Below are 141,019 nucleotides of genomic sequence, written 5' to 3'. Positions count from 1 at the left end.
AGAAAGTACTCAGTCCCCAAATGGTGAAGGGCAGCCTCGTGCTGGTGGGGGATGTATAAGAGCTAGACTTGGCGAGCTCGAGCTTCTGCTTTACATCTCTCCAAGGGCTCATCCCCATGCCCAACAGGAGAAGGCTTAGGGGGGCTCAGCCTGGCCCAGGGTACACTGTAGCCTGGGGCTCTGGACTCCCCAGTGAGGCCCCAACTCTCCTCTACATGCCCACTGCCTCAAAGAGTCTCTGGACAGCCAGGAGCAGGGGAAAAGGGCAGACCCTCTCCAGCAAGGTGAGCCAGGCAGTGGTTCTGCTTGTCTCGATGGCCAGCTGGCTGGGCTTCTGGGCTGCCAGGGCTTGAGGCAACCCTCATCCAGCTCAAGTGCCCAATTCTTCATAAAACTGTCATTGTTTTAACTTTTTAATCCTACTTTGTCACCTGTCACATGAGCTTACACTTAATGGCGCTGTAATGAAAGGCAGGAGTGCAGGGTGGAGAGGTCTGTACTGAATATGCCCAGTGTGGGCCCTGTCATTCATTCCAGAATTTGTTCCAGACCTCCCAGAATCCTCGGCCTACAGAGCTCTCAGAGGCCTGAGACTCTGTTACAAGAGAAGGAAGCCAGAGGACCTGTTTAGTTCCCATACAAAGTAAATGGCTTAGCCATTCAAACCAGGTGAACCCACAGTTATATTTTATCAGGATTAGTGTAGCCCACCTGGAGACTTCTTTTAAGAAAAGTCCTCTCCCTCCCTCCCTCCCTCTCTCTTTCTCTCTCTCTCCCCTCTATCTTTGATCCCAAAAGGTGTAATCAAAAGCATAACTCTCTTCTTCAGTATCATCTTCCAATGTGGATCCTGCAAAAAAGCCAATATCTACACAGGCAAGAAGCCTCTCCTGAGGAGGAAAAGGTAGATCCTGGTGGCCCAGTGCCCACCTGCTGAAGGCACAGATTTCCTGTCTCACTCACAGCATCCTCTCAAAAGAGGCAGGACAGGGAACAAGGCCATGGGCAGCCACCTGCCCAGAATGGAAAGAGAACCAGAAACTGCAATCAGGCCCGGAGGCACAGGACACAGGAAGAGGCAGCCCAGCTCTGCGCACAGGCCAGTAAGAGGAGGCGAGCGATCCAGGGCCTCCCGTGGCGCAGCTGCTGCCACAATGGAGGCATTGAAGCTCATGTGGGCAGAAGCCGGGAGGAAGAGCACAGAGGGAGGGGCTGCCAGGGGAGCCCACATGAGAAGGTCCAAGGTCCGAGCAGCTGTGAAGAAGCAGCTCCACTCTGGGGAAGGAGCCCCCTGACCTTTCAGTCTGCTCTCAGTGCCAGGAAGGGGGCAGGATGGGCTGCAAACAGCCCCCTGAGCTCATTCCTGCATCTCATTTTCCACCCTGCCCCCAGAGGCATCAAATGCCTCTTGTTCTCAGATTCTCTGCCCTGCTGCCTTTCAGTCCTTGGCTGAAGCATGTGTTAGGCACAGTGACAGTGGGAAAGGGCCTGAATGGAGAAGCCCCCATGCCTTGTCCCTTTTCTCTAATCTTTCTTACCTCCCCAGGTCTTCAGTGGCCCTGGAGGCTCTGGTCCTCTCCTCTGCTCTCCCTGGAGCAAGCCCTGTAACCCTCAGGTGGTGTGTGGTTCATAGACGGCTGGTGTTGTGAGGCCCCCATGTGGCTCCCATGAGTTTGCACCTGGCTCTGCATCTACTTTGCTGTGTGCTTCACGTAAGTGCCCTCGCCCTCGGACACACAGGTCGATGTCTTGTACACTGAGGAGGCTGGAATGGATGATCCCTGAACCGGCATTGACTTCTAGTTGATTATTAACAGTTGGTTACAAAGATCCTCTGGCAGAGGTGGGTTTGTGTTTTTAACCTAAACATCCCTCAAGTCTGTCCGCTCTTTCCATCTCCACCGTCATCACCTTAATTCCAGCTGCCAGCCTCCCTGCCTGGACCACTGAAATATTCTCCAGGCCTCCCTTGCCAGTCTCTTCCAATTCATTCACTTAAAAAAATGCAAACCTGATTGTACCATTCACCCCCTAAAATCCCTCCAAAAATGTCCCATTGCTTTTGACTTGAAGACCCAAATCCCTGCGCTGTGGCCCAGAGGCCTTGCATGCCGAGTAACACCTGTCAGCCTTCTACGGCCGTCTTCACTTCCTTATTGTCTGTCTCCCAGCAGAAAATAAAGTTCCCAAGGTCAGGGCCGTTTCTGGTTTTGCTCTTTATTTCCAGCTTGTGACTTCTTCCAGGGCTCAACCAATAGTAGTGAGTGAACAAATGCGTGAATGAATGAGTGCATGATTGCAGGAAGCAGTTGTGTCTCTGGGGGTAAGGGGGAGAGCTTCTCAAGCCCAAAACCCACCCATTAGTCTGATGCCTGAAGTTCCCTCTCGGGTCCCTTCCAACTCTCCAGAGTCTTTGTTTCAAGAGATCCAGTGCAGGTTTACAAGGCACATATGACCCACTTGTGCTGACACCACGGTACAGCTTCCTTTTATTGAGTAGCTGCAGGTGAAAAGCCCCTGGTGTTTGGGGCAGAGCTCCTGGATGAGTCCATGCTCCAGCTCAGACGTGTAGAATTAGGCATGCATTGCAATGACCTACACAGACCCAGAGGCCTGCTGAGAAACCTTGGAACTGCGTGTCCTTCTGCCCTGTGATAACTAAGTTACAAGGACACAGGTCCCCTTGGAAAGACAGGCAAGGAAATTGCTCAGGCCAAGGAGACCGCAGCAGCACAGATATCCTGGACAGGTTAGTGGTGCTCCTACATGCACATGGCTGGGGTCTGCAGGAGGCCCCTTGCTGAGCCCCCGCCAGCTGTAGGCATCGCCAGACAGCACAGATCTTTTGTGGCCCCACTGGACAGCAGCGCTGTGGCCAAAACTTCACGGTCTGTTGTCAGATTGCTCGAGGCTATGGGAGCAATGCCAGCACTAGCTCTGGGTTGAGGAGATGGGTCGACAATGAAGATTCAAGGTCAGAATCAGAGGAACAGAGCACGAGGGGAGAGGAGGGGCAGAGGGGAAACCACACCTTCCCTGAGGCGTCCCAAGTGGGGGGTGCGGGGCTGCATTCACAGGAGGGGCCCGACCCACCTTCGCCTCACCCACAGGAGGCCCAGAAGCCAAGCAGCGCTCATGTCTGCTGCTCACCCGGTCCTTGCTCAGTATTAAACCCGTGAGTGAGCAGATCCGGTCTCCTCCTGAGGCTGACGTGCGACCCTCTATGCCACCCACGCCCTCACCTGCAAAATGGGCAGCGCCCCTGCCCCAGGACTGTGCCCCATCACCGAGGAGGGCCCGTCCCCCCACCCCTCCCTTCCTGGGCACAGCTCTCCCATTTACAAACAGAGCTCGTCAGGCTGGGCTCCCTGCCCGGCTGCTTTGATCCTGATGTTTCCATGTCCTTAAGGAAGACCCCGGGTCTGGCCCGGCGGCCACAGGGCGGTGGACACAGAAGAGCCTTTATTGCGGCCACTCTGATCCCTGCCCCCGCCTGGGCCCGCTGGGGCGGCGGGGCCCCAAGAAAGGTCTGGAGGAATGCGGGAGAAGGGAGGCCGGCCTCCCTGAGTGCCTCTAGGCGGCCGCTGGAATGACTTTAAACCCTCCCATGAGCAGGAAGCAGAGGATGAGTCACGCTCTGCGCTCCCCGAGGGTTTCCTTGCCAAGCCGGACTGCAAATTGCTCAGCTAATTGGGCTGCATTCTGAACTCAGCGGTCCAGAGCCAGCCCCTGGCACAGGGCGCCCGGGACCACAGGCCCGGGATGCTCCCCTGTGGTCAGGAGAGTTAGCTGCGGGAAATCTTGAATAAAAAGGGCAAGTGGTCCAGCAGGGTTCAGTTTACAAAGGACTTTTGTCTACAGTGGTTGGATTCTGAAACAGCGCTGTGAACCCAGCAGGGTGAGACTGTGCTCTCGTTGCTTTGCGAAGACCCTTAGTCTCAAAGGGAGGGGATAGTTTGCCTGGCTGCAGAGTGGGTGTGGATCCCCACTTCCCCGCACTGCCTCCTGGGGACATTACTAACTCTGCAGCCGAGCTTACAGATAGATTGTGCGAATTCTTCATGAGATTCTTAAAAAGCTATCACTGGCCTAAGTTGGTTTATACAACATCCGTGGAAACAACGGGAACATTAGATGCGCCGGGCTGGCGGTCATTGCACTGGCACACTGTCCACAGCAGATGGCCCCAACCCCCTTCCACAAGGTGTGGCAGTCCAGCTAACAGATGCGCACCTTCGGTCTAAGAAGGAGAGTAAATGTAGAGAGAAATGGGATTTCTGTGTATTTATTTCCCACCGGTTTTTCCACCACCCTTCCCTCAGTCTTGCTGGAAGAGTCAGGAGCGACACAACTGGGAACACAAGAGAATAAAACATTCAGCAGTTTTCTGAACTTTCAAACTAGGTCTCAAAACTCTCATATTAGACAAGTGAGAAAAGCCAAAACTTCCTATTTGCACCAGCCAAGTTGTGGTGAAACAATTTGGGACTCTAAAAGGACCCCTCTTCCCAGGAAACAGGGATCGCTTTCTTCCCATAGCAGCATATTAGTGAGAGAAGATGTGAGCTTGGCCTGAGGGCAATGGGTGGGCGTCAGCACCTGGGCTGGGAGAAGTAAGGAGCATGGGGCCCGAGGACCACAAAGACAGAGGGGGTCAGCATCGAACGAAACTTCCAGCACCTGCAGCCACTGGCTGGCTGGTCATCTCTGAGTGGCCCATACATCACCTTTGATGAAAAGCCAAGCGAGCTTCTGTTTCCACTACTGTTGATGAGATCCATCCAGTCGCAGCTGTATGCATGCCACACACAGAAGTGCATGCCTCACAAGAAGTACACGCCTCACATAGAAGTGTACGCCTCACACAAAGGTGCATGCCTCACACAGAAATACATGCCTCACACAGAAATACATGCCTCACACAGAAGGGCATGCCTCACACAGAAGGGCATGCCTCACACAGAAGCACATACCACACAGAGAGGTGCATGCCTCACACAGAAGTGCATGGCTCACACAGAAGTTGGCACAAATGAGTTCTACCAACAGGCAGAGGCTCCACAGGTTCTCATCCAGACTTCTCCATCTACAGAGCACCTTTCCAACCTTCAGATGTCCCCTGGGACAGAGGCTGTCACCCCTGACACCCAGAGAGGCCGTGGGGTGCAATGGAAATACTCCAGCCCCTGAAACTGGTGGGACTGGACAGCAGCAATTGTCACCCTGTCACTTCACGATACCATTTTATCAACTGCACAGCAACGTGGAAGCCGCAATGGTTAGGTCCCAGTGTGCTCACCTGTAAAACAAAATTCAGCGATCAGACTATGTCATGTCCAGCTTGAGTTGTCCAGTCCCTGACAAATGGACAGTCCAAGGAGAACCGTTCAGTCCATCGACCTTGTAGGAGTCAGGAGCCTTGTTCATGTCCCAGAAACTCAAGACCCGGTGCGGGGTATTGACTGCTTCAGGCAACAGGAGGGGGTAGCGAAAGCCTGACTGGCCTGGCAATCTCTCTCTGAGCTGTTTCTCCCCATGGTTGGATGCAGAGGTGGTAATGGGCTGCCCTGTGTCCCTTTGTTCATCTTCTTAGACGCCCTTGGCAACATCCGGAATAAGGTTATTAATTCAGCCCAAATAGATCTCCCCTTGGAACAGGAGTCCTGCTGATAAAAGACAGCAGAAGGCATGAGCCACTCAATTATCAGGATGCCTGTACATACACTGCACTGGTTATCCTTGGAAAAGGAAAATTAAAAGGAATACTAGAATTCCTTTTCTGGAGAGCCCAGGGCAGGAGACATGGGGAGCAAAACGATGGCAAGCCCTCCCCCACCTCACCCTGGCAGCCCCTGCGTGATTGGGCAGGTTGGCCCAACCTGCTTTCTTCCCATCTGTGGGACCCCTGCAGGGTCAGGACACTGCAGCCAGGACTGGAGTCTGGGATGGAGACTAGAGACGAAAGGGAGCCAACGCTTCTCCTGCTGGCTCCCACCATCTCATTGCTGAGCAGGCAGGACCAGCTGGCACAGAGCTGGCAAGAGGGCCAGGTAAGGGGACGTTGGAAGAAACAGCCTGGGGGCCATGTGGAGTCCTTTTTCCAAATCCTTGGGGCGCCTGTCATCTCCATAAGAAGAACGATACCCTGCCTCTCCCGGGGTGTTCGCCCTCTATCAGCTGCATACACTGCCCTGGGAGAGTGACGGGGGCAGTGCTGGGCACTGGGAGGGAGACGCGAAGGGCGCAAAGCAGGCCGACACTTGTGGCCTGCCAAGGACATGCCAAGCCCCATTAATGTTCTCCAGGCTCCTTCAGTTAATAAGAACACCCCGAGAATAAGCAGGTCTTCAGAGGAAACAAAGCCTTGGAGCCAGGAGCCAGGAGCCAGGAGCCAGGCCAAACTCAGGGACAATTCAGGAAAACGCTCCTGAGCTCCTTAGGAGGAAAGCTCTTTCAGAGCCTTTGCAAGTGTGAAAATGTGATTCGAAACCTGTGAGAGAGAGAAAGTATGTGTACGTGTGTGTGTGTTTGTCTTGTGTCTGTGTCTGTGTGTCTATGTGTGTCTGCGTGTGTCTCTACATTTGTATGTCTGCGTGTGTGTCTGTGTGTCTTTGCCTGTGCCTCTGTGTGTCTGTGTTGTGTGCCTATGTGTGTTTGTGTGTCTGTGTGTGTGCCTGTGTGCCTGTCTGTCTGTGTGTCTGTGTCTGTGTATATGTCTTGTTGTATCTCTCTGTGGTGTGTGTGTGTGTCTGTGTGTGTCTGTGTGTGTGCCTGTGTGCCTGTCTGTCTGTGTGTCTGTGTCTGTGTATATGTCTTGTTGTATCTCTCTGTGGTGTGTGTGTGTCTGTGTGTGTGTCTGTGTGTATGTCTGTGTGTGCTTGTGTGTGTATCTGTGTGCCTGTGTCTGTGTGCCTGTGTGTGTGTGTCTTTGTCTGTGTGTGTGCCTGTGTGTCTGTGTGTCTGTGTATGCATCTCTTGTTGTGTCTGTGGTGTGTGTGTGTGTGTGTGTGTGTGTGTGTGTCTGAGGCTGTAGATGTAAACAGTAGTTCCTGGTTACTAAAATCAGAAAGCACAGAGGCTTTCTCTCTAAATGTATCCCCTCAGGCGACACTGCTGCATGAACATAATAAAGAACATGTGAATAAATAGAAAGAGCGCATTTTGTCAGAAGGTTCTTGGTGTGTTTCCATTTTAACTCCTTGCCTTTTCCTGCGCATGCACACACACATGCACACACACGCACGCACACACACAGCACTCAGGGTTCTTCTAGTCCTGTCTTAGCCGCATCCTTCCCTACAGAACATCTCCCCACTCCTGCAGGTGGAATATCTCATGGTTAATGGAGGGTTCGAAGGCCCACGGAGCCTGCAGACGGGCCTTTGAAGAGCGCTGAGCCTTCGGACACGCGGCTGGGAAAGGGCACAGATGCATCCGCGGAGGAGCGCGGACCGGACGCATGAGCCAGAGCCAGGCTGCCAGGGCCTCAGGCATCCAGCTCACCAGCTGCGTGACCTGAGGCAGGTACCGTTCCCTCTCTGAACCCCAGTTTCTTCATTTGTGCCCCAGATGATAATAATAATAGCACCTGCTTCCTCGAGTTGATGTGGGGACTAAACGGTTGTCACAGAACAGAGTTTAGAACAGCACCATTCACACAGTGACGAACCCACTCCAGACCTTCCTCCTGCAGGCCAGGCCCCCGGGACCTGGAAGCCCACCGGCTGCCACACTCAACTGAGTCTGAATCCTTTAGCTGTCTTGGCTTTTAGTTTCTGTGTAGTTGGGCCTCTGTGTGCTGATTTCTTCTTTCAGTTTTCTAAGTGAAAGTTCTCGGTTGGGCCTGTGAGCCTTGTCCTTGGACCTCTGCTGGTCTGTCGCAGCCCCAACTCCACAGACACCCTGCTCAGGGGTCTGTCTCCTTCTCACCCTTGCTCACGAGCTGTTTCCATGAGAAGATCCTCTCAGAGATGCATTGCTGCTACCCCCAGAGTAGGAGTGCAAATCCTCTTCAGAGGCTCCTGGGCCCCTGCCACCCTCAAAGAAAGAAGTAGGCCCAGTTCAGACACTGAGCAAACTATGCTATTAACTCCACAGAGTTTCAGTAACAGTGGCCCCTGGACAAAGGCAAATTCTCAGTGGGCCAAAAGGAGGGATACAGTCCCACCCAGCCCACACGCATTGAGTGCGTGGCCCAGGGGTGCTGAGAAACACAGCAACTTGACAAGCACATGGATTTGAATGGCCAGTAGGATGTGCTCTGAGCCCCGTCCTGCTGGTCCTGGCCTTAGAGCCACTTAGCTCTGTGCGGGGCCACCATTCCCGGGAGCACCCCAGAGCTACTACAGCTTTCTATAAAGATGAGCATGTTTCTGCTTTGTTTTGAAATTCCTTTAGTCCCTTTCAATATGTAATATCAAAAACCCCCTTAGCAATAACAATAAAACCGCAAATCATTGACCCCTGCATACTGAGAGTTTTAGTTGTGTTACCCTGTCTGCTGTTTTACGACACACATTAAGCAGAGGAGGAAGCTGAGGCCTGGAAATAGACACGCAGCCAGCAGTTGATACAGGCAGGACATGAACCAAGTTCCTTCTCCAAAATCGATTTTTCTGGATTGTCTGTGGTCATCAGCTTCTCCTTGTTCCTTCTACACTCCTCAGGAATGTCCCTGGAGCCACAGAGTCACTGTCCCACCTGGCCCAGGTTAGGCTCAGCGCATGAGCACTGCACAGGGAGCTGGGGCGTGGTAGAGGAGAGATCGCGTGCTTCCATGTCCTGCAGCTGCAGCCATTGGTGGTGCCCTCTCTGGCCTCCTGCTGCTTCTCCTAAGAATCACCCTCTGAATGTGCAAGCAGGTGACATCCGTGGAGCAGCCTCAGGTCTCCAGGGGCCCTGCTGAGAACACCTGCCTTGGTACTCTAGGCAGTGAAGTCACTGGTCATGACTTCCCTTTCACTTCCGTTCTGAAAGTCCAGAGGGAGCCTTCCTGACCTCCACTCCCCCATTCTCTCCCATGGTTGAAAGAGCCTCAGTTCCCGGTATTTGATTTCTCTCTACTTGAAATACCTAATGCAGTTTGCTTCCCTATGAAACCCCGAGCTAAGCCCCTCAGCTCCAGCTCACAGGGTCCTTGGCACCGCTAGCTCATGACGCTGTCCACTCTCCTCCCGCACACCCTCTGCAGAGGTCTGCTCCCACGAGGCTCCTCCCTGCTTCCCGACAGCGGCCCTTCCTTCCTCCTGCAGGGACCCAGCTAGGTCTTCTGGCTTCACGCCCCCTGCACACCGCATCGATCCTTCTTCTTGATGTCAAGCTCTACAGACACACTGATTATGTCTTGTTTTGAGCACCATTGTACCAGCAGAGGGTCTATAGATATATTTTACATTGTTGAATAAAAAATGAAAAATGTTGAAAAGCCTTTTAGATCATGAATATATGCAGCTCAAGTTCATTAAGTCTGATTTAAAATGTATATTGACACTGACTCTGAGCTGAGTGGGCTTCGTGGGATACAAGGGTGAGCCTGCCAGGAGCCCGGACCTAGGAGATGTGAACACGTTTGTATGGGAGCCTGGCAGTCTCCACGCAGCTGCATTCTGTTAATATTTCTAGTGACTTCACTTCCCCTTGTCCCGCTGGGGCCTGCATTTGTGCCTAGAGGAAGGAGTCTGCTCCAGGATGTCAGCGAGGGTGCTTCTGCACTCTGTGGATGGTTTATTTAGTTTCAGAATTTTCAACAAGAGTAACTAATCGATATCAGTTCCTTGAACAGCCTACTTAAAGAATGAGTTTATGGCATGTAGCTATTTTTATATATTTCATCAATGTCTAGGAAAGCAAACATTTTTTTAAATAAGCAGAGTAATTGTTCTATCTTGTCAGCACTGTGAGTGTGGGGTGCAGGGGCCGAGAAGCTCTAGGCCACCAAGCTCGGCTGAAGCTGTATCAGGTGTTAGTTTGTGAAAGTCTGCAAACATGTTTTTAAACCTTATACAACTGTGTGTAAGTTACACTGGAAAGAGAAGGGAAATCAGCTCTTCCACACTGTGTCATGTGCGGTCGGCCTGACGCAGCTGCCTCTCGGCTCCCCTTGCCCAGGCCTCTGTGATCCGCTGCCCTCGGGACAGTGTTTCTGGGCATTCGTTTCAGCCCACCATCCAAGAAGCAAAGCTGTGGGGCAACAAAACTTGGAGTGGACACAAAGGCTGTGGCAGGACAGGCGCCAAAAACAAGAACCAAGCGAAAGAAGCCACAGGGGGGGAAGCCACCAGGTTGATCCGAACAAACCGGACCTCTGCCGCCCTCTGGCGGACGCCGGCCACCCCACCTCCTCTGCTGTGGGAGCCCAGGAATGGGGACCACGCCCTGCGGCTGGGTCCCCGCAGACACTGCCACTTTCTAGTGGGTGACCTTGGGAAGCTCTTTGAGATAACCCTGCAGGAGTTTTCTTATTTGTAAAGTGGCCTAATAATAATCCTGACCTGTAAGAGTGTTAAGAGGTTTGAATGGCCAAGATGGAGTGACGGGGACCAGTCTTAGCCTCCCACCTGAAAGAACCAGGGAGAAGCTGGCAGGATATCTGAAATAACAGTTTTTCAAAACTCAAAAGACAGTGATCTCTGAGAGTCGGGAAACAGATGATCCCTATAATTTCCCCATCACCGCCCAGAGGGCTGCAGGCCGCAGCACAGAGTGGGCCCTGGCACAGCTCCCAGAATCCGGGAGTTCGGGAGACAGGGAAACTGAGGCAGGTGCAGGGCTCCTGAGGGAAGCTCCAGGAAGCCTGCGTGCAGCAGCGGCTGCCAGGCCCGGAGCGGGAGCTGCCCGAGCCCGGGGGGATGCCCGAGGATGCGAGGGCCCCGGGCACTGCCTCTTCCCGCGCCAGGCTGGACACCTAGCCAGGGCGGCCCTGCAGAGCCTCGCTTCTCAGCGGGGAGAGGCAGCTCCCGCTCCCCTAAGGAAGTTGAAAGGCGTGACCCGAAAGAATCAAACTGTCCCTAAGTAATCTAACTGTGTCCTAAACAAAGCTCAAGCATGCGTAGGGAAAGCGAAGCCGTCCAGCACAAACACGAACGCGGAACAACGCAGCCAGGCGATGAAGCCCACGCCCCCAGGGAGGAGGGGAGTGGCCGAGAGGCAGCCAGGCGCCAGCTGGCTGCCAGGACCCCACGGTCAGGGCCGGGACAGGGGGGTGCAGATGAAGCGACACCTGAGTGGGAACGTGTGACACTCAGCCAGGTTAGAGAGGAAGAAAAGGCTCGCTCTATGCGCTCAGCTTTCTCCCTAAACAAGCAAAATAAAACCAGGGTAAGCAGAAGAGAGGAAATAATAAAGACCAGGGCATAAGGCAATGAGTAGAAAACAGAAAAACAAGAAGAAAAATCAATAAAATTAAAAGCTAGGGGTATTTTTTTAGAAGATCAATAAAATTGATAAACCCCTGGTCAGATTGATCACACAAAAAAAGAAAAAAAGACTCAAATTACTAATATCAGGAATGGGAGTTACGCTATAATTACAGATTCTACAAATGTTAAAAATAAAATAAGAGAATATTGGAGAATCTTGAGGCAATATATTCAACTAGTTAGACAAAATGGGCAAATTCCTTGCAAGACATTATCAAGGCTCCCTCGAGAGTAAACAGATAATCTGAAAGAGCCTTGTGTCTATTTTTCAATTTAATTTTTACTTCAAAATCTTCCCCAAAAGAAAACACCGGGTCCAGATGGCTTGATTACTAACATTTAAGGAAAAACTAATACCGATTTTACATAAACTCTTCCAGAAAATTGTAAAGAAAGAAATACTTCTCAACTGGTTTTAGGAGGCCAGTATTACCCTGATACAAAAACCAGACAAAGATATTACAAGTAAAGAAAGCTACAGACAAAAATTTTCCTATGAACATGGATGAAAAAATAAAAGCCAAACAAAATTTCAGCAAATCAAATCCAACAATATAAAAAGACAATATATCATGGCCAAGTGAGGTATATACCAGGAATGCAGAGTTGGTTTATGATTTGAAAGTCATTCAATGTAATTCACCATATTTGTAAATTAAAAAACAAAAATCATATAGGCATCACAATAGACATAGTAAAAACACTTGCAAAAATCCAACATTTATTCCACATAAAAACTCTCAAAAAACTGGAAATAGAAAGAACATTCTCAACCTGATAAAGAACCTTTATGAAAAATCTACTATTTACATTAAAATTAATAGTGAAAAATTGAATGTTTCCCCCTAAGATCAAGATCGAAACGAGGATGTCCATTCTTACAATGTCTATCAACATTTTGCTGGAGGTTCTAGCAAAAACAAGGCAAAAGAAAGAAATAAAAGACATTGAGATTAGAAGGAAGAAGTAAAACTATATTTACAGATGACCGGCTAATCTATGTAAAAAAAATCCAGCACACCCTACAAAAATAAATAAATAATAAAAGCTAGAGCTAATAATGAAGTTTTGCAAGGTTTCCAGATTGAGAACAAATGTACAAAAATAGATTGTATCATATATTCTAGCAATTAACTATCAGAAATTTAAATACAATACCATCTACAATAGCATCAAAAATAGGAAATACTTAGGTATTCACCTGACAATATGTGTTCAAGACCTATATACAATAAAATCCATAAAATATTGCTGAGAAAAAATTTTTAAAGACCTCAAGAAAGAAAGAGACACATTGCATTCATGAATCAGAAGACATAATACCACTAAGATGTCAATTCTCTACAAATTCATCTATAGATTCAGTGTAATCTCACTCTCAGCATAAACCCCAAAAAGCAGGATTTTCTTTTTTGTCACTGCTTCTAAAATTCAGGCGTACCTGAATAAAAATTTGAAAAAGAAGAACAAGGTTAAAGAATTAACACTATGTGATTTCAAGAATTATTTTTAAATGACAGGAAATATAACGTGGTATTTGGGCAAAAAATATACAAATAGATGAATGGAAGGAATGAAGTGCTAAAACCAGACCTACACAGGAGAGCTGAGATTTGACAAAGACCCAAAGGCAAGTCGATGTCAGAAAAATAGTCTATTCATAGCTGATGCTGAAACAGGTTGATATTCATATGAATAAAAATAAATTCTAACTCATACTTTGCACCATATACCAAAATTAACTCAAAATAAAACTAAGACACTTCTAGAAGAAAACAGGAGAAACCATTTGCGACCTTTGGGTTAGGTAAAAATTTCTTAGGTATGACACCAAAAGCATGGTCCACCAAAAGAACAAAATGATAAATTAAACTTCATCAAAATTAAAACTTATAATGAGGATGAAAAGATAAGGCACAGGATGGGAGGAAATATTTTCAAATTGTCTATCTAATAAGGGCTTGTATCCAGAACCGACAAAGATCTTTCAAAACTCACTAATGGGAAAGCAAACAAACCAATTTTTTAAATGGGCAAAAAATTTGTGAGACACATCACCAAAGACAATATTCAGGTGATAAATAAGATGTTCGGCCCTGGCCAGTGTGGCTCGGCGGTTAGAGCGTCAGCCCAAGCATCGAGCGTGGAGGGTTCGATTCCCAGTCCAGGGCAGGTACCTGGGTTTCAGGTTCGCTCCAGGCGCTGGTCGGGGTGCCTGCGGGAGGCAACCGATCCTGTGTCTCTCTCACATCAATGTTTCTCTCTCCCTCCCTCTCCCTCCCTCCCTTCCACTCTCTGTAAAAATCAATGGAAAAAATATCCTTGGGTGGGGATTAAAAATAAATTAGTTAATTAATTAATTTAATTAAGATGTTCAACATCATTAGGCATTATGGAAATGCAAAGTAAAACCATAATGAGACAACACTGTGCACCCACTGGAATCACTAAAATAGAAAGGCCTAATCATTCTGAGTGTTGGAGGGGGAATGGAAGAACTGAAACTCTCATACACCAGAGGGAGTGTAAAGTGACACAATCACATTGGAAGCATTTTGACAGTTTCTTAAAAAGTTAAACATATGCTTATCATATGATCCTGCCATTCCATTTCTGGGTATTTTACTCAAGAGAAATGAAAATGAGTATCTATACAGAGACTTGTATGTAGATGCAGTAAATCAGGTACGCCTACAAAATTTTAAGCTCCTAGTTAATGAACTAAGTCCTGGATAGCTGTTAAGTTCCATGCCTGTATTAATTTCTGCCTAATGAAAGTAGCTGTCTTGTACTAAAACAGATTTTGAGGCTAAATTAGGGCTACTTAAGAAAGAGTACAGAGATTTAGATGGCAAAGCTGTTTTAGTTACAGTTGTCAGAGAAACAGAGCCAATAAGATGGGGAGAGAGAGACAGAGACAGAGAGAGAAAGGGAGAGAGATTTTAAGAAATTGGTTCCCATAATTGTGGAAGCTGGCAAGTCTGAACTGTGCAGGGCAGGCTGGCAGATGGGAACTTCCAGCAGGAGTTGACTTTTGGTCTTGAGTTCGAGGACAGTCTGGAGGCAGAATTTCTTTCTCCCCAGGGGAAATCAGTCTCTTCCCTTAGGCCCTTCAACTGATTAGATGAGGCCTATCCACATTATGAAGGGTAATTTGCTTTACCCAAAGTCTACTTATTCAAATCTAAAATACATTGCCTTCACACCAACACCTACACTGTTTGATGTCCTAACCAAGCAGACACACAAAAGTAACCATTACAGTCACAGGGACCAGGAAGACAATATTCTGTACAGCTGTAGGTCTCAAACTGAAGTGTGTGTGGGAACAGGGATACCCTGGAGGGCTTGGGAAAACGCAGGTTGCAGGGGCCCATCCCTGAGCTTCGGAATCAGTGGAGCAGGCTGCCTTTGTGACAGTTCCCAGTGATGCCAACGGTGCTGGTCCAGGGACCACAGCCAGAGATGCCCTGCTGTTTCCTGCAATGGCTATTTTGCTCTAAGTGACAACGTTGAGCCATCATGAACAATCATCACAGGAGTACGTTTCTGATCTGTAGTCTCTGTATAAAAATTTGAAACTTTTTCCAATATTTAAGTTTTTAATAAGGACTTTCTTTTAAAACCCTCAAAACATGTCCACCCAGACCTGAGCCCCCATAATATTACATTAAAAAGTTGTAATCATCATGCCCAGCCAGGCATGGCTCAGTGGTTGAGCATCAACCTAGGGTCCAGAAGATCGCGGTTCAAATCCCAGGCAGGGCACATGCCCGGGTTGCAGGTTCGATCCCCAGTCGAGCATGCAGGAGGCAGCCAATCAATGACTCTCTCATCACCGATCTATCTCTCTCTCTCCCTCTCCCTTCCTCTCTCTGAAATCAATAAAGATATTTTTTTTTAAAAAAAAGAAGTTGTAATCATGCCCCAGCTGGTGTGGCTCAGAGGTTGAGCATTGACCTATGATCCAGGAGATCGCAGCTTGATTCCCGGTCAGGGCACATGCCCGGGTTGGGGGCTTGATCCCCAGTAGGGAGTGTGCAGGAGGCAGCCGATCAATTACTCTCATCATTGATGTTTCTATCTCTCCCTCTCCCTTCCTCACTCTGAAATAAATTTTTTTAAATATTTTTTGAAAGTTGTAATCACATAGCTTTAATAAATTTATCAATTAATAATTTAATCAGTTTAAATTGGTTTAATTAATATTTCAAAGCAATAGAGGCATGTCAGTACAAGTCAGCCTGGACAGGGCTCAAGTGCAGTGGGAGGCCACTGGGAGTTGGGTCACCTAAGTTGAGCAAGGTCACAGATCCCACAGTTTGTAGAACTGATCAAAGCCAGAGCTCGGTTTTCATATCAATAAAATGAGAGAGCTGGCTCAAGTCCCCCCAGACCTAATAACTCTTTCACCAGGTGTTACGTGTCTTAATTCAGTTCAATACAGACATTCAGGTGGTGCTGCTGGAGGGCAACAGGCTGCTCAGTAAGGTAGGAAGTTCCCTGTGGGAAGGGGAGTCCAGGCTTGAGGACCCCTGGCAGAAGCTCATAGAGAGGATTCAGAGAACAGGTAAGACACTTGCAGTCCTCTCACAGTGCAGTTCTATGAATCCCTAAGTTCCAGCCCAGATTCCTGGGGTAAAGCTTAAAAGGAGAAACAAACCTTAAATATAAGAAGCCATTTTTATTATCATTATTATAGATATCCATTATAAAAATAAAACTAATCTTGTTCATTCATGTATGTTATGTGCAGAAATCCAAAACCACATCCTTAAAGCCACTTCAGGGCTTCAGAAAATGAGATAAATAAATAAACAACCGTCTCTATGCCTTCAGCAACACTGTTCCAACACGGATTAATCTGGAACTGAATGTCACATGTGATCCTGCCAAGGCCTGGCAGAGCCCCGGGAGGGAAATGGTTTGCATTCCATCAAGAAAAGCAGCTTTGGGGGCTGAGGAACCAGAAGCCTAAGTGGGGCCCCACCCGGGTGGCCAGACAGTGGTGTTCCTCTGGGTGGGCTCATGGAGCAAAAGTGGATGAGGGTCACCCAAAGGCAGCACCCCTACACACTCTCACCCCACCCTCATCACCCCACAGTCAGTGTTACTGCTAGAAACGCCACCAGCTTTTCTAACAGAACAAAACTCCATTTCTTCCCTGTGGAGCCATGACTCCCGCTGTCCCACACGCAGCCCAGAGGTCAGCTCTGAGACTCGGTCCCGCTCCCTGAGTCAGTGGGCCTAGTCTTCAGCCTGGGGCCAGCAGACCTGGGTTTAAGACCAAGCCCTTCGAGGGCTCTGTGATTTGGGCAAGTCCGATGGCCCCCTGAACCTTTGTTTCCTCATCAGTAAATGAGGCTGAACTTCTTCTTCCTGTGTATCCCACAGGGGACCCTTTCTGAGTGGTTATTAAGGTGCGGCTCCCACGCTGTTCAATACCAACAGACATGCAGTCAAGAGAGCTTCAGATCCATCTCGAGTGGTTTTCTAGTATATGTCACAAAGATAAAAATATGGCGTAAAGTATTCACAACCTGTCCCCTCCATCACCGTGGAAGCATGAGTGGAAACAGGATTCTGAATTACCTGTGGAGTACAGCCAGGGACCAAGGGGACAGCTGTAAGCGGCGGGAAGTGGTCCTGAAAGGGGCCTGGCCAGCGCTCTGGGGAAGGGATGTGGCCTGTTAAGGGGTGAGGGAGGGGCCACAAAGGCAGGACAGCAGTGACACAATCCTTCTGTGGTCGTTGCGTGTTGTGCTCCCCACCCGCTGGACCTCCGAAAGACCTAAAGTCGGTGCTAATCTGAACCGCTTTTGGAGTTGAAACTGCATTTCTGTTCATTCCTCACGGTGCTGAGACTTGACCTTGACGCCAAGGCAAGCACGCAACGTTGGGCTGTGCATCCTTAAATTAAGAATGAGTGTGTTTTAGGGTAAACGCTAGGGCTCCTGTATCATACATGCAGGCCCTCTATAACAATATGAACAGTTCCTGACATTTCTATAGACTGTGTCATTTCCAAAACATTCACCTCTTCAGTAGGCAAAGTGGGGACTGTGCCCCTCTCAGAGTTCAATCCTGAACAGAGAGGTCACTTTTCTAGGCAGAGTGACTATAAGTCCGGTTAGGGCAGGTACGGAGAGCTGGGTGGTTTCATCGGTGGGAAAACACTGGATTGTCCTGCCTGTGTAAGGTGAGGATGACTTGGATTCAGAGCAGGTACCATGGTCATGTTTGGGCAGTGACAGGCCCACACAGACATGAGTGTATGTTTATCCCACACACAGGCGTATGTACACACACATATATGTGTCAGTTAACCAGACACAGTCCTGTCCTGCTAGATAGCGTGGTTTGGCCTCAGGATCTCTTGCTCTCCCAGCACCCCAGCTGATCTGGAAATGTTGATTAATGAAGAGAATGGCACTTAGAAGAATGGTGGGCTTCTCCTGTGTTTCCAGGCTGTTGGGTAAAATCCAAAGCCATCCTCTGCTTAGCTACGTCTTCACGGCGAGGTGAATGAGTGGGGAGAGCAAGGGGACCAGCACTGTAGATAACCAGAGCTTTTAACCAGCCTTAAAGACAACTCCTGTTCCCGCCATAGCCCAGCAGTGTCTGAGCCTCTGAGACCAGGCTCTTGCCAGCATCTCCGTCCCCCTCTCCTGGGAATCAAGCTCATCTCATTACCTAAAGCCGCTATCCCCTTTCCACACACACGTACTCCGTACTTACGACACAGCTGACTCACTCTGGGCCTCACTCCATCCCCATCAGCCCAATTTGTCTGTGTGGCACTTTGGTTTCTCAATGTGCCCTGAGGGAGCACAGCAGCAGAGGCCAGTGTCTGTAAAGTGGAGGCGGCTCCCGTAGGGGGGACAGGGGAAGATCTGGGCACCAAAGGGGGTTGGAAACTGGAAACACTAGCTGCAGGCTGTGGGCCTTGGAGTGCAGAGGAACATACATCATGGTCCCTGCCGATGGGCCAGGGAGGGGCAGATGAAATCAGGGGGTGACAGGCCAGAGTCCTGGCGTGAGAATGAAACCTAAGGCCTCACCTATGTGAAAGGTGGCCTATCCTCTCAGCCAGGGTGATGCCTGAAAAACACCCATTGTTTGTGGCCCGTTCTTCTCACTCCCTTAAAGTAAGGGGATTGTGAAACAAGAAAGAGTCAACCGGGCAGAAATTACCCCACACGCTGGGTGCACCCAGGAACAAAACGTGGATGAGTGCAGAGTACGCAGGAGGCCCGCGCCCGCGGAGACACTGTGGCAGCCGGGCCAGTGGAGTAAGCAACCCCGCTGGGCCAGGGCAGCCGCAGCCCCGCCTGCGCCTGCGGAGGGTGCTCTTTCCTGCTGCTCCCCGCTGAGTCCCCCACCCCGCAGCGTGGCGCAGGGTCCGAGAGCTCAGTCACAGCTCTGCCCACTGCAGCTCACGGTTACCTTCCAAGTGGAAAGGCCTCTGCTCCAAGTTGTCCCCTTCCCTTCTTTGAATGTGTGACCATGAAGGTCACTGCTCCTCACTCTAGTCCCCAGAGCTACTGTACTCCTTCCTGCGCGGAGCAGAGACCACAGAGAGTGTCTTTTACCAGCGGTGGGAGTGGCAATGCTCTGTGCCACCACGTCCAGTATCATTTTCATATTCAAGGGCACATGGGAAGCTGGCATTTCCCAGACTCCTTCCAAAAGGAAGGAAAAGCTAGTGATTCTCTTATTAATCAGAGCAAATGGCAAATCTGAGACTTCAGCAAACCCACGGCAAAGCCTGAATTGTCACTTGTGAGAGGCTGGTACTCTATATGACCACAGCAAACAAACTGCACAATTTTCAGTGTTTATCTGTGGGGCTGGGCCAAGATCTAGAAAATATATAAATGAAAACTCAGAGCCATCTGAACTTGGCATTCGCAGTTGATCTAATGGTTCATTTGTATTCAGTCCACTAATTAGGAGACAACAAAGGATTCCAAGTAATAATGTCCTTTGTCTTTAAGAATGGTTATTGGGTTTCCAGGTGGTTTATTGAAAGGTATGAGGCAGGCCTGCAAACAAAATAAAACAAGGGGGGTTGAAGGCCCAAATTAGATGCTGTGTGGTAAGGTTGGGGTTAATAGCAGTGCTGGAAAACAAAATAGCCCCTTGTGACCAGGCTGGGTTGAGAAAACAGTCAGGTCACAGGACCTATTCCCAAAGGCCCTGGAGCAATCAGCAGCTGGGAGAGTACAGGAACCTGGGAGGGAGCGCCTGGTGACATTGAAAGGCCCATGTGGGGGAGGTGGGGCAGGCCCCTGTGCTAGCCACCCAGCTGAGTGATGAGATGTCCCAGGAGGGGTGGAGAAGTCGCCTTTAGGCAGCAGCACCTCTGCCTACCACAAATGTCCTCTTACCCAAGGAGCTCCGAGCTCTCAGCCTCTAGCCCAGCTCCCCAGTTTCAAATCTGGAATCTGTACTCAGCCTCTCCCCCAGCCCCCCAGTCTCAAATCTGGAATCCGTACTCAGAGAGTCCAGTGTGTAGCATGGAGAAAACACATGAGCTTTTTGTTCTGTTTTGTTTAAGGTTTTTTATTGATTTTTAGAGAGAGGAGAAAGGAGAGGGAGAGCAGAACATCAATTGCTTGCCTCCTGCAGGCCCCCTACCGGGGATCGAACCCACAACCTGGCACGTGCCCTGACCAGGAATCGAACCAGCAACCTTTCAGTACATGGTATGACACCCAACCAACTGAGTCACACTGGCCAGGATGAAACACTTGTGCTTTGGAAGCACACAGACCAGTGGTCAGATCCCAGTGGTGCCTCTTTCTAGCTGTGTCAGTTTCTACCTGTAATGTAGATAAAGCCTCTCAATCTCTTTGAGTCTGAATGTCCCCATCTGTGAGGGGCACAGTGACATCCACTTTGCAGAGGACCTGGAACAACCTAGCACCCAGCAGCCTTAGCTGTTTGCATCCTCTCCTGCCCCCGGTTACTCTCCAATTTCCTAGGCTGCCTCAGGGCCCCTGCCACCCCACCAACACTGAGGCCAGGCCTGCGGCTCATTGCTCTCCTTCTGCTCACAGTGGCTCTGGTGGGTGTTCATAGAGAATCACTTTCTGTTTGCACTTCCACATACAGCTCCAGAGGCCACTAGCACAGGAATTTCCCCAGGAGCCACCTCCCACCCTCTGCCTCAAACCTTCCGACTAACGCCTGTCTGGGTTTCCCGGGTTCTAGTCCCTGCCACTATCTCAGACCTCAAATCTCCTCTTTCCTCCCTCCCTTCATCCATCCTTCCTTCTTTCCTTCTTCTTGTATTTATTGTCCTTTCCTCTCCCCTCTCTCTCCTTGCCTATTTTTTCCTTTGATGACTGTTTGCATGGCCTTCCAACTTTGATTTCATTTTCCTCCCAGACACTGCCCATCACTTATTTCCCTTACTCCCAAATTCTTCACTCAGAGGCCTGGGAAGTCTTGCCCTCAACCCCACTCCCTTGCACTTAGACACTGTCACACAGATGGCAACTGTGATGGACACTTGATTTACAACAGTAAAGCGGGAGAGGTGAGTTTATTCTCCTAAGGAGACCCGAGGCATCTGCCTGCCCCGTCGTGGCTCGTCAGCCCTCCCTTCAGTCCCACGGGCCCACTCACATCCCTCCAATGCATCCCCTCCTGTGAGGTTTCCAGAATAGGCCCTTGGCTTCCAACCAAAGAGCTGCATGAGCTAAACAGGACAAGGTACCCGGGTAAACGGAGAGCAGGGGACACTGGCTACTGGGGATCCCTATCTAAGACCATGACAGTTGTCACAGTGAGAAACGATTAGTGCCTCAGCCAAGGCAGGAGCAGTGACTGTGCAGAGAAGGGATGGAGTAAAGAGCTAATGAGAAGGCAAAGCCATAGGATCGAATGTGGAAAGTGAGCTCACCACCAGGCTCCTGGTCGGGTGTTGGATGGAAGATGGGGCCCTAGCCAAGGGAGAGGGAGATGACGTGATCTGTTACAGACACAGAAGGACCGGCATGCCTGTGGAACACACGGGGAAGGACATCCAGGAGCCTGTGGGTTGAGTAGTTCTGGAAATCACCCCCAGAACAGATAACTCCCCAGGGATGGTCAGGAGACGTTCCTGCCTGGTCTTTTGGACAGCAGGTTCCTAGTGGAGCTTCGAGGCTGGGGCTGGAAGGGAAGTTGGGGTGAGATGGCCAAAGCCCTAGAGGAGAAGCCTGAAGGCCTGGCCGCAGTCAGGCTCCCCACCACCCCGTGTCCTCAGAGGCAAGCTGCTCACTGTTTCTAAGTGTCAGTCTGTCCATCTGTAGAGTGGGGAGAGAATGCCTTCCTCATATCTCCGTCAGCCCCCCAGGGGGGAATCGTGAGTGGGAGGGGGCTCAGTGGCCACTCCTGGGAACAGAGATTGATGCTGCAGGGAAGGAGGTCATGGGTGAGGACAGGCCACTTTAGATCAGGGCCAGGGCTACAGGGAAGAGAAGGAAGCCAAGGGCCCTGACACGGGCACTGCCATGCCGTTTCCCTGAGTGTGGCCGACCTTGAGCCCCCTGGCACGACTACTCTTTCTCTTCTTAACCAAATGTGAAAGCCTCACCAAATACTGGCTTTGCCTCCCACGCCCTTGTAAACCAACTGTTTTCCTCTCCAGATTTTTAGATTTAAATCCAAGCTGTTATAGGCAGGTTTGTGCTGGTCCCTGGGGACTGGGAACCGGAAGGGTTCAGAAGAGCAACAAGGGCTCATAGAGGGCCAGGGATGCTCTCCCGAGGCTGGCTGCCTCAGGCTGAGAGACTTCTCTGTATCTGGGGACTGTGCAGGGCCCAGGCCATGCATGGTGTGGGTGCTCTGTGGAAGCCACAGAACATGCAATAAAACAAACGGCACTTGTTCCTCCAGCTGCTGGAAAACAGAGCCATGGACCAAACCGAGGAAGAGCTGCAGACGCTCTAGGCGAATGGAAAGCATAACTGAATGCTGTCACACCCGGTAATGTTCATGTGCAGCGTCCTATTTTCAGAACTACAGGAAAGACCCAAGAAAATGGATACATGTAATTCAGGACCCAGCATGAGCATCCCCCACAAGGACAAGGAGGATATGGTCCTTGGGCGATCAGGGACCAGCTTAGGAACATTAACAGCCTCAGGGCTGCCAATGGTTCAGTAACAGCGAGGCTGGAAGGCCCCAAATCAAGACATCGTCCGGACAACAAGGAAAGTGGGACTATCTGAACCAGAGGGGGCAGCGTTTACTGCACTGGGCCGCTGTGCTCTCAGTGCCCAGTCCACAGGGCCAATGCCCACTGCAGGACCTTTCACTTTGGGAAACTGACTTTGGCTTTCTCGGGCTCAGTTTCATTTTGTCCTTAGGGCTGGGATGTGGGTGAAGCATTGAGAAAACACTGACATGTGGTAAATGCTCAATTAATTGTAGCTTTTCTTTCCTAAGGCATTATCCTCTCTTCCTTTCCTTTCTCTCTAGAGGTGAGGCTTTGCCCCACAACCTGCCTCCCACACAGCAGCAAAAGCCCAAATAGATGGAGCTCTCCCCCCACCGACCTGTGACCAGCAGGATGTACGGGAGCACTTTCCCTCTCCAGGGCTCAGCTTCTCATCTGCCAGCAAGCGGTGAAAACAGACAGTGTGGAGGCCGCTTCTTGCAAAAATCCACGATGCTCAGCACGTGCTCACATACCTGTGGAGTCTCAACGCACGAGGAATTGCCCCCGCTGCTTCTGTGGGCAGATCGCAGGAAGGGCCGCCTTAGCAGCCTGGTGTTATTACCTAGATATTCTCATGATAAAGTCAGCCTCAGAATCTAAACTGCAATAGGCTCCAGGCTCAGCAATTCAGTACGAGAAAGGAAAACATCATTTCCAAACATATTAATGAATATTTTATTATGTATAAATAATAATGAAGATAAATTTATGAATGCCCCTCCATTCCTGTTATTACTACTTTAAAATGCACAAAATAGAAAAAAGCTAATAAAATATTCCTAAGTATCACTTCATTGCCATTTAGTTTTGCTCATTGATGACATTCACATTTCCATTAAAGTCTTCTTGCAAGACTTCTCCACGTCATCTCCCTCAACTCACACTGACAATTTATGTTGTCTGCTTCCCCCGACTCTCTCCTCTCCGGGAATGTGACACATTCTAGAATTCAGTCTTTGTAAGAGTCTGTCTTGAGAAGCTCAATAAATAGTGTTTGGCAAATCCATGGAGACATACACTCACATCATGAGACTGAGGGGGGATGGGGGGTCTTTTGTTTCACTGTTTTTAAATTTTATTCTTCAATTACAGTTGACATACAATGCAATATTATATTAGTTCCAGGTGTACAACATATAGTGATTAGACACACAACTTACAAAGTGATCGCCCCAATAAGTCTAGTGCCTCTATGACATCATACATAGTTATTGCAATATTGCTGACTATCTGCCCTATGCTGTGCTTTGTGTCCCTGTGGTTATTTTTATAAATGTCTATTTGTACCTCTTCCTCCCTGAATCTTTTTCACCATGTCCGTACTACCCAAAACAATCTGCAGATTTAATGCAATTCCTATTAAAGTACTGTCAACAATAGAAAATAAAAAATAAATAAGCATATCCTCAGGTAAGGATTAAAAGAAAAGTTTTTAAAAGTGAAGCTTAGCAGTCATTTCTGCACAGGGAAAGGCCTGCACTGAGCCGCCTGCCCGCGCTGTTCCTGCCACCTAAGCAGCCCACACGGAGGGGCTTCTGGAACCCTGTTCCAACCAACAGGGCTGAGGCTTTCCCCGTCCAGCTGGAGCTGCACAGCTACGTTACTGGCGGGACAACGAGACCTCGGTTCTCGTCTTCTTGAAGGGAAGATTTCAGTCAAGAAACACAGTGCAGCAGAGCAAGCAAGAATTTATCGGCTGCAGCAAATGCACACTCAGGACAGTGAAACAAGGAAGGGCTTAGCACAGAGGAAGCAGCGGGGGAGCCCAGGCTGGGCTGCATTGGCTCACTGGGGAGACAGGGTCAGGGGGTGAGCCCAGGACTAGCCATTGCTGTCCATTGCTCCCCTGGTTGCAAATCTCGTGGGGTCCCTTAGAACTTAGGAGACACATGCCTGTGGGGGAAGGAGAGGGGGAAGGGAATGGCACAGGCATGCTCCCCAGCAAGAGAGTACAAGCTGGGTCCTTTGCTTTGAGGGTATTTATCTCTCTCTTGCAGGTGGGAATCTTAGGGGAGGTCTCAGGGGAAGGTCTCAATAGACTATTCAGCAGCTTTCCAGGTGTGTTTTTTCAGGGTTGTGGTCTCCACTGATTGGTTGGAGCCTGGGCAGGGGGTCATTAGTCAGTGTAGTTGGTTCTGAGGCAGTCATGGGGTCACTTGTCTGGTTTTGCTTTTTCTGGTCCTGGAGCTGAAACACAACTGAGGCTTAGATGTTATCTCTAGGGGGGAAAAGTCAGGGGGTCTAAACCACAGGCCCAGCTCTATGAAAGGTCAGGGATTCTAAACGCTAGGGGAGGAGAGGTCATCCTAGGGGTGAAGTTCCTGTTTTCCCAGTTTTGCCCCCTGCTAGGCACCTGGGGCTTTCCACCCTGGTGACCTTCTGCACCTGCCCACGGTCCTTGCTCTGCCCATGTCTGCCTAACTGCCTGTTATAGCTATATCCCCACCAGCTTCTTCACTGAGCAATCAGAGCAGCTTCCTTGTGACCAATCAGGACAGTGTCTTCTGGACCAATCAAACGACAAGGATTTGGAGTCCTCATTTGCAAGAGGATAAGCCAATCAGAGAGCAGGGGCCGCCTATATAAGTCAGCTCCCCCTGCCCCAGGGGTGGCTTTCCCTCTCCACTGAAGACTGCAGACTGCGTTTCGCTGGCTGAGGGCTGGAGCTGAAACACTAAAAACAGAGCAGAGCAGAGCTGTCTAGCTGGAGAGGGACCTGGCCAGGGCCTCCTGACAGCTGTGCTGTATCACAATTGAACTGTTTGCACTGAAAAAATTTCTTCCTCACCACACCCCAAATTGGGGATTCCTGTTGGTGCTGAATCGGCGCCTGTTACCATCAGTTGACATACTGATATAAAAACCCAAATGGATACATTTTAAAATCTTAGGAAGCCAGACACAAAATGGTACATAGTTTATGGTTTTATTTATATTAAATCTAGGATAGTCTAAACTAATCTAGAAAGACAGAAGTAAGAACACGGTTGTTAGGTGGTTAACAAGAGGGACATGAGCTTCTCTTAGAGACTGAAAATGATCGATACTTTGTTTTCAGTGGTGGTCACACAGTATATATAATCATCAAAAGTCTCCAAATTGAAAGCTTAGAATCTCTCATGTGACTGTATATTGTTATGCTTCAATTTAAACAATTTTTAAAAGCCCTCTTAGTAAGGATCATGGGCCTGAGAACTGCATGGAGGTCTCTGGATAGGAAGAGGGGCCCCTGGGCTGTAAAGCACAAATCCTGTCCGATCCTACAGGCCCAATCCTGGGTTCCTGAGTTGAATTAGTTGCTGGGAACTTGCTAAGGAATGATTTCGAAGTCTATGTGAACACAAGTCTAAACTTACCTCTCCCTGAATCCTACAGAGGATTCTATAAAAGGAACTCATTGAGCCACAGTCTTTGCCTCCCCCAGTTCTAAGGCCCCAAACCAGAAACTCCTGGGACACAACAAGGCGTGTCATTCATTTCTGCTCAGCCATGCCTAGCAGGGAAAGCAGACCATAGGTGCTCTATAATTGTAAATTGTACTAAGTTGATAAATACCAAGGTGAGCTATAGATGACTCAGAAACCTCAACCTCAGAGCCACAGTATCCAGTTTGTCAGCGTGCCCTGACCGTATTAACCATATAATTATACAGTTTCTACAACCCAGCAGTGGTAGGGGTGGGATGGTTTTCTTTATGTCACATGCCAAAGAGACAGCGAATGCAGACCACTCACGTAGAAGCCGTGTTCTAAGGGGAACTGAGAAATGGGACAACCTCCTCTGTCTCCCCCTCTCCCCCTCTCCCCCCTCCCTCCCCCCTCTCCCTCCCTCTCCCTCCCTCTGTTTATCTCTCTCTCCCTCTCCCTCTCTCCCTCTCTCCCTCTCCCTCTCTCCCTCCCTCTGTCTATCTCTCCCTCTCCCTCTCCCTCTCTCCCTCTCTCTCTCCTCCCCTGCCTCCTGCCCTCCCTCCATGCTGATGGGAACAATCATATATGTATTTTGTGAAGAGATCTACTGGGGGGAAAGCCACTTGAGTTCCTTCACTTCATCCACCCCACCCATTCCTGCTTTGCCCAACTTTCCTTTGCACTGAAGCACAGGGAGGCGAAAGAAGGGGGTGGGGGGATGTAACTCCTGCTAAAGACCCATTGGTCCCAAGATAGACACCCCCGGACACATCCCTGAGGTAGGTCAGACTGAATTACCTGCACCTGCCCAGCATCAGCATGGGAACAAATCCACCTCTGGGAAATAATGAAAATCTCTAGTGTAGAGTGAACTAGATTTTTGAAAAGTCAGAGTTACCTAGGGCTGGAAGAGGAGTGACAAAGGATTGATTCTAGTTAAGAAACAAGAGGCCACACCATCCACAAGGTTAGGAGGGTGCCTCGGAAGCAACTGCATATAAACCAGCATGGGAGCTTGAGCTCTGCACTTTGGAGTGCGTGTGAATGACACTCCGTGACGCCCACTTGCACCGTGTGCATACATTGCCTGTGCGTTATCCAAGTTGAACCCCTCAGCCACGGGGGGGACCTCTAGGAGGCTACAGAAACACCTGGCGAGGGGGCTACAGAAACCCCCGGCGAGGGGGCTACAGAAACCCCCGGCGAGGGGGCCTGCTTCGCAGCAGGAGCTGGGTCAGCGCGACTGCACCTCCCAAGAAATACTTCTGGTTCCAGCCACGGAGCCCTCCAGTCTCAGCCCAGGGGAGAGGAGAAGCTGGCAGAGCCTGTGGACCGAGTAAGTGCCCTCCAAACGCATTACACTTATCGTGGGAAGAGACTGAGAAGAGAGAAGGACCTTCTTGCAAAAGACAGATGACTAAAACCATTCATTAGATAGAAATGAGCTTGGTTTTTAAAGGGCATGGTTACAAACTGATGCTTACAACTTCTGACAAGTATTTATATGACGCCTACTATAAATACAGCATTGTGTTACTCGCTAGACCAAGGGGACTAAGGCCTATTAACCACAGTCCTTGCCTCCCAGAACCTTAGAGAGCAAGGCGTAGGGGGCACGGGACACACAACAGAACAGCTCTAACTGTTCAGCCGTGTTTAGCCCCCTGTAAGTATTGGGGAATAGTGCTAGCGATGACGATGATGGTGATGATGGTGATTCCAGTGAGGTAAGGGCAACCTTAGAGGTCTGAAGGAGGTTTTCTGGCAGCATAGAAAGTGAGTGATGAGTCTGTCTGGGGGTCAGGGAAGGGCCCCTGGGATGAAGGGGTGCTCAAGCTGGGAGGCCAAGGAAGAGACAAGACGCAGAGGGCCAGGAAAATGTCTGGGCTGGCCGCGGAGGGTTCATAAGGATGCCTGGGGTTCAGAGACACTTAGAGGACTGCGGGGATGGGCTGAGAACCCAGAATCTCAGCCCAGGGTCAGCCAGTTCACATTCGAGCTTGCACCGGTGTTACTGCTGTGAGCGGCCTTCAAGAAAAGCCAAGTTGTTTCCTTTCTGTTTTCCCTCCCAGGAAGGGGCTCCTTCCCATTTCAACCCCACATATTTGAAATGAATATCAGAAATAAAGGACAACTGATTGCAAAGAAGAAGAATTCTACAGCGATCTGAGCAATGCCAGCTATAAATCTTACCACCCCCGTGGACTTCTCGCAATGGAAAACCACAGAATGATTTCAAATGTCATCTCATCAGATTCCAGGGGCTTTCCAAAGCTATCTGCACTGTGTTTCCCATAAATGAAAGGGACTCATGGATCCAAGGTTGAATATTGAGTATTTCAATTGCATGGATAGCTTTTTCCGTCCTGACATTTCGGGGTGGACTCTCCTCTGGGTTCTCAGACTCTGGAATATGCCTCTAGCACCTACCTCCATCTGGATCTAACCCAGAGCAGCTTTCCCACACGTACACAGCTCCTTCTAGGGAGATAAGCGATTTCTATTTTTAGGATCTATCCCACCCAGCTCCTTAGGCGGGCATGAAGGTCTCTGGGGCCTGTTTTGACCCTATGAACAGCACAGCAATCCTCCAGGAGACGGACCTTATGAGAAGACGGGCTGGGAGAAGGAACAGGCCTCTCCCCCTCCCTACTTCTCCTTCTGCCCATTAATCTCCCGCCTCTTCCAACTCCCTGCACTCGTGAAACACAACACACCCTGATACATACGTCGCCGTGATGCACTCAGAACTTCTTGTTTGGTTGGGTTTTGTTTTTTAAAAAAACAAGCTTCTTATTTCTTTCTGGGAAGCCGTCAAGTGAAGTCAGATGATGTATGTGCTGTGCAGCAAGAGGGCTGTCGGACAAAGCTCGGGCCACAGGCTGCCCAAGCCACGGACACACAACAGAGCGCCTGCCTGCGTGCTCTGCAAGAATGAGGGTGCAAAGGACGTTGGTGGTCAGGCAACTGCAGCCCCCGCAGAGGGCATCCCTGGACCGCACGCCCCGCAGGGGCCAGCAGCAGGGGGCTGGCTCTGGCTGCTGCAGATACGTCACCACATGATTGGCAGGGTCCCTGGAGTTGGAAGGAACTAGACAACTGCAAGGAGGACCACCTTGGGGAGCTGAGACTCTGAGCAGGAACCTGAGTAGGACGAGACCTACCAGGCTGAACTTGCTCATCAGATACCAGGGGAAACCCACATGCAAGCTGAAGGGGTTCAGCAACCAAGCTAAGGGTCCTCTGTGACACCCTCGGGCACGGTGGAGACCAGCTGGGTCACAGCAGTTTTGTGCCGGGGTCAACTCATGTTTTCCTGCAAGAGCTGATTGTTAAATTTCAGGTATTTTAAGAACTGGTTGTTAAGCAAAGCCATCATTAAAAATTAAATTATATTCAAGTAAATAGAGTACATAGTAAAATGTAATAAATATTCAAAATGTATCATGCTCTCATTAACTTATTACATTTTACTCTTATCTCTGCTCTGAAGTCATTCGGCACCCATTGGCCCCGTGCAAAGGGAAGACCCCTAAGGGAGCGCTGCTGCGTGTCCCCCGAGCTCTGCACACGGTGACATCGTGGGGAAGCTTGAAATCAGCCACAGTGGGGGTGTTTACACCAAAAAATGACAAACTGTACAAATAGGGCTTTTTTCCTGGACAGTGACTGTTAAAGTGTTACCAGCCTGCACACTCCTGCCCCAGAGCCTGGCAAGGGTTGCATTCATCCCCTGCAGGTGCTGTTGACATTTGTGGGCAGTGACGTGGTTCACTGTGGGTTTCAGCAGCCCCTCTAGCTGTAGAGTGGCGTCTGGAATCGTGAGAGGAGGCGCAAAAGGCAAGGGGGTCAGCGAGCCGCCAACCACAGGTCGGAACATAAACAGGCAGGCCCTGGGGCGGCCTCAGCCATGGGGTGGAAGGAGGGAGGCAGAGGAGCGGGGGAAGGCCAGGGAAGCAGAACCAGCGCTTCTGCGGACCCCGAGGGGCTGAAAGGACACTAGAAGCAGAAGTCGGCTCTGAGATTTTAAGCTGAGTGATTGGCAGATGCCGATGTCCTCTGACAGGTTAGGAGCCTCGGAAGGAGGCCCAGCCTGACGACCAGGATTGAGAAAAGATGAGTCCCTTCGAGCTGCTTTAAAGGAGAAGTAGCTGGTGGTGCCCATGACCCTGAATACAGTGTTTTGGCTCAGTAGAGGCTAGAGGACAGAGGTCTGTGTCACTGGCGAGCAGATCATCCCCTTGCTCGGCAAGTGTTCACCTTGTTTTCTACTCTCAGGGTGTCAGAGCTGGGGGGATGTTTGGGACCCTCAGGCCCTCTCACCTCATCGTACAGATGCGATCCTCACGGCCGGGGCGCTATGGGAGGTGAGCAGACCCCGCACCTGTGCCTGTCCCATCTATATAATGGAACCGAATGGAACCGATGCCACCCCAGCTCTGCCCCAGCAGGACCACGGTGAACGCAGGCGCGACCTGCTGGAGCCCAGGCGGGGCGGGGTGAGTGGGCAGAATTCAGCCACAGGTGCTTCTGTTCCTTTTTAATTGTGGTAAAATATACATAAAATTTACCACTTTCACCATTTTTAAGTGGCATTCACAGTGTTGTGCAAACATCACCACTATCCCTCTCTGCAAGTTTCTCACCATCCCAAACAGAAACACTGTGCCCATTAAACAACTCCCCACCTCCCGCCCAGCCCTTTTGTCTCTGAATTTGCCTGTCTGGACACCTCACATAAATGGAATCACAGGGCCTGTCATCTTGCGTCTATTTCACTTAGCTCCACCTGAAAGTGAATTGCTGGATTATGCGGTAAATCTCTGTCTGCCTTCCTGAGAGCTGCCAAGCTGGCCGCCGAGGTGATCGCACCGTTTTCCATTCCCACCAGCAGCTGCACAAGGCTTCCAATTTCTCCACATCCTCACTGACACCGATTATTTTGCATTTTTCTAGTCAAAGCCATTGGAATAGGTGTGAATGGTCTTTTGCCCTCTTTTAGGTAATCACAATTAAATATTGTCAGTTTGCCTCCAGTGTATGTGTTCATTACATGCCTACACATCTCTATACACACAAGCCTATTACTCTATACCTCACGGAAAACTTAAGGCATTGTCAAAAGTAATCTCAACAAATTTATAACTGTCTTTATGTTTCTTTCCATCAAAATAGAGATGTCAGGGACTGGCAGCCCACCTAGAAAGCTTGGTAACATGTCACTCACAGGCCTAGGGCATCTAAGAGTCAGTCCCAGCATTTTCCTTCCCCCTTCCACCCGCCACTCCTTTGAATGTCACAAACCAGTGCTAGAGAAGACGGCAAGGGTGAGAGCAGCTTACCCAGGCTTTCCACTCATGTTTATGGGCCATTGCTCATTTTCAAAATGACTGGAACCAATGGGGGGTGAACCAAGAACAGGGAAAAATAATACAGGACATGTAAACTGTGCCTGGCCAGACTCATGCGGTCTTCCACATCTGACCCTCAGTGTATGTCAACCTCAAAACAGTAAAGAACACGTGTTCTAGAGCAGGACACACAGGCATAATTGTATCTCAACATCCAAGCAAGCACCAAACAGAAGCCAATGCTATACATATAAAACCTGTTCATTCACACACTGACACTCGGTGGTCTGAAAAACCAATGAGCAAGAAGGGGCTTTCCTGGCTTGGAGTTACATGTGGTCAGATTTTGAACTCTTACAGAGGAGCGCTTTTAGGGACTTTAGCCAAAGCTAAGTGGAGATTGGAACAAAAATGTCTGTGTCATTGGCTAGCAGATCACCCCTCTGCTCAGCGAGTTTTCACTTTGTTTTGTGATCTCAGGGTGTCAGAGCTGGGACATGTCTGTGACCCTCAGACTCCCCACCTCATCATGTAGATAAGCTCATCAAGGCCCCGGGGTTTATAGAGGTAAGCAGGCCCCCAGCCCATCACTCCTAGGCTGGCCCTGTGGCCCTGACACTCACATGAAGGTCTTTTAATAGCAATACCTGCTATTCTTCAAATAAGTGACTTCATTTTGAGATTGTCGACAAATCTGTTCAAAGCAGCAGCCATTTGAGTCCCGTCTGATTCATTTAACAAAAACTAAACTTTCACATGCCAGTGTGTGGGCTCAGCCATTAGTGGAAGTATGACATACAGCATTATGCATGGTGCTCCCAAAGGGGGGAAGCCAAATGTGTTGATCAAGAAGGGAAGTCAGGCAGGGCTAGAAACTGAACTTCCTGCAAGCACACGAAACCTCCTTGGGAGAAGGCCAACACAGCACCCCGAGCTCCTGGGACAACTCCACCAAGGGACCACTGCCCACCTGAGTGGTAGTGCCACCTCTGCTCTATACGTCCACCTTGTTTCTGTCACTTCAGGTCCCCCCAAGGCCCAGGGCATCAAAACCAAGGGGGGACCTGGGAGGCCTGTCACAGTACAGCTGCACCTCATGAGCAGAAAGGTCAGCAGGCCAGAAGCCACTCATCATCCTCGGATGTCCTATGGAACCAGGGGCTTGAGCCGGGACCACCAAGACCCACCCCCCACCCCCCGACTCTCCCTTTGACAAGCCAAGCAGGGGAGTTGCTGTACAAGGCACGGAATACATGATTTGAGCACAGATGCCAGCTGCCTAGGTGAGTGCAGGGAAATGGCAGCTGCCCAGCATCTGGAGAGTCTGGGCGCCTCCTGAAGGAGATGAGTTGGACACAGCCCCTTAAACTCGGAGAGAGCAGGAATCCCTGGCCCCAGCTCATTCGGTGCCTGTAAGAGACAACCTGCCTGCCTCTGCAGTTGCAGTATTGGGTAGAACCCCAGAGGGAGGCCAGAGCAGCCCCGATGTGGAAGGGGAGCTGTCCTGCTGGTGACACCGCTCCTCTCACCGTGTCACAGTAAGCGTGTGCCCAGCACTGTGATGAACCCCACACAGCTTTTCTTCCTCACTTACTAGGTCCTGGCAGGCACTGGTCCTGTCTCATCTGTGGAGATGGGTCTGTGTTTCCCTTGCTGTAGGGACAGAGAATAAAGGGATATGATGCCACCATCCTGAGAGGGTGTCCACTCTGTGCTCCATTATGACTCACATCCGTGTTCCAGTGACAACAGCCAACAGTGCGCAGTGCCCTGAGGAGAGATGTCACCCTCGCAGGCTTCCATTTGCTAAAGAGCCGAGGCCGAGAGGGACCTGGAGAACCTGGGGAGGAGTCAGCATGAGCCGGATTTCTTTGCACAGCAGCAGCTGTATCTCACTGTGCAGTCTGGAGAGGTGAAGGCCTTGGGTCCGCCTTGACTGACAAACACCCCACAACTAAGTGACTCAAAACACAGCCGCTGCTTACCCCACAAGTCTGCAGTGGGCTACATGGTTTCTCTTCCGTTGCTGGGCCCTGGTCAGGGGCGGCCTCCCCTGGGACAGCCCATGTTGATTCCGATCCTCGGGAAGACTGGCCTGGCCTTGCCCCAACGTTAGGCAGCCGGGTGAGTTCAGAGAAACGGAGACAGAGAGAAAGCACAAAGCATGTGAGGCTGTGAGGCTCAGAGCCGGCCCGCTCCACGTCCCTCGGGTGCGACTGGCCAAAGCAAGACGCAGGCCAGCCCGGGCTCCAGGGCAAGGAAAGGAGCTGAAGGGCAAGGGTGCAGGGGCGTGAGGACGGGCCATTCCTGCCCTCTGCCCCCGCCTCCATGACAGCACGCGGGTCACTCAGAACCCTGTGGATTAACAAAGAAGCATGCACTGAATCTATTCTGTTCATCAGTTTATTAAGTTCTTTAGATTCCACGTATAAGTGAGATCATGTGATACTTGTCTTTCGCTGCCTGGCTTATTTCACTCAGCATAATACTCTCCAGGTCCATTGGGGAGAAAAAGGGACATCTGTAATATTTTAAACAAAAATAAAATTTAAAATATATATATGTTAAAAAAAATTTAAAAAGAAGCATGCGGTGGCCACAATGCAGAATGAACGCGAGAGGGCCTCTTCCACATGTGTGGGCCATTAAACCCCGAGAACCTTGTTCAACCCCGCGGTTCAGAGGCCCTCCAACAGGACAGATGTGCTGTCCTCCAGCTCCCTCAGTGGACACTGGAGCGGATCATCTATTTTGGAGAAATGTGGCAATTCTTATACTTCAGTGTATGGACTAAAATCTGTACCCATAAAACCAGATGAGTGACCTATCAAGGATCAGAGAGCCTAAGTAATTTGCCTTGGTTCACACAGCTAGTGAGTAGCTGAGCCCTAAACAGCCTTCCAACCCTGCCTTTGTCAGCCACGCAGCATGACTGTCCAGACACCCGCAGCGGAAGGAAGTGTAGCCACGAAACGGAGCCCGCGGGCTGGCAGCTGCGGAGAGAATAGCTTGTAAGACGCCCAGCCATCCGCCAGGAAGCAGGAGCCCTGGGTGCCGGGCTCTGGGCCCTGCCGCTTCACCCTCCTTCCCCAGACAGGGACCTGGAAGGTACATGTGGTATTTATTGAAAAAATCCATGTACCCACGTGTAAGTGGACCTGTGCAGTCCAAACCATGTTGCTGGAGGGTCAGCTGCACACCTAGAAGGATGTGCTCTGATGTAGTTTCATCTGGAAAGGGTACTATCTTAATTTAACCCCCATTTTCTTTTTAAAGATACATTTTTATTTTTGTCAAAATAATACATGCACGGAACTTAAAAAGTCAAGAAGTAATAAAAGTCTTAAAGCAACAAATAAACAGAAACAACAAAAAGCTGTCCTGTTTCCCAAATCTCTGCCCCCGGCTCCACTCTTCAAGGACCAACATGGTCCACCCTTCTGGGCAATTCTCCTGACCTTCACTCTACCGTGCTAGAGTCGTTCGTTTTTCTTCATTCATCCATCTTCACCCAACTGCTAACCTCATATATTCAGGTTGCAATTTTTGATTGATCAGCTGTAGGCATTAACTTTTGACTTCCCATCACTACTTCCCTTCACATCTTTCTACAACATTGTCATTCTGGAAACTTGCTTTTTTCAGTTTTGGGAAATTTTCTTGTGTTACATCTTCAATACCTTTTCTCCGTGTCTGTCTTTCTCGAACTCTTACGGGGCAGTAGATGTGCCTTAGCCTTAGCCTCTCTATATTTCCCTCTCTTTGTCTTTTGTTCTACTTGATGTTAGATTCTAACTGTGCCATTGTCTTATTTTGTTTATTTTATTTTGGTTGGGTTTTGTTTCTTATTTCAAGATTCTTGTGTTCTTGTTATTTTTTATTCCATTATGTTTGTGTTTTATAGATCTAACTTCACTTCGTATATCTCTCAAGGTAGTTAATACCGTTTATCATTTTTAAGTTTCCTACGTGTCCTACATTGCCTGCACCTCCCCTATGGGTTCTCTTTTTCTCGGGCTCTCTCTGTCATCTTGGAGCCTTTTCTTTAATACCTGGTACCTCTGGGCTGTTCTTATCCCTAGAACAAGGTACAAAAAATGAATTGAGCCCAGCTGGTGTGGCTCAGTGGTTAAGTGTCGACCCATGAACCGAGAGGTAACTGGCGCCATTCCCAGTCAGGGCACATGCCTGGGTTGCCGGCTCGATCCCAGTAAGGAGCGTGCGGGAGGCAGCCAATTAATGTTTCTCTCTCATCAGTGTTTCTATCTCTCCATCCCTCTCTAAAGTCAATAATTTAAAAAAATTAATAAAAATTTAAAATAAAAACAAAACAATGGATCAGAAGTGTTACATGGAGATTTTGAGGACTTATGGGTCTCACCAGAGGGTCATCAGACTTTCTGATCCCCTACAAGTTTGCGCTCAGTCTTCTCTGGGCTTTTCACACTCCCGGGAAGAGGCTTCCAGCCGCCTGCCTGGGGATCCAGTGTGCCTGCTGCTGTTCTGGAGTCAGAGCAGGGAAAGGCTAAGGAGCGCACAGTGCAGTGGGAGCCTGACTTTAGTCCCTACCTTCTGTCCTCTGCTTTGCCTGGTCACCTGCAGCCTCACTTACTGCTGTTCAGTCCACCTGGAGAATAAACCTCTGGTCTCCACTGATGGGGAGCAGGAGAGGACAGGGCGGAGTGGAGAGACAGGAACCCACATGCATTGGGAGGGGGAAGCACCTGATGGTCCAGCTGCTCTACTTACAGATTTGAACTCTCCCCCCTCATTTTTATCCCCAACCTTGGCCCTTGCTCCTTGGTTGTTGGTGTTCCTGGGTGCTGAGCCCCTCAGAGGCTCACAGGATGAAGCATTCGTCACTCACAGGGAAAAGCCAAACCTTCCCAGGTCTGCAAAGTCGGTTACGCTCCTCCACCCACCTTCACTTGAATTTCCTTGTCTGCCCTTATTTCTGTCCTTCGAGTGAACACTTTTTAAATTCTTATACTCCATTTTGGTGGGAGGAGCCAAATGCTTACAGCTAAATAGACACATTAATCTGGAAGCCCCTTCGTTTTCTAAAATAAACCCTTTTTTCAGTTATAGCAGAAAACATTTTTCTTGGTGTGCAGATTAGCAATTGAGTGGAGGTGGGTGAGTCAACAGAACCAAATGAATAACCTGTGACGTTCGCACGTAGGGGAGTCACAGATGACTGATGACTTCGGAACAAAACTCACCAACAGGATTTGTATTTTCCTGAAAGAGCCTTAAACATCTTTTGAAAATTAATTTAAACCAAAGAATTAAAATGATCAGAGACTGTCATGAAAGTTCTGGCCCAGGGTGGGAAGTTGTAGCCTCCCCTCCAAATTTCCTCGCTGCTTAGATTCCAGAGCTAGCACGGCCAAGACCCCGGGAAGGAGCTGGTCACTCTCTGCTCTCCCCCACCCCCCGGGGGCTCTGATGGGTGAGGAAATCCCCCTCACAGCACGGCACTGGGGACCCTGTCCACGACAACTCAGCACCTTTCACTAGAATACTGCTCCCTCCACATGTTGAAGTCCTCTCTTGGAAGCACTGGGGACTTAATCTCCTAAATGTTACAAATCTGGACAGGTATTTAATCTTGTCGTTTCTCTTGGAAGGACTGATATCAGAAACCCATTATCAGAAATTTGTGGCCATGGAGAGGCCACACCCATGGAATGTCTAAAACCTCCCACGGCCACACACCACAAGTCTGTGTTTAACAGGTCATCTCAGGAGACCACGCTGCACCAGCAGGGCCGTCTGCTCAGCAAGGCAGGTGGTACCTGGGCCAGGCCCCCTCCAGGCATGGCAACCCCTTATCCCATCAGTCCTCTCTTTCAAGGTGGCGTCATTGAAATGGAGGTCAGGGCTATAAAGACCTCAGCCTCAGTGACCCAGAAGGATCTGAAGGGTCCAACTGACACATAAACACAGAAAAACCAATGCCCAAGAAGTATGGCCTGTTCAAGCTCACACTGAGCAAAAAGAGAAAGTTAGAATTTGCCCCAGGTAACCTGTCCTGAAGACCATTGTACCATTCCCTCTGCAGGAACCAGACTGGCGCAATGACAGATGCCAAAGTCCTCATCTGAGGTTTAGGGGGACAGATCCAGACAGTTTGATAGCCCCTCCTGCCCCATTCCAACCCAGACCAATGTCTTGATGGGCCGCTCTGCCTCCCTGTGAGCTAAAGACACAAAGGGAATTGTTAACACAAGCCAGTAAAATGACACATGCCCTGCACAAATTCTGGGTGCCCCCTGCACTGTGAGGGGGCAAATACGGATTACTCTGAACTAAGGAGAGAGAGGTCAGGGCAAAGATGAGTTTCCCTAAAAATGTACTCGCTGCACCCATTATTCTGTTGGGTACGTGGCTTTGCCTACCTCCTCTGCTTTGGCTAAATAGATCCCAAAGAGCTAAAATATAAATAAAGCATCTCCTTGGACCAGCCTCCTTCATTACTCAGGCTCCACCCTTCCTGAGTCCATGAGTCTTACCAGCTGCTGGGAAAGGCCAACACTAACTTATGGAATTAAGGTACATACAATGCGATGGGCACTGAGGGGTGAGAGGAGAGGTAATTAACTCGACCATAAGATCAAAAACAACTGGCAAAGGAGCTGCTACTCACTTGGACTTTGAATGATGTTTGTAATGAGGAGGAGGAGGGACTATCAGAGCAGAATTACAGAGAGAACAACATGAGGAAAGGCGCTGAGGCTGAGCCCAGACAGCCTGGCGGAGGGGAGGGACGAGACGGAGACTGGAGAGGGGGAGACAGAGCGCACGGCTCACAGAAGGCCTGGGATTCTGCACTACGGAATTCAGACTTTACTCTTTAGGCAATGGGAAATCTTTGAAAGCATTTAGCAGGATGTAGCTTTTAAAGATCTGTCATCTCCAGAAGCAACTCAGGCACAGTGTGGAGGGTTGATTGGAGAGGGGTGCAATTGGAGACTGGGAGGCCCAGCTGTGGGAGTGACCTGAGCAAGAAATAATGAGGGCTGAGTTTAGGAGGCTGGGAGCAGACGAAAGAAGGCGAATGGGAAGCAGTCATAACATGGAATTGGCAGAACTGGAGAAAGGGGAAGAGGGGATGGCAAAGCTGGTTTTGATGTTTCTAGCTTTGTTAACTAGGGTAATACTGAGGCTGGTAACCAAGATGTAAAACTCATTTAAAAAGGGAAACAATTGAGTGGAAAGATTTAGTTCAACTTGGAACATACAGAGTTTGACACAGAGGTGACCGATAGACGGGTGGGAATTTAGCTCTGTAGCTAAGGAAAGGGGGCTAGGCCAGGGGCCTTCATTGGGACTGAGCCTCATACTGGTAACACTCAAGCCAGGGAATTAGAGAGTCACCAGGAAGAGAGTAGATGAGTAAAAAGAGTGCCACAAGTGATAAATTAATCATTGTGAGTAACAGACTACTGAAAATTTAGCCACCTGAAACAAACGTAGCTGGGTGGATCTGGCTCAGGGTCTCCAGTAAGACTGTAGTGCAGCTCTCGGGCGGGGCTGCAGTCATCTGAAAGTTCAGCTGAGGCTGGGGGGATCCACTTTCAAGCTCACACGCATGGCTGCTGTTGGCCTCTCAGTAGGGTCTCCAAGACATGGCACCTGGCTTCCCATGAGAGAAAGTGACCAAGGCAGTGACTTTTATAACCTACCATAGGGATTGGCATTCCACCACTTCCTCCCTACGCAGTCACACAGACCAACCCTGTACAGCGTGGGAGGAAATCACACGAAGGTGTGAATGCCGGGAGGGGGCATCACTGGAACCATTTGCAGGCTGCCAACCACAGAGCATCGCTAGGGAAACAGCAAAGAAAGAGACTCAGTAAAGGACACATAGAAGAAGAGAGAACGCAAGCCCTGATGCATGGGGCATGAGGCTCAAAGGACAACGTGACAGGGAGGCTTTCAGAAGGAAGGAGCAGTTAACAGTTTCAAATGCTAAAAAGTCCCAGGGATGGAGCTGAGGTAGCTAAGTGAGCACAGAAATTAGGCCACCGGATCTGGTGCTCAGCTGCCAGGCCAGCATGATCACCGTGACGTGGAAGTAGGTACATTTTAGTAAATAGACAAGTGAACAGAAAATAAAGAAGTAATCGGAGGGAGGGGTAAATTTTGACCACTTTCAAAAGCGTAAGGTGGTGAAGGGAGGAGAGACCATGTGTGGTTTGCAGGAAAAAGCAGGGTCTTATAGGAAAGCTTTGCCCTTGGCTGCACATGAGCACAGGGAAGAGGTGGAGGGAAAAGCTGGAAGACATCAGTCCCAGGTCCCAGGGGACATACAAGGGAGCACAGTGTGAGGATCAACCCCCTGCTTCACCGGAAGGAAAGTTCAAATGAAGGAGAGGGTGCAGTTAAGAGGAACGCAAGGGGTTTAGATGGCAGGTCTGTGGGTCTCCATTTTATTCTGCAGACGCGGATGAGGGGTGAGCTGACGGGGAGCTGAAGAAGCCAAAGTCTCAGACCAGCTCCAGGGGTTTGTTTCCAGGGCCCAGCATTTGCTTTGAGTTATGCCCATGAGCTTCCTACTATTTGTACAAGTTTCCTCACCTCTAACAGATGAAGATTAGCCTGTACCCAGATTTCACCTTCTCCCGACTTCTCGGGGCCCCCACAGCCATCCTGGGCATCTGGAACTTTTGTGCTACTGCTGCTGGTGCACAGTTTATGGCCAGCCCTCCTGGCAGAGGGTATCTGTGAAGCATCCATTTACAGCTACACACAGGAGCTCTCGGCAAGGCCAGGGGACAGAGGTGGCCTTGCCCTGGGGCCAGCATTAAGGAGACAGTGGAGAGGTCCCCCAAGTCACCGCTGCCTCCTCGGACCTAGGAGCTGTGAGGAAACCAACGCCCAGTGTCTACCTGAAGCTCCCCCTAAGTGATATGTGCCAGGGCTACAGGGACTACAGGGACGGCCTCCTGTCACTGGCAGCTTTATGATGGGGACACCTGTAAAGCCAGAGGGCAGAGCAGAGGGGTGGAGCTGAGGCTGCCGGACCCCTCGTTCCCTCATTGCTGTTTTGTGTGAGTTTGAGCAAATGCACTGACCTGACGTGATGTGCTTCCTTCTCTGTAAATGTGACACTACGACAAGTGGGGTGTATGTATCGCACTATGCACGGCACCCGCAGTGCAGTTAATGTTGAGCAAACACTAGTTATTATAACTGTCACTGACATCATCACTAGTTTTCACAGCCCTGGAGACAGGATGTTTTATTACCAAGGGACTTGGATTACTGAGGGCTTATCAAGTCAACCTGCCTTCCTATGGCTCAGCACACAGAGACTCTGGTTGGTGAACTGTGAATTGACACAAAATAGAAAATAAAGCTCTGGGCGAGCCCCAGCATTCTCTTTGCTTGGTTCTCCATGGCCTTGCCTGGCACCCCCAATTCGGTGTGTTGCTGGCACAGTGGGTGGCATAGTGTGGCAACAAAACCTACCTAGGGTTGGCCACAGTGCAGTTCTCTTTGTTCACTTATAATATCAGCTCCCGTTTCCTGGCATCCGCTCTGGACAGGTGCTCCTGACACAGGGCTTCTGACCCAGTGAACACCCTGTGGACCCATTTTACAAAAGCAGAGACTCAGATGAGGGAGGCAAGGAGTGTCTCCGCCACACAGCTGCTGCCTGCAGGCTGAGCCTGCCTCTCCCTCACCTCCAGTGCCGCTTCTCCGCCCTGGCCCACATCTCGGCGTCCCAGGGCAGGGGCCGGAGGAGGAGCCAGGCTGGGCAGTGGTGTCCCTGGCCCTTCTCAGCGCACTGTCTGGATTATTTCAAGAATCACAACCATGTAGAATCCAGACTCCCAGGTCCAAACCATCCAGCCAGTGCTGGAGAACTGCCCACCCCCCATATTCATAGGGCTCCCTGGAGCTCACTACCTCCCACAACAGCCATCCCATCAATGAGGGAACCCTCCCCTGCTTTGAGCTAACAGCCCCTAGCATAACTCTACTCACTAGCACAGGTGTGGACTCCTTAGGACCAGGAGAAGTGGAAATTGCACTCGCTCTGTGTAGCACGCCCGTCACCGCCCTGCGCAGAGCTTCCTCTACGCTGTAATCGGGGGCGCCCTTTCGGTCCCTCCGAGTGTTTTGCCACTCTTTATGAAGGTGCCACACAGCCATCCACAATCCTCTGTCCTTCCCCTTCTCTCCTTTCACAAGCTCCCTGGGCGTCCGCTGACCGCTCCAGGGAACACTGGAGAATTCTCTCCCCCCCCCCCCCCCCCCCCCCCCCCCCCCCGCCAGGCCCACCGGCGCCTGCAGGGTCAGGCTCCCTACCTGGGAGCTTCGGCACCTTCTCAGTGAGCTACCGTTTCAGGGGTTCTGCCCTTGTCCCTGCGATCTTCCCCGGGATTCTGAGAGGTCTGAGCAAGTGTCTGCCCAGCCAGGTGTCTCCTTCGCCCACAGAGCTCCATAGGTGGCTGACCGGCGGTAAGAGGGGCACTGCCTCTCAGTCTGCAGTTTCTTCAAGACGACACTCTCTGGGATCCCCCACGTTTTGCTCTTGCAATAAGCCCTACCCTCCTTCTCCCACCAGCCCCACACCCCCTTCCTTCCACTTAGGGGGCAGCCCTAGCGAGGCGGGGCACCCTCGGGGACGGGCGAACACCCCTCACCCTCAGTTTCCTCCACCTGGGCCCAGAGCCCAGGGAAGAGCTTCGCAAGGACACGGCTGTGGAGAGAACTCAGCTCAGCACCACCCGCCATGTCAGGAGAGATGCTTCCAGCTGCAGCGAGACCTGAGGAGACCTGCCTAACACTGCGGAACAGGCAGCCAGCAGCTGCAAGACCGCACCCGGGGCCCCGCACCCGTCTCCCTGGGCAGGCTCCGGCTGCTCGTGCCCTTTGCCCCCAGCCCCTCACCCTCTCATCACGAGCTAGCTGCCCTCCCAACACAGGCGGACCCAAAGGGAGGAGCACACCCATCCTTGAGGCCCCTGTTAAAATTGAGGGCACTTCTCCAGGAGCGATCAGCACGTGCCCCTTCCCGACTATTTGACCAGAACTAGGGTCATACTCTCATTCCTAAGCCAAAGTCACTAGGAGGGTGAGGCTAGAACCGGTGAGCCCACATAGCCCACCGCCCAAAGCCCAGAGGGCTTCCTATCTGCAGAGTCGAAGGCATCAGGCACACGCACAATCAGCTTTGTTCGTGAGGACCGAGCAACGGATGCAGTGGGGTGGCACAGAGAACGTGTTCCTCCAGGACACGGAGCCACCACGGCTGCTGACATGAGCCCAGCAGCTCCGTCTGAGCGGCGCAGGTCATGCCACGGAGACCCAGGTAGCAATGTTTGGAGGAGGGGTTCAGGTGTCGAGATCTGCGGAAAATTGGGAAGTTTAGGTTGGATAAACACAGTCTGCTCTTAAACGTACTCAGCTAATCCAAGAAATAAATAGTTATGTCAAATCATACATTTTAAAATTTGGTCTTAAAGGTCACATGAACCCTGGCCCGTGTGGCTCAGTTGGCTGGTGCATCGTGCTATACACCAAGGGTGGCAGGTTCAATTCCCAGTTGCGGGCTCAATCCCCAGTCTGGGTGAGTGCAGGAGACAACCAATTGATATTTCTCTTTCTCTCTCTCCCCTTATTTCCTCTCCAAAAAAAATCAATACAAACAGAGGGGTAAAGATTTCAAAAAATGCCTGGGAGAAAAGCTAAAACTTGATATCATTCAATCTCTTACATAAAGTAGTAAAGTGAGAATTAGTGAAAGCCCACAGTTGCCAAATTTTAGAAGCTGGGCTTCTTGGCACAGCTCTCAGAACACACTTTTAAGAACCGCCGATCCAGCCAAACCTTCTCATTTATTCTCTGCAGTCACTGAGGCTCACAAATATCTTTGTGTTTCCCCAAGGTCACCAGTTAATTATTGTCATGGCAACTCCCCTCTCAAAGAATCATAGTGATTTCCCACATCACATGTCCAGAGACGTGTCAGGGATAAAGGAAGGTCCCATGTGACATGGGTCTGAGCTTAGTGTTCCTGGCCAGGATCCAAATCTGCCACACTCTTGAAAGCTTTCTAATCCACCTACATTCGGAAAAATAGAAGCTTAGAACTCATTTCAAAAGTTGTTTCTGCTGGTGATTGAAAGAGACATCCCTCGCTCCAACACATGCACAAATAGGGACTTACACGCACACCGTCACCCCCAGACACGGACTCTCTGGACGCCCCGGCCTGAGGCCCAGGTGTGACTGTCTCTGAGCTGCCCGGTAAGGAAGGGCCTAGACTGGCTCCTTGGCAGGCTCCCTCCTCCCAGCCAGAAACAGTTAACTGCCAGCTCCAGGCTGACTGCCTCCAGCCCAGCCCTAATCGGCCTGATCTCAGGCTGCCACCCAGGCCACGGCAGCTGCTAAAAGTAGTGGGGACATTTTTCCAAGGTAATGATTAAGCTGAGTGGCCGGCAAAGACACAGACAGCCAAGCCAGGACGGTGAGCTCTATTCACACCTCGGCCAGGCTGCAGTGGCTGGAACTGGTTTGTGAGGGCAGGGCCCTGGGGCACGAGGGCCCGAGCTGGCAGCCACAGCCTCAGCCGCACATAGGACTCCTGAGAGCATCTCAGGCCAGAGCCCTGCTGCCTGCCCTGTTGGGACGCTGCCCTCGCCCCCAGCACCATGAAGCTGCAGGGGTTCTGGACCGGGCTGGAATACACCTGCCGGCTCCTGGGCATCGCCACTGCTGCAGGTAGGACCCCACCTCCCTGCCCGGTCTCCTTCCCGCACGCTGGGCAGAGCAGACAGGGCTGCCCGAAAGGTGGAAGCCAGCTGGCCGGGGCTGGGCAGCACATCTCACCACATCTGCCCTTCACTTTCTTCCCCAAGACCCCAGAAACAGAGCTCTGCAGGGCAGCAGCCGGTGCAGTAAGCCGGGGGCTGGGAACCAAAGGGCCTTGGGAGCCCTCAGCGTCCTCATCTTCCAAAGGCGTGTGGGGACCTGCCCCACCCCCGGAGGGCTGTTGTGAGGTGGGGGTGGGGTGGGGGCCGAAGGTGAAGGTGTAAAAGGCTGGGTGCCTCACTGTAGAGTTATGAAAATGGTCAGCAGAGCACATCTGGCTTTATTCAAACCACAGCCTCCTGTGGTGGGGAGAGAATCCCCAGCGCTCCGCAGGCTGAGCTAGAGGGTGGTTATGGAGATCTCGGGCTTCCCTGAATGCCCTGGGGGGATGGCTCCCCGTGCTGGGCTCCTCTCCCTCACTTGCCTGAGCCCAGGGCTGCTCAACTTGGCGGGAGGAGAGAAGGAGCAGAACTGGTGCGACCACCACGCTGAGTGCTGCCTGCTCGCTTCCCCAGGCAAACCCTGAGCCTTAGCCCCATGCTCCCCACAGGGCCAGGGTCTGGGGGTTCGGGGGATGTGAGCAGCAGCATCCTGGGCTCTGAGTTCTGGGTCTCACTGTCCCTTGGGAGCAAGGAGGAGACACCCACTGCTCATCAAGTCTTTCTCCACCACTACACTAAGTCATATGCGTGGATCTGGGTGAATGGGAAGCGTCCCCCAGCTCAGACTCACACAGTGCTGGTTCCAGCCTCAGCCCTGTCGCTTGCCGATGTGTGACCTTGGGAGGACCACCTGGGCTCTGGGGCTGAGCTCTGGTCTGGCAGCAGAGATGACTGGGCCTGCTGGCCAGGTGTTTTGGAAGATCAAGGGTGCATGAACTGGCCAGGGCTAGGTGGACTGGGGTTAAACCTCTTGGGGAGAGCCTATGGGGACCCATGTCATTCCCTAGCGCCGGGCCAGGCTCGCTGGTAGACTGGCCAGTGGGCGCTGCAGCATGTAAGCCCTGCGTTCGCATGGAAAGGGCAGTTTGAGATGATCCGATCTCACCCATCCTGTTATAAGATGGAGCATCTGAGCTCAAATTGGGGCAATGACCTTACCCAAGGTCACACTGCAGGTCAAAGGAAGAGCCGGCCTGGAGCCCAGGTCCCTTGACTTTCCTCGAGGCCAGGACTCTAACCAAAGAGCTGCATGCTTCACTGGGTAGCAAGCCCTGCCCAGTAGTCACCACAAAGGGTCTGGAATTGCTCTCTGAGAGCCTGGTTAGATGAGCTAAGGACGGGCCTCAGCTCGGCTTTGATATGGGATACAGGCTAAAAGTGGGCCACGGTTGCTGTCTACCGGCCAGGCTTTTCAATATCTGCTGGGGCTTTCTACAGTGCTTGGAGCAGGTGGGAAACTAGGGAGAGGGGCTTTGTGCTCTGGGGCACATCTCAGGCTTTCTCCCAGTGTCGCTGAACCCCTGGCCTGCTTCCAGTGTATAAGATTTTCAGCTTCTTTATTCCTTTAATCCTCTATTTTGTGAAGTTTCTGTTGAGAAGTCCAGGCCTCATTTACCTGGGCATCACGGCTAGAGAGGAAATAAGTCTTGAGATAGAGGCTGTCAATTTGCAGAAACTCTGGGGGACCTACAGCAGCCCCTGGCCCCACTGTGGGGAGGAGTGTGGTTCCCCGGAGGCTAGGAAACCATGTGGCCCAAGGCCATCCAGAGAGTCACCTGCAGGGACCAGGCAGCACCTACCCACTGGCCTCGTCCCTGGGCTCCTTCCCCTCTGGCAGGCAGGATCTGTAACTGTCAGAGATCAAGTTCAAGGCCCCAGGGGACTCCAGCAGGACGTGGCCCCACAGTGTGTCCTGCATGGGTGCTGGCTGAGCTCCCCTCCCCCTTCTCCCAGGCCCCTGTGGGTGAGGCTTCGTTAGGAGGCCCAGTGGTCCCACAGGCCAAGCTGCCCACCCCCACACCCATGCCACAGACACAGTGGACAAAGGCAGAGCACTGCCACCACCAAACATGAGTAAACAGGCCACGGACAGACTGCGCCCAGCTGGAAGCGTTTCGAAAATGAGAAAATTCTCTTCTTTTGAATCATTCATAAGGTTTCCGGTCATCACAACCCCAGGCCTCCCCACTAGTCTCACACTTAGTTGGCTTCACTCATTTGCACGACCTCCCTGTCAGGGAAGACACTGTGTGTGTGTGTGTGTGTGTGTGTGTGTGTGTGTGTGTGTGTGTGTGTGTGTGTCCACGTGTGATCTCAAAGTGCCTGTTATGGAGATGGGGTCTCAGCAACCACCCAGAGAAGCAGGGCGCCCTGGGAACGGCGCACAGGTTGGGGGCACTGGCTGAGCAGATGCCGGGCAGCTGACTGCTCACCCCTCAGAGCCCATCACTGTGTCTGCCTGGGAGAAGGGCCCCAGGGCACTAACTGTCGGGAGGGGAACCCAGCAGATGGGCTGGAACTGAGATGGAGCGCAGTGGCCCAGGGTGTTCCACCCCCACAAAGTGAGACGAGAGCCTGTGCGTGGGGGGTTGGCCCGTTGCTGCTCCGGGAAGGCAGGATTGGCCTCCCCGTGGATTTCTGCAGTCCTCTTTACCCCCAGGGTGACTCTCTATGAATTTTCTCCCTGTGTTGGGGTAGATGTTTTCCCTTGAGGGTCCCAGACTCGGGTGGGGTGTGTTGGGAAGAGGAGAGACTAATTTTCCTAGGCCCTGACCACTAGAGGGAAAGCCCTGTCCTCGCAGCCACGTCCTTGCCCACAGATGGGCAGGAGTTTCCCCTGGAAAAGTGGTGCTGAGAAAAGGCCTCTGGGCCCTTCGGTGAGGCCGCCCGACTTTTCTCAGAGCAGAGGGGCTCAAGCCTGAGGCTCCTCGCTCTGACGCTAAGGGCACTGTTTCCAGCCTCTGCTCGGGTGTGGCAGCTGGCAGTGATCCTTACTATCTGAGTGTCTGCTGTGAGCCAAACTGCTGCCCGTTTGACATGCAGGATCCCATTCTGCCCTCCCCACTGCCCTTCGGAGCACCCCCACGCTCATGCTCATGTGCGGGGGAAACTGAGGCGGCAAAGCAATGTGCTCCGGCTCTCACAACCGGAAAGCAGGAGGCAAGATTTGAACTGACGGTGGTCCCCTCCTGAGACCCAGCTCCTAATCAGTGTGCCCTCCCCCTACATCAGGCTGGGGCCTGTCTCTCCACATCTCGGGATCCCAGGGGGCAGGATGCAAAGCACACAGAGGGTACCGATCAGTGCGCCCGAGTGCCCCCACCAGTCGCCCTGACAGGCAGTGGCCCTGGGAGGAGGGACAGTCCCAGTGTAGCGGAGCCAAGAGCAACTAGCGCTTCCTAACCCTAAAGACGCCGATGTTCGGCCCAGCTGCCCATCCTCTCCAGGACCACGTGCTTTGACGGGCACCACCGTGACCACTCTGCCAAACCCTCTCCCGGGCCTCCCAGAGACAAACCTGCACGTGTTTCCGGAGAGAACCGTCACAGCAGAACCTGCCATCGCGGGGTCCTGAGTTGCATGACGACAATTCGCTATAAAGTCATCACCCGTGAGGGCCAACCTGGGCCGCTTGGGGTGTGTTTGATTCGGGCTCTTGACCCATTAACCTCTCCTCCACACTAAGGACGCAGCCACATTTCCAGCAGCCCCGCTCCTGCCGCTCTCCATTTGAAGTGGTGGCTTATTGATGGAGGCTAGGACAAAAGGAGCATTTAAACCCAGATGTTCTTGTTATTTTTTAAAGCGCACAGAAATGCTTAGTTTGACCTTAGTCTTATCCAAAGCCTTCAGAAACCAACTAATGTTTCCGAGGCCACCATCCTGGGCTCTCCATGCTAATTTACACCCTTCTTAAATGTATCTCCTGTGACTGCCTCCTGCCACGTAAGGAAGCCTCGTGCTCTCCCACACGTCCACGGTGGGTTTACGCACCACCTCATTTTCACATCCTCCAAGTGGATGTTGACTGGGTTTTTTCCCAATCTGTTCATCTCAATAAGTATATGAAATTGCCCTACCTCTGTTCCATCCCTGAAAGATAATATGATATGGCTCAAGCATTCTTTCTTTGTTTCTTTGTGCTCGTGCCCTCCTTCTTAGATTTAGAACAAGAAACCTAGAGCCCCACTTGAGATTCATTTGTTCAGCAAATATTTGCAGAGTTCCCACTTTGTGCAATGTAAGCACTTATATTAGAATGGATGACCCCCGACGAGAGAAGCACATGGTGCCCAAGGAGACGAGCTAGAAAATGCACATCCTGACACTAAGCACCACAGCATAGTGTTTGGGAGGGTGAATTAAGTCCATCCACTTACTAGGTGTGTGACTTCAGGCATCTCACCTACCACTTTAAATGGTGATGGAAGGAGACTGACTTGAACACACAATACATATGCAGATGATGTATTATAGAATTGTATACCCAAAACCTATATAATTTTATTAACCAATATAATTTTATTAACCAATGTCACCCCAATAAATTCAACTAAAAAACATCAGTTTTCTCCTTTATGAAAGGAGGATAACAAATATATCTACCCTTTTGGGTTGTGAGCGTTCAATGAAACAATGACTAAACCAGGAAAATGCCTGGCACATAGATTCTCACTCCCTGCTGGTTGATTTTAGAGGAATTTGAGGAACACAGGGACTGTACAGCATGAGCGATGGATTCTCCTTGCAGTGTGGAAAATTAAGGAAATCAGAGGAAAACAACAAGGCGATATACAACCCTCAAAGCTGGAGAAGGAGAAAGGGGCCAGACTGTGAGAGGTCTTACACTGAGTAACATTTTCCCTCATGTTTCCTTTGGATATTAAAATCAACCAACAAGAACTTGGTTATTTTTTTTTTTAATATATATTTTTATTGATTTTTAGAGAGAGAGGAAGGGAGAGGGAGAGAGAGAAACATTGATGTGAAGATGCCACTCTGTGCTGGAGGCAAGACCCTCAATAGTATGAGCGAGTTCCGGGAGTCTGTAGAGTCCCTCCATGTAAATAATGTCATCACCAAAAAATGGTGTATCAGCCCAGGTGGCTTCAAAGGTGAATTCTACCGCATTCAAGGAAGAAATAATAACTATTCTACACAACCCTTCCAGAAATTTCAGAAGATAGGAATATGTTTCAACTCATTTTATAAAACTACCATTACTGCAGTCGCAAAACTAGACAAAGACATCACAAGAAAACTACGGACTGATATCCCCCATCAACGTAGATGTAAAAATTTTAAAACAAATTTTATCAAATCAAATAAAAATATGTAAAAATGAAAGTCAATTATAATCAAGTAGAATTTACCCCAGAAATGTAAGGTTGCTTTAATATTTGAAAATCAATTGATATAACTGACTATATTAACAAACTGAAAAAGAAAAGCCATATTACTATCTAAATAGATACAGAGAAATCATTTGACAAAACTCAACATTCTTTCATAATAAAAACTATCATCAAACTAGTAATAGAAAGAAATGTTATCAGCCTAAAAAGGGCATCTACAAAAAGCCTCCAACAACTTAAAAGTAAAACACTAAATGCTTTTCTCCTAAAACAGGTAACAAAACAAGAGTGTCCACATTGTGCTAGAGGTTGTAGCCAGTTCAATAAGGCAATGAAAAGAAATAAAATGCATACATATTGGCAAATACGAAGAAAAACTTATTATTCACAGACGACATCGTTGTCTGGAAAAGCTGATGGAATCTACCAGAAAAGCTACTAGAACTAATAAAATGTTGCAGAACACAAGATCACCATACAACAATAAATTGTATTTCTATATACTAGCAAGAAATAATTAGAATATATTTTTAGTATAATTCATAGTAGCATCAAAATATGAAATACTATGGGATAAATCTGACAGAAAAATTATACACTGGAAACTAAAAAATATTGCTGAGGGGTAGTAAAGAAGACCTGAGTGTATGGAGAGAGATTTTATTCATGGGTCAGAAGACTCTATCATTAAGATGTCAATTCTCCTTAAAATTGCTCTATAGTCTGAATGCAATCCCAGTCAAAATCCTAGCAAGTTTTTGGTTGTTTTTTGTTTTTGTTTTTGTTTTCTAAAAATTGACAGGCTGTTTCCAAAATTTACCTGGAAATGCAAAGGTCTTGATATAACCAAAGTTAGAAATTTAACACTACCTGATTTTAAGACTTATTATAAAGCTGCAAGACAGTGCAGTTTTGACACAAAGAAAGACAAATTGATTAATGGAACACTATAGCATTCAGAAATAGAACCAGACATATATGTACAACAGAATTTTGACTTAAGTACAAAGACAATTTAGTGTAGAAAGAATAACTTTTTCAATAAATGGGTCTGAACAATTGAATATCTGTTTACCAAAAAAAACCAAAATGTTATCTATACTTTGGACTGTATATCACAAAAAAAAAAAAAAAGATTCAAAATGTATCATAGACCTAAATGTAAAACCTAAAACTTTGAAACTCCTAGAAAATAGGATAAAACCTCAGTAACAGGTTAGGCAGAGATTTCTTAGCTACAATGCCAAATTTCAATCCATAGAAGAGCAAATTGATAAACTGCACACCATCAAAATTTAACACTTTACCCTTCAAAATATAATTTTAAGAGAATGGAAAAAACAAGTCAACAAAGAGATGCAATGCCAAAAAGCACATGGAAAAATGTTCCATATATCATTAGGGAAATGTCCATCAAAACTACAGTGAGATACCACCACATGCCTTCTGAATGGCTAAAAGTAAAAAGGCCACTATGCTGAGTGCTGAAGTGTTGGCAAAGATGCGGAGCTCTCAAACACCACTGATGGAGATGTAAAATGGTGCACTCACTTTGGAAATGGTTTGGCAGTTTCTTAAAAAATTAAACATAAACCTACCACATCCGCTCCTGGTATTTACCCAAGAGAAAAGGAAGCAAATGTTCATGCAAATATTGTACATGAGTGTTTATAGCATCTTTTTTTTATAATAGCCAAAACTAGAAACAGCCCAAGTTCCCATCAACAGATGGATTATGTCCATACTACTCGGCAATAGAAAAACACATTCTACAACATGGATGAATCTCAAAATAACCATCCTGAATGAAAGTAGACAGCCAAAAGAGAGTATACCCTGTATGGTACCATTTAAATAAATTTCTAGAAAGTGAAAACTAATCTCTAGTAACAGAACGTCCATTAGTGGTTGTCTAGGGGTGGATGGACTGGGAGGAGGGTAGGTTTACGTGGATACGAGGATAGATGTATTCATTTTCTTGATGGTAGTGATGGTTTCCTGGGTACATACATATGTCAATACTAACCAAATTGAACACTTTAAATAAGTACAGTTTGTTACATGCCAATTATAACTCAATAAATCTGTTTATTAAAGTGGATGTGTCAGGTATCTATTGCCAAAATAACACTGTGTAACATCTGCAAAACCTTAGTGGGATACAACAATAAGCTCTTATTATTCACACATCTGGGCAAGTAGGCTGGGCAGCTCTGCTAACGCTGGCTGGGTCCGCGTACCTCGGGGGGCCGTTGGCTTGTCTAGACCGGCCGTGGCCGGGGTGAAGTGGACCACTCTGCTCTCTGTCCCTGGCTCTGGCGTGCGCCATGGTCATGGCAGGGGCACGAGAGAACGTGCCAGTGCACGACCCCATTTCTCATCTGTGTCTGCGTGGCGCCCGCAGCAGGTCACATTGCTAAGCCCAGATTGCAGGGTGAAGAAACAGACTTCACTGCAAAGTCACAACAAAGTGTGCGAATGTTAAACGGGGCGAAGGTCCGGGGCGTCGCAGTGGCCTACCACAGGGCTCTGCAGGGCCAAACAAAACCAACCTCACGGCCGGTCAGCTTTAGTCTGTGGCTCGTGTTTCAAGAATCTAGTAGAGGATAAGTGGGCTCTCTTGCCTTCGGGGAATTCCACCTGCACAGGCTTGTGAGAGTCACCGGAATGTACTGAGTGTCGCTCTACACTCGCAAATCTCTTCTGAGTATTTGAAACTTTCTACTACAAAACCTTAGCCTTTACTGTCTGTTGATTTGTTGATGGAGCCATTCTGGCATGTGTGAGGTGTACCTCACTGTAGTTTTAATTTGCATCTCTCTAATGATGAGTGGTGAGCATTTTTTCATATGTCTCTTGGTTATCCGTATGTCCTATTTGGAGGAGTGCCTATCCAGGTCCTTTGCCCATTGTTTGATTGAATTGTGTCTTCCTGGTGTTGAGTTGTATGAGTTCTTTTTATATTTTGGAGATTAACCCCTTATCAGATGTATCATTGGCAAAAATGTTCTCCCTTACAGTGGGAGTTCAAATCAAAATTTCCTTTTCATTTTGATGCTGGTTTCTTTTGCTGTGCAGGAGCTTTTTAGTTTGATGTAGTCCCATTTGTTTATTTTTTTCCTTTATTTCTCTTGTCCTAGTAGATGTATCTGTGAAAATTCTGTTACTTGAGATGTCTGAGATTTTGCTGCCTGTTTTCTTCTAGAATTTTTATGGTTTCACAATGTACATTTAAGTCTTTTATCCATTTTGAGTTTATTCTTATGTATGGTGTAAATTGGTGGTCTAGTTTTTTGTTTTAGGGGTGTTTTCTTTTTGCATGTATCTGTCCAATTTTCCCAACATCATTTATTGAAGACACTGTCTTTACTCCATTGTATGCTCTTGCCTCCTTTGTCAAATATTAATTGACCATAATGGCATGGGTCAATTTCTGGCCTCTCTGTTCTGTTCCACTAATCGATATGTCTGTTCTTGTGCCAGTACCAGGCTGATTTGATTACAATGGCTTTGTAGTATAACTTGATATCTGGTATTGTGATCCCTCCAACTTTATTCTTCTTTCTCAAGATTGCTGCGGCTATTCGGGGTACTATTTGGTTCATTTAGCTCTGTGAAATATGCTGTTGGTATTTTAATAGGGATTGCGTTGAATCTATAGATTGTTTTGGGTAGTATGGACATTTTAATGATGTGAATTCTTCCAATCCATGAACACGGTATATGCTTCCACTTGTTTGTATCTTCCTCTTCAACAAGTACTGGCGAGGGTGTGGAGAAAGGGGAACACTAGTACACTGCTGGTGGGAATGCAGACTGGTGCAGCCACTGTGGGAAACAGTATGGAGGTTCCTCAAAAACTTAAAAATGGAGCTGCCATTTGACCCAGTGATCCCATTTCTAGGACTATATCCTAAGAAACCAAAAACACCAACCAGAAAGAATATAATGCACCCCTATGTTCATAGCAGCACTATTTACTATAGCTAAGATCTGGAAACAGCCCAAGTGCCCATCAGTAGGTGAGTGGATGAAAAACTGTGGGACGTTTATGCCATAGAATACTATGCAGCTATAAAGAAGAAGGATCTCATACCCTTTGGGACAGCATGGATGGACCTAGAGAGTATTATGCTAAGGGAAATAAGCCAGTCAGAGAAAGACAAGTATACATGATCTCACTGATATGTGGAATCTAAGGAACAAAATAGATTGACAAACAAAATAGATCCAGAGATATGGAAGCATGGATCAGACTGACAAATCTCAGAGGGAAGGGGCGGGGGAGAGATTAACCAAAGAACTTATATACATATATGCATATCCCATGGACACAGACAATAGTGTGGTGAAGACCTGGGGTGGGGTGGGAGCTGGGTGGATGGGGGCAATGAGGGAAAAAAGAGGGACATCTGTAGTACTCTCAACAACAAAGATAAATTTTTTTTAAAATCTTGGCCTTTAATCACAGTGTCTCTGAAACCTTGCTCACAGATGTCAGCTGAGCAGCTCTCAGTACACGGGCAAATGTCCTTGACATGCACAGAATCTACCAGAACTCCTTCTGAGTTAAGAAGCCTGCAGCTACTACCTTATGTTTCAGTAGATTCTTAGCAAGTGGTTCCAACACGTCCACGTTCTTAGCAATAGTGAAAACCTGGCTTTCCCCTCTGCAACCAGCTGTGCTTTCTTCCGAACCTAAACCAGTGCAGCCATCGTCATCAACCCAGCGCACCCCCACCTAAGATGTGCTTACAGACCTGGAGGCCAGCAGGAGACAGCCCATACCTGAGGATGCGGAGGAGGAATGAGGAAGATGTGGGAGCTGTGGGGCTGCCCTCAGCAACAGTGAACATGACCTTCTCCTCATGCTTCCCTGGCAGCCAAGGCCAAGATCACTGTCTGGGACGAAAAGCCAGTTAGTTAGTGTGGCCTCTAATGACAGCTGTGAAGTGTCCTGTGTTGCTACCAGGGCACTGAACTGAATGCAAGACAGGGGTCAGAACTCAACCCAGTAATGGGGTCAGAAGAGACAAGCACAGTCAACCGGGAGGTCCATCCCGAGGTCAAAGCAGCTCGAGGCCTGAAGCCAGGGACCCAGCCCCTCAGGGTCAGCACTGCACAGGCCCCACCCTCATACACACTGCCCGAGCCCTGAGGGCCCCTAGCAGGCCACACAGAGAGGCGTGGTGGATGGGGCTCTGGACCACTTCTGTCCTAACCGGGCCTGCAGAAGGAAGCTGAGGCCAGAAAAGCAACAAGCAACATCAGTGCACAGAGAGGAGCTCTCGGTCACAATCCAAGTGCGTATTGATGGAGGGAAGGGTGAAAAGAACCTCTTCTCCCCCTGAGAGCACTGGCGGGAACAGCCTACCTCTTCTAATAACACTTTCAGCCACTGTCCACATTTGCAGAACACTCTATAATTTACTAAGACTGATCTCAGAGCCAATTACGTATGTTTTACTCCCTGCATTTTCCAGAAGAGGAAGCAGATGAAAGAGCTATGGTTTGTTGGAGGAGCCAGGGCTCCGCCTTCCGGATGCAGCCTCCATCCTCTGCGGCAGCACAGCACCCTCCCACCTCTTGTCACCACACTTTGGGGCCAGAGCGCCAGGGTGCCCAGAAGATGCTCAGAAGGTGCCTGCAGGCCCAGGTCTGCACCACAGCCCCTTGGTCCAGGTATCTGACCACTGCTAAGCCTGAGCTAGAATAAGCAGCTCAGAGAGGTAACTCAGAAGAAAACCCTGGCCTCTGGGAGCAGGAAATTCTGTGCAGGGGGTGGACCTGGCCCAGGCACGAAGGACGGATACTAGGCCCGGCTGGGATGTGATGCCCGGGCTGGGATGCGGTGCCCAGGCTGGTCCACAAATGCTTGAGGAGGAAGCTGACTCGGGCTGGTGCTGGGCAAGAGGCCTAGCTGGGGACTGTGCAGGGAAGTAGGACAGACAGGGAAGTTGGTCCTGTTGAGCTGGGGTGAGGGATAATGCGATCCTGAGGGCAGATAACAGGAGGACAGGCCCCTGATGTAAAAGCAGTGCCACTCGGCCAGCACCCTGACCACCTGCAGCGGGCAGAACTCCCCGCGGCATCAAGGCAGTGCTGGGAGCAAATCTTTTCTGTAAGATGTGTTATAATGAAGTCCTGTGTCTGGGGTGTGCATGGCATCTGTCTCCTGTCTCCATGTCACCCTGTCAGCTCTTCTGACTCGTGCCAAACTCTGGACAGGGCCTAAGGGTCACTGGTTAGGGTGAACTGCTGACAAAAGTCACCCATTTCCTACTGAACTAGAGCCCTGTGAAGGTAGCATCTCAGAGATTCCAGCCAGGACCAGAGTGCAGGCCAATTCCATGAGTAGCCAGAAGCCACAGATCACGGCCGTGTGCATCGCTGGAGGCTGGGGCACAGCCCTGGGAGTGGATGCCCCCTTCAGTTTAGAGGGTGCACCTCTAAATTTGTGCTCAGGTGCCTAGCTTAGCTCACTGGTCCTGGCCCTGCTGGATGCCTCGCTTCTCTGGTTTACAGACAGCCCTGTCAGCCCATTGCCACAGAGCGAGGCCTGCGCAGTCCTCACTCATGTGGTGACAGGAGGCCTCTTAGAGGGCGGGTGGTCCCCTATGCAGTCTGGGCAGATGGACACTTAGGAGACAGGATGACCAATCTCTCACACCAATTCCGCTCTTCACCCCTAATTTAAGGCTACACTTTACATTCATCTTCTGGCTTCTAAAGTGTCTGGTTTTGAAGACTAGTCCCTGGAAAACAGGCAACTCCAGGCCCTCAGTCAGAACAGTTTTGGGTCCTATATCTGTGTTATGTGGAACCACGATGCCTCCCAGGGAAAGCCGGTCCCCAGCACAGGTGTACAAGCACACCCCCCAGAAAGAGGCGCCCAGCCAGTGCCCGGTGTCTGGGGGTGGTACTGGACAGAGTCACCGACTCTCCTGGAGCAGCAGACCTCACTTTTGCTTCCTCGTTTGCACAAGGACGCTGCAGAAGGGCCTGTTGTGGAAAGGGGTGGGCCTCACGGATCCTCTGGGAAACCCTAAGATATGAAACCACGTAGGATTCTATGGCCCGACAAGTCCCAGACACCACCCCGATTCCTAGGAGGCTGCATCTCTAAGGCTGCGCACACATTTGGGCTGGGGGCAGATTCCACAGGACCTAGGAGCCTAGGAGGTGACTTCCCGACAACCAAGTTGAAGGTCCGGTGAGAAAGGCCAGAGGCCAGGGGGCCATGGGAACGCTAGCTGCTGAAGGAGTCGGAACACAGACCAGGCCGGACACTGGAACTTCTCCAAAACTCTCAGGTGGTTAGAGGACAGGATGAGCTGCTTTTCCAGGTATCTGCCCTACACACTAAAGCTACTCAAAACTCGGTGGCTTAAGACTACAACTATTTTATTCTGCTCAAAATGTTGTGGCTCAGGAATTCAGGAGGGCACAGTGAGGACAGCTCATCTCTCTCCACTATGACTGGGGTCTCAGGTGGGGTGGCTGGATTGGCCATATGTCCTGACTGCTAGCTGGGTCAGCAGTTCTCCTCCATTGGGCGCCTTCTGGGGCTGGGATATCCCATGCCTGGCTAAGGGATCCTAAACCAGCTGGGTCTCCCTCTCCTCTCCTCCCCTCCCCTCCCCTCTTTCTCTCTCTCTCTCTCTCCATGGTAATCTTGGGATTTCTCATTCAGCGTGGCTCAGGAGCATCAGACTTCTTACATGGTGGGTAGCTTCTCCCAGAACAAGCATTTTAAGTCTCAGTAGAAGAAGCTCTTTGCGAATTAGCCGTGCAAGTACCCAAACTTTACTTCTGCATCGTTCTAGCAGACAAGAGACTCACTGGGCCAGGCTGCATTCAAGGGGGAGGGAAACCACACTACACCTTGCAGTGGGAAGACTTGCAAAGAATGTGTGCCTGGCTTCAACCTAACACATCTGCTGTAACAAAGAAGCCCCATATCACATTGTTATAATCAGAGGTATCACCTCACCTAGCAGTCTAGAGTTGGTGGGGGCACCTCTCATTTTCTGTCATAGAGCCAGTAATAATCTCACCAGGTCTCTGGGAGAATTCCTGCCGGGGGTCAGCAGGAATGTCCACAAGGAGAGTATTCTGGCTCACTTACCGTAGAGGTGGTAACTGGCACCGCCTTGAGAGGCCTGGGAGATCTTTGGGAGGTAAGTGTTAGGGACTAGAGTAAGTCCTTGCAGATGTGGTGGTCCCCAGGGTACTTGTCTGCACCCAGCCTGCCCATGGAGGGGTTTTCCCAGACCACAGAGCACAGCTTTCTCAGTGGGCTTGGCTCCCTTGGAGGTGGGAGGACTTGAGGGTGTGGGCCCAGGAAACCACACTATCACTGCCCCAGCGCCGCCCTGTGAGCTTGCTCAGCCCCGGGGGTCGCACAGAGAAGCGCCCAGAGACAAGGCCCCGCCCTGATCTGTGCATGGAGCCCGGGCAACACACTTCCAAACCCTCACCTCATGCTGCTCCATCCGCCTGGCATCACCTGCCTTTCTCCTCCGTGGAGATTTCCTCGGTTCCCAGGCGCATGGAGCTTGTGTTCCCTGTTCCTTGTGCCAAAGCTTGTTCCCACCTTCCACATCTCTGTTTCCTGGCCCTGGGGCTGTCTGCCCAGACTCTGAAGCTTATTTGCTTTGCTCCCCTGTCCTTTACCTGACCTGGCACAAAGGATGTGCTGTGAATAAGCGTGTGGGCTCACTGCTGGGGACTTTGGACCTTGACAGACCCTTGGGTGGCTGAGTGGAACTGCCCTGGTGGTGAGATTCAGGCTGCGACCACTTGTGACAGTCAGGAGAGCTCTGCCCAGGCTGAGGGCCCTTGACTACATGCCCAGGGTGAGGGGTGAGTGGGTGATCACCACCCTGACCCACAGCCTGGTCGCCAGGCAGTCATCGAGGCAGAGCAGGGGCAGGTTCTCGCCTCTTTCTGATGAAGACATTACAAAAATTTACTCACAGCCGGACTTGGGAGATGCAATGGTCCACTGCCCAGTGTGACACAGATCTATCCATCTGTCATCCCGCATGCTTGTGGAGGGCCCCAGGAAATATCTGCCCTGCCTGCACTGTTCTCTCCAGAGTCCTTCTCTGACTCTGCCAGCAGGGAGCTTGGAGCCACTGCACATTGGTACTGATCCTGTTGCCCTCTGCCCTTCACTGCCAGTGTGCCTGGGCCAAGGTGCTGGCTCCAGGGTGCTGGTTGGGGTTTTTCATAAATAACAGGGGGCTGACAATTCCCACCTTGAGGAATGTTGTACAGGGTAAACAGGATGTGTGTAGGGGCCTGCTGCAGTCTACAGCACGTGGTGGGCCCTCCCTGACATGCCCAGAGAGCTTCCAACCCAAAAGCCTGTCGTCACCTGTGACCACTCACACCTCTGCTTCCGCTACCCAGAAAAAGGCAAAAGACCATCATGAGACAGCAAGGCATGCCCTCTGCTCTGTGCCAGAAAATGTTCCTTTTCTGGGCCTCTAGAAAGAGCAGCGCTCCTTCTCTCGGGAGCCCTGCCCTGCAGACAGGTGAACAGAGTCACCTGGACACACCATTGGGAGCCCCAACCAGAGCTTTGCTCCAAGCCAGACCAACAGAGGAACCGGAGGCTGCCAGTGTGCTGGGGAGGGGAGGCCAGGAGCATCCTGAGCAATGTCCTGTACCTCGGCCACCACCTCACATCCACCAGGCAGTCTCAGCCAGATATCACCAAAGCCTCTTACCCCTTCTGCCTGAGGCCAGGGCGCTTTCTGAAATGCCAGTATGAACATGTCACTCAGCTGCTCCACAACACTCAAGCCCCCGTCACCCCCTGCCCAACTTGTGGAGCCTGGTATTTAAAGATCCACAGTCTGGTTCCGTCCATATGTACTGCCCATTGCCCCCTCCTGTGCCCCTGCCCCAGAAGAAATAACTTGCTGTTACCATTGCGAGGAGGGGTCTTCCTGCAGTGCCCCGCCCCTCTATGTGCACATGTCACATGTCCATCTCCCGCCCGCCTTCCCGTCCACCTTGGTTTAACGCCTTCAGGAGTGGCCCTTCTCTCTCCGGTGCTCAGAGCACGTAGGTGAGCCCGTCTTACTGCCTGAGTCTCGGTATTTTTCAGTTTGTACATTTCCCATCTCTCCTGCTGGACCAAGCATGAGCCAGAGAAGAGCCCGATGCTCACTCCAGCCCCCTGTTGGACTTGACCCCAAGTTACCCAACAGGAAACAGAGAAGACAAGATAGAAGCACAGTCTAGGAAGAGCTGCCAGGGGACACCGAGTGCAGCCAAGCAGCTCCAGGGCAGAAGCAGGGTCATGGGTCAAGGCTGCAGGCAGAAGACAGACGCGGGGGCAGAAGGAAGGACTGTACCCCGGCCAGTGCTGCCTCAGCCTTGCATGGTCTGCCTCTGAGGACGTGAACCCCAGAACTAGGAGGATCAAACAGAAAGCAGGTGACCCGCTGGCCCCAGTGTCAAAGGACCTTAGGGCTCCCATGAGAATCCCACTGCACCCCCTTAGGGGTCTCCCGGCCTTAGAACCCATACCTGACTCCATCACCCTGCCCCCCTCCTCCAGCCAAAGGGTCCCCCTCTGTCCCTGGACTTGCAGAATCCAGCATGGCTATAGTTGGGTGAGAGCTTTGGGGGGGCGGCCCCACTTCCTGCGGGGTACAGTGGGCTAGCTGGGGGCTGGGAAAGCCACCAAGGCCAGAGTTAGCAGAAGGAAGGAGCTCGTGTGCACTGGCCGCCTGTCGTCTACCAAGCACAGAGCCCTGCGTTTCAGGTTTGTCAGTTCCCTCCAACCTGAGCAACAGCTCGGGGTATAACTTATTCCCCCGACGCCACAGACGGGAGGCTCAGCTCAGAGGGGGTAGGTACTAACCCACTTCACCAAGTCACATCACGTAGAACTGGGATCCCAGCCCAGCTCTCTCACTTCTCTGTTGTTACTTTGAGTTTTTAAACTGCAAACCAGTTCTGCCTCTAGCGATTCTGGAATGCCCCTTTGACTATTGACCATTTGTTTGTCAATAGGTATTAAAATAGCTCTCCACCTGCCTAAGGGGTGCAAGTCAGAGAACCTGGCCCCTCCCAAGACCCTTTCCTGCCATCTGCTGGTCATCTGCCACAAGCCCATGTAAATCTAAAAGGACTAGGATGTGAATGAAGCCCCCGCCAAAAATCACCAAGCCATTTCATTGAGCAACTGTGACGCGCTGGCATCAGTTGGCTCACTGAAGCCTCACAGCCCAGAGATACTGAGGAAGCTGAGCTCAGGGAGATGAGTGACTCGGCTGTTAATCAGCAAGTGTGAGACTGAGATGCAGGATCCGACCTAGGCACGCTGGCTGGGTGGGTGATTTGCTTACACTCTGTGGCTCACTTTCCTCTTCTGTAAAATGAGGGTAAGTAGAACTTTCACATAGGAACACTGTGATCATTAAATAAGCTAAGAAATGCCGAGTGCTGAGAACAGGGCAGGATACACAGTAAAAATTAAATGAGCATGTGCCTGCAATACACACACACCACACATACACACACATCCCACACACAACACACACAACACAACACACACATACATACAACACACACATGCACGCACCTCACATACACTGGCAGACAGTGAAAACCAGAGCCCCCTCCCCAGCCAGAAGGCTCACGCCTGGCCTGTAGGCCCTTCACATTCTGGCCCGGGTGTGTCCTTGCGAGAACGACACTGAGCTTCATTTCCTCCCTGTGGAATGGGGAGTATGAAGTTCACTGTGCCGTGGGGCTGCTATGAGGAGCCAGGACGTGTGTGACCACTGTGCGTAAACCAAGTGCCCTGCAGGTGGTGCTGACACTGTGGAGGGGGGTGGCTGACCAGCATCCCCAGCTGCTCGCCTGGGCTGAGCCAGTGAGCAGCTGGCACCTGCGGGCGAGAGACACCTGCCCTCCGCGCTGCCAGCACGGCGCTCCATCACTAAGAGCGCCCCGTGCCTCCCCCCCAAACCCAAGCACTTGTCCCTTTTCCCTGCAGCGCTTCCACAGTCCCCCAGAAGCGAGGGTGGGGGTGCAGGTGGCCTACACGAAGGGCTCTGCACTGCATTTCGGGAGGCAGCACTTCTACCCGGGACTAAGGGCTGGGGCCACCCAGGGATGAAAGCATCTCTGCCAGGAAGAGGGGAGCTGTCGGACCCAGGGAAGCAGCAGAGACAAACGACCACTCACAGCCAATTTGACAACCCAACCCTCCACCTTTGAGTTTCAGGGCAGGGGGAAAATACCAGGGGAAAATGTCACTTGAGCCCAGAGAGAGAAATGTAAGTGCACGGAGTATGGTAGATTAGGTCCAGAATGAGGCCTGATTAGTGGGCCACCATGGTCCTGGAAGAAGGTCTGGGACATCTGAGTGCTGCCGGCGCACTGTTTTCATCGGTCAGTGGGTGGGGTCAGAGCCACGGCTGGTCGAGTAAAGCTGGTAGAGCAGGGAGTCCCCGAGAGGAGATGACAGAGAGCCAGCAAGTCTGCAAAGTGGGTCCAAGACAAAATCCACCTTGGAGAAATGGGAGGTTAAGTGTTTGAGCACCAACTGCCAAGAAAGGGCAGGAGGGAGAAGAAGCTGAACAGCATCCGGGTCAGAGCGAAACCCAGGCGTTTAGTCAGCCCTGGGTTGAAAGCAATGAGCCAGGAGTGTGAGAAGCAGCTGCCAAACCAGCAAGTGAAAACAAGGTCATGGGCCAGCACGAACAGGGCCCACCGTGGCCAAGCACTGGAGCCCAGACACAGCACCCGTGACACGCAGGACAGCGAGGGCCCTTGGAACCAGGACATGTGGAGGACAGCGACGGAGCAGGGCCTGTGGTGTCCTGTCATCATGGCTGTGTCTGGGGGCACCCAGGTCTGGGCATGACCAGTGCAGGCAGAGGCTGGGGTCTGCGCTCCGGGGAGACTGAGCTAAAGACTCCTCACTTCTGCCTGAAACCTCTCTGGCTTCCAGGGACCAAGTCAGAAGGATCCCTGCTCTGTTGTATCTTCCCAGCCACCAATCTCTGTGCCACATGAGAAGAGCCTCCCTGGCCCTCAGTGCCCAGGGAAAAGGCTCACTCCATGTCAGGGAGCACTCCCAGGGCAGTGCTGTGGCTGGAGCACCCGGGCCACTGTCTCTCTTCTCTCCCCCTCCTAGTGCTGATCGGCGTGGGCACTGAGACCTTCCTCCAGGGGCACTTCAAAAGCCTGGCTTTCTACCTGCTGTGAGTATGTGCACGCGCCCCTCCCGGCCTGCATCCTGCTCCAGCTCACCCTGAGTCTATCTTCTCCCACTACGCAGAGCAGACCTCTCCCATGCGAAGCCCATCCTATTCCACAGGTGGGAGGACTAGAGGGGGGCCTAGAGAATCTGCTGCTTTGGAAAGGGCTTTAGTCAAACCGTCCTATAAATCAACCAACTATACTTCCACCCACCCGCATGACCTCCCATGCACCCATCCATTCATCCACCCACCCACCCATCAGTCCACCCACCCCTCCTTCTATCCACCTACCCACCCATCTGTCCACCCATCCCTCCTTCTATCCACCCACCCACCAATCCACCCACCCATCCCTCCTTCCATCCACCCACCCACCAGTACACCCACCCACCCCTCCTTCCATCCACCCATCCACCTGTCCACCCGCCCATCCCTCCTTCTATCCACCCACCCACCTGTCCTACCACCCATCTCAACAACGTCTTAGCGAACATTAACTGAGCTCTTGCTTTAGGGAGAAAGGGCTCTGCAAGGACTATAACCTCGAGCCCATCTTCATGCCAAGCACAGTAAAATGTTTTCCTTGCATCGCCCTTCAACTCCGACAGCACGGTAGAAGTGAACAGTGTCCTGGTTTTGCAGATGAGAAGATTCAGTGGGAGTGAGCAGCTCAGCCCACATCACCAAGCTCATGAGCAGCAGGGCCCAGACTCATCGGGCCCCAGTCCCTTTCGTTCCCCAGCCCCTGTCCTTTCTTCTCTGCCAGCTGCCCCTAAAACACCCCTGGCAGGAAGGAGATCACTGTGCAGTGTTTCCCAGAGAGGGAGGGATGCCTGGGACCCCGCAGGCTCTGACCACCCAGCTTCTTGGCAGCCTGATCCTGAAGGACACGGGGAGCCCAGCATGCCTGTGGGGTCAGCAGGATGCATCCTCTGCTCCTCCACCCCCTCCAGGCCCACCCTCATCACGGTGGCTTCGTCCACACCCTCAGAAGCCACCTGCCTCAGGCAAGCTCTTCGGTGTGCTAGGTGGATCACACCCACCACCTCCCAACCATGCTCCAGCCTCCCTGGGCGTTTCCACATCAGCCCCCTGGACACGCAGGTCCCTGATGGCTTTCAGTGGCTGCCACAGCCTCAGACCATACTTCTTTGTCATCTTCTGACCTCCACCTTATTTCTTGTCACTCAGTTTACACCCCAGGAGGTTCTGACTCTCTCCCAAACTCACCCCATCGCCTCACCTCTGAGCCTTTGCTTGCCCTGTCAGGCACCCGGGGCGCCTTTTCATCCGCTTTACCATCTCCAAAGCCCGACACTCCTTCCCGGCACTCTGCCCTGGGACCCTGCCCACGCCTGCGACCCCGACTGGCCGGGAGTGACTGCTCGCCCTGAAGGTCCTCCATGTCTTATTGAGCCTGTCCCAGCCACTGGGCACTGTCTCCCTCGCTCCAGAAGCAGGCCCTGGGCTCCCTCCTCTCCGCATGGTTGCCTCGCTCACCCGCAGACACTGCTTTGGGTAAGAGCTGGGGGTATCATCTACTGTAACAGGCCTGGTCCGGGGCCAGCTCCTGCTGCCTGCTTTCTGCCCAGCCCCCTGCCCCTTCCTGGCTGCTCTGCCTGCCTCTCTTAAGGGGATGCTATGCCTATCTGGTCACTGTGCGGTCCAGGCCTCGAAGAGGCTCTTTCCAGCCTCAGGCCCGCCTCCCCTCACAGAGAACTGTTTATGTTCTCGGCGGTGCCCTGCTCGCCCCCTGGAGGGACTGGCACCCCAGCCCACCCTGCCAGCCCTTCCTGCACTCGCCCACTCATTCGCCAAGGCCATCCAAACGCCTGGTGCTACCTCCCTCTTTGGGGCCTCCCTCCTCCTGTCCCTCCCGCACACATACAGTCTCCCGCACGCAGATCCAGGGCTCCCGCCACTGTGGCCCTCACACTCAGAGCGCTGGAGTGTAGCACACACCCTTGTGAATGTCACTGCCTCCTCTGTGTCCCCGGACCAAGCAGGGCCGCAGTCAGAGCCGGCACCGCTAGGAACCCATCCGTCACTGGCTTTCCCCTTGCTCTCCCCTCCCCTCTCCATACTTGCTTCCTCTCCCGTCTTCCTCCTTCCCGTGAGGCCTCCCTCTGCCTTCCTCACACTCACCCTCCAACAGTGGCCGGGGTATTACCACGTAAAGCTAAGGGGTAAGAGTTAGGGAGACAGTGGAAGAAAGCAGAGGTTCAGTATTAAATGGTCACGGCGAGAGCGCAAGAGCATGATTGCAACTAATTATACAGGGTAGGCAGAGGTAGGTTTACAGTTGTGGGTACAAGGAACAGAGTTTACTCTTGTATTATTATTTATTAACTTGTATTTTTCCATATGAACAACTATAAACCTGCTTTTGCCCGCCCCGTATATAAGGAGCACTATGTGCCAAGCACATCTGAAGGGCTTTGCAAATATCAACTCCTTTAGTCCCTGCAACAATTTTATTGTTGAAGCACAATAATTACTTTTAATTACAGCTGGGGAAACTGAGGCACAAAGAAGTCAAACCCCTTGCCTATGGTCACACAGCTGATCAGGGGCCATGCCTGAGGAAACCTTGACCCCGAGCTCCCTTCCCCTGCATGGCGGCACCTCCCCTCACTCCAACACAAGTCCATGAAACACTTAACAATAAGCCTTTCCTAGAGTGGGCCTGGCTACATGGAAGAATTAGAGGCCACCAGGCAGACAAGGCGAGAAAGGTAGAGTCCTTCCAAGAGGGGCTCGGCTGTGCAAAGGCCCTGTGGCACGTGGCAGCTTCCTGTGCAGTCAAAGGAATATGAAAGGGCTTTAAAAGGCCAACTAAGGAATTTCAATTCTATAGGCCAGTGAGACTCTCCAACAGAAAATGTGAGTTCTGTTCCCAAAGACTGTGATACAGAAAGCCTGGGACTGGCCCGGGAACCTATGATTTAACGTATTTCCCAGGAGATTCTGATTGGAGGGTCTCTGGCCCACAGTTCGAGCTAAGGAGGCTTTAAAGAGTTCTCAACCGGGAAGAACATGACCAGATTCAGGTGTCAGAAGGAACCCTTGAGGCACCTGGTGGTGACAGAGAGGAGGAGCGGGGTGCAGGGGATGAGCCAGAGCGTCGGGGGGGGGCTAAAGAGGGAAGGCGGTGCCAGTGTCCAGGGGGTGAAGCCCAAACTCTGCTGCACAGGTGAGGCCAGAGGGAACGGGACTGGTTCTGAGATTTCTTAGGGAACACAATCAGCCTGTCCTGTGGCCTTGTGTCCGATGGGGAAAGAGGAAGGAGGAAGGAGTTCGGGAATGGATCCAGCTTTAAGACTCACAGTCAGGCCGTGGGAACCCGTCCTGGTGACAGTAGGAAGAAGGACTCCTGCCAGTGTCCCCACGGGGGTGCTGGGGTCAAGGTGGTCTCTCCTGTTGGCCTGCAGCTCCCTCCTCACCTCCCTCTGCACCCCCCGGCCAAACCCCTCCACCGCCACAGCCCAACCCAGCGCAGGCCCTGGCATCCAGACAGCTCCTGGTGGATGCTGGTCGGGTGACAGGATTAGGTCAAGAAACCCCCCTGGTCAGCTGGTGCTGTGAGAAGACTGCCCACAGGAAAGGGGAGGGAGAGTCAGGGTGCCCGGCCTCCCTCCCTGTCTCCGCCGTAGGTTTACAGGCGCCGCCGTCTCCGTGTGTGAAGGGGCCTACTTCGTGGCTCAGCTGCTGGCCTTCTGCTTCCAGTAAGTAGCCTCCACTGCCAAGGGATCCTTGCAGCTTCTGGGGGCAGGGGCGGGAGGAGCCCTAGGCTTAAAGGGCATTTTACCAGCTCTGGACTGCTCCACACCCCGCTAGGGTCTGGTCACAAAAGAATGGCCACCAGGGGGAACCAAAGAGCCGTGGCCATGGGTATGCAGGAGGTTCCGTGCTCTGGGCCAACACCCCACGCGCCAGCCCCCGTCCCTCCCCAAAGCTGGCCTGGGCAGGCTGGAGCTGTGCAGACCCCTGCTCCAGCCCAATTCAGAGGACCAAGGACATGGACCTAAAGCAAGTGCTCTCCTCCTTTGAAGCCTGGAGGCAGCAACCCTGAAGAAACCTGCTCAGTGTCAGGCCTCTGCCAGGCCCATGTATGGACTCTGCATGCCAGTTACGAAGCCCCTCTGGGCTGGTGTGATTTTATGTCCAAGCAAGACTCTGAGCAGGTTCAGCTGGACTCCACCATGCAGCCAGGTCCCTGTGCAGCGCCCAATCCGCACAACCCTGCCAACCAGGGGTCTCCTGTACTGCACACCGGCTCCACCTTACTGGGGCTTCCCAGTGGACCCCAGAGTCTCCTCCTCTCCTTGCTACTGCCTTGCAGTCCCTCTGGGGGAGTACAGGCAAGGCCCCTGACTGAGGACTCCCGCCCCGAGTGTTCAGCCAGGCTGCTGCCGGGACGGTGGCCACAGCAGAGCACTTCCGCAGCCTCGTGAGTTGCCGGGGTTCCCAGAGTTGCTTCCTGCCTCCTCCTAATCCTGGCCTCTTTCCTCCCAGGTGCCAGCCAGGGTCCCTGGCCTACAGGGCACGGGAGAAGGCCCGCTGGCTGGGCTGCTTCCAGAAGTTCCTGGCCTACATGCTGCTGTCCGTGGCCTGCTTCCTCCACCCTGTCCTGGTCTGGCATGTGACCATCCCAGGTAGGAGTTCCAGGAGGGAGGGAGCAGCAGCCCCCCCCAGGCAGACTCTGAGCAGGGAGGGTGGCGCCCTCACCCCAGCCTGCAGTGACGCTGGCTCCAGGGCCCCCGCTGGCCCCCCTGCCCGCTCTGGCTCAGGTCGTGGGGATGACGACCCTTCAGACCTCCTCCAGGCTGATTACATGGTAGGAATGTGCCGAGAGGTGCATCTTTCGTGTAGGTGTCCGGAGGCTGCACCCCCACGAGGAACCTGCCTTCTGTCATAGCCTGCGTATGGACTGAGCTTTCAGGGGGTGAGACGGACATTCCTCTACCCAAACCCACCGTGTCTCCCTAGTGCCTGCTGACTTAGGTCCACAGTCCTCGGCCTGGTCTGGAAAGCACACCCCAAAGACCCTCTCAGCTCAGCATCTCCCACTGCACTCACAGGCCTGCTGGTCAGCCGGTGCCTGACCACAAAAGCCGGACTCAGGCTTCCACCCCGGGGGTTTTGTTCAGGACCTTTTCTGCTAACACCCTCTCTGCCCCACTTCTAGCTGTGAAAGCTGTACCCCTTCTCGTGACCCACCTAAAATCCAGGAAGCAAACTGCCCAGGGAGACAAGATTGGAAGGCAGAGCCCCTCCTTCCTTCTTGCAGTTTCTCTGAACGCCCCTGCCATAGCCCCTCAGGGCCACTCCGCTCCATGGACTCCTGAGCAGGATGCAGCACTGCAGAGCTAGAGTCAGCCATGGCCCCCGCTCCTCGGAAGGCAAGAGAGGCCCACAGGGCTCTGACCCCAGCAGGCAGGACAGCCACCATCCCTGCTCCCTCTGCACAGCGAACCCAGAGCATTAGGTCTCAGCCAGGGACAGCAGGTCCTCTGGCCTGGAAGCTGCATGAGGGCCGGAAGGGGACCGATGTCTGTACTTTCCTTGTGTTTATTGGAGAGGCTACAGCGAAGGCAGTCTCCCACTCCTGGGACGGGAAGGACGTCCTGTCCAGCAGGTGGGGCCTGTCATCCAACATGGAATCCAGACCCCCTGAAGGGATCACAGGTCCAGCTCCAATAAGCTGCACTAAGAGGAAGCTGAGTGTGGTGATGGAGGCTGTTCAGGCAGCCCTAGGCTGGCTGTCAATAGGAAGGGAGCCTGAGGCACAGGGCCCGTCGTAAACCATCCGGGGGAGGGTCCTAGCGCGGCACTGGCCCTGCCGACATGCCTCAGCCAGGCATCAGGCCTGCCCGAGTCTGCTGTGGGCGTGTGAGGACAGGTAGGTGTGAGGGCTGGAGCACAGGCAGCCTGAGGGGGCCACACGGTGTGCGCCGTGGCCTTTTGGAACGGTGGGCTTTTCTCTGGGACACACCTAGCACTCTGACGGCCCAGATCTCTTCCAGGCTCCATGCTCATCCTCACTGGCCTGGCCTACTTCCTGCTGAGCAAGCGGAAGAAGAACAAGGCTGCCCCCGGGGTGCTGGGCCCCCAGGAGCAGTACACGGACCCCTCCAGCAGTGCCAGGAGCACCACCGGCTCCGGGGACACCGAGCAAACCTACACCTTCCACGGAGCCCTCAAGGAGGGGCCCGGCTCCCTCTTCACCCACATGAAGTGCATCCTGAAGGGGGCCAGGAGGCCCAGCACCCTCCAGCGCCCCGAGGCCCTGACACAGCTCACTCCGGAGCCAGCGGGCTCGCCGGCCAGGAAGAAGCAGGTGCACTTTGAAGATCGCGTGGTCAGGATCATCCCCGCCCTCGCCGAAGGCCTGGACCCCGAGGACAGCGAGCCCGAGGAGAGCAGCTCTGACACCACCCCCATCATCCCTCCCCCACAGGCCCCACTCTTCCTGTCTTCTCTCTCAGGCACCAGCCTCTTCTGAGCTGCTTGCTCCAGCCTGGGAGACACTGAGCAAGGCTCTGCCTAGAACAGCGGCCCGCTTGGAGTTCCCGGATATCCGTGGGCCCTCCAGGGAGCCCGGGGTCCTCCTAGGCCAGCTCTTCAAGGGGTGACCAGACCTCCTCCACCGGGCCTCCAGGACCATCAGCGGCATGATAGGTCCTAAAGTGGCCTTAAGGGAGACGCAATTGAAGCCCACGCTGCCTCGAGCCGGGTGGGTTCTTCCTCTTGGACACGGAGTGAGGACATCTTTGTGCTTTCCCCAGAGACCATCATTCCCACTTCACACAAGGCGGCCTCAGCCCAGGAGAAGCCGCCAGGCTCCTGCTGCTCCAGACACAGGGCCCAGCACTCAGCAAGGATCATGGCTCGTCCCATCTCCTAGGTGGCACGCAGCTCTGAAGGCACAGGACGTGCTGGCAGCTTACATATGTCCATAGGCAGGTGTTAAAGGTGGCCCCAGGCCCCAACCCCCACTGAGATTGCTCAGATGGGGAGGGGAGGCCAGGCTGCAGGCCCACAGGGCAAGCAAGCCGGGGAAGTGACAGTTAACTGGATTGAGCAGACGCTTGAATCAGATATTCCTTAGTTAAAGGATTTGTGAAGTAGCTTTCATTTCTGAAGTGTCCTTTGGTCCATGGGTTTGTTGCAAGGAAGAGCAAACACCCTTCTTCATAGACAAACGTAATTAACGAGCAATCGGAGAAACAGCCACAGGGCTTCTGTTGGTCTGTTGAGCAAATACCGAGGATCCGCAGGGCAGGCTCAGAGCTCGCTTTCCGGTGTAGGTGAGAAAAGTGTGTTCATTCCTGCAAATGTATGGAAATAGCCAACCAGAAGCTTGGATCAGTTTGGTGCCTAAACACAGCAAGCGCCCCAAATAAGCAGATCTCTTCCTGCAATAACTCAGTTCTTTTGTAAAACTAAGCGAAAAGAAGACAAACGCATTTCCATAGGCCCTCCAGGTGGAAGTGGTGGAGCTGTTTCTTTAACTGCCACAGGAGGGACTTCAGGATCTGAGAGTCACAGCCAGCGGAGGGTGAATACCGTGGAACGTGGCTATGGGTAGGTGGGAACTGCGCCCAATTCTTAATGGGGGGGTGGCCTGGACAGGCCGCCTGTGCACAGAAGGAACCCAAGTGAGGAGCCCAGGCTCTTGCCCCTGCCATGTGGAGAAGGGGCATGTGATGGGCACAGCACGGATGCAGCCAGCCTCTGCTACCCGGTGCTCCTGCTCCGTTCTCAGGAGCCCAGGCAGCCAAGCTGGACGGATGACCAGGTTACACCCAAGAAGCACACCCAGAAGTGTAATGTCGGAGCTGTTGGATCCCGTTTAATAAACATTTCTGTAGACCCCTGAGCATTGTTTTGTTGTGTCTTGGGGGGGGAGGGGGGGACACTGGGAGTTCCTGCTGGTAAGATGTGCCTGTGACTGAGACCTCTAGGCTTCCTGGTGCCTGTCAGTTAAGGGAGAGTCTGCTGCAGCAGTAAAGGCCAAACAATTATGATCTTACTGAGATTAACAAAGTAAAGTTTTCAAGCTCTCTTATTGCTAGAAAAGACAAACAGGTTGAGATGAGATCATTAAATAGACCAGAGCCCTCACCTCTGTCTGGACCAAGCAAGAAATTGGCACCTCTTCATGAGCAGATGGACACCATGTGTCTCCATCTGAGCCTCAGCCCAAGACAACCGCATCCCATCCCCTGCTATCCCTGCACAGATGCTGTGATGGCCCCCGTTCTTGCTGAGAGTGAACCAGAAGGGCTGACCTGAGCGTGGCCCAGCTCCCGTTCTCAGCAGAAGGCAGACCAGACATTGTGTAGATGTGAAACAGAGTAATTGGAAGTAGAGAGAACACTGGGCTTGGATTCATTAAATCTCCCACTAACATGCTGACTGAATTTGGCCAACCCCTTTCACTCCTCTGGCCTCAGTTTCCCCTGTTACGGGAAATAACACTTTCTCTCAGGATTGGTGCGATCACAACCAAGAAAGATGGGGAAAGTGCTCTTCAGATGACAAATCACCAGAGTCGGTATTGACCGCGCATCTCTGCTACCGTGGGGACCTCACAGTAAGAAAGCCCCAGAGTAAGGAAGCACTGAAGAAACACCACCAAGGGCAAGGCCAGTGCAGATCCAAAGCTTCTTTCTCAACTCCAGATCCCAGTGCTTGAGCCTGGAGAGGGTGCAGCACCACCTCCAGCTTAGAGAAGCGTAGTGGACCCCCAGTCAGGAGTCATGCCCTGGAGTCACCCAGTATAACGGCTCTCTCCCATCAGTCCTAGGGATTCTTTTTAGTTTTTAAAATATTTTTATTGAGACGTAATTTACATACCATAAAATTCACCATTTCAAATGGGTTTTGCACTATTCATTATCAAGTTGACCACAATCAGCTTAGATTAGTTCACAACATTTTCATCACCCCCAAAAAATCATTAACGGTCACTCTCCATCCCACCCCTTCCCAGCCATACTATAAGCGACCACTGATCTACTCCATTTTTAACTTCTTGAGGACCCTCCACACTGGTTTCCATGGTGGCTGCACCAGTCAGCAGTGTCCCAGGGCTCCCCTTTCTCCACACCCTCGCCAGCACGTGTCGTTTGTGGATTTGTCCATGGCAGCCGTTCTGACAGGTGTGGGGTGATACTTTAATCAATTACCATTGCCCACACACAGTATTATGTCATCTGCAAATAGAGATAGATTTACTTCTTTCTTTTCGATCTGAAAGGCTTTTATTTTATTTTCTTGCCTAATTTACCTGGGTAGACATTCTTGTCTCATTCCTGATCCTTGGGGGAAGCATTCAGTCTTTTACCATTGAGTCTGATGTTAGCTAGGTTTTTTGTAGATTCCGTTTATGGGATTGAGGAAGTTCCCTTTTATTTCGTGTTCATTGAATGTTTTCAACCATGAAACATTTTATTGGATTTGTCAAATGCTTTTTCTGCATCTTTGAAGATGATTTCTTTTTTCCTTTATGCTTTTGATATGGTCTATTACATTCATTGATTTTCAAATGTTTAAAAGTCAATATTGTATTCATGAAAGAATCCTACTTACTCATTGTACATAATGCTTTTTATATGTTGCTGGATTATGTTTTATAATTGCTGTATTTTGTTGAGGATTTTTGTGTCAGTATCCATAAGGGATATTGGTCAGTAGTTTTCTATTTTTGTGATGTCTTTGTCTTGTTTTGGTAAAGGAAGGATAATACCAAAATCATAGAACGAGTTAGAAAGTGTTCCCACTTCTTCTGTTTTCTGAATGAGGTTGTGAAGGACGGATACCAATGATTCTTTACATTTTGGTAGAATTCACCAGCGAAGCCATTTAGGCCTAGCCCTAATTCAAAGTCCTTACTTTCTAAATTTGTAGAAGCTTTCTTCTTGAATCAGTTTTGATAGTTTGTGTCTTTCTAGGAATTTGTCTATTTCATCCAAGGTATCTAATTTGCTGGCACACCGTTGTTCATATTATCTCACAGTCCCTTTGACTTCTGTAAAATCAGTAGTGACATGCCTTCTTTTTATTCCCTATTTTAGTAACTTGAGTCTTCTTTATGTGTTTTTTCTTGGTCAGTCTAGCTAAAGGACTTTTAATTTTGTTGATATTTTCAAAGAACCAACTTCTGGTTTCATTGACTTTTTTCCTATATTGTTTTAATATTCTTTATTTCACTTATTTCTGTTTTGATCTTTAACCTTTCCTTCCTTCTGCTTACTTTTTCTAGTTTCTTCAGGTGGAAGGTTAGGTTATTGATAGGAGATATTTCTTATTTTTTTAATATGTACATTTATACCTATAAATTTCTTTATGAGCACTGCTCTAGCTTCATCATATGTTTGTTATGTTTCATTTATCAGAAAAGTATTTTCTAGTTTCCTTTGTGATTCCTTTTTTGATCCATTGACCATTTAGGAGTGTGTTATTTTAATCACATATTCAAATTCAATTCCATTGTTGTTGGAAAATGTATTTTACATCTATTGAGCTTGTTCTATAGTCTATCTTCCATGGTCTACCATGGAGGATGTTCCACACGGTCTTAGGAAGGATGTATAATTCTCCTATTGTTGGATAGAGTGCTCTCTATGTAGGTCTGTTGTGTCTAAGTGGTTTGTAGTGTCGTTCATGTCCTTTAAATCCTGGTTAATCATCTGATATTTGTTCTATCCATTATTCAAAGTGTGATTTTGAAGGCTCTAACTATTATTGTTAACTTGCCTGTTTCTGTCTTCTTTTCTGTCAGTTTTTGTTTCATGTATTTGGGGCTCTGATGTTACATATATATGTATTTATAATTGTATATCTTCTTGATGCATTGACTATCATTATGAAATGTCCCTTTTTATCTTTAGTGACATTGTTTTGTTTTGAAATAGATTTGTCTGACATCACTGTATCCATTCCAGCTTTCTTATGATTATTTTCCTGTTATATATTTTACATCTTTTACTTTCAGCCTATTTGTATCTTTGAAATGGAAGTGTTTTTCTTGGAGACAACATATAGTTAAATCTTGTTTTGTTATCCAATCTGGTCACCTCTGTATTTTGTTTACGTTATTGAATTCATTTGCATTTAATGTTATTGATATGGTAAGACTTGTATCTCCCATGTTCCTTTAGTTTTTCATATGTTTCATGTATTGCCTTGTTTCTCTGCTTCTCCTGTACTACCTTCTTTTATATTAAGTACATATTTTCTAATGTAAAAATTTGATTAATTTAATAAGTTTTTAAATTACATTTTGAATGGTTTTCTTAGTGGTTGTCTTAGGGATTACAATTTGCACTTTAAAATATCAAAATTTAGTTTACATTTATACTAACTTAATTCCATTGAAACAGAGAAACTTTACTTCTACATAGCTCCATTCTGCCCCCCTTTTTTGTGGCATTATTGCTATAAATGCAACAAACCCAACAATATATTGCTGTAATTATTACTTTTACAATCTTAATGTCTTTTGAAGAAGCTGAGAGAAGAAAAGATATCAAGTTTGTATTTATCGTTTGTTATATTAACCTTCTTATCTGCCATTTCATTTTCTCCTTTAGGTTCAACTTACCATCTGGTGTCACTTCCTTACTGCAAAATAGCTTTATTTCTATTTGCCTCCTTTGTGCTATCATGGTCACTGCCCGAAGGACTTCCTTTAGTATTTCTTGTTAGGCAGATCTTCTGGTAACAAATTCTCTCACATTTTGTTCGTCTGGGAATATCTTTATTTCATTTAGTTTGGAAAGATAGTTTTGCTGGATATATTGTTCTTGGTTGACTGTTTATTTATTTATTTATTTGCATTTTGGGTCAACTTTCAGCATTTTAAATATGTCCTCACACTGCCCTTTGGCTTCCATTGTCTCTGATGGGAAGTAAGTTGTTACTCTCATTGAGCTTCTCTTGTACAGGATGAGCCCTTTTCTCTAATAGTTTTCAAGATTTTTCTTTTTGTTTTTGTCTTTCACCATTTTGACTACTATCTGCCCGAATGTAACTCTCTTTGAATTATTCTACTTGGAATCAATTGAGCTTCTTGGGTGTGTACGTTAATGCTTTTCATCAAACTTGTGAATTTTTTAGCTCTTACTTTTCAGAATACTTATTCTTCCTCCTGTTCTGTCTCCCCCCTCGATAGCCTCATTATGCATATGTTGGTGTGCATAATGGTGTCCCACACTAGTGTGAGATCCTGTTACTTTTTCTTCATTCCCTTTTCTTCTCTGTTCTTCAGATTGCGTAATCCGTATTAACATATTAATCTTCAACTTTGATTATTCTTTTCTCTTCTACGTTACATCTCCTGTTGAGTCTAGTTAATTTTTCATTTTTCTTTTTGCAGTTTTCAACTCTAGAATTTCCATTTCATTCTTTTTTATAATAGTTTATCTCTCTTTGTTTTATTTTTTTATATTTATTCTTACTCTCTATTTGGTAAAATATGATTATGTTTTCCTTTAATTCTTTAAACAGGGTTTCCTTTAGTTCAAAGAACTAGCTGCCTTGAAGTTTTTGTCAGCTAAGTCCCACTTCTGGGCCCCCTCAAACACTATGTCTACTGCCTGCTTATTTCCACTCTGTATCACAATGTTTGCTGGGGTTTTTTGTGTATCTCTAAACTGGACATTTTAGATGACATATGGTAGCTACTCTAGATACTGGTTCTGCCCTGCCTGGGTCTCTTGCTTGTTTACTGACTTGGCCAGACTGTCCCTAAAGTCAATCAAATTATCCTCAGTGTTCAGCCTCCAATATCCTTGCTCAGATTTTTAACTTGTGTTTAATATTTTAGCCTGGTTACCTCAGTTTTTTCCCCAGCATCAGCATAAGCCACTTATTTGTCAAAAGTAGGTGTCTACCCTTTGTTGATGAATCTGTGCATGGACTGGGATGTTTTCAGATCTGTCCCACGTCCTGCTGATTGCTCCTGAGTGAATGCAGCCCAGCACATGCACTCCCAGAGTTGACTGGGATCTCAAGAGGACTCTTCTTGGCTTTCACTTTACCCAGTTCTCTGGTAAATTTCTGGTTAGTCTGCCCTTTTGCTTGTTGTTACCAGTACCATGGAGTTATAAGCATCCTTTTACTTGCTCTCCACCAAGATTTCCATTGTTTTCAGCAACTCCCAGATGTACAGAATTCTCCACACTCTCTTCTAGATAAAATTAGTCCCCTCGGGCAGAACTGTGAGCTCTTTATCTTTACTGTCTGCCTTTTCCATAGGCAGAACCTTAGCAGCACCACACAGAAGCCAGAGGAGGGGACAGATATCTGCTTCCATGGAGTGACCTCTGCTCTACCAGTGGGATGTGGAGATAGCTTTTGGTATCCCAGCTTGTCCCTCCCAGCATGAAACCCCAGTGTTCTCAGCTTGCTGCATGGAGCAGAGCTTCTGCTCTATGAGTGAGGGCTCAGTGTAAGAAGGGGTTCTCAGTCATCTTGGCTATGTCCCCCTAGAATAGAATTTCTTCAACAAGGGGCCTTCAGAGCATCTTGCTCCTCTTGGAGCTGGAGGGAGAAGGAGCCCTTATGTTATTGGCCATACTTGCCCAGAGTAGAGTGCCTGGAGTAATTTCCAAGAGACAGAGCTGAGAAAGCATAAGAGAATGGATGATGGTTCATATGCCGTAAGTCCCCTGTTCTTACCAAGATATTGTAGATTTTCATAAATAAATGTTTCTCCATTTGCTATATGCTCTTAAGGCAATTGCCAGAGATTTTAAATAATTGGCATTTAAAATTTTTCTTAACTAGGTATTTTGTTGGAAACAGGGCCCCTGAGCTCTTTGGTCTGGAAGTCTTACTCCTAATTTTTTTTTTATTTTATTTTTTTGCCATGACCGTGAAGAAATGGAATGCACTTAGTGATGATTTTGACCATCAGGTGCACACATCTTGAGCTGCAGATCTGTTCACCAGCTGAGTGGCCAGAGTTCATGTAAGCCCCTGAGCCACCACTTTCCCATTTGTAGAGAAGGTATAATAATATTACCTACCTCCAAGAATTGACTGGTGGTTAAACATGATGACTGAAGTAAAGTACAGCACCTGGTAGCTGGCAGGGATGCAGTAAACATCAGCCCCCTGGTCTACCTGGTCCCTAAATGCTCCTTTCCTGGACATGGGTGCCTACAACCACTCTGGAATCTTTCGCTTTCTCCTTGTTAGTTCTGTTGGGATGCAGATCTCTCTGCAGGCTGCATATTTCTCTCGCCAAGTCCCACCTGCTCCTTTAGCTCAGCCTGGAGCCAATCCCTTGCCGACAGCATGTTTGTCTCAGGAACACACTTGAGCTTCTTTTCCTGGGGTTCTACCCATCCCACACCTCATTGCTCTCTCAAAGGAAACTACTATTTTGTGTGTCAAAATTGGAAAAGCTCTTGCCCCATCCCCTCCCTTTACAAAATTTCTAGCTTTCTTTGTAAATTAATCAGTCATCCAGCCTGCATTTTCCCCTGAAAGTCTTAGGCTCAACTGGAGTGGATAACTGCTGGCCAGCCAGTTGACAGCCAGCTGGTTGACAACCTGGAGGGGGAAGAAATGTCTTGGGAGACAAGGAGGGACTGTCCCCATTGACTGGATGTGGGCAGCTCCCGTGGAGTCTGCCTGGCTGGTTGTCTCATCACTGTCTTGAGAAGAAGGAAGAACTGATAAGTAAAGACCTTTGCACAGGGGAAATGTGGAATTCAGAGAGGCCAAGTTTCATTTATGTGTAACATTATATTATGACTCCCTTTCACATCATGACAAAGGTGAAAACAACTTCATAGAAAGAAGCTTCCAAGAGGCCAGCAATATGGTCTCACTGGCTCTGCTGAGATTTGAGGCCAGGATAATTCTCCATATGCAGCCTGAGGGAATGAGGTCACCTCTAAAGGACCTGACAGCTCTAAGCCTCAGGGAGAGACAACCAGCTGTGCACATTAACAGGGAGCATTTGCCCAGACTTTAGAGCAGGTCCAAGAAAAATCCAATACTGAGTCTGAAAATAAGCTGTGCAATTTTTTTATAGCATGAGATTCTGGGAAATTTGCATAGTCTCCTAGGACAGTGATCTGGGAAAGTGGGGAGCATTACAACTGGAGAAACATCTTGGGAATCTACTGGGGCAGGTGCAAAAGCCCATCCAATGGAGCATTCACCGCCTAATGTATATTAAAAGCCTCTGTGAGTCTCAAATCAAATTTCCCTTCAAAGAGAGGACAACAAGTAAAGTGAACGGGTGATGCCTGTGATGATTCATTTGTCCCCACATGGCTGCTTCTGTCTGAGGCGCTGTGTGGCCCAGAGTGGGTGAGGGTGCCCCAAGCTTCAGTTTTGCTTGTTTTCAGTTCCCAGGAAACTCAGTAAGATGTTTACAGGCCCCAAGCCTTGGGTTCCTCTTTCCTTTCTTTTAAACCAGAAGCACCAGTACAAACTTAGAGAATAGGTTGCCAGGAGCAAGAGTCAGTTTAACTCAATGAATATTCACTAAGCACCTGCTGGTGGGCCAGGAACCATGCAGGAGCTGGGCTGGAGGGGCGAACCTGGCATGCTGTCTCATCCCGTAGATGGACAGTTAAGCGTGGCCATCATGAGGCAGGAACTGGCATTACAGTAAAAGTGTAATGTGCCATGAGAGATAAATTCAGAGAGAAATCTAGGAAGGTGGATTTGTGTTGAGCTTCTGAAGTAGGACTAGCATATTGTCAGGTTTGTAACTGTCTATTCCCAGGACAAGGGAAGCACGGCCAAGTCCCTCAGGGTCAGAAGCCAGCAGATATATTCCCCATACATAACATAGGAGACTTTGTGCAGTAGAAAGAGCACAGGCAAAGAACCATATCGACAACTGACAGAACTGCGACCTGAGCGTGCCCCGCACCCAGTGCTGTGCCGGTTCCGTTGTTTCTAGTCTTCTAGCCTGAGTCAGGGTCTGTTATGACCACATTTATAGGTGAGAAGCCAGAGAATGGAGAAGTTAGTAACTTGAACACTGTCACACAGCTAAAGAGCAGTAGGGTCAGTATCCAACCCAGGCTCCTGGAATTCTTAATGCCAGCAGACTGAAGTCTGATACTGGTCACATACCTCACCAGCCCATGGCCTCGGCCAAATCTCTTCCTCGGGGCCTCTCTCTCCTCATCTTCTGAGTGAGAAGGGTGTTGGCCAGATGACCCTAAGGTCCCTTCCAACTAAGTCATCTGAGATTCTAATATTTCTCAGGAGTAAATGGAGAGGAAGACAGGGAGGGATAGAGAAAGTAAGAGAATGGGGAGAGCTAGCTGAGGTGGACAAGGCAGAAGACCAGCTCCCCACTTTGGTTGTGAATATGTTTGCCTCATTTTTCACTCTCCAGCTCAAATGCCTGGGAGCAGTTTCTATTCTGAGCACTAAGCACCCCTACCTACCCCACTACACACAGCCGTGTAGTGCCTGCCAGGCTCTCCTGCCCAGCTTGATCAGTGTGTCCTGCTCTTTGTTCATCCTGCCAGAGGCCTGGTGCCTTTTGGATTTCCCCTGGGTTGCTGATGGGCCCGAGCAGAGCTGGACCCAGCTTAGCCTGGGAATTGTGCCAAGACCTCTCACATGGCCAGCCTCTAAGCCCAGGACAAAAATCCCAGCCTCAGCAGGGCCTTCCCTGCCCCAGTGCAGGTAAGAAGTAGCTGAGGAAATGTCACTTTGACACTTATGAACCAGGGCTACCCCTCCAGTTTCATCCTCAGGCCTAGGCCTCCTGCTGCTCTGCTTGCTGTGCCCCAGTCTCTGGAGCTTATGAAGAAGGCCAGCAGAGAAAGACCAGCCAGAGCTCCACGGCTAGAGCCCTCACCCAGCAGCTGGGGGCGGGGGCCTTCTGGCCTCAGTCCCCCACAGCGGCTCTTCACTTCTCTGTGGGCATTTTCAGTTCCCATTTGCCTGGCATGGGTGCCGGGGTAGCTCTCCGTGCTCGCGCTCTCGCTACCCTTCTCTATCCAGGGTATTCTGCCAGTTTCCCAGAGCCTCACGCATGGCACTCAACAGAGAAAACTGCTCTCCTGGACTTCTCTCCAGCCTGCTGCCATCCTCTCCCTTCAGACCCTGCTCACATGTCACAAGGCAGTGACCTTGCCCTCTCTGGAATGGGCCCGCCTCAGGCCCCACTGAGCCCCTGCTCGCTGGTACAGTCTGCATTTTCATGACCCACCATCTTCCCCTTGGCCAGCCAAACACTTCACCCAGCCAGTCACGGAGGGTCCATCCTCTGCAGCACCCACACCCTAGTTCTGGCCAATAAGAAGTGACGGGAGAGGGCCCAGTGCCTTCTGGAATGGGTTTTCTGGCTACCAAACGAGTCTCCTGGAGCATACTCTTCCTCTTCTCCTACTGAATGTGGTCATGTCTGCCACAAAGTATAGGAACTTGTTTCAAATACCTGGGTGAACTAAACCAACGTGCTGAAGGTGACAGAGGACAGAGATGGAAAGAGCCAGGGTCCTTGAAGATCTTTGAGATACTGACTTATCCAACTCTGGAAGTACCTAATTCCAGGCTTTTTACTGTGTGAGATAACAAAGCTCCCTTTGCTTGGGCTTTTTATCCCTCATAGATGAAAGTACTCCAACCCACAGTACAGCTTATCCACCCCTTTTGCCAGGTTTGGCAGCGAGAAAAGATCTGATATCACCCCAGATTCTCCCTTGGACCAAATCAGGCCCTCTACCTATTTGCATAAATAAAGTTTTATTGGAACACAGTCATGCCATTCATTTACAGATTGCCTGTGGCTGCTTTTGCTTGAGTGGTTGCAAGAGAGATGAAAATATTTACTATCTGGCCAACCCTATTTTAGACCCAGTAGGCCAATAGAGAAGCAGAGTGCCTCAAAAATTGTCACAGATTTTATAGGTACATTCAAACATTAAATCTCTGAATGCCTAGTATCAGGCCCTACCCTGCCACGGAGTCTCTCCTGAAGCGGGCACAGGGGTACAAGCTGTTGGTTAAACTCACTGGTTGTGATGGTTCATTTTATGTGTCCACTTGGCTAAGCCATGGTGTCCAGTTGTTTGGTCAAATACCAGTCCAGAGGTTGCTGAGAGGGTATCTTTCAGATGTGGTTAGTCATTTAAATCAGTAGACTTTGAGTAAAGCAGGTTACCCTCCATAGTGTGGTGGGTGGGCATCACCCAATCAGTTGGAGGCCTTAAAAGAATTGAGATTTCCCAAACCAGAAGCAATTCAGCTTCAACATTCAGCAGACAACCCTGCCTGAGTTTCCAGCTAACTGGCTTGCAGATTTCAGACTCAAGACTGCAACATCAACTGCTATCTGAATCTTCAGACTGCTGCCCAGTCTGAAAGATTTTGGACCTGTCAGCCCACACAAGCACATGAGCCAGTTTCTTAATCTCTCCCTCCCTTCCCCCCCTCCTATCCATCCATCTATCTCAATAGGAGATAGCTTATTGGTTATTGGTTCTGTTTAACGGGAGGACCCTAATACACTGGTCATTCTAATTCTGTCCCAGCTTCACTTTAAAACTCTGATTCCCAAATGGACACAAAATTTAAGTTTAGCCATTATATGACACTATCCTTCCTTAAACACATACATCCTAGTTCACAGTCACACAGGTTAGAAGGAAACTTGGGGATGGCAGCCCCTGTGACACCAGGGGCTGAATAGAGGTGGCTTTGACGGCAGGTTCAGAGGTGAGGTCAACTCAGCTGAAACATCTCTTTAAACACAGGGTTAACAGGTCAAGTCTGGCCGGCTCACCCTTTCCCACTGGGCATGTCTTGCATTCCTTGGGAAGCTATGTGCATGGAAGAAGCAGAGGGGGCGACGCTCCCTCCAGGACACAGCCGCAGCCACATTCTCTAAGGCTGACCTGTTTTGAAATGAACAGCCCAGAAACCGGACAAATGGCCCTTGTTTGTGCAAATGCTCTGTGCACTCTCAAAGTTCCTTTATTTTCCATCTGGAAGGTTTCCACTCCCTTTGGCTGTTTGAACATCTGGCTTGAGGGAAGGTCCTAATCGCATGCTAGTTCTCAGCCTTGAATCTCCGCCTTGCTATTCATAGAAATCCTGGCTCCCAAGCAACGCCAGACACTGTGGAGACAAATCCCTACTTGACACTTTCTCCTTTGAGAAGCACCGCCCGTAAATCCTCCTGCCCTTGTGCTGCCTCACGCTTAGCTCCCTGTATCCAGCAGTCTTGCTATTTGTTCAATGAATCAAAATATTAAACAACATAATTTTATTGTATTAAAATTAGTTCCATTGAAAATGCAGCTTGTTCAGGAGTCTTTTATCACCATAACTATTTTCACAATATTTTTAAGCTGTTATCAGCTCGTGGACATTTCAGTGCCCATTCATCACAATCGGCTTTGTAGAGGCCCCAGGTGGTCAGCGTCCTCCGGCAGCCCCGCCAAGCGGAAGGTGGAGGGCGCATGAAGTGGGAAGGGAGGGAGACACAGGTCTGAGGAGGCCTGAGGGGGCAGGAAAAGCCCGAGGAAGTGGCGAGATCGCCTTCCCTCGTTTTTGATTTGTACTGTTGGAAGAAACCCCTCCAAAAGAATTATATCTGCCCAGTGTCAGAAAGGCAAGGAGGAGAGGGCGAGGAGGAAGACCTCTGAGTCGCCCACGAGCCAGGCCTGATTCTCCTGCGATGCTCACGTCACCCTTATCCTCGCTTGTGTTTTCGGAGCAGACCTCGGGACAGTCACACCCTTTTCTCTGTACAAAGTGGGGAATGGCCTTGAGCTAGTTATTTTTCCCCAAAAGGAAGTTTCAGCAGCGATTTTTAGCTATACCACTTTTTAAAGCAAGCTCTCTCCCTCCTAGGGAGCCCTGTGCCTAAGCACTTATTAGTTCTGCAGGGTGGGATCTGAACACTTTTCCAAAGCACAACCAAAAAAAATAATACATGAAGCAGGTGTGTGTGTGTGTGTGTAATAAAAAAGCACCTGTGTGGGTTACATCATTGACATTTATGTCCATTTGGAGATAGGTTCTTCTCTGGTATGTGTTAGAGTTCCACATATTAACAAGTTGTTATTTATATGCTAACAAATGGAGTTGATGAAAACCATCCACACAGGAACGAAGAATAGATGGTGTGCAGAGTACTTGAGAAAGCATCTGAAACTGATGGCAAATCCCTCTGTACATTATGACCACACAAGGGGATGACCTCACTACTCAACGATTCCACCAAAGCCAACGGTGCAAGAAGCATTCTGTAAGTGGCCTCTTCCTGCATCTTACAGATCTCAGTCACATTCAATCATGCAATTGTTTTCTAAAGAATTTCATTTGGAATCATGCAGACTTTTTTGAAAAAGTCATTTGTTCCGAATCTTATGTCAGAGACAGTGAAGGGGGGAAAAAATCATACAAAGCCATCCATTAAAGGCCTTAGTCAATTAACCAGTAATTTTAATTCAAACTCCCCTTTACTGTGTTAAGGAATGGCCTTGAAAATGATCCTCACAATTACTATTATTTACATTAAAATACATTCACATATTTTTGAAGACACAGGGAAATCTAAATTGCATCCTATACCCAGGCATTTCCATGACTGCCTCTCTAAGCACAGGAGGAAGAAAATGACTTCTCAGGCTCCTGCAATCAGTGCCCTGGTGCCAGGAAGCCTCAGTGAAAGCGGATCAGCACACCTAGGCCCAGTGGCAGGCTGCCTACCTGACTCAAGATGTCACATCTCTTTTATGAACTATTAGGCTCCTTTAAGTTTCCCCACTTGTAAATCAAATATAAATTCACTCTTTGTGTTTTTTCTTGACTAAAAATGTTGAATCATAAGTATTTCCATTTGGCTTTTTATGGATCTTACAAGTCAGCCTGGCCTGTTCACAAAATAAAGACTTTTCTAAAGACTTTCTGCTGCGAGAAGGCTATAAACATGAGCCTGCCCTAGATGAACAGGGTAATGCCAGTTCCCCTAACGGACTCCCAGAGGCCTCCTTTACCAAGGTGATGCCCTAGGGTAAAGAGCACAGCATCTCTGTGGTTTCAGCTCCCCTAAGGCCTGATCTTCCAATGGAGGTAGATGTTCTACCCTCACTCCCTGGTGGCACAAACATGACCTCCCAGGGCCACCACGGTGCAAACCCAGATTCTACCACTTCATTTGCTTTGTCCCCTTGGATGGAGTAATGAGCCTCCCTGAGTCTGCTTTCTTGCCTGAATCTGGCAGGAAAGGAAAAAGTCAATTATATGCCAAATAGTGATTAAACACCATGACATCCCAGGCAGAGTCCGTATCCCATATCAAACAGGCACAGAAACGGACACAATTTCCCTCCCTCAAGAAGCTCATAATAAAGAAGTGAAATACACAGCATGTCACAAACTAGTACCTGTGGGCCAGGGAGGGGCATTTCAGTTAGGGAGCCAGGGAAGGCCTTGAAGAGAAGGTGATCTGTGCGTAAAGATATGAAGGGGGTGAAGGAACAAGTCCTGTGGACATTTTGGGGAAGAGCCTTCAGGCTGAGGGAACAGCAAGTGCAAAGGCCCTAAGGTGGGAATGGACCTGATGTGTGGGAAGACGAGTGTGACCAGAGCAGAGAGGACAGGAAGTAAGAAGAGAGGGGGTGAGAGAGGCAATAAAGGCAGCAAGATCATCCAAGGGAAGGGCTGGCAAACAGTCCATAGGTTGCATGTGGCTACCGCTTGCTTTGGGTTACATGCCACAGCCTTTGGGTTACATGCTGTCCACAGAGGCTTTCAAACCATACCAGCAGAGCCAAGAAGTCGCAACACAGGCCACTTAGCCCACAAAGCCTAAAATATGTATTATGTGGCCCTTTACAGAAAGACTTATCAACCTCTGGCTTAAACAAATAGGGGTGCTTTTTACCACGGCAAAAAGTCTAGGTACGCAGACATGGTGCAGCAGCCTGTGGTGTCAGTGAAGACCCAGACTCCTTTATCTTTATGCTTCCAGGCTTATCATGATCTCAAATGGCTGCCAGTGCCTCAGACATGACACATTATATCCACATTTGAGACACAAAGCAGGGGAAGGGGGAGACTGTTCCTTCTTCCAGGAAAGCAGAAGTTGTCTTCCCTCTGCCTCTAATCCCCTCTTCTCCCCACATTTTTTCCCTATTTCTTTGCCCAGCAGTGGGTCATATGGCCACTGCTGGCTTCAAAGGAAGCTAGGAAAGCCATGAAAAGAATAGTTATGATTAACTTAGTGGCCTTCAAACATTTTTGACTGTGGCCCGCAGTGAGAAACATGTCATATCACAGCCTAATACGCACAACTGAAACATAAATAATGCAAACAAGTTTCAGAAAACACAACATACATTTACTATTTGTGCTGTACACTGACATTTCCTCTCCAATTTTTAAAATACTAATCACATCATCTACTAACTTAATTTCATGACTCACTAATGGGTTATGAGTGTAGCACGAAAAATTCAAGTGATCATGATCTGTCGCTAGGGCCTGCACATTGCTGTCTGTCTGTTTCTCTCCTCTCTCCTTTCCTTCCCTATCTCTTCCTTTCTTATCCTTTGCTTTCCCTTCCTTCCTTCCTCTCTCCCTTTATTCCAAAGAAGGATGTAGATACTGGGTTTGCAACTAACAGTATCCACAACACCCACTATTAATGAGCCACATACAGTTCCAATGAATACTGAGGGAAAGGTGATCCTCTTTCTGAAGGAACTGAGGACCCTGGTGATGTGCACTTGTGTTCCACGTAACATTCGGGTAGGTATACCCACTCCTCAGGCCTGTCGAGATTACTTGGTGTTCCTGAAGTAAGGCACCTGGCACAGTGCTGATGTACCAGGCATGCAGGGCATATCAGGTCCCTTCCTCAAATCCAGTCCTCACTCCAGACTATGCCTGGCCCTGGGCATAGCATCAACTATATGAGAGATGGATTCACTTTCAAGAGCTGGAAAGTCCCCGGGAAACTGTATATTACCCTGGTGTTGTTTAATTACCCTACTGTGCATGAATAAATAAATGCTCACAGGTTGAGGGTTATGTTGCATTTTACCCACTGTTTTAAAAAACCTTTTAGAAGCACCCAATAATTGGTCTCAGCCTTGATGACCAGATCTTTGGACTGTGGGAGAGGAGGTCCCCAACCACAGGGACTCCCTGAGCTGGCAGAGGATGGGCCATGAATTCACACAAAGGTAGAGCTGAAGGACCCCTTCAGCCCCCTGGTCACCTTTAGCCCCCTCATTTTTGCAGGTGGGGAAACTGAAGCCCAGAAGGGTTACAACATGGCAAGATCACACAGAAAGTCCATCTCTTCACCCCAAATCCAGCAGTCCTAACGATGATTAGCACAGCCCCTCTAAAGTGGGGTCCAGGCCCAGAGACAACTGAGCTGATTTTTGCCTATGTGGGTGCCTGCATTTTTCTAGAAGGTCCATATCAGATTCTATATTGCCCATGTGACTCTAAAAAGATGAAGAACCACAGACTGAACGAAACTGAAATGATTTATGTTGGGGGGTAGGAAAGGGGTCCATCACGAGGTCAGCGCTGGGGATCAGGAGATAAACAGAAATTGCCAGTGTTTCGGTTACCCCCACCCCCCCGCCCGGCCACTCACACACCCACAAACACTGAACTGCCCCGAGCTCCCCAAAGGTGTGGTCCGCGTGCCCTCCGCCTCGCGCAGGGAATGAGCCCCGTGAGCAGGCCGTGGCCTGGGGAGCTTATCTCCTCTTTACCGTCGGACCCGATTTCCTAAACGCCGCGGAGCTCCGAGAGGCCTGGTCAAGCGAACCGCGACGGCGACGGCGCCCCTCGAGCGAAACGCAGCCGCGCTGGCGCCCCGCTGCGGACCCGACCTCCCCGCGAGGAGCGCGGCGCCCACGCGGCGGCCCCGCTGGAAACCCGAGGGTTCGGGTCACCCCAAGTTATTTGGATCCTGCCAGCCAATAACTCGCGGCGCTGCTTCCTCCGCGAGGCTCCGGGCGCCCTGGAGGTGCTTAGAGGACACCCCGCAGGCCGACGCCCCGAACCTGCCCCGCAGCACCTGGGGCACCGCCCAAAGCCCACCCTCCCCGTGCGCCCCGCACGCGGCAGGCGGGACGAGGTGGCGCCATTGGCCCGCGCAGGGCTAGAGGCGGGGCGGGGAGGGCCTGCGGGCCTCACCATTGGCCGGAGCTGCGAGAGGGCGGGGCTGTGAGGAAGGCGGGCGTCACCATTGGCCGGAGCTGAGAGGGGCGGGGCTGGGGGCCGGCGGGCCTCACCATTGGCCGGAGCGGCGGGAGGCGGGGAGAGGCGGGCCCGACGCGCGGAGCCCAGGGGGCCCTGGGCAGTAGGCGCCGGGACGCAGCGCGGGTACCGGCGAGGGCACAGCGCTGACAGCGGGCTCGGGTCTGCGCGATGAGAGGACGGTGAGTGATACGTGGGCAGGAGAGCTCGGGGGCGTCCAGGTAGCACTGACACCTCTGCCCCCGAGCGCGCCCCCAGCCAGGAGCCCTGGAGCCTGGGCACTGGTGCCCCTCGGCTGCCGCAAGCAGGGTCCCCTCCGGCTGCCAGCCTGGCTCATCCCGAGCCTCAGGCCCAATGCCGAATTGGGGGTGGGCATCGTGCCAGGCACCTCCTCCGAGGGGCGGCACTTTAGGGGCTAAAACCTGAGCAGGACAGGTGACGCAACCGCAGGCTACACCTTGCCCACGCGGGCTCTCATCCTAGCCAGTGTCCTGGAAGCATTGGCCTTAGAGTTGGGGGGAGAGGCTCTAAGCGCCCTGGTACGACTCTCAGGTTTCATACATTGAAAACCAACGCCAAGGTAATAGCAGAGGAGGGGCTTGCCTCCCAATCGATACTTGTAGAGGATTTGCCTTGTACCCCGCCTGTGCTAAGGGCTTTAGCACAGCATGCTCTCAGCTTCTCACAGCCCAATAGTTCCTTTATCCCCATTTTCAGACGAGAAAACTGATGCTCAAAGACTTGTGGAATTATCCAGTTTTACCCAGATGAGTCTGTGGTGGAGCAGGATTTGAACCCAGGGATTATTGTGCCAGGTCTCATTCACTTCACCCACTCACTTCAGAGCTCACCTGCTCTCCCCCTGCTCCCCACTCTCAGTCCTGCACTTTCGACCGCTCGATGCCTCAGTGTTTTCATTAACCCGCCAGCCCTGTTTGTGTATCCTGTTGGGCGTGAATACCAGGCCCTCGGCAGTGCTATCTCAAAACACTGTAAGGAGAGCTTTAGTAACCACACTTCACAGAGTTAAAGGAGGTCACAGCAGATAAAGGCTGGAACTCTGTCACTTGAACCCAAGCATGCACTTGCGCTTGCAGAAGAGACCCTCACTGGCTACTTTGTAGTTTAACCAAGATTTGCTGCCAGAAGCTGTGATTTAAAAAAAAAAAAAAAAAAAAAAAAAGGTCAATGAATTGGTAGAAGTAACAGGTACACGCAGATCTGCCTGCCTCCTACTCCCCTGTGTATTCCTGGGCTGCTGCTGCCACCAGGATGGAAGGTGCTAGGGAGAGGGAGGGGGGAAGGAGGGGTACAGGGAAGAGGAAGGGGAAGGAGAGAAGGGGAAGGAGAGAAGAGAAAATGGAACATGTTAAACTGAGGTCACAATATTGCTCACTAGAAGTAATAGTGGGCGTGTTTCAGTCACTTGTCAGTGTTTAAGTCTGTTTTCATTAGTTCTTGTAGTAATTCTCTCCCTGTGTAGTGCTGGTGGCTCAAGACTTGACAGTGAAAACGAGGTTGGGGCTTCAGATTCCAGTGTCAGTGTGGGTTGTGTTCCCATGGTGAGACTGCAGTGGGTAGCCTGGAGGTCAAGAACAGAGTGAAGGTCCAGGGTCCTCTGGGGTCAGGGGCAGCTAGACAGTGACTCATAACAAAGAACATGAACAGAATGGGACATGTCGCAGTTCAGATCCAGTAAATGCAGAGCCTCAAAGGGGAGACCCTGATTATCGGGTCGACCAGAACGCCCTCTGGACTGTACCTCTGGGAGCTTGGATCCACGCTTTGAGAGTAAACTCTCAAATATGTGCTTACTCACAGCCACTCCTCCTGGGAGGATTGTCGTCCTCTTTGAGTCCCGCATTCCCATCTCCAGAGCCTCGCCGTCTCTCTGGAGCCCCTGACTCCCATTATGACCTATACCTGGAGCTTCTGTTTATCACCTTAGTCCATGTGAGGCCTGTCTCTGACATCTCACTCACCTCCCCAGCCTCAGTAATTCAACTAATAATGATGGGCCTACAGTTGAGGGAGGGAAAGGGACTTGCTTGAGGCCACACAGCTAAGGAATCACAGAGCAGAGCTCTAAGCCCAGATCCTTGTGAAGGGTGGGTGGTTAGCCCATCAGAGTGCAGAAGAAAGTACTTTAAAACTGCTTTAAGGTAGCACTAGCCATATTTCTCAGTGGTTAGAGCATCAGCCCACAGACTGAAGGGTCTCAGGTTTGATTCTGGTCAAGGGCACATCCCTCGGTTGATCCGGAGGCAGCCAATCGATGTGTCTATCACGTCAATGTTTCTGTCTCTCTTTCTCTCCCTTCCACTCTGAAAAGCAATGGAAAAAATATCCACAGGTGAAGATTTAAAAAATAAATAAATAAATAAAATTGCTTTAAAGTAAATTAAAGTCAAATAGGAAGTGGCTGCACTTCCTGGAGCTTCTGCAGTGTTTCCACTCGTGTTAAAGGGAACTGCATTTGCTCAGTCTCCTCTCCTAGCTGTCTGACTCCTTCCCCAGGGTGTGCTGCTGAGGGAGAGATTGAGAGCCCCCTCCCTTTGCCCTGCTAACCTTGAGGGGTGGGGGCAGATGGGGGTGAGAGTGTCATAAACCCTGTAACCTCTGAAATGGAAAGAGCCCTCAAGACACTCCAGACCAGCTGCCAGTACAGCTCTGGCTAAACCCAGGCCCAAAAGATGGCACAACACTCTGAAGTCACACACTGAGTTGATACTCCAATAAAACCACATACAAACTTCTCTCCATGACACCCCTGGCTTCCTATCTTTTGCTGTGACACGTTTCAGCAGAAGCTCTTAACCAGAATCTGAGGATCCAGAGGCACATGAACAAGAGTTTCTCAATCCTCTGCAGTGGTGTGCAAATTCAGCGTGTGCATAGGTGCACACCACACACACGCACACACACATGCATTTTTCTGGGGATCATGTGTTAAACCTTCAAGACACCAAAGGGTTCCATGATCCAGAAGTTTCTAAGGCATGCCATGCCTCACAGGAAACCAGCCCCAGCAGCTGCAGGTGGCACGCAGGCCTGGCACAGTGGATGGCACAGGTGAAGGCAGCTGTGGAGAGCAGCCTGTGCAGCCTGGCACCAGTGGGCACCAAGCACTCAAAGAGGCTGCACCCCTGGCCCTGGCTCCAGGCCTCAGTGGTCATTCTGAGCATCTCTTTGGCCCAAAAGTGTAGCTGGGAGGATTCGTTTCCGTAGATCCCCTCTTCATAGGAGAGGGGAGCCTAGTTTTGGGGAGGGTCCCACTGGGCCAGAGAGTGTGCATATGAGGGAGAGCAGGGGATTGGAAGCAGCTTTGGGGCCCACCCTGCCATGCCCTGGAAGCAAGGGCAGAAACCAGAAATCCAGCTGCCCCTGGGTTGGGGTTGTCGGAAGCTGGGCAGAAGGCCAGTCTTCATGGGTGCAGAGGGCCCAGCTCTTCAGGGGAAGGGTAACCACGTCAAGGAGGCCTGGGTGCCAAAATGGGCTCAGGGAGACCTGTCAGTGGGAGCCCAGAACTGCATAAGTGGTGAGGATATAGTAAAGGCAAGCAGGAGCCTGTGGGGTTCACCCAGGGGAAGGTGGGGAGTGGAGGTAGCTGGTGGCTCTGCAGCCACCTCTTCTGCTGTGCATAGTGTCCTCCCAGGGCTTCCTAGCCATCAGTGCTGGGGCAGGGAGGTATGTGGCTGAGCCACAGGGGTTGGGTGGCATCCAGAGGAGGGGTGAGGACAGCAGTTTGGAAGGGGGTCAGATCTGCAGCTGCTGAGTGCTGCCTGCCATCCACATCACAACAGTTGGCTTTCTTGGCAAAAATGTGTCGCTGAGGAGCAGCCTGTGTCCAGCCAGGCCCCCTCTCGAGGCAGCTGATACCACACTGCAGCTTCTTTGCTGGCCAAGCTCCTGTCATGTGCTGGCTAACAGGTGCCAGGGATGCCCTCCACGCCTTCCCGCTCGCCCTGCCTGGCAGCTGAAAGCTGGAGCCTCAGGCTGTGGACCAGGAACCAGGCTGCCCAGCAGTGTCACTAGCACCTGTCGGCCCTGGGAACCGCCTTCCTCCCTCTAGTGAGAGCAGATGGGTCCCATGTGCTCTGTCCTTTCTGAAGCTTCCCATGTCACTTCTGTCACATGTATGATTTAATCAGGCCTAACTAAGAAAATAAGAATCATAATGTTTTAAAGTGTTAGAACAGAGGTTACCAAGCTCTCAGCTTTCCCAGACATTCTCAGAACATTTTACTTTGGATACTGACATTTTCCATTTTGCCAAGTAAGGAGAGCCATGACCAGCTTTTCTGCCATTATTTTAGAAGAGAGAGGGCATTGTAATACTAAAAAGCAGGCAGCTCGTAGCCTTGGAGTAAAAGGCTGTCAAATGCGTTCCATTTGGCTTTATGAAAACGCCACTTGCGGCCTTCTGTTTTTCCTTCTGCCATTGGCCAGGAGGAACTGGGCTGCAGTGGTGACCTGAGGCTCCACAGAGCTCCATGGCCCCAAAAGAGGAGAGATGGGCCAAGCCTAGCAATTCTAAAGGCGTCAGTGCCCTTTGTCCCCAATGAGAGGCTGGGGACAATAGCGCAGGGCCAGCTAGCTGAGCAGCCACTGAAGTGGAAGCTGAAACAATTCACTGCCTGTTCACTGGGACAGGTGACCAAGGCTGGCACCCTCCCCTGGGGCCCCTCCTCCTGGGGCAGGGAGTCCTGGCTGGAGTTGAGCCCTGGTGTTGGGGACAGAGCCGCCTCTAACTGGGAAGCAAGCCCAGAGGCCCGTGTGCCCTGGGGCCAGGGGGAGGGGAGCAGCCTGGGACAAAGAAGGCTGGACTCCCAGAGCTACTGGGCTTGGCCTTCCCAGCAGCATCTGTCACTCTTGGGTTTCCAGACTGCGCCTGAGTGGCAGGTCAGCCCCAGCCCATCCCCACCGGCTGCTCCTGCTTCAACCAGGGCACTTTAATCCATTTGTATGGTGGGCTTCTGCCTAGGGTTTTATTTAAAGACAAGGCTGTGCTTTTTTATAAAAGACTGAAAAACACTGGGTTAGAGAGTCTCTAAGGCCAGCCAAATGCACCAAGAGAGCAGGTGTTTAAGGGGCGGTTTCAGGACAGGCTCCACAGGGAGGAAAGTCTCCAGCTGCTTTCTCGCAGGGTGTGTGTGCTCACTCTCTCTCTCCCTGGAAGCTCTCATTCAGGTTTCTCCAGGTTACCCCTTAGGCATATGTGCTCAGTTTAGAACTCAATAAAACACTGGAATTATTAAAATGAATGAAAAGCCTCCCAACTTTCAGTCTAGTAAGAGACACAAGTGCACAGTGTGCTGATTTGAAGTGGGATTCCGTGAGTGACCCCAGAGCTCAGGACTGGAACCGAAGGAGAAGGAGACGTTGCCTACTTGGGGTGAAAGGTCCGGACAGGTGAGAACCAGAGGCACCACATGATTTGCTCAGAGCCACACAGCTGATTAGCACCAGAGGACACAGAAGTATGTTTCTCTCAAAGGAGAGGCTGTTTCCCTGCGGGGACAAGGTTCCCACCACATAAGGCTGGAGGCCCAGCCTGGCAAGTTGGAAGAGCCCCCCTTTGCTGAAGTTGGCCCTTCATTGCCTCCCCAGCCTTGCTCACCTCCCACCCTCACCTGAGGTATCACACCATGTCCTCTGACTCTCCAAGCTAAGCTGTTTACCCTCTGCCCAGCTTTGCCTTTTCCCTTCACTTTGTCTTCTGCAACCCAGGACCCTCCTCCTCTTTCCTTCAGATCCCCTCCTCTGTACAGCTCCCCCAGCTGGAGACACTCAGCACCTTAGTTACATCCTTTGAATTAGCAGTCTCAGGGGTGAAACACTCCTGAAGGCCAGTGTGGGATGATCTCACATGATGCTCAGCACAGTGCTTGGCAAACAGCATTATCCGGAGCCCTAGGCAGGCCCTGGGTGGGGGTCCCCGCCACCCATCTCTCTGTCCACAAATGCAGCCCCTTTCATCTGATTTCACATAAGTGTTCCATTTGAACAGAGTTCTACAGTTGAGAAATGTCTACCCCACCAAAGGTCAACATTTCCATTGCACAGATAGGAAAATGAAGGCTCAGAGAGGAAAAGACATGCAACTGAAGACACCTGGGTCTTTAGCAGCTCCCAGCCCAGAGCTCTGTAGGAAGCATCTTTTAATAACTAGTCACTGCTTAACTTAGAGAGAAACCCACCTCTAAGTGTTCCTACTGCATAGGGCAACATGGGCATATTCCCCACATGCTGTGGGGGGATGGAAGCGTTGTCAGCTGGGTCATGTCCTGAACCAGAAGTCACAGACTGAGCTCCACTCTGGGCAGCTGTGTTGCAAGTGTGTTTTGTCTGGCTATAGTTTACCTTTACCTAGATGTACATATATATCATTGGAATCACGTTCTGCCTCAGTCAGCCTAGTCCACACTACACTGCACTAACATCCTTGACATACCAGGGCTTTCACCACAGAGGTAGGTTTCTCTTTCCCAATCCAAGTCCACTGTGGCTGGCAGAGGACTCTGTCCACAGAGGCACTCACGGACCCAGGCTGATGTGGCTTTCAGGGTCACCATGGCAGGGACGGGAGAGCTGCAAGGTTGCAGTGGCTCACGTGAGCTAGCCTGGCGGAGACACACACACTTCTGTTTGCAGAGTTAGCCTCAGGCCCACAGCTGCAGGGGCTGAAAATGTAAGCCATCACATGGTCACAGGGCAGTCAGTGTCTACCCAGTCACCCAACTTCAAACAGAGAAATGTAGCCAATAAAAATCCAGATTTCTGCCCAGGCCAGGTGGCTCAGTTGGTTGGAGCATTGTCCTGTACACCAAAAGGTTGCAGGTTCAATTCCCAGTCATGGGTGTATAGCAGGCAACTGTTCAATGTTTCTCTCTCACATTGATTTGTCTCTCTCTTTCTCTCTACCTTTCTCTCTCCCTAAAATCAATAAAAATACATCATCCTCGGATGAGGATTTTTTTAAAAATTCAGATTCTGGCTTCTCATGAAACAGGGAAGAGCTGACCCTCTAGAGAAGGGACATGTCCCCAGCTCCCTGTGGACCTGCTGACCAGTGTCTCCGCTGAGCCACCTCCCTGGCCCCTGGAGACTTTTGTGTGTTTTATTCCAGCTGTACCTGCACGGCTCTGGGAAAGTTGACTTTTGGGTACCCATGCAGCTTCTTATAGTCATCTGATCATTTAACAGCCATTTATGAACCTCCTGCGAAGCTCCAGGCTTGTGTTCGTTGCCAGAAAGAAGTGGTGAGGCAGAAAAGCAGCAGCCCTGAGGTGGCACACTCCTCCTGGGGGAGTCAGAACAGGCCACAGAGCGGGGAGCTCTGGGTCCAGCAGAGGGGGGCGCCCGGAGCTGGAGCAGGGCTGAGGGGAGCTGCTCTGGCAGGCGACTCCTGAGGAGCATCAGGGTGTAGGACAGGGAGGCGGCTGTGTTCTGAGAAAACAGCCCCTAAAAGCCCGAATGGAGGAAAGGGCACAGCCTTTAGGGGAGCTGTGAGCAGCTCGGGAAGGCTGGAGCTGAGCAGGGCGTGGGGAAGAGTGGGAAAGAAGTGGGGTAAAGAGGAAGGCAAGGGAAAAACCACCCCGTTAGTTCTGGGTAAACGCAGCCCTGGGCTCCAGTAAGGCAGCTTCTGTGTGGGCAGTATTTGAGGAACTACCTTGGGGGTGAGCCTGGCAGTCACTTTTTCCACAGGACTCCTGAGGTGCTGAGGAACTGAAACCCTGTTTTGAAATGGGCTAGAAGAATGCAGCAGTTGGTCCCCTCACCAGGCCCAGTGGGGCCTCATCCTGTGCCTCATGGGGGAAGGCCTCCTGCTGGCTCTAGCTGGGGGCCTGCCCAGCCCCTGCCAGGGAGCCTGACCTCTCTCCAGGCTGAGATTTGCCTCCAGACAAAGGCAGAGGGAGGTATTTGTAGGATGATTCTGAGGTCACTGGGAAGCCCACCTCCCTCCCTCAAACAATTCCCCTTCCCCATACCTACCATTTCCCCTGCCTCCAGAACCAGGCATTCCTGCCAACACAGAGGCAGGCTGGTTTGTCTGTGAGTGGTGTCCAGCAGGCAGGGAGGGAGTGTGCTGACTGGTCAGTCAGTGCCCACGGGGACAGGGCACTCTGTGGTGACAGGCTCTGCTGAGGGAGCTGGGCCCTGGTGACATCTGCACACACAGGGCAGGAAGGTGTGACTGAGCCAAGTCTGTGTGAACAGCCACGGTGGTTTTGTGAAGGAGCCAACCTCGGTGGTGTGAAGGGCCTCGATAAGAGAGAGTCCTTGGCCAGAGTGGTGTGGAGAGAGTTAGACGTCGGCACCTGTGGAAAAGATGCCAACATGACAGAGAAAGCTCCTGTGGATTTGCCCCCCTCCCAGAACCCGGGAGTACGAGAAGCTCCACAGACCACTCCAGGCTGTGAGTGGGAAGAGACAGTTTCCTGTGTGAATCCACTGACAGTCCCATAGGGCAGATATTACCCCATTGCACAGATGAGAAAAGGGAGGCTCAGAGGTGTCAAACAAACTCACAAAGAGTCTGGAGGCTTTGCTAGAATAAAGGAATAAAGATTCATTCAAGGGCCTTGGGTTTTGCAAACTGTAAACCTAGAAGTGTTCCAGAGAAGAAAGGAAAAGGTTTTTAGAGCAAAAAGTGCATTCTTGAGAATTATCAGCCCTGCGTTCTTGTCCGGGGATTGCTGCAGGAGGGTCACCAGTCAGATGATGGGCAGCAGGGGGATGGAAGTCAGGTGACCTGGAACATGGGCGCAGGTCCCAGGGGCTGCGATAACAGATGTCAGCGGGACGCCGTCAGGGGTAATTAGAGGCTTACCTGGGGGCCCAGATGTATATCCAGGCATTGACGCAGGACTGGAAAGTTCAAAAAAGTTTCAGTTCCCAGGCTACTTAGAAAAAGAGTCTTTCCTCATACCTCGACTTTTGTAATGTTTGTAATCTTTGCAGCTTAGCTACAGTGACTCTATTTTATATATTCCCCATCTTCACTTCCCCCAGGGGTTCAAGCCACTGTCCAAGATCAACACAGGAAAGAACCTAAAGAACAGAATCTGGGCTCTGAGTGCCTGTGTTCACAGTGGCTTTGCCACTTACTTCGCTGGGGTCTTGGGCAAAGCTCTTAACTTCTGTCCGTTTTCTCATCTATAAAATGAGAACAGGGTGGTACTTACCTCGTAATGTTGTAAGGAGTAAATGAAATACAGGAAGCCCTCCCTTAACGTTGGCAGTAGGTTCTGTGCCTTCAAGTGAAATGACACCTAAAGAAAGCAATTTTATAATAGGCTGAGTGATATAAAGGGGGTTAAGCTCCTGCAGTATCTCATCGATGCTGTAGCAAAACAACATTGGAGGAAAGGACGTTATCCAAGGGCCTGCTGTGATCCCTGGGAAATGCTCAACACGGCCCCTGGCGAGTAGCGAGCGTGGTACCCGCTGACCCACCATCGCTGGGCAGCTGCCCCTGGGCGCCCACCTGGCCTCGGGGCCGATGGAGGAGACAGGCCCAGGCGCTGCGGGGGTTTGGAGGAGTCACCGAGACAGAAACCATTATTCCGGGTGTCCCCGCGGAGGGAAGAAAGCCCCTGATCTGAAACATGAGGCGATGAACCCTGACTCCCAGGGATGACGGAGAGGTTCCGGAGGGGACCGATCGGGCCGGCAAAGGCCGACTCGGCGGTTCTGACCGTGGCCACCAGGGGGCGCCTGGCCGGCACGTGGGGTGTGGACCCCAGTTTCGGCCTGGGCCGGGCGCTGCAGGCGGGAGGGGGGCTGGACCCGGGAGGTGGGCTCCGGGCGCGCCCGGCCTCCTCCGCTCACCGGTCGGGGCGCCCTCCCCGTCCTCTGGCAGGTCACCGGGTCTGCAGACGGAAGATGAAGGAAGAGTGCCCGCCCGGCTCCCACGTGCCCGTCAGCGACAGCAGGTCCATCCCCAAGTAAGCGCGGGCGGGCGGGGCGGGCCCGCGCCCCACCCCCTCCCTGGGCAGCCGGCGGGAGCGGGGTGCCCGGCACTTCCCGTGCACCTGAGGGTGCCTGCCCAGGGGGGTGGGGCGCCTTGTGCTCGGCGCGGGCGTCTTTGGAGCTAAGGATCTTCAGGGTGTGCACTTGACCTCTGCCCCTCCGGCTCACAAAAGCAGGATGGGCAGACAATGTGCCCTGAGACTCTGCGGACGGTATTTATTTATAAACTAGAGCAATACTGAAAAACAAGGAACAAAAATAACTAGAGCGATGCTGACACTCTCATTGTTGTGTTAAACAGTGAAAGAAAAAACCCGAAAAACTGGTTTTGAGTTTTTACTGAAAAAGTGTATTTTATTGACACAATGATTTTTAGCTTTGCTTGTCTTTATTTGGTTTACTCTCATCGTAAAAAATGTGTAGGATACTTTTGAAAATTTATTTCTGAACTAAAGTATAGTTGTCATTTTATGTTGCTTTTTGAGTTCTGAGTCTAAATATCTTCTACTCTTGGCAACTCCTATGAGCCGACCTGAAAACAAGCCAGCCTCTGATGCGGACTAGCTTTTACTGAAGACCTGCGCCTACGTCCTCTTATCAGAGGCCCTGAGAAAACAGACAGCATTTTATTGTATCATTTCACAATGCTTCCCATACCATCATCTTTCTTATTTAAATTTTATAATAAGAACAATATTAGATATCATTTTGGGGAAAGTCATAATCACCATAACATGTTAATTCTATGTATATATCTCCTAATAATTTTGTGTTCAGCGTTTACACACTTATAAGCACAGTGAACATACAACATTGGATCCTGCTTTGTTAATGCCATGAAGTTGTAAGTCACTTCCCCTGTCGGTTACCATCGTCCCCACATCACAGACTGGGTCTTGCCATCCGCTGTTTGGGGCTGTTGCAGTAAAGTTAAAGGTGCCCTCGGGCAGGGGAGCCACCACCTGAGTGTGGCTGCGGAGCATGTGACCTGTGGCTGGAGAGGTGCAGTTGATATAAAAGATGTTCCAGGTGGCAAACACTTCTTACAAAATAAAATAATGACCAAGATCTCATCAATATTTTTATATAGATTACATGCTGACATGACAATATGTTAGATATATTGGGTTCAATAAAATGGGTTATTAAAACCAATTTCACCTATTTCATTTTCCCTTGTATTGTGGCTACTAAAGGTTTAAAATTCCACCTGTGACTCCCATTTTATATCTATTGGATGGTGCTGCCCTGCAGAGCCCAGCCTGGGTACAGGCTGCTGCCAGCGTCTTCTCTCTGCCACACGCCAGCCAAGGCACAGTGGGTTTTTCCCTTTTATTCCGGGGAGGAACCGTGTGGGCAGAGTGGCCTCCCTAGGCCTTCAGGATCCTACTTACCGCTGTTACCTTCGTCCCTTGGTCATACCTCGGGAAGTCAGGATGAGAAAGGCAGGTTGCCCTCGTGGTGCCCCCATGGCAGCCATACCAGGCCCTTGTAGGAAGTAACATGGGGGGAAAGCAGGAGCCTTTAAAATGTCAATAATCCAAGCCCCAGAGATTTATTTGAGGGAATGGCCCAGAGCACAGGGAGCTGTCCGGAGCTTTCATCCACAATGGTGAGTATGCAGACACCCTAGGGCACAGTGATGTGGTCCATCTGCGAGTTTCATGTCCCTCTCAGTCCCACCCCTTCCGTGGGGCTGATATGTGAAATCCTCAAGAAGACTGAAGGGCATGTGCCCAATGGCAGTCTGGTCTCTTAACCGATTATGTGTGGCCAGCAAGACATGTGCTATTGTGCCCATTCTACAAATGAAGAAACTGAGGCCAATGAAGGCAAACACCTTGTCCAGGACCTGGCCGCGCTCAAAGAGTATGCATGTGTCTTTCCCTTCTCAGGTCAGAGCTCCTAAGCCTGCTGAAGACCTACAACTGCTACCATGAGGGCAGAAGCTTTCAGCTGAGACACCGAGAGGTGAGGCCTGTTTCTCTTCTTTATTCAGAGTCACCATTTATCCACCGTCTGCCGCAGACAGTCCCAGTTCATACCTGTTATTCCAGTGTAATTGTTAAGACCATCTCCTTCACTCAGAAGTGTCCCCATTTGGGTAGTGAATTATCAGGTCACCCATCCCCTGAGTTGGGGATCAGGTGACCAGTAGCCAGGCTCTCTGCTTGAGGCCCCCGCAAGGGGTGCAGAGGGTCAGAATACCCCTGTGAGAATTCAGAGCAGGTGGGAATCATCCTGTGGACCTCCTCCTTCCACCTAGCACTTTTGTATCGGTGAATTGTCAGGACATTGGGCTTTGAAATCTTTGAGATCACCAATCCCACAGCACAAATGAGGAGCTCAGCACAGGGCCCTGGCATACGCAGTTCACTGGGCAATCGCGGCATAAAAGGAGGGTCTTTGTGCTTGTCAGTCAGAATAAACATTAGGGGAAAGGCTTGACATGGAGGAGAGCTCCCCAAAAGGTTCTCTCAGTGCCCAGCAGGTCCAAATATGAGAGGCAGGACTGGCACAGGGAGTGGAAGACACGAGGGAGTAACCATGCCACCTGCAGGCCACTGCTGCCCATCAGATCAAACCCGGCAATGCTGCAGGAATGTGTACTGGTGCACTCAGAGCCTTTATGGCAATTCAAAAGAAGCTACATACCTGGAATTCCATGTGGAATTTCCCAAACCTTGAAACCCCATGTGGACTAAACAAAGCCTGACTGTAGGCCATACATATCCTGTGGCACCAGCTGGACTCTGGGCATGGCCAGCAGGGCCCAGGCTTGGGGGCCATTCACTGAGCAGATCAAGTAGAGGCCTAGCCTTGCTGCCATCTGGAACCCTCACATGGGAACCCAGGCTGGGGAATTACAAATAAACCCTCTAACTCAATTTATTTGTAAAGCCTACTGGGGAGTCTTACTATAGTAAGGTTCTATTTGGGGACTTTCCGAGGTTGAGACCAGGTGACTCCTGGACTTTCTCGGGCCTGTCAGTGTGTGATGAGAGCCACAGCCTCTGAGCCCCCTTTCTCATGTTGAACATGAGAATGGGCTCAAGCCCCCATCAACCCACAGACATCTCATCTAGGTGGAGGCCACTGCTCATTAATCTTCATTCCCTTTAGCAATTAAACAGCCATACCTCCTCCTGCAGTTCCCAGACCAGAGAGTGAGTCCAGGCAGCTGGGGGCAGCTGGGGGCCATCTCTCAGTGGCATAAGGGAGGGTCCACTGAAACCTACCTGCCAGACCGCATTGCTTGGCCACCTGAGATACCCAGTCAGGCAAGCCAAGCCATTGTGCCACATTCAGGAGCCTGGACAGGACAGAAGCTGCTGGCCCCTGGTCCAGGCGTGCTGGGCTGCCGGTGATGATCTGAATGGCACACACTTCACACTCCACCTCACCTCGACCTGCCCACCTACACGGGGCCAGGACCACCCCTGACACCTTGTTCCCCATCCTGTTCTGCCGAGCACTTCTTGCCTCATGCTCCTCCCTCTGCAGAGTGGCCTCTGGCATTTGTCCTCCCAGCCCCACCTTAACCAGCTCCTTACTGCACTGCAGGGCTCTGGTTCCACTGCTCTGTTATGTCTGGTTTCACTGTCTCTTTCCTTACTTTAGTGGAAGCTCCCAGAGCTGAGCCCGACTGCCTGCCTGGTTCTGCATCCCCTGGGCCAGGTAGTGTGGTCCTGAGCATAGGCGCTGGATGACCAGCCAGCAGGCGCAGGGTGAGCTGGGCTGAATCCTGAGCTCTAGTGTGCTGGGCAGTTTTGACCTGTGCTGCTAAGTGAGGAGCTGGGCCCACTTCTGTTCTTGTGCTGGCAGCATGGGGTGTGGTCTCTGGCTGGGCCCTGCTCCTCAGCTCTGGGCTATTCAGGGATTGATCCAAGATCATGGTGGCTCTTAACATGTGATTCCCACACCTGCAGCTTCAGCATCGCCTGGGAACTTGTTAGGACCGCAGTTCTTATCACCTTCCTTCCCCCAGGCCTGCCAAGCGAGGCTCTTCATCTGTCCTCTGAGGAGGACACTTTTGAGATCCGCTGGTCTGAGAGCTTGGTGTTGGCACTTGGGATTCCCTGCAACAAACCCCTCTGCAGCAACAGCTGTGTGGGGAGCAGGGCTGGAAGCCCGAACCTGTGCCCTGTGCTTGGGTGTGATGGGACAGTCCACGTGGAGACATGGGAGACCTCACGGTGGTGTCAGGCATTCCTGGCAGCCCCCAGTGGTAGGAAGCTAATATCCCACAGCAGGGATTTTCATGTTCCCAACCCTAAAACACGTGTGCGGGTCTGGCTTGATCTCCCTGAATCTGGAAAGTACCTTTCAGGAACCTTCCACAGCCTTAACAGCCTGAGAAATGTGCATCTTTCGGAGGAGACAGCCACCAAAAAGTTAGGCTGCAGGTGTGGGAGGCCTGGAGTTCTGACACTGGAATGCTCCTGGAACACCACGTCCCTCCACAACCCACCCACAAGCCAGCATCCAGGGCTCTGCAGTTTCTCAGAAGCAGACTGGGCCTCCTGGGCCTGGGGACTCATGGATCCAGGCAGTGCTGCAGGGCCCCCTCAGGCTGGCCTCGCCCTAGGCACTGCAGGCCCTGAGGGCAGGGCAGCCTGGCCTCAGGCTCTTTGCCTCTGTTTTATCTTTTGTAATACAAGAGCTTTGCAACATGGGAGCCACCATTTCCCAGACAAAGGGACTGAGGCTCTCAGGGTTTAAGCCTCTCAGTAAGGGAAAGGGCTGGCGTGGCATCGAGGCCTGAGCAGATGTTTGTAATATAGCAACACCATCGCCAGCATGGAGCAGGGACACCCAACCTAAGGTGCCCTCGGGCCGCCGAGGGGCCAGCACCAGGTGTGTCCTCTCACAGGGCCATGGGGGGGGTCTTAAACAGACCCCTCCCCTTTTGTCACCGGGCCTCCCCTGGAGCAACTTCACAGTCTTATCCGGGGTCCATAGAACTTGGAGAGATCAAGGTGTCTGTGTCAGGGGCCAGAGGCCATGACTGGGGCACATGTTCCCAAGAGCGAGGTGCGAGGGATTCCCGCTGAGGAAGCCAAGGCACTAGCTTCCTCTACTCTGAGCCTTGTCTTTGGGGTAATTTTGCTTGTATTACAGTGAAAAGCTGGGGCAACTGGGAGCAGTCTATCTTTTAAAAATAGCAGAGAGTTTTAACCTGGCTAGTCGGCATCTCAAGAGAAAAATGGACAACCTGTGGGTGAATTCATGACTAATTACTCATGTGAGCAAGAGGCAGTAGGGCCCTCATGTCCTGGTGAGTGCTTCTGGGGCCCCTCCTAGAACTGGCCTCCCACCCAGTCTGTGCTCAGCTCTCATGGGCTCGAAGCTCCCCCTGGTGGCCCTGACCAGGCACCACGCCTACTCCAACTGTGGGTGGGAGGAGTGAGCCGGCTCTATAGGCACCCCCCACGAGGACCTTCCCCAAGGCTTTCTGTCCCTCAGGAGCATGGGGCACTGCCATGCCAAGCCCCTTCCCCAGCCCTTCATTCTTTATTTGGGGGGGGAGTCACCTTTTGAAAGTGCCATTAATTTCTTTCACATTGAGAGATATTAGCAGAGGCAACCAGAACCCCCCAGGTCTCCTCTGACCCCAAATACAGTAGTGTGGTTCCTGAGCTTGTGGGGTATCAGTCAGGCCACCTAGTTTCCTCCCTCAAACCCACTTTGAAGGGGCTGAGTGAGGCTGAGCCCAGGGTGCCCGCCCACCCAGGCACCACGCAGGCACCCACTCAGCAGGCCAGCCCTCCCTCCACCTCCTAAGGACACTCTGGCGAAGTCTCTCCCACATGTTTTTGGCCAGAGAAGGTCAGGGACCCACAGTCTGAGCTGACTAGAGACACGCAGGTGTGACAGATGCAAACATTGTACGCAGTGCCTGTAACTCCATCTCCCAGTGCATTTGTCCAGTGTCCCCAACTCCTCTCCTACAAGGTGCGGAGGATAGGTACTGGTGTCCCAGTTGAAAAGGTGAGGAAACTTGCCTGAAACTTTTTCTTTTAAATGTGTGGCTTACATTCTGCCTCCCCACAAAACACATAAAAGACAGGTAACATTTTAAAAATCCAAAGCAATTTTAAAATAGCTTTAAAAAAAAGAATGAAAGAGGATTTTTGGTAGTCCACAGAGCAAGGAGGTGGAGGAAGTGCAGCGGGCGTGAGCGTGGCTGCAGCCCCAGTACCCCCTCCTCGCCTCTCTGTCCCCTTCACCCTGGCCAAGGTCAGCCAACTCTGACCCACCCCAGGGAGCAGGGTGACGGGTTCTCAGGCCTGACTCCTTTGAGTTTTCTGACGCTCACATGCCTCTCTGAGGAGGAAAACCCTCCTCTCCCCTAATCTTCACCCTCTCCTTGCTTGCCAAATGCCTCCAGGAAATGGGGGTTTGCAGGTCTCTGGGGGACCCAGGACTGGCCCAGGCTGACCTGGGCCTGAGGACATGTGGAGTGAGGCCTTGACCCCTGGACTTGTCTGCGAACAGGGTAGCTAGACAATACCCTGCTCTTCACCCCCCACAGTTGAGTTCCCCTGGGTGGAGGCAGATAGGGGTAGGGATGGGTGGGGACAGGGTCACCTGATGTGGTCACTTGGCACCCTGCAGGCTGAGCTGGTGCAGGTTCTGTCTTGGCCCTTAGCCTCAGGGAAACTCACCTGATAGTACAACAGGACTTGTAAGCTGGAGCCACTGAGGTACCCCCGATGCCACCGTGACATGTCCCCTGAAACAGTGGGGGCATTTGCCTTAGACTCCATTTTTCTCTTGGGCCTCACGGAATCTGGGCTCCAAAGGTGCCCAGGGCCTTGCTCTGAAACCACTGAGGGATGAGATCTCACTTCTCCTCCCCCCCAACCTCGTTTCCCACATAGGCAGCAGCTGCTTCGTGTCCAGGCTCGCAGCATGTGCCCCATGGCCTGTGTTTTAACCCACTTCCTCATCAGAGCAGCCTAGGGGGCAGGACCCACTAAATGTCCCCATCTTACCCATGAGGAAACCGAGAAACAGATATTAAATAATGTACCCAAGGTGATGAGCCAGTAAGGAGCAATGCAAATAGGACCAGCAGCACGACATCTTGTGGAATAGGCTGTCCTTACTGTTCAGAGCAGGCATCTCTCACTGCAAGCAGCCCCTGCAGAAACTCCGTCCCCACCCAGAGACCTGCCAGGGACAGCTCCTGCCTCAGGGGAGGGGGGTGAAGAGGTGACACAAACCAGCTCTCTCTGTACAAAAGTCTTTATTGGGAAGGGGTCAGAGTTCATTGATCACTGGGAGGTGTAAATAGAGAGTTCTGAAAACTCTGCTGGGGTGGGAGCTTGGCAGGGAGGTTGCAGCCAGGATGGGTTGCCGGGAAGCCCGGGAGCCCTGGTGCCAGGCCCTTAAGGGTCTCACTGGACAGTGCCCTGGTGCCTTAGCATCATAGAGCTTCCCTCTGGGGCCCCCTGGGGCCTCGCGGCTCTCCATCTGTCTGTGAGGACCCCAGGGATCAAAAGAGGGACCAGTCCTCCTAGGCAGGTCCCTGAATCTTGGCTGCTTTTCCTGGGACTGCCCAAAGAGCCAGTCCAGGGGGTCAGCAGTGCTGGCCCCAGGCAGCGGGGGCTGCTGGCCACTGAAGCAAGTGGTGATGTCCTGTAGGGACCCGGTGGGGCAGCTCTTCTCGCAGGCCCGGGCGTGCCAGTGGGGTTTGCTGGGCCGGGTCCTGGCTGCAGCCTCGTTCAGCACTGAGGTGGGCTGTGCCAGCTGATGAATGGACCTCCTATAGTCCTCCAGGCTGGGGGAAGCCGGGGATTCCTGCCTGGGCCCCCCAGGCAGCACCTCCTCCCAGCTCTCCCGGATCGTGGGCAGACGGGCCACAGAAAGCAGAAGCCGAGACCTCATGGCTGCCGACAACAGGAAGCAGGAGCCTGTTGGTTGACAGAGAACTAGGGGTGAGGGCCTGCCATGCCTCTCCTCCTGCCCCCCAGGCCCTCCCCACCCCCAGCCGAGGCTGCCTCTGTGAGTCATGTGCCTGAGAACAGCCTGAGGACTCCTCGCCCCTCCTTTCTGCCCACATTAAAAGCCCATGTACATAAGGCTCTATCGTTACTGTTGCTTAAGAGCCTGTGTGAACAGGAGAATCCAGCCTAACGGACTGGAGTCAGAGGAAACCTAGTTTAAGACCAGGCTGCCGCTTCCTGACGTGGGGACCTTTGGCAGTGCCATCTCTCCAAGCCTCGGCTTACTCATCCATAAAACGGGATTGTAAATGCCTGCTTCCGTGTGAGAAACACTGAAGACACCTCCTGTGAAACTCTTTATGACATGAAGCCCCCTGCAGCCACTGTCACTGCCATTGCCTGCTCCCCAGTCTCTGACCCGCGCTGAGGCTGCGCGTCCCAGACTGAGGACGGCCCTGGGAGAGACACGAGGCCATTCTGTTTTATCTCAAACCCGGGGCGGGGAGGCTCTCTTACCTGTAGCTGAGGGGACCCGGGATAGCAGGGATGCTGGATGAGCAAGGACAGTCTCGGGGAACTCCCAGGAAGCTTGGGCAGCGGACAGGGGCCCAGCAGATGGAGCCCCGTGCCCTGTGTCGGGTTGTCGGGAGGACCGTGTGCCACAGCCCAGAGCAGATCCTCCCTGAGCTGTCTGCAAGCCTTGGCCCCACAGCTGCTTTTATACCTCTCCTCCAGCCATCAGTCACTGTCACGAGGGCCCAGAATAGCAGCGCTCAGGAAGGCTCTCAGGAAAACAGCCTGGTGGGTGGGCCTGGCCCCGCGCCAGCCTGGAGCAAGTGTTTGCCTGTGGGAGGCACTGGAAATGTTTACTTTATAGGGCGGGGGAGGGGTGAGCACAACTGGTCACCTCAGGCCCTGGTGGCTGGGAGAGGCAGCCCTAGGGGCTGCTACCACCACCTAGAAGGTTCCCCACTATGTATTTCACCAGCACCCTGCAGCCCCGAGACACACCAGCCCGGAGCTGTCCCTGTGAGGAGGCCTTGCCAGACACCAAGGGAGGGCTCAGCCTGGAGGTGGCTGGGGCCCACGGCTAAGCCTGCTCCCAGGCGACACATGCTCACCCTGGTCAGGGACCAAGGGCGGTGCCAGGGTCCTGGTTTTGCTGCTTCCGAGATGCAATGCTTCCAAATGAGACCTTGTCCATTCCTTGTTCCCAGGTATCTAGTCTGTGCTCCTGTGCACCAGCAGCTGCTCTAGGCGCAGGGAGCACAGCAATGAACCAAGTAACTGCTTTCTAGAGCTTTCCTTCTGATGAGGGAGACAAGCAAGTGCTCAGTGATAGGGGCTGTCATTTCAGGTACCCATCACAGCTGCAAGGGAAAGCGCAGCCAGGAGGGTCTTCTCTCGGAGGGACATTGAGTGGGGATCTGAACAATCCCAGTGGATGGGACAGAATGTGCAAAGCTCCAGGGAAAGCAGTGTGCTGGGCATGCTCAGTGGACAGCGAAGGACCAGCATGACTGGTCCATGTGGGTGGCAGTTATTGGACCTTCTGTGGACATTGCTTTTCCCTTTGAGGGGGTGGAAGGACACCACAGGGTTGGAGCAAGGGTGCAGCAGTCTGGCTTCTGCTTGGAAGGATTGACTTCACCGCCCTGCATGGGCGCTGGTGCAGCTCACAGGGATGCTCTGAGTGGGCGTGCTGTGTGGGAGGGAGGCGGGCTGGCCATGTCTCGGGCAGTGAGAAGGGCAAGCCTGACCCTCAGAAAAGAAGCCAGCTTGGAAATCAACCCACTAATGGGAATAGTATGGGGAGAAAGGTGAGGCTGCAACCCAGCTCCAAGGAGCCACTACCTCTGCTCCAGAGGGCATGGAGTCCAGCACCCTTAGCATGTTCCCAGCAGGACCTGGTGACCGTGGGACCCCAACCCAGGCATGCTGTGGGTGGAAAGTTGCCCTGTACAGCACTGATCTTGGTGTGGCCATGCTCCCCTAGACCACATCTCCTCGCCACTATATGGACATGGCTGCAGGTAGCAGCTGGGTTCCCTTGGGACACCTCACTCAGCCACTCTGTCCCTGGCTTGCCCCTCACCAGGTGTGGGCGACACAGCGGGAGGACAGTCCTCGGACTTCACCCTGTTGGGCCTGTGGCCTTGCGCCTCAGAGCATGTAGAAGTTCGTGGGGTTTCCCCCAGGGGAGGACCCCAAAGAGGAGGGTGTACCTGTGGGGGCTTGAGTGTCCAGGGAGTCCCATGTCTGAAGGGCTGGGTCCTGAGGGGATTCAGGGAGGTGGGCAGTGATTCCTAAGGGCGCTGCTTTGGGGGAAGAGGCTGACCTGTATAGGTCCCCACAGGAAGAAGGGGCTCTGATCATCGAGGGGCTCCTCAACATTGCCTGGGGGCTGAGGCGGCCCATCCGGCTCCAGATACAGGATGACAGGGAGCCGACGCACCTCTCCTCGGCCACCTGGATGCCTGGACAGCCCAGCTGCCACCTGTGAGTGCTGGGCTGGGGGGTGGCCAGGTTGCCTCTGTGACACCTGTTCAACCTGAGCTTACTGTTTCGGGTGTTGGGTGGGGGTCCTCAGCCTCAGGGCAAAAGCCCTGCCCCTGTGTGGGGCACAGCATGGGAGCATAGCCCAATCTCACCTGTCACCTCATGACTGCCTCAGCCATGGCCTCACCTGCCCACGTGCAGCCTCACCTAGGTGGTCTTTCTAGATGACAGCCAGGTCACTTCCCTCCTGGAGAATGTTCTGGGTTCCTAGCACCTCCAGTGTGCTTCTCAAACATTCCCATAGACCACCCTGTCTGCAAGGAGAGGGCTGTAGGTGGGAGACCACTGGGAGACAAACATTTCCCAGCATCTCTTGTTCTATCTTAAAAATGCATACAGATTTAGCCCTCTACTGCTCTGCTTTTATTTTAATATCAGAATTTATTTTTATAAATTTATCAAAATTTAATATCATTTTTCCCCCTCAAATATTAAAGTCAAGTTGCTGCTGCAAGGACCCTTAGCATGTTAACAGCCCTGGCGCATCCTCAGGTATTCCTAAACACCTGTGGCGAGTCTTGAGCAACTCAGACTTAAAGCGTGAAGTTCATTCAGGTGGGCTGCTTAGAGAGGCAGCAGGTGTGGCCTATTTCCCACTCCTCAGGGTTGACTCTATCACATAGGCAGTCAGACAGCAGGAATTCGGGGCCTCTCAGCACGGATTCTGCTCCTCTGTCTGCCCCTCCCCGGCTCCTTCATGCTATGGGCTAGTTCCTTCTCCAGCCCTCAGGCCCAGGGGTTGGCCCCCTGCCTGGCCCTTGACTAAAGGATGCCAGAGCCCACTTGGCACACTGCAGCAGACCTCAGCCTGCCTCGGCCTGGTGCCCAGTTGCACACAAGCACTGCTGTGTCCCTGTGTCCATGCAGTATGGCAAAGCAGAGCCATGTAGGTCCTCGGAACAGACTCCTTTTTCCCCCAGCAGACACTGTGCCAATACTGTGCTTTTCTTTTAATATCTTACATTTGACTCTTGGTGTGAAATCCCAGCCTCAACTTCGCCTGTCCTGCGCCTCGCCTGTGTCCTGTCCCCAGAGGCAGGGAGCCTCTTCTCTTTGGCCTGGGCTACTTTCTCTGTAATTATGTCTTTTCAGAAAGGAACCACTTCTGCAGGATGGCACAGCCACTGCCCAGAAGCCAAGCATTCAGCCCACTGAGCACAGGCCTGAAAACTCCTGCAACAGCTCAGGTGAGCAGAGCCAGAGCTGCCTGGAGCCTGGTCTCCTCATCCTGGGCAGGAGAGGAGGGGCTTAGCCCACAGCCACCATCTCTGGGGAACAGCTTTTTGGCTTCATTTGTCCTTGGGAGCAATGCGAGGCATCCTCATTGACTCCTCACTAATGGAAAAGGGAGCAGGGGCTTGCGGAGGTGATGTTCCTTAGTGACCCAAAGTTCGCAGAGGGTGGGGAGCCCTCCTGTCAGCAAAGGCCCCTCGGGCCTCTTCCTCCCGCTCAGGGATTCGTAGTAACTGCTCGTCTGTCCTTTGTGCCCTCCCCTCGCTCCCAGTGAAGGACCTGTTCAGAGCACAGGGCTCAGCTGCCAAAGACCTGCCTGGGTGCCCAGAGACGGAGGCCCGCAGGCACATGGCAGTGTGACGTGGGAACGCAGGTTGTCCTCTCCGAGGGCCACCTTTCCAGTCCGCACACTGGACATCACCCAGGCTGGACCCAGCATCTGCCCAGGACTAGCGCTCACATCGCTGTCTGCGGCTGCGCGGGGCTACCACGGGGTCCAGGGAGCCTGGCCCCACATGGCGGGACCGCTGGAGCACAGCCTCCTCTGTCACTGTCGCTCTGCCTGAGCCTGACCGTTCATCCTTTCTCACTGCAGAGCCCCAGGAGGAAGACGAGGAGACCCCGCAGCTGCTGCGGACCAAGAGCGACGCTGCCTGTGTGATCCAGAGGAGGCCCAGGTGCCGCGCACCCGGTGAGACCCAGAGGATTCGGCGACACCGGTTCTCCATCAATGGGCACTTTTACAACCACAAGGTGATGTCCCAGCCCCGCCTCTGCCCTGGGCCCTGAAGGTGAGGCCACAGGGAGGCAGCCCCAAGCACGGGCAAAACCGCTGGGCCTCCCATAAGCCAGAGCGTACCCTCCCCAGCCCCCTGTGAGCAGGTGCGGTCGTGCCGTGTGGAGGAACAGGGCTCGGGAAGAAAGATCTTGCCCAAAGTCACATCCAAGTAATATTCCAACTCGTGGCCCGAAAGCCTGTATTATTTTTTACCACAGACTTGTTGTCAATCCATTCTCACAAGTTGCATGGATTTTTGGCAAGTCCGCCTTTGGTCCACGCCAGGTCTATCTTTAGTTAGACAATGTCCCATGCAGTTTCAGCTGGGCTCGGTTTCATGGGCATATCATGTACCTTGCCGGCACTTTGCTGGGTAGAGTAAGCCCAAGAGGCTGAGCTGCGCCCGGGCTCATGTTACTGTGTTCAGAGAACTCGCACGGCTCCCAGTTCCCAGCATTAGCCTTTTGTCCCACCATGTATTGTACTGAGCTCAGGAAAAGGTCTCCTTCCCTGGATGACATCATTCCATAAACAAACTAAACTGTAAGACAAGAAGTTGATTGTTACTACAAATGCACAAGTGGCAGTTTGGGTGAGGCCCTGGACGGAGTGTCCTGGAGCCCTGGGAAATGGAGCAGAGGCTTCCAGTCAACAGCAGCCCTCTCGACAGGCAGTAACCAGTGGGAGGGGGAGGGAGGCTCTGGGTCGGGCTGCAGAGCAGCAGCGCAGGCTGGGCCTGCCAGGAGCCATGCAGGCCACTCCTGGGGCCTGGGCTCCAGGCTGAGGACCTCAGTAAGGCAAGCTGAAGGACCCTGCCTTCTCATCAGGGCCTCCCAGCTCTCCCTGTAGGATCGCAGTGAGCATTGACAAGTGACAGCCGGTTATCATCCCTCAGTCCAGGAAAATCCAGGACTGTCTGAGGGTGGCGTTTCCTGACAGAGTGAAGGGGGAGCCAGGACTGAACTTAAGCAGAGGTTAAGAATGGTTTAGTTAGCGAAAGCGCTACATGTAGTAAATCCTTCTAAGAATTTGGATATCTTTTAAATCTTGTTCCAAGGGGGTTTAGTCTGTAAGTATTAAGTAAGCAACAATAACTAGTATTTGAATGCATAGTGATAAGCTATTTTAAGGAATTGTTTTGAAATTTAAAAAATTATTTGCATGGGTTCAGGCTCTTTCTGGTTCTACGTTCCTAAAAGAGTCCAGGTACCAAATTGTGGGGTTTATCTTTGGTACATTTACCAAATGTACCAAATTGTGGGGTTTATCTTTGGTACATATCTTTGGCCCTGATTATAAAGCAGGGTCCTAAGGGAGTCATTCATCTCTGAGAGGTGTGTCTAGCTCGTTAAACCTTATTTTAGCCATTGCAAATGTCACAGGGACGTGGAGATGTCTGAGCAAATGTCACAGGGACATAGAGATGTCTGAGCAAATGTCACAGGGACATGGAGATGTCTAAGCAACCTGCAGCCATTGAAATGAATATAAATGAGCAGCAAGGACTCTCATCAGCCACCCTGCCAAGAAGGGCGCTTCAGCCAGCCCAGCACCCGGCACACCAGCCTGAACCAATTGGGGCAGATTTCCCTCCTAGTAACAGGTTTAGCTGCAGGATGTGGATCCAGTCTTTTTGGCAAATTGACTACCTTCCAGGACATAAACTAGTATCTCAGGTATATTGGACGATTGGTCCACATCTCCTGGGTGAGAAAGGGAGCTCCCAAAGAGAAACACCTCCAAATCCCTCTTTCTCACCTTGCTCTACAGCCATTCAGAATCAGTGTTCTTAGAAATCAGGTGACAAAGTATTTGAGTCCATGACAACAGCTTTTTTTAATTCCTAGAATTGACTTCCTGGAGTTGTTATTCCAGGTTTTATTTCTTAGAGCTGTGCACTATTGCTTCACTTAATCATTTTCCAAAGCTGCTCTGGCTCACAGCAGTGTTGGCTTGATTTCCAGCCTGGGTAAAACATGGTACACCACACACACACACACACACACACACACACACACACACACACACCCACCCACCCACCCCACCCCTGCCTGCCCTGGCCTGTCAGGTTCAAGTGTGTCCAATCAGAGAGAGCGCACTGTGGTTGGAGAGGGAAGGCGGCCAGGACCTTTCTTCCCACCTGGAGCTGGTGGTGTCACCTTGAAAAGGGCTTTGGGAAGAAGCAGCACCTTGATAAGACCTTTCTTCCCTGGGACTGGCCTGGCCCCTCCACTTAGCCCACGTTTATTGGGGTGAAAGCCTAGCCTGGCTCTCTGTGTAAACCAGAGTCATTCTACATCTCACCTGTGGAGAAGGCAGGCCTAGGTTTGAGTCTGGCTCTGGCACTGGGGACCAGCTGGGGACACAGAGCAAGTCCCTCACATACCCTAAGTCCCATTACATCCGGAGGAAAGCTGAGTGAGTGCCAGACAGAAGGGTGTGTGAATTTGAATTTGGTTGTGGGGAGCGAGGAGGAGCTCGCCCACAGAAGAGCTGGACGCACAGGGAGGCCCTCATGCCACGGGGGTGATGCATGGGGCTTCCAGCAACTCTCTCCTTTCTAGATTGGTGACAACAAGCGACTTAACCTTTCCAAGCTTCTGTGTCCTCTCTTAGAAAAGGGGACAAGTGCAGGTACTTCCAAGAACTATCATGAGGATTAATTCGAAGATTATATGTAAAGCACTTAGTAGGTTTACTACCTGGCTTATTAAGCCTCAGGCGGGACCCTGGTTGCTTCATCCGCGGTGTCTCACAGACAAAGGTGATACCTGCGAGAAAATAAGGGGCCTGGGACTGCGGTGACGCCGTGTGGCTGGAGCACAGGTGCTTCGGAGGAACCATCGCATCGCGTAACGGCGAGAGGAGCTGCGGACGGCGCTGTGTAGGCCTCGGGAAGCCTTTGATACTTTTATCTAAACTGTTCTTCAAGACAGTGTTTTCCAAATCCTACTCTACACAAAGCATCGCCTGGTCTCCTCCTCCTTCAAACACACGCTCTGCTTCGGGGCCCAAGGCTGGACATTGACACAGCTGGTTCAGGACACCCTTTGAGCTGCAAGGTTTTCGAAAGGTTATTCCTTTGGGCAACAGCGTGGAGAACAGGTTGAAACTGCTGAGCCTGGAAGGGGGAGCTGGGAAACTGAGGCAGTGTGAACCGAGGGCCTCTCCTCAGGCGCACTGGGAGAATGGAGAGGAGTGGACAGGTCCGAGAACTTTCTGCCTTAGGATCAACAAACACTTGGTGAACCGATGGACAGAAAGTGAGGGAGAGATCGGCCCCCCCGCCCCTTGTGAGTTACCCCCACCCCACTGGCTCCTAGGATCAGACAACTGCCCTTGTAGCTTTGCAGGCGTCTGTCTCAGGAAGGCTTGAACTGCTACGGCTTCCCGGGTGTGCCCAGAGGCGGGCACGGCTTGTATGTGGATCTGTGTGCAAGAGCAGGCACCAGTGTTCCCAGGGCCCAGTTCCCCTGCCACTGCACTTTCCTCAGCCCCGGCTGGCTGACAGTGTGCCCAGACCCTGAGCCATGTCAGCCCTGTCCCCTAGGCCCTGCCTTAAACTTCCCCCTCCCTGTACAGACCTCCGTGTTTACTCCTGCGTATGGGTCCGTGACCAACGTGAGGGTCAACAGCACCATGACCACCCTGCAGGTGCTCACCCTGCTGCTGAACAAGTTCCGAGTGAGTCTGGCTGCAAGTGGCCTCGTCCCTGTGCTGGTGGTTTTCAGCTTTTTGTTGTTGTGTCGGGTTGGTGAAGGCTGGGGAAGCTGCCTGTGGCCCCTGGGTCTAGCAAGGTTTCCTCCGCTGAGCTGGACTCTCTGGGATTTGAAACAGAGAGGGGTGGGGGTATGTGGTCCTGGGGATTTATGGGTGTGGCACTGGGTGTGTGGTGACTGCCAGGGACGCCTCTCTGTCTCTCTTGTTGGAGAGCCATGGTCTCACCTCCTACCTCTGCTGTTGCAGGTGGAAAACGGCCCGAGTGAGTTTGCCCTGTACGTCGTTCATGAGTCTGGGGGTGAGTGTCGGCCTTGAGCCCAGATCAAACAAACAAGACTGTCTCACCGATCATGTTCCCTCTCTGAGGGCTGGGCTGGCTTGTGTGGCAGGCACAGGGCAACTTGCCTCCTGGCCTTGGCATCTGCTGCACTTCCACCACCAGTGCCTCTCCCCAGCCCAAACCAGGCACACTTGTCACCCCTTTCAGAACCCTCCACAACCGCATGGGAAGCTGCCATCCCCAGCCTCACCCAGTTGGGAGTGTTGGGGTGGGGCCTGCAAACTGGAGCTGAAGCACCTCACCCCCAAGCAGTGCTGTTTCAGAGCCTGCCGCCCCCTCCCAGCGCAGGATGGGAACTGCAGGCCCAGCCTCCCGTGTCTGCTCTTCTCTCCCCCACTGCCTCGGGGACTGTTCTGTCCTTGTGGGCCTTTATGAATGGCACGATCACACACCATTCAGGGCAATCTTCTCAGCCAGGCCTGGAGAGGGTTCCCTGGGGCCCCTGGACATCTGTTGTCTGTTACGCAACTGTCCAGAACAGAGACAGGCGATCCTGACGCCCCCATACACTTCATAAACCACCTTTCTTTTCAGAGCGGACAAAACTAAAAGACTGTGAGTACCCGCTGATTTCCAGAATCCTGCACGGACCCTGTGAGAAAATTGCCAGGATGTTCCTGATGGAAGCCGACCTGGGCGAGGAAGTTCCCCATGACGTGAGTGGGGGCCGAGGCTTGAGAGGCCTGCTCCTGAGGTGGGGGCTGGATGACAGCATGGGGACTCGAGGGCTCCAAGGGTGACCTTGGCCACAGCCCTCTGGGACGTTGTCTCCAGGGACCACATGGCTGTCCTGAAGGGCCCCAAGCAAGGGCAACGATGGCTCCAGCTCCCCTCTCCCCACCCCGTGCCAGCCACCACCAGCTCCACCAGCTGGCTCAGAGGAAGAAGAGGCTGGGTTCTGGGAAGCCACTGCCGGTGCTTTTCCCCTCTGTCAGGCGGAAACGTGTCCTTCACTGCAGTGTGTCCTGTCGTCATTACACTGAAGGCCCACACAAGGGTTTCTTGACTAGGGCCTGTGGATGGGCATCTAAGTCTGTCACAGCCTGAGTCCTATCAGGCAAGGGATGCATTTCCAAACTCGCCTGATGAGAAGGCCTACAGGGTTTGGACCACAAGGAGAAGGCCAGGTGGCGTTGTCCCACAGTCCAGTCAAGTTTCGTTCCACTGCTAGGAACAGAGGTGTCCCCACCACTCCCCGCCTGCACCCGGAGAGCACCCCTGATCACTGTTCAACGCTCTTTCTAATACTTAGCTTAATCTTCCCCCCAGGGATAGTGGCTGCCCTTGAGGAAAGAGTGGGCTCCGCTGTCCCCTCCTGGAGCACACAGAGCAGTGCTGGGGTGGGGCACTTCCATGGATGTAAGACGTTGCCGAACTGGCGACCATGGAAACCGTGAGGAAAAGAAGGCATGTTTCTGGCTTCTGACTTAAAGCACAATAAAATGTTCTTGGATTTTCTAGGTTGCCCAGTACATTAAGTTTGAAATGCCGGTGCTGGACAGTTTTATTGAAAAATTAAAAGAAGAGGAACAAAGAGAAATAATCAAACTGACCATGAAGTAAGCAGCACTTAAAGGGCCAGTCGTGGGTCCTGACAATCAGGGCAAGCCTGCAGGGCAGAGGCGCCAGGGCCAGGGCTTAAAGGTCCAGTCGTGGGTCCTGACCATCAGGGCAAGCCTGCAGGGCAGAGGCGCCAGGGCTTAAAGGGCCAGTCGTGGGTCCTGACCATCAGGGCAAGCCTGCAGGGCAGAGGTGCCAGGGCCAGGGCTGGGAGAGCTCTCTCCTCCAGACATGCCAGGCTCCCTCACATGGCTCAGGGAGGCCTGCCGACCCTGGCTTTCCAGCACCACCCGTCCAGCCTCAGTACCTCACCAGCATGGGAGAGCCACAGGCTGCTGAGCACTGGGCAGCTAGTCAGGCAGGAGCATGGGTGGCATTGGACCAGGGTTGAGAGTTCTGCTGGTGACCCAGCTCAGGAAGATCAGCGGAGAGAGGGCCTGCTCTGCCCATGGTTAGCCTGCTCCAGGCCTTTCGTGCTGGTGGGAATCTGAGCCTGCTGGAAAGGAGCAGTTGTTTCAACTCCCTGTATCAGTTGATGTTTTCAGGTGCAGGGGCCAGTTCAATGGAAAAGTGAACAGGTGTCACCTAGCAGCTCCTGGAGAAGCTATACCAGGGCCCAGTAGTGTAAGGTTAGCCAGGTTACATGTCCCAGTGATTGTCTCTCCCTCTGCAGAGCGAAGCATGGAAAAGACACGTGTGAGGTCTCAGCCAGGGCTGGGGTCAGAGTTCCTCTCAGGAAGGGAAGGAGGGAGGCTGCTCATTGCTAAGGCCTGAAGTTGAGCCTGGTTTGGATTCTGGCTTCTGGCTGAATGATCCTTGGAAAGCCATGCCCCTTTCCCCATGCCCCCAGATTTCCATCTGTGCAGTTGGGCCCCACGCAAGCACTCAGCACAGACCCCATAGAGGAAACAGTCTCCATGCAGTCAGTAGGGTCACTCTAGGATTTTGGATCTGGAAAGGACCATCTATTCAGTGTACAGAGAGGAAACAGGCCCAAGGTGAGGAAGCTCACAGCACAGTTATTACAGGACCCAGGCTTGAACCCAAGGCTCCTGGTCCTGGCTCTGTGCCTGTCCACTCCAGCATGCTCCTGTCCATACTGGACAGTCTTTGGACTAGAAACAGCAGCATTCGGCTCTGGAGCTTGGCAGTGTGTGCAGCCCTGTTTGATTGCCTCTGGCAGCCAGTGGTCCCACAGAGTGTGGGCCTGGCTCTTCCCTCCTTGGGATAAGAAAGGTGGTAGCTCTGATCAGCCGGTCAGGAACCCTATGTCTCCGGGCCCAAGCGTCTGTGACTCCCTTGTTCTGCTCCCTTCCCCCACCCCCTTTCCCTGCAGTGTCAGTGAGTCCACTTGGCTGTGTCTCCCTCCAGGTTTCAAGCCCTGCGTCTGACGATGCTGCAGCGCCTGGAGCAGCTGGTGGAGGCCAAGTAGCCCACCAGTGCCTGCCTCTTCTGGAGCCATCAGCAGCCCTGCACACTGAGTGCCAGTGAGCGGGCCCTGACTGATGCCCCCTACCTGCGGAATCCAGCGCCCATTCTTCCACCTGTCCACCTGCCTAAGTACCACGAGTCCCATTCCTGGCTTTTATCTCCAAGGTGAGCGCTCACAGGACCCGACACAGGCCTGAGTAGCAGAAGCTTGCTCGGTGGAGTTTCCTGCTGGTTTGTGTGGGAGCTGAATAAGAGGCTGGTCTGGGCGGTGAACATCCCTGATGCTGGCACCTGCCACATATGTGGCTGGATGATGTGGCTAGTCCTGTTCAGGCCATACCTCTCCTGCTTAGGAGAGCAGTAGCTAACTGAGCCCCTGGAGCATGGGCTCTGTCCGCTTCTCCAGTGCCTGGCCCCGAGCTCCTGCAGGGCCACAGCCCCTCCTCGTTGTCCACATGAACCATGCAGCTCCTGTATGTCTTCACCTTGCACTGCCTCTCAGGAGCTCTGCTGGGGAAAACGGGCTCCCTGCAGGTTTGGACTGTGGCCTATTCCCAGCCATCACTTCACCATGGCATCCCTGGACCCTGGCCTCCAAACACCTGATGTCACTCCCTGAGCCTTACACAGCCCAGTGCCCCGAGGGAGAGGCCAGACCAGAAGTAAGACCACGAGCACCTCGTTTTCTCTCTGCTGCACTAACTCTAAATTTCCTCAGCAAGACCTGAAGAATTCTTATGAGGAACTCACTGCAAAATCACGCCAATTAGATCACGTGAAGGAGATGGCCCACATGGCACTGGAAGTACCACACCCCGTGTGGGCAAGAGTCCAGGGTCCAGGCTGCCGGCAGGGGCCGGAGAAGGCACTGCTCAGTCGGCCTCCACTGCCCACTCTGGGCTGCATCCCTCTGCTCTCAGTACTTCCCCTCGAGGAGCAAAAGGGCTCTGAATTCCCTGGGGCCAGATGCTGAGCAATTTGGGTTTGTCAACTGATGGAGAATTTCTGGAAAGAATAAGAAGTCCTTTGCAAAACTGTGCGACAGCTTACATCAGTCATGTGGTGCTTCTCAGGAAGCTAAGACCAAATTCTTTTCCCACCGAGGCCTGCGGGTGGCGACTAAGAGGGAAGAACCATCAGGGCTTCCAGGTGCCCTGGAGATCCCATCTCTGCCTCAAGGGGTGGCTCCTCAACAGCGCTGGGAAGAGCAGAGCTTGGAGCAGCCCTGCTGTGTGCGCCCACTGTTCAGGTGAACTTCCCACCTAGCTTCATTGTCGTGGAGGGACAATGGGTGGCCCGTTGCAGGTTCTGTTATCTGCCCCCCTTTGGCAGCACAGTTTCCTAGGTGCTCAATAAAGGTGCGCTCTACTGAACTGAAAGAGTCAGGACCAAGCTCTCTTTTTGTTTGCGTGTGTCCACCCTGACCCCCTGCTACAATTTCTGAGACTCTCACCCTACAGAGTGTATAGCTGAATTTGACAGATGAGCCAGAGCTGAGCCCCAGCGCCACTCTTGACACTGACGTAACTCCTTCATTTTCGTGCATATCCTGGGGATCCGTGTGGGGCCTGAGGACAGAGGTGGCCACAGGGCATGGAGGAGGAGGAGTCATTGTGGGGGGTCTGTGGGTGGCCTGGACAGTGAAAAATGGGGTCACCACAAATCACAAACTCTTGGCATCAGGAATTTTCCAGATAGGGGCTCAGGTGGGATGGCGGCAAGACCAAGGAGAGGGTAGAAAAGAAACCAAACAGGCCTCCCCAGGTCATTTACTCCCCAGCCCATATTTACAACCTCAGGTCTAGGACAACTGCCATCCATTGTTCAGCAGTAATTGAGTGACTGCTTATGCAAGGCCTCTGCTCGGCTGGCCCTAGAGGGACAAAGACAGAGCCACAGTCCATCTCATGTGCAGGGGTCTCCTCATTAGGAGAAGCAGGGGAGCCACCCTGAGGGTCAGGGCCCAGCAGAGCAGAGAGCCAGGGAAGGTCCCTGGAAGGAGGCCTGAGGCTGAGCCTGAGTGGTTGAGACTGTGTGGCATTCCAGCCTGAGAGATACCTGCCAGGCCAGGGGCAGGCCAGCGCCTGGCACACAGGAAGCCGTAGGATCAGGAGCCCTTCTGTAAGCGCTCACAGGTTATTTGGGGGGGAGTAGTGGGTTTGTTAGCATAGGTACCTAGATATATATATTTTTTAATGCTTACCTGAGGATATGTTGTTATTAGTTTTTAGAGAAAGAGGAGGGGAGAGAGAGAGAGAAACATTGATTGGTTACCTCCCGTAAGTGCCCTGACGAAGAATCAAACCCACAACCTTTTTGATGTATGAGACAATGCTCGAGACAATGCTAACCAACTGAGCCACCTGGCCAAGGCTGTAGCTAGATATTAATAAAGGAAAGGAGCAAAGGGACTCCGACATTATTAAACATGATGAACTGGGGAGCTAAATCCGACTCTGAGCCTGCTTGCTCCACTGGGCAGCTACAGCTCCACACACTCCCCAGGGGACCTCTAAGTCCCCAAAGTGAGCAGAAAAGATTGTTCCTGGTCATTACCAGGGGAGGAATAGAAACAGCACATGCCCAGTAGGAGCCAACATGGCACAGGGGGGGTGCTTCTACTATGAGGCATGTGCAGTAGGAGCCAAGAGGCACCGTAGAGGCCTGTCGGTCCCGCCTGCAAAAAGGATCGGATTGGACAAGGGACACGGAGCCCTGGAAGATCTAGGAAGTGGGTTGGTTACGGGGAGGCTCCGGTGCCAGTCCAGGAAAGGCTGGGAAGTTGATTGGTTAGTGTGAAAGGACGCCTGGTCCTTCCCAAGACCGAGATACTATAACCCAAGCTCAGCAGAGCTCTCTCTTGCTGGGTAACATGCTCGCAGTTTGTTCCTGCGTTTTCTCTCCGTAGCAACCATGCGGCCCTAGCACCCGCTCTGCAGGCAACAAGGCGAGCCCTGAGCACTCTACACTAGCTGGATGGGGACAGACATGGGCCGAAGCAGTGGCATTAAATCTCTGGGCATTGGCCCTATTTCTGGGCCTGATGAAGACAAGGTTAGATTTTTTTCCAGAGGGACAGATGGAGGTGAGACATTGGGAACCCAGGGCCAGTCCTTTGATTTTGCATCTGGCGCCACAATAAATCGCACCATGCCACACCCTCCTATACTCGGGTCTCCCTGATGCTTTCTTTGCGACTTTGTGAAAGAACCCCATTTCCATCGATAAGAGATTGAGGGTGCTTTTTGCTATTCTTACAATGTTATCTAATTTAATGCTTGTCTAAGTAAGTGTCACTTTCAAAATAGACATTATCAAAACTAACTTCTGAATATCATAGCTGACAAAACTCACTAGCACAGGAAAAGGGAAAATGCACAAGAAAGGGGCAATGTATACTTCTACAATCATGATCAATGCTACATTTGCCCTTCAGAGGCAATTAGAATATCTGCTTAATTCAGCTCACTGTGATACCACAATTTCAGACTCTCTCCACTAGGCTCTGTGGTTTCCTGATGGTTTATGTGGGAGCTCCATGTTCCTCTCTCCACAGACCTTACAGTATTTCTTTTTTTTTATTTTGTTTGTTCTGGGGTTTTTTGGTGTGTTTTTTTTAATTTATCTTTATTGTTGAAAGTATTACAGATATCCCCCCTTTTTTTACCCATTTATCCCCTCCAGCCCCCATCCGCACCACCCCAGGCCTTCACCACACTATTGTTTGTGTCCATGGGTTATGCCAGATGCATATAAGTTCTTTGATTAATCTCCCCCCACCCACTTCCCTCCCCTGCCTTCCCTCTGAGATCCTTAGTCTGTTCCATGCTTCTATGTCTCTGGATCTATTTTGTTCCTCTGTTTATTTTGTTTATTAGATTCCACATATGAGTGAGATCATGTAAAACTGAATCAGGAAGAATCAGAAAATCTGGATAGGCCAGTAACAACTGATGAAATCGAAGCAGCAATAAAAAAATTCCCAGCAAACAAAAGCCCTGGTCCAGACAGCTTCACAGGGGAGCTTTCTAATTCTTTAAGTTGTAGAGTTAGTTTGCTAAAAATTTTTCTTGCTTTTGGTTTTTGCAGGTAGGCCTGCAGTGCTATGAACTTCCCTCTTAGGACTCCTTACCCTGTGTCCCATAGATTTGGAGTTGTTGTGTGTTCATTTTCATTTTGTTTCCAGGATGTTTTTTATTTCTTTCTTGATCTTATTGGTAACCCATTCATTGTTTAATAGCATGCTATTTAGCCTCCATGTGTTTGAATGTTTTTGAATGTTTTTACTGTAGTTGATTTCTAATTTCATGCCATTGTGATCTGAGATGCTTGATAATGATTTCAGTCTTCTTGAACTTGTAGAGACTTGTTTTGTGTCCCAACATATGGCCTATCTTAGAGCATGACCCATGTGCACTTTAGAGGAATGTATATTTTGCAGCTTTGGGTGAAATGTTCTATAAATATCAGTTAAATCCATCTGATCTAGTGTGCCATTTAGAGTCAGTTTCTGTGTTGCCTTTTTGTCTGAAAGATCTATCCAGTGAAGTCAGTGGGATGTTAAAGACCCCGACTATGACTGTATTGCTATTGATCTCTCCCTTAAAGTCCTTAAGGTTATTACTGACAGGTCCTTACTTATTGCATTTTAATTCTTTATGCCTATGTTTCTCTTTCTATTTCTTCTTACTATTACAGCAGTCCCTTTAACATTTCTTGCAATGCTTCTATTTCTACTTCTAATTACAGCAGTCCTTTTAACATTTCCTGCAATGCTGGTTTGGTGGTGATAAACTCCTTTAGCCTTTTTTTGTCTAGGAAGCTCCTTATGTCACCATCTATTTTGAATAATAGCCTTGCTGGATAGAGTAGTCTTGGTTTCAGATCCTCGTTTTTCATTACCTTGAATACTTCTGGCCTGTAGAGTTTCTGAGGAAAAGTCAGCTGACAGCCATATGGGAGCTCCTTTGTAGGTAACACCTTGCTTTTCTCTTGCTGCCTTTAAGATTCTTTGTCTTGAACTTTTGGCATTTTAATTATGATATGTCTGGGCCTGGGCCTCTTTGGGTTCTTCTTGCTTGGGACTCTCTATGCCTCCTGACCTTATGTGACTTTTTCCTTGACCAGGTTAGGGAAGTTTTCTGCCATTATTTCTTCAAACAGTTTCTCTAAACCTTGATTACTTTCAACCTCCTCTGGCACTCCTATGATACAAATATTATTAGGTTTCACGTTTTCCCACAGTTCCCTTAGACTGACCTCCTGTTTTTTTAATTATTTTTTGTTTTTTGTTCTCTGATTGACTGATTTTTTTCTACTTTGTCTTCTAATTCGCTGATCTGATCCTCAGCTTTCTCTAATCTGCTTTATTCCTTCCAATTTATTCTTTATTTCTGCTATGTTATTCTTCATTTCTGACTGGTTACTTTTCATAGTTTCCATATCTTTCTCCATGCTGTTGAGCATCCTTACAATCAATATTCTAAACTCTATATCTGATAGATTGCTTATCTCCATTTCATTTAGCTCCTTTTCTGGAGACTTCTCTTGTTCTTTCATTTGGAGCTTGCTTTTTTGTCTCCCAATTTTGGCTCCTATTTGGGTTTGTTTCTATGTATTGGGTAGGCCTGTTAGGACTCTCAGTCTTTTTGGAAGGTCTCTGGTGCAGGCCAATGTCAGACGCTGTTTGTGACTGGCCTTAAGTGCCCTGTTTGGAGCTATCAACAACCCACGGCTTGAGGTGCCCTCTATTGAGGCTGGGTGAGCTTGGATACGACCAAGATGCACACCAAAGCCTGCTTTTCCAAGTCCCAGGTCCAGAAGCAGATCAGGCAAAGACTCAAAGCACTCTGAGGGACAGACCTTACAGTATTTCTCAGATACTCCTTCACTAGCTAGTATCTCTGGTGATAAGTGTATCCAGAGATAAAGTGAAGATTCCTGTGAGAGAGTGTCCTTTCCTGAAACAGGGCTGCCTTCCCAGGCCAGGGCTCAGGAACCAGAGAAAACAATAAACACAGGATGAAGTCAACGTGATTGCAAAAGAGCAAATGGACTCAGGAAAAACAGGGTGGTTTGGCCAGAACAAATAGAAAGACATAGAAAAACAGCTTGTTTTTCCCATGGTGACAGCCATATGCTACCTGCTAGGAATGTTTACCAGAAAGTTGATTAAAGACCTTCCTGATGTCAAAATAAAGCTGTTCACCCAGGAACATCTGGTCCCTTAGTTCCAGGGAAACAAAGCACAGCGTTGACCAGGTGATTTGCGGAGGACCTGGCAATGCACACTGTGCCCGTGTGGGTAGGACAGATGTGCCCTGCAGCTGCAGAACAGGAGCAGGATGTCCTTAGCAGGTGTTCTGTTGGCAGCAGCCTCCCACCCCTCAGTCCCTCTGCCATGATCAGGCAGGAGGCGAAGTCAGAGCCAGCCCCTTCCAAGTGTAAAAGCAGCTAAATGCACACACTGTATTTAGACCCCACAAGTTGTGATTGGGAGAAAGCCAGCTGCTGACCTTCTCCTGGACTCACAGCTTGCAGGGTGGGGCTCTGCTCCCTCCTGGCTGGACTTCTAACTGAGATGTTTTTCTGCAAACCCAGGAATGGGAATTCCCTGAGTTTCCTTTCCCAGAGAACTCAAGGAAACAGAAATCAAAGCTGCAGGTTGGTGGATAGAACCATTGTTCAGGCTACTTTCATGGGACATGGACCACTCTTGTTACTGCACTTGGGCCACACATGTGACTGGCATTCCTTGCATTGCTTCTAAATGCAGACCCAGGGCAGCGGTGCTCCCTCCTTCTCCCTCTGCCTCCCTCCTTCCTTCTCTCTCTCCCTCCCCCTCCTCTTTCCATTCATACACATACAGTGGAGTGGGAATGCAGAGGACCAAACCATAGTAAAAGGACGCTGTCTTACCAGGACTTTTCTCAGCCCAGAAACCTCTTCTTCTTAGAATGAGCCTTTCAAATAGCACAGGACTCAAGGGCACACTGTTGGGTACTGTTCCAGAGAAGCCCCAGCCATTAAGGGGTCTGGTCTCAACCCAGTTTCCCTAGAAAGACGTGCTGTTAGGAGGTGGTGGCATAACCTGTTTTGCTGCCCTATCCCTCTGTCCCACTCTCTCCCCCTTTGTCTTCTGTGTTTTGTAAATATGTGTCCCATTTTCAATAATGTAATTTGTTTAAAAATAACCTGGAACCCCATTTGAGAGATACTATCCTGTAGAGGTTAAAGCAAAGTCTGGCTCTGTCATGTGAATGTGTGACTTTAGGTAAGTTACTTGCCTCCATTTTCTCACCTGTAAATAAGGACAGTAACAGTTCCTACCTCTTAAAGTTGTGGGAAGTGTATCAGTCAGATTTGCTACAGTAACAAATAACACCAAAAACCTCAGTGACTACAACCAGAGCATTTTTCTCTCATGTTATGTGTGGCTATAAGTGGCTGCAGGCAGGCATATGGATCTCCGCTCCACGTGTCTTCTCTCGGGCCCTAGACTGAAGAGCAGCCCCTACTTGGCACATAGTATTCTCAAGGCAAAGGGAAAGGACAGGGTGGTGGCAGACACAGGGATTCAAAGCTTCTTCTGGGACATGATATACTTCGTGTCCACTCACATGCAGTGGGCCAATGCTATTCACACATAAAGTCAACATAAGTGGGATGGGGCGTCATTCACTAGGAGGCACTGAAAGTCACACAGCAGTTGGCAGGGGTGTAAAGTCCAAGAAGGTCAGAGCAAATGCTCTAGTACAATCATACCACAGGAATACTGAACGAGAGGCTTCCAACAGTGCCTGGCACATAACGAGTGTTCAGTAAGTATTGACTAGAATTATACTAACAAATAGAAGGCACAGAACCCTGCCTGTCTCCTCTCCTCTTCCTCCTGTTCCCTTTACTCTTCCTCTGCCTCCCCATCTCCTATCTTTTCTGTCTCTTGCATCTCTCCTTTCCTCCTACTCTGTCCATTCTTGGCTACCCACACCCCTTTAATTTGTGACTTTCATCTCTCTCCTTTTTAAAATTCATCTTTATTCGATTCTCTGCTTCTCTAATCTGCACATCTCCAGGCCTTCTGCAGTTAGCACAACTGTTCTCAGGAACTGGAAAAAGGGATAATCCACCTTTATGTGGGATATGGAAGTAGTTAGTGCTAATTAATAACTATCTGGCTAATAAAATGTTTTCTAATAAACATTTGATTGATCAAAATGGAGCTGCTCTGATTGGCCAGTGAAGATGTTGGCAGGGATATAGCTGCACAGCTCTGATTGGATGGGGAAAGCCTCAGTCCTATTGGCTGAAATACAATTCCAGGAGCTCCTTTATAAGGGTTGGCTCAGAAATCAGAAATGCAGCAGAGGCAGGCAGTTCAGAACAGGCTTCTCCCTGAAGTGTGGCTTGCGTGAAAGGCCCCTGTTTAGAAAGGGCTGCTAGGCTGTGCTTTTAAATTTGAGCCTCAGTAGCCAACTGGAGCCCTTCTTGGTAGATAAGTTCTTTCTCAAGGTCCACACAACTTTTCCTAAACTATCTCTAGCCATTGCTCCCTGCCCCGAACCCCCTCCAACTACCAGCATCAACAACTAATAATAATTTACTAATAAAAGTAATAGCAAGGCCTCATGTTTCTTATGTTGTGCACTGTACTAAGTGCCTTACAGTTATCTCATTTAATCTTTACAACAGACTAGCTATTATTTGACATTCCTTGTGCAGGACTTTGTAACTTTCATGCTTTGCCAGCTACAGAGCAGAAAGCTCCAGTCTGAGCTACTCTGGCCTCTACCATCAACTGGCTGTGTTACCTCAGGCAAGTCTGCCTCCCTCTGCCTCATTTTACTGATCTGTAAGACAGATATAATAATCCCTGCATGATGAGGCTATAGTAAAGATAAATGACCAGAGTATATATAAAAAGTTGGTAAACAATGAGGTATCTGATAAATTCATTTATTCAACAAGTACTTGCTGAGTGCCTGCTGCCAGCTGAGCACTGTTCTTAGCAATGCAGACACAGCAAAGGACACAAAACAGACCGTGGCAGCTTGGGGGCCACCGTGAGGTGCCGGCTTTTGTTCTAATGACATGGGAAACCTGTGGAAGTTTTGAACAAACATAATGTCATGATCTGACTTGGGTTCTAAGAGGATCACCTTGGGGCTGTGAATAGACTTTGGAGAGACCAGTGAGGAAGCCAATGCAACAAATCAGACAGGAGGTGACAGCAGCTTGCAGGAGGTTATAGCAGTGGCGGTGAAAGTGGTTCGTTTCTGGATATATCTTGAAGATAAAGTCAGTATAATTTCAATTGATTGGACTTGGTTTTGCATGAAAAAGAGTCAACAGTGACATCAAGGTTTTGACGCTGAGCAAGTGGAGAGATGGAGCTGCCGTCAGTTGCTGGGATGACAACTGCTGAAGCACAGGCTCCAGGAGCATCATAAACTCTTTCAGAGGCTGTTAAGTTCACAGTGTTCATCAGGCAGCACGGCGTGCTGAGCAAGCAACTGGACAGGCGTAATATTTGCGTCTCGGGTGGGACCGGAGTTAGCAGTTGGGGAGTCGCAGCCCAGGCAGGGTCCCTGAACCACTAGCCTGCAGGCGTTGGCAGGGGCACGGGGCACCTGGGGGAGGGGCAGCTGGCCCAGCACCGGCCAGCTTGGCTCCAGAGGAGGGTCCAGCAAGAGAGGAGAACCGGAGGGATCATCACTAAAGACAAATAAGGGGTGTTGAAAATCACGGGGCTTCGGTGGGAAAAGACCCGTCCCGACCCTTGGTCGTCCACTCACACCCTGTAAACCTGAGCAAACCGCTCTACGCTTCGGCTTCCTTCTGCGTAAAATGAGTGAGGCCACGCGGGTCTCGCGGGGCTTTTCCGTGATAAAGAAATGAGGTGACTCGGGAAAAAGATCAGGAACAGTCTGGGCTCTCCAAAGGCACCCTTAACAATTGGTAACCGCTCAAGGTCTGCAGAAAGAAGCCTGGCGCTGGGCGGCTGGCGCTGCGGGCCGCCGGCCCGGCGCTCCTGGGCCTCGAGGCGGGGGCGGGAGGCCCGGGGAGCGGGCGGGGGGAGCGCGCGGAGGACCCGCTTCCTCCTCCGCAGGGACCATAGAGGGTCGCTCCGCCGTGTTCCTAGAGCGGCTGCGGCGGCGCGGCGGGGCCCGTACTTCCGGTGGCTGGAGGGCTCCTAGGGAGGGAGCCGGGGCGGCGGCGGGCGCGGTGAGTGGGGCCTGGGGGTGCGGCCGGGCGCGGTGAGTGGGCCCCGGGGGCCGCCGGGAGTGGAGGCCCGCGGGCGCGATGAGTGGGGCCTGGGGGTGCGGCCGGGCGCGGTGAGTGGGCTCCGGGGGCCGCCGTGAGTGGAGGCCCGCGGGCGCGGTGAGTGGGGCCGGGGGGCGCGGTCGGGCGCGGTGAGTGGGCCCGGGGGGCGCAGTCGGGCGCGGTGAGTGGGGCCGGGGGCCGCGGTCGGGCGCGGTGAGTGGGGCCCGGGGGCCGCGGTGAGTGGGGCCGGGGGGCGCGGTCGGGCGCGGTGAGTGGGGCCCGGGGGGCGCGGTCGGGCGCGGTGAGTGGGGCCCGGGGGGCGCGGTCGGGCGCGGTGAGTGGGCCCGGGGGGCGCGGTGAGTGGGCCCGGGGGGCGCGGTGAGTGGGCCCGGGGGGCGCGGTAGGTGCCCGGGGCCGCCCGGCGCGAACTGGGCGCTGCGGGGCGGCGCGGCGCGGGCAGGTGCCGGGTGGTGGCCTCGGCTTCGGGCTCCGCTGCCCGCGCCGCCGGAGGGCGCCGGGCCGGGGCGGAGAGGGCGGGCGAGCGGCGAGTGCGGAGCCGCGGTCCGAGGCCTCCGGCGCGCGGCGGGCGGGACGGATCCCGCGGCGGGTGGGGGCGGGGCGCTGCTTCCTGCGCCTCGGGCCCGCCGCACGTCCGGGACTGAAACCCGGCAGACGTCTGGGAGGCACGCGGCTGTTCTGAGGCGTTTGCAGATACTGACTCACTAAACCCGTAACCCGGTGGTGTAGCTGCCTTATGGTCCCATTTCATGTATGAAAATGAGGCGCATTCCGGGGACGGCCACGCGTGTTCCCGCGCCTGGCGGCCGCAGTCACCCAGCCCGCCCTGACCCCGCACCTGAGCGGGACGCGGCCCGCGCCAGCCGCGGGGCTGAACTGGGCGCTGGGAGCGGTGGCTGCGCGTCAGCTCTGCGGCCCAGAGCGCGGCCCCGGGGCGAGGCCGCCGGGTGGAGGGGGTCGCAGGCGCGGTGGGCGTTAGGGAGGGCGCGGGGTGCAGAGGGTCTCACGCGCGGTGGGCGTTAGAGAGGGTGCGGGGTGGAGAGGGTCGCAGGCGCGGTGGGCGTTAGGGAGGGCGCGGGGTGGAGAGGGTCGCAGGCGCGGTGGGCATTAGAGAGGGCGCGGGGTGGAGAGGGTCGCAGGCGCGGTGGGCGTTAGGGAGGGTGCGGGGTGGAGAGGGTCGCAGGCGCGATGGGCGTTAGGGAGGGCGCGGGGTGGAGAGGGTCGCAGGCGCGGTGGGCATTAGAGAGGTGCGGGTGTGGCCCACGGCTGCCTGGCAGCATCATTTCCTCGTCTCCAGCGTCCTAGGTAGATGCGGTAGTCGCGTTTCCGGCCACATCTGACTTGTATAGTATTAAAAAGTAAATGTGTTTTTTCCCATTTATAAATGTATAATTACTATTATAGCAATTTTTTGAACTCCAACACCATGGACCTAACAAATGTCTCCTTGTAATAGATGTTCTGTAAATATTGACTGAAGTTGAAGAGTGAGTGGTGGTATTGCCATTACTGTTTTGTGTGCAGTTTGCTTCTTGCGATACCATAATTGCAGCAGATACAGTTATTAAATATCCGACAGACTCCTCCGCCCTGTCAAGCCCAAAGTCTCAGTTCTACAATAAGACGAAGAAATGGCAGAACAATGGTGTGATTTGTATTTTCAGTTATCTGCTTTAAAAGCTTGTTTGCAGAGCCCCAGGGTAATTTTTTAAAGTCTACTTCCTGACATATGATATGGAAAATAGCTCCAATAATTTTATTATTTTTGCAGCCTAGCTTCTTGCACATTTTCACCTGTTTGGAGTTTGTGGCTTGTTTTTTTATGGCCTTTATTTTAAATAACCTTATATGTGTTCCTAGAGCGGAACACATTTATTTAATCTCTAATTAAATAAATGAAATTAATTCATTTGAAATTTTTAACTTTTGCAGCATTTGGGTATTTTTTAAATTACAGTCCTGTTTTTACATGTAAGCTTTCTCCTCCTTCTTGCCCTTTTTCCTACTCAGTTTCATTTCACTATCCTTTGAAAGTTTTTTTAAAATCTTCCTCTTTCAGAAAACAATCATCTTGTTTCAAGTTTTCAAAGAATTTTTCTCTTTGATTATTCAAATCTAAGAAAAATAATATACAAAGCATCTCTTCATTGACGTTTTCTCATCTAGCATTTGTTGAATCGGTTCACAGAAACCTACTACTCCTTATAGAGTAGTTCCTATTTCCAGAACAGCTTATGCTTAAAGTTAGAGCTAAGTTATCTCTAGGTATGAAAGTAGAACAGCTAAACAAATAAGGACAAATAAATATTTAATCAAGTAGTTTGGTTTATCATTTCTTTCTAATTTGGACTCCTTAATTAGTCACCAGTAAGTGAGTAGAAATTTAACATGGGAGTAAGTATTAAAGCATAATAATACTTATTTGGTAATATTTATTTATTAAGTTGAAAATCTGGAATTACTAGAATTATTTTGCAAGTATTTTTCCCCAGAATTGTTTTTGTCTTCATATGTATTGTATGGAATTTTAAGTTAAAAATGGATGCAATTTTGATGCATCTAAAGAGGTATCAAGTTGAATAATTAAAACAACTATAATTTGTTTTTATTTTTTCTTCTACACCCAGAAAATTCTGAGCTGTGTAGCTCTAGGAAGAGAAACATTAGTTCAGAAGAAGCGAGTAGACTTGTTAAGAATACATTTGGCTCCTCACAATGCGGTTAGGAAAACTTAAGGGAAGTATTTCACGGAGCTCAAGCCAAGGAAAGACCTCTGAGAACCATCACAAAATAGGCCGGCAGCGGCAGAAATGGGGAATGACTGTTCGGTTTGACTCAAGCTTAAGTAGACTGAGAAGAAGCTTGGATGAGAAGCCCTATAAATGTACTGAATGTGAAAAAAGTTTCAGTCAGAGCTCAACGCTTTTTCAACACCAGAAGATCCATACTGGAAAGAAATCCCATAAATGTGCTGATTGTGGGAAAAGTTTCTTTCAGAGTTCTAATCTCATTCAGCACCGACGGATCCATACTGGGGAAAAGCCCTACAAATGTGATGAGTGTGGAGAAAGGTTTAAACAGAGCTCAAATCTCATTCAGCACCAGAGAATCCATACTGGAGAAAAACCCTATCAGTGTGATCAGTGTGGTCGATGTTTCAGCCAGAGCTCCCACCTTATTCAGCATCAGAGAACCCATACAGGGGAGAAGCCCTACCAGTGCAGTGAATGTGGCAAATGCTTCAGCCAGAGCTCTCATCTTAGGCAGCACATGAAGGTGCACAAAGAAGAGAAGTCCCGCAAAACTCCAGGCAAAAATATTAGGGCAAAAACTCACTTAGTATCATCTTGGAAAACTGGTACAAGAAGGAAGTCAGTGGCTCGTCTCCGCTAAACAAGGAACACTGTTTCAACCCTGTCTTTAAAAAAAAAAAAAAATCCTGTCTCTCAGAACTTGAGATACTTTATAATAGAGCATTTACATACTGTATTCTTTCTTAGCATGGAGACATTGAGACATTGGGAGTTGAATGACATTGGGCAGACAGAAATTATGTGGGAGTCCCACTGTCCTCATTTCTTTTTTATGTAACCTAGAGTACAAAGGACTGAAAACATTTTTTGAGAGAAGACCCTTGACCTCATTTGAAAGTGTTTCTTGCATACTTTTGACAAAAACAATCATGTCTTAATGACATATATAAAAATGTAGGCATTTCTATGACTCAGTTTTAAGACTTTCTATTGAAGGAGTAATAAAGGGGAAAAGACTAATTCCATTGGTTTTGGAGTTCTGTAACATGAAATTTTATGTTTGTAAAGTCCTGTAGTATATTAATCATCAGTTTGTAAGTATAACTCAAGATTCACTGTATTAAAATGTATCGATGTTCACAGATTCTTAATCAGCAAGGCCTATCACTCTATATTAACTTTCTTTTGTTTTTTTCCTTCTTGTGGACAGTTGTTAAAGGAGTAGAATTTCCCTGTTTTTCACTAAATTCTTGTTAAGAGATACTCTAGAAGTCAAAGTGAAAACTGAATTAGACCACAAATCTTATTCCTATTAGCACTGTTCTTTGTGATAGTGTTACACTGTGTCAGTTGTTTTCCAGAAGTTGGGATGGATTTATGTTGATCCATTCTTATGACTTCTTTTGGCGTTCTCTTGTGCTCTGACAAACTGAGATAGCATTTTAGATTCCCCTGAATAAGTAATTAAACCATATTTAACCAGAACAATCTCAACTTGCTAATTAAAAATCTACAATGTATGAACGTCCCTACCTACCCCCTTGAGAGCTTTATGTAACCCTAAACAAATGTTTGTCAGTAGCAAAAGTTACTTAATCCAAATGTCAGGACATTGTAGCTCAATATGTAGATTTTGAAATCCAAGTTAAAATTTTCTGAGTTACATGAATTATTTACAAAGTCTAGCAAACATCTCAGCTACCATCCCAACATTCTGATCAGCACCCTCCAGCTCAGATTTTAATTCTTTTGAATGCTAACATTTTTCTGATTTTTTTGTATCTTTTATAATCATGCCAGTTTCTGGTGTATTAATGACAATTATCCATAAAAATAATAAATGGAATATTTTGTATACTACCGCCTTCTATTTATTTTTCTCCTGGGAAATTGTTTTAATAATTTTGGCGACATCTTAAATCACAGCTTTGGAAGAATCACATGTTTTGCCTAATTATGACTTCCTCAAATTTGAACTTTGCCTCCCTCCTGGCCTTGTACTTAGTACAGGGTAATAGAAGATGGCCTTGCTGGCAATAGTTTCATCCAGTGGGATAGCCACAAAGTGCTGTGTATGAGGTGATTACAGCTATCTCTCACAAAAGACTTGAGCTTTGACTGCTTAGCAGGTGTCCTGTTAGTCATAGTCAAGTCACTTTGAACCAGGCCTGTGGCTACAGGGCCTTTTGAGGATCTACCATTGGTGATGTTTCTAAGAGTTTTGTGTCTGGAGTAACTTCTGACTGAGATCAACCATTTTCTTAAATGTAATGAGTTTTGCAATTTTGACAGCAACCACAGGGTCCTGCAACAGAAAGACTTCTGTATATTGTTAGATTTCATAGTTCACATTTTTATCCTGAATAGGTTTCTCTGTTTTCTATAAAAATAAAGCAAATACTCATCAGATTTTGATGTCAGATTCTGATGTATCCTCAATTTGACTGTGGTTTGCATTTCTTCTTAGAGCCATAAAATGGAGTACATAGGTCAGCACATTTGGTAGCCTTTGTGGTAACCAACATGTGGCACTGCAGCCTTATACTCCTTTTGGGAGCACCTTAAAAGAGACAAAATTACAGCTGCTTTAATGAGTGGATGGAAATGTTCCACCACTAGAAGTGGAGTAATAGTAAATGTGAGACTAAGCACTGCATGAAAATACACTGCCCCTCACTGTTCTGCTGAATTTCCACCGTAACTCAGGTTTACCAAGCTGAATCCTTTTATTCTTCTGACTCCTTATACTGTCTCTGGAAGTTTTACTTGGTGGAGGTGGGGGGTGGGGGGAGCTCCAAGGTCATTTTTTAAAAAATACTGAAATTCCTTGGCTTCCACATTCTTTTATTCAGTTATTCAGTCATCTAGTAAGTGTAGAAATAAAACTGATCAAGACAGCCTTAGCTTAAAGCCTGAAAGGGACTTAGGTTAAGTGGGTAGTCAAGTAGAGGAACTGGAAAACCATGTAAATGAGTAAAAAAAAATGGTACTGTGAGAGCACAGAGGGGTCCCTCTGACCCAGCATGCGTCAGAATCACCTGGAAGGCTTGTTAAAATATTGAGTTCCAGGCCCACTCCCAGAATTGTTTATTCAGTAGGTCTGGGCTGTAGCCAGATAATTTCCATTTCAAAACTGCTCCCAGGTGATTATGGTATGCTGGTCCAGGACACCCTTTGAGGACCACTGCTATAACCTATCACGGGGGCAGTGATGTGCTTACATAAGACAGTGTCTAAGTCATACATCATAATACTAATCTTTGATAAGGGTAGGCCGGATTTAATGATGAAGACTGGGTAAGATAGTTATGGCTGAGTTGTGGAAGAATTAAATGAAATAATGCAGGTAGAGAGCATAGAATCTGGGACATTGTTTAGAATTTACTGTTAGGTCATCAAAGGCAGAGAAGCTATTGAATCAAATCTGAAATTGTCAGTGCAAAAGTAATACTTTCCATGAATTTAAAGGTGAGTTCTATTTTTTTTTTTTTTTTTTGCAAGAACCATCTAATAAGTTCCTAAGGAAAATTTTAAGAACCTGTATGGTCCTGGCCAGTGTGGCTCGGTTGAAGTACCACTTACATCAAAAGGTGGCGGGTTCAGTTTCCAATCAGGGCACATACCCAGGTTGTAGGTTCGATCCCTGGTCAGGGTGCATAAGGGAGGCAACCAAGTGGTATTTCTCTCACATTGATGTTTCTCTGTCTCTCCCCCTTCGCCTCTAAAATTAATAAAAATAAACAAAAATAACCTGTATGAATTATTTGACAGGTAGTAGGAGTACTTCAGAATTGAAGTACACGGGGCATATTCCCCATGTTAGGGAGGCAAAATAATTTCATTTTGTTGAAGTAAATGTTTGTTCAATCTCTAGGCTCAGACGGAAACACCCCAACTCAGTGAGGGCACTGCACGGACAAGGGAAATATTAAGTACTCGGTCACACAAGTCGGACAAGGGAAGTATTAAGTACTTGTTCACACAAGTCTTTCCAGACACCAGGCGTGTCACATTTCTTTACATTACTTACAACTGTCACTAGATGGCAGCAAAGGAGATCTAATGAAAACCTGCAAGTCCTTCATGTACATTCAACTTGTATCTTCCTTTGAAAATACCATACTCAAAATGTGGAAAATTTGAGGCCACTCTTTACAGTCAGGTGGGACACAGTAAAATTTCTTTGAAGATGCAAGTATAATTTTTTAAATTGAGCAATTTATTCAAATTACCTGAATATTCTTTCCATTTCCACTGTAACTTAGATATTAAACAACTTACAAGGCACAGGAAGACAGATAAATCTCTTTTCTACCAGTTAGTCTCTTCCTGCTAGAAAAAAAATGACTCCTCCAGAGTGTTTGCTAAAAAAATTAGCTATTTTCTCCCCTCTTACTTTGCTCGATAGCCAACTCCTTGAAGGATTTGTCTGTACCTCCTCTGGTCCTTACCTGGCATTCTCCCCTCAGTCCATCCCCGTCAAGCTCTACTCCACCCCTCTGCTCAGAAACACTGTCCACGGGTCCTCCATGGACATGTGCGGGCAGTGGCGTGGCCCGCGGAGAGGAGGGCTGAGGGAAGGCTGAGACCAGCTGTGCAGACTGATGCTGGAGTGCCAGAGTGGTGAGAACAGTTTGCTTTCCATCATTTGAACTTTTTATCATGTGCATGCGTTACATTTACAATTAACATATAAATTTAAGACCAATTACATTCCCTAGCACGACAGATGGGAACAGTCTGGGAAATGAGATGGGACTCCAGAGCAGTGACTGCTGCTTTGTCACCTTGGCCTGGCGTCGAGAAGTCCTCGCAGCACTGCATTTCACAAACTTGCCATCGCACCTGGGGGCTTATTCCACTAATCCCCTTCCAGGTGCTCTTCTCTGTCCCACTTCCAAAGGCTGAATTATCTCACAGAGCCTAAGTATAGGAACATCTCCAGGCTCGGTGTTGGGTGCATCTGGGGGTCTGGGAGGGGAGGGGTGTTGAATGTAAGAGGCAGTGAGTTGGAGAAGGACCTCTGAGTTGGCATGATGAGCTCTGAGTTCTAAATCCATTTCTCTGTGGAATAGCCATGTGCCCTTAGGCAAATCATTTCCCTTCTCTGGCCCTAAGTCTACTCATCTACCAAATTAAATCAAATTTGGCAATTAAACCAGTTGTTTTATTACAACCTGATGGCTGCAAGCTGCTAAGACCAACTTGGGCTAACTAAAGCAGAATAAAAAGTGAAAAAAAGATAAAGAGCTGAATTACTAGGCCTTAGGAAGGATGGGAGTCAAGGCAGCCCCAGGGATATCAAGGTCATGGGCAAATCTGTACGGGGTTGTCGCTGGAAGTTCACCCCTCTAGCTACCATCTGCCCAGTAGCTGTGATGACCTCCTGTCTTTAATGTGTATCTTTTGCAAGGGGAAGGAGTAATACCATTTCCAACAGTTGAAGGAAGGAGGGGAGAAAGCAGGATGAAGGGGGGAGGTGGAGAGAGGAGAAAAGTGAAGAGTAGGTGAGATACGACACAAAGAATAAAGCAGCCCAAGTGCCCATCAGTAGGTGGGTGGATAAAAAAGCTGTGGCACATTTACACCGTGGAATACTACTCGGCCGTAAAAAAGAAGGAACTCTTACCTTTTGCGATGGCGTGGATAGACCTGGGGAGCATTATGCCAAGTGAAATAAGCCAGCCAGAGAAAGAAAAGTACCATATGATCTCACTCATGTGGAATCTAATGAACAAAATTAAAGTGGAGGCAGACTCATGGATGCAGAGAACAGACAGCTTCGGGGGGGGGGGGGGGGTTGGGTGAGAAGGGTGAAGGGATTAAGTAAAGAAAAAAAGACCACTGGACACAAACACCAGTGTGGTGAGTGCCAGAGGGAGGGGTGGGGGGGAGGCAGAAGACAGTAAAGGGGATAAATGGGGATGGAAGGAGACTCGAACTCGGTGGCGAGCACACAATGCAGGGTACAGAAGATGTAGAATCGTACACCTGAAACCTATCTACTTTTATTAACCAATGTCACCCCAATAAGTTCAATTTTAAAAAATTTTTTAAAGATTAAAGAAATAGGACTTACATTCTTGAAACTTATACATTAGCTCTGGAGATAATTTCCAATTATTGATCTAACAATATGTTAAGTAATGGAACCATGACAATGAACCCAAGCCTTTCTGACATGACTATTGTTCCATTGAAAGGAGTAATTCTCTTGTGTGTATATGTCTTTGTATTATGTTTGTATCCATTCTTACAAAAATACTAAGTGTATTTATTAAATCAGGTTTTCTAAGGAATTCAGTAAATAAGTCATATCTTCTCAGAAGTAATATAAATTTATTTCAGAAGAATGGTGGCTTGAGAGGTTCCCCTGGTCTCTCCCCTTAAAAAAAAGTTAAAAATTGAACAGCTATAATTCCACAAAATTCTCTGCTCAGCACATAAACACGGCTGCGAGATTCACACATTGAAACATCTGAAGGTGGTGAACGGGGGGGGGGGGGACGAGCAGAGATGGGTGCCCTGGGAGCACCCAGAGCTCGCCCCAGACCTCGGGATGGGGGAGGAGTCCGGCTGCCCCCGCGCTCTGGGCGCCCCGAGGAACAGACACAGGGGGAGAGATGGGGGGAGAGACGGGGGGAGAGACGGGGGAGAGGCACGGGGGAGACACGGGGGGGAGACACGGGGGGAGACACGGGGGAGACACAGTGGGAGACACGGGGGGAGACACGGGGGGAGAGGCACGGGGGAGAGGCACGGGGAGGGAGACATGGGGAGGGAGAGACACGGGGGGGAGACACGAGGGGGAGAGACACGAGGGGGAGAGACGCGGGGGGGAGAGACGCGGGGGGGAGAGACACGGGGGGGAGAGACACGGGGGGGGAGACACGGGGGGAGAGACACGGGGGGGAGACACGGGGGGAGAGACACGGGGGGAGACACGGGGGGAGAGACACGGGGGGGAGACACGGGGGGAGAGACACGGGGGGAGAGACACGGGGAGGGAGACACGGGGGGAGACACGGGGGAGACACGGGGGAGACACGGGGGAGACACGGGGGAGACACGGGGGAGACACGGGGGAGACACGGGGCCTTCCTGCCTGAGCGCTCGGCACGTGCGGCTGAGCCCGGACCCGGGCAAACATGGAGCACAGAGGCGCGGCCTCGGTTGTCTGGTGGCTGCCCCCGGTGCCCTCCAGGGGTAGCAGTGGGCGTTGTTTTGCCCTGACAGGCGCCCGCTGTGGCTAATCCCAGTGACGGGAGTGGAAATACGGAGACGAGGCAGCTGAGGTCTGGCGGTCGCCATTCATGACTGGGAGGGAAACCAAGTCACAAACATACCAGCCGCCCCCCCAACTCACCCCACGTGTCGTCCCCCCCCCCCCCCCGCCCCGTCGCAGCTGAGCCCCGCGGGGCACCAAGGACGCCTCCAGCGGCGCAGTGCTGCTGGCAGGGCCTGGTTGCAGGGGACAGGGCTGGAATTCCACGGGCTCGGCCCCACTGCCCACCACGTCACCCCAGGAGCCCGGTGCCTGCAGGTCAGCGAGGAGACACCCTCCTCCTCAGGGGGCGCGGGGCACCTCCCACCTCGCAGGGGGCGCGGGGCACCTCCCACCTTGCAGGGCACGCGGGGCATCTCCCACCTCCCGCGGCGGACGCGGGGCATCTCCCACCTCGCAGGGGGCGCGGGGCACCTCCCACCTCGCAGGGGGCGCGGGGCACCTCCCACCTCGCAGGGGGCGCGGGGCATCTCCACCTCCCGCAGAGCGGAGAAGCCGCAGCGGGGCGGGGGCTCAGCCCGTGCGCTTCAGCGCCACCTACTGGAAGGCGGAACGCGTGCCACCGAAGGCCCGAAACTGCCCGTCTTCAGACAAAAGGTTTCATTCCCGCTGACTCCCAGGCGGAGAGACCACCCGTCAAATACCGCGAAGACCCAAGGTAACGAGGCAGCTCAGGAAAAAATGGCAAAAATATCCAGGAAAAACCTAAAGACATGGAAATACATAATGCAGATGACAGAGCAGTCACGGTCTCAGCCGCGGCGGGGCGCGCCGAGCCCGGAACCCCCCCCCCCCCCCCGCCCGGCCCGAGCGCGCGGCCCCGCTTCCGCCGGGAGACGCCGGGGGCGAGTCCGATGGGAGCGAACCCGCGGCGGCCGTGCTCCTGGGGGCCGGGCTGCGGGCCCGTCCTGCGGCCCCGCGGGACTCCCCCGCCCCACCGAGTCGGGCCGCGGGCCCGGGGCGCGCTGAGCGCGTGTGGGAGGCTCAGGGCCGCGGGAAGCGCCCGGCTCGCGGGGGGCTCCGTCCGCAGGGCCCGGGCCCGGGAGCGGCGCTGGCGGCGGGTGGCGGGAGCCGGGCGGCCGAGCTCCGTGCGCAGGGAGACTGCAGAAGAGACTCGCGCTCCTCCAGAGGGATTTGGACGCGCGGGCTGGGGACGGGACGGGGGGCGGCCCCTTCCTCGGAGCGCCCGCCTGCTTCAGAGCCGCACCCGCGGCCCTGCGTCTATCTCAAGGCGGAGGGAGAGATCGTCTCACTGCTCCCTAAACCCTCTGCCGGACCTGACAGCCTGAGCCTCCGTCCACGAACAGTGCAGACCCCGCGCTGTGGCCGGTGCTGGCCAGGCGCACCTGTGGGCGCCCCCTGATTAAACCGGGGAGGGTGCTCTGGGCGGGCGCACCTGTGGGCGCCGCCCGTCTAAACCGGGGAGGGTGACCTGAGCGGGCGCACCTGTGGGCGCCGCCCGTCTAAACCGGGGAGGGTGACCTGGGCGGGCGCACCTGTGGGCGCCGCCCGTCTAAACCGGGGAGGGTGCTCTGAGCGAGTGCAGGCCCGAGGGCCGCGGGACAGGGCGAGCTGGTGGTTCTGAATCGGACACCCCCCAGGGCTGGGACTGGCTCCCACCCTCCCAGAAGGCGGGCTTTCTTGGGTTCAGTGTGAAGTGCCTGCTGCCTCAAAAAAGCTCTTGGCTTATTAGTATATATATATATATATTTAAAAATCCGTTTTGTAAAACCTCAATGAGATATAAGAAAGCACAGTAGGCAGTTAGGGGGTTTAATGAACTCAGGAATAAAATCAATGAACAAAAGGAGTCCTTTACCAAAGAGACTGAAACTTTAAAAAGAGCCAAATATAAATTCTGGAGATAAAGAACTCAGTAAAAGAGATGAAGAATGAACTAACAAGCAGGAAAAAGAGCTGATCAGGTAGAGGAAAGAATTAATGATACTGGAGATAGAAATCTAAAACTGACACGGATGGAAGAAGAGGAACTTGGGAGTAAAAAAATCAAAGAACTCTGCGAGAACTGTCTGACTCCATGGGTAAGGGCAATGTAGGAATAACTGGTACACGGGAAGAGAGGCAGAAGGAAAGAGCCTATTCTAACAAATAGTTGTCAGAGTTTACCAAACCCATGGAAAGAGCTGGATCCTCAAATCCAAGAAGCAAGCAGAACACCTAATTACTTCAGTCTAAGAAGGCCTTCTCTCGCCCTCCTTCTCTTTAAAACCAATAAACATACCCTTGGGTAAGGGTTATAAAAAAGATCTCCAAAACACATTATATTAAAACTCAAAAATTAATGACAAAGAAGCAATTCTCAAGGCAACCAGGAAAAAGAAGAGAGTAACCTATAAGGGAAGTACCATTAGATTATCATCAGGTTTTTAAGCAGAATATTTAATTCAAAATATTGAAAGAGAGTAATTACCAGTCAAGAAGAATATATACAGCAAAGTTATCTTTTAGATATTACAGAAAAATAAAGACTTTTTCAGACATTACAAAAGCTGGGGGAGTTTACCACCACAAAACCTCCAGGAACTACTGAAGGGGGAAATTCCACATTAAACAAAAAGACAAAAGGATACAACAGTATGAGTAAGGTGACTAACAGACAGAAGCAGGAAATTGCAACCTTTTTTCAGAATAGGGTGTTATACACTTAAATATAACATAGAGATTAAAGGAAGTAAAAGTATTATTTTTTTAATCCTCACCTGAGGATATTTTTTTCCATTGCTTTTCAGAGAGAGTGGGAGAGGGAGAGAGAGAGAGAGAGAGAAACATAGACGTGAGAGAGACACATCGATGTGAGAGAGGGCGCCGACCAGAGCCGGGACCCAGCCTGCAACCGAGGTATGTGCCCTTGTCAGGAATCAAACCCAGAACCCTTCAGTCTACAGGCCAATGCTCTCTAAGCACTGAGCCAAACCCACTAGGGCAGTAAAAACATTTTTAAAAGAGAAGAAGAAGGCAATAGCTACTGCAATTTGAAAATGAACACACACCATAAATAGGAATCTTTTGTGAAAACAAAAACAAAAGGAAATGGAGTAAAGGTCTGAATTTTCAAAGGCGAATGGGAAAAAGACTTGTATATATGAAACTATCTTTTGCATTAAACCTAAACACACACAAAAATCTAAAACTGACACACATAACTTAAAAAAAGAGGAAACAGAGGAAAAATATGTACAATACCACCAAACTAAAATGAAACAGAAAGACAGAAACACAAAGGAAAAGAAACAATGGAGACATAGAGCTACAGGAAAACAAATGATAAAATGGTTATAAGAAATCCTCGTGCATCAGTTATTACCCTAAAATGTAAATGGACAGAACTCACCAATAAAAAGGCACAGAGTAGCTGACTGGATCTCAAAACAACACCCAACCATATGCTGCCTTCAAGAGACACATCTCAGCTGAAAGGAAAATGTAGACTAAAAGTGAAAGGGTGGGAAATGATTCTCCTAAAAATGGCATCCAGAGAAAAGTGCATATAGCCTTACTTATATCTGACAAAATAGAATTTAAGATAAAAAAGGTAACAAAAGACAAAGATGGATATTTTGTAATGATCTGCTTCTGGACCCAGACCTTGGAAAAGCAGACTTTGGTGCGCATCTTGGTCATTTCCAAATGCACCCAGCAACAGCAGAGGGAACCATAAGCTGTGGAGTGTGAAAAGCTTCAAACAGGGTTCTCAAGGCCAGTCACAAACAACATCTGACATTGAGAGACCATCCAAAAGACTGGGAGTCCTAGCAGATCTACCTAATACATAGAAACAAACCCAAACAGGCAGCCAAAATGGGAAGACAAAAAACCAAACCCCAAATGAAAGAACAAGAGAATTCTTCAGAAGAAGAGATACATGAAATGGAGATAAGCAATGTACCAGGTATAGAGTTCAGAATCCTGATCATAATGATGCTCAACAGCATGAGAAAAGATGTGGAACCTATGAAGGAAATTAAGAATGACATGATAGAAATAAAAAATACATTGGAAGGAATCAACAGCAGATTAAATGAAGCTGAGGATCAGATCAGGAAATTAGAAGACAGCAGAAAAAATCAATCAGAGGACTGAAAAGAGAAAACAATTAAAAAACAGGAAGACAATTTTAAGGAGCTGTGAGACAACCTGAAATGTAACAATAT

At 50.8% G+C, this 141,019-nt stretch overlaps 4 protein-coding genes across 8 annotated transcripts; 3 read left to right on the top strand and 1 right to left on the bottom strand.

The window, feature by feature from the left end:
• Positions 1-43,825: 43,825 nt before the first annotated feature.
• TMEM72 (transmembrane protein 72) lies at positions 43,826-69,254 on the top strand. 2 transcript variants are annotated; one of them, XM_087824117.1, is made up of 5 exons: positions 43,826-43,874; positions 43,987-44,128; positions 66,403-66,474; positions 67,265-67,404; positions 68,776-69,254. In XM_087824117.1, exons 1-5 carry the CDS (start codon positions 43,826-43,828, stop codon positions 69,252-69,254), a joined length of 882 nt encoding a protein of 293 aa, XP_087680243.1. The 2 variants fall into 2 exon arrangements, with proteins under 2 accessions (XP_087680243.1, XP_016062455.2); XM_016206969.2 differs by lacking the exon at positions 43,826-43,874 and adding an exon at positions 62,683-62,749 and having other exon boundaries at positions 44,059-44,128.
• A 17,853-nt stretch (positions 69,255-87,107) lies between these two features.
• On the top strand, positions 87,108-116,596 carry RASSF4 (Ras association domain family member 4). The gene is made up of 11 exons (XM_087824265.1): positions 87,108-87,162; positions 96,846-96,930; positions 98,851-98,926; positions 107,264-107,406; positions 108,559-108,653; positions 109,295-109,452; positions 113,060-113,161; positions 113,444-113,495; positions 114,072-114,193; positions 114,999-115,096; positions 116,469-116,596. Exons 2-11 carry the CDS (start codon positions 96,869-96,871, stop codon positions 116,527-116,529), a joined length of 969 nt encoding a protein of 322 aa, XP_087680391.1. The 5' UTR covers positions 87,108-87,162; positions 96,846-96,868; the 3' UTR covers positions 116,530-116,596.
• DEPP1 (DEPP autophagy regulator 1) lies at positions 104,191-105,547 on the bottom strand. Its single transcript, XM_016206999.2, has 2 exons — positions 105,424-105,547; positions 104,191-104,874 (listed from the first exon to the last, which is right to left on the bottom strand). The coding sequence occupies exon 2, from the start codon at positions 104,846-104,848 to the stop codon at positions 104,222-104,224; it is 627 nt and encodes a 208-aa protein (XP_016062485.2). The 5' UTR covers positions 104,849-104,874; positions 105,424-105,547; the 3' UTR covers positions 104,191-104,221.
• A 10,136-nt stretch (positions 116,597-126,732) lies between the features above and the next one.
• On the top strand, positions 126,733-131,971 carry ZNF22 (zinc finger protein 22). 4 transcript variants are annotated; one of them, XM_087824263.1, is made up of 2 exons: positions 126,733-126,752; positions 129,437-131,971. In XM_087824263.1, exon 2 carries the CDS (start codon positions 129,525-129,527, stop codon positions 130,200-130,202), a length of 678 nt encoding a protein of 225 aa, XP_087680389.1. In that variant the 5' UTR covers positions 126,733-126,752; positions 129,437-129,524; the 3' UTR covers positions 130,203-131,971. The 4 variants fall into 4 exon arrangements, with proteins under 4 accessions (XP_087680389.1, XP_087680390.1, XP_016062487.2 ...); XM_087824264.1 differs by lacking the exon at positions 126,733-126,752 and adding an exon at positions 126,888-126,908; XM_016207001.2 differs by lacking the exon at positions 126,733-126,752 and adding an exon at positions 128,026-128,167.
• Positions 131,972-141,019: the final 9,048 nt, after the last annotated feature.

The sequence above is a fragment of the Miniopterus natalensis genome, chromosome 14 (assembly GCF_054644295.1).
Source record: "Miniopterus natalensis isolate mMinNat1 chromosome 14, mMinNat1.hap1, whole genome shotgun sequence".
In the NCBI taxonomy this organism is placed as follows: Eukaryota; Metazoa; Chordata; class Mammalia; order Chiroptera; family Miniopteridae; genus Miniopterus; species Miniopterus natalensis.
The sequence above is the reverse complement of the archived record's forward strand: the minus strand, read 5'-3'. Positions and strand labels throughout refer to the sequence as shown.

What these genes read in the sequence shown, in the direction of transcription:
- ZNF22 (XM_087824263.1), top strand. Translation starts at nt 129,525, where the DNA reads ATGCGGTTAGGAAAACTTAAGGGAAGTATTTCACGGAGCTCAAGCCAA.
- DEPP1 (XM_016206999.2), bottom strand. Translation starts at nt 104,848, where the DNA reads ATGAGGTCTCGGCTTCTGCTTTCTGTGGCCCGTCTGCCCACGATCCGG.
- TMEM72 (XM_087824117.1), top strand. Translation starts at nt 43,826, where the DNA reads ATGATTAAGCTGAGTGGCCGGCAAAGACACAGACAGCCAAGCCAGGAC. An exon ending in GGGCATCGCCACTGCTGCAG is followed by an intron (nt 44,129 to 66,402) that starts GTAGGACCCCAC and finishes TCTCCGCCGTAG; the next exon opens with GTTTACAGGCGCCGCCGTCT. An exon ending in CTGGCATGTGACCATCCCAG is followed by an intron (nt 67,405 to 68,775) that starts GTAGGAGTTCCA and finishes GATCTCTTCCAG; the next exon opens with GCTCCATGCTCATCCTCACT.
- RASSF4 (XM_087824265.1), top strand. Translation starts at nt 96,869, where the DNA reads ATGAAGGAAGAGTGCCCGCCCGGCTCCCACGTGCCCGTCAGCGACAGC. An exon ending in TTCAGCTGAGACACCGAGAG is followed by an intron (nt 98,927 to 107,263) that starts GTGAGGCCTGTT and finishes AGGTCCCCACAG; the next exon opens with GAAGAAGGGGCTCTGATCAT. An exon ending in GGCACTTTTACAACCACAAG is followed by an intron (nt 109,453 to 113,059) that starts GTGATGTCCCAG and finishes CTCCCTGTACAG; the next exon opens with ACCTCCGTGTTTACTCCTGC.